General features: G+C 38.7%; 1 protein-coding gene and 1 long non-coding RNA gene across 4 annotated transcripts; one reads left to right on the top strand and one right to left on the bottom strand.

Annotated features, from left to right (window-relative positions):
• Positions 1–17,311: 17,311 nt before the first annotated feature.
• LOC130458305 (uncharacterized) lies at positions 17,312–92,466 on the bottom strand. Its single transcript, XR_008917447.1, has 4 exons — positions 91,793–92,466; positions 88,100–88,238; positions 67,619–67,735; positions 17,312–20,872 (listed from the first exon to the last, which is right to left on the bottom strand). It is a non-coding gene; the product is annotated as an uncharacterized LOC130458305 (long non-coding RNA).
• On the top strand, positions 43,347–65,592 carry LOC103095529 (myelin-oligodendrocyte glycoprotein-like). Of its 3 annotated transcripts, XM_007488641.3 has the most exons (8): positions 43,354–46,962; positions 54,144–54,205; positions 57,553–57,639; positions 58,033–58,374; positions 60,067–60,180; positions 63,106–63,222; positions 63,612–63,749; positions 64,821–65,592. In XM_007488641.3, exons 3-8 carry the CDS (start codon positions 57,558–57,560, stop codon positions 64,871–64,873), a joined length of 846 nt encoding a protein of 281 aa, XP_007488703.1. In that variant the 5' UTR covers positions 43,354–46,962; positions 54,144–54,205; positions 57,553–57,557; the 3' UTR covers positions 64,874–65,592. The 3 variants fall into 3 exon arrangements, 2 of the variants coding, with proteins under 2 accessions (XP_007488703.1, XP_007488702.1); XR_008917446.1 differs by lacking the exon at positions 54,144–54,205 and having other exon boundaries at positions 43,347–46,962; positions 63,587–63,749; XM_007488640.3 differs by lacking the exon at positions 54,144–54,205.
• Positions 92,467–138,538: the final 46,072 nt, after the last annotated feature.

Consider the following 138,538-nt stretch of genomic DNA (forward strand, 5'->3'; position numbering starts at 1 on the left):
TGCTGGAACCCAGCTTGCCACAGACAAGTGTCCAATCTTCAGTGAGAAGTCTGTGAGAGTCTCTTCAGCTAGAGTCACCAGACCAAGAGTGTCCCTTCAGCAAGAGTCAGCAGCACCACAGTCAGAATCAGAGTCAGAATGTATTCAAGGCCCTGGTTTCACCTTTATAAGACGTTTTCTCCACCAACAAGCTCTGCCATATCATATCTCAGGGACCAGTCATAGTTCCTTAATTTGCCTGGCACTGCCCAGGGGGATAGTGCTTGTGAGATCAATTTCCTGTCTTGTTGGTTTCAACTTCCTTTTACTAGGGGCATGTATATCCCTGCACATGTCAATGGTAAAGGACCTCCAGGTCCCTGATTGATTTAATCAAACAAAGGGAGGGGAATTCCAAGTCCCTTCTCATAGCACTCTGACTGGTAGATGTGGTGGGGGCAGGACCCAGCACTCTGTCTCTAAAAGGTTGACCATTACTGCACTAGAGTATATCAGTGTGCCTCATCCCACAGTCTTTCCAGTATTTGTCCTTTTTCCCCTAGGAAAGAAAACAGTCTGTGCCCTCAAGTGTTTACATTCTCAGGCTGCCAAGCTTTTCACTTAAAAAAAAAAAAAGACCCAACTCCTTTTTTAAATAGAACTATTCCTTTGGTAATACTGTTTGACTACAAGCCATGGAATAAGACTCTTAAGCACTGAAGTAGAAGATTACCCAAAAGTTAATGGAAAAGCAAATAGATGTATAGAGCTGTGAACATCACATTAAAAATAAGGAATTATGTAAAGTGTTATAAAACTTATCAAGCAAAAGAAATATTTATGACTCAAAAAAAGGCAGCCTGATCTTGTAGAAAGTGCTAATTATATTACTGGTAGAGTATGATCCAAGTCTGATTTGGGGCAGAGTGTGTATTAGGGAATTACTCTGAGAGGGAGATGATAAATTAAGGATCAGATCTTCCAGCCTCCTCCCTTCCTTCTTCCCTCTCCTCCCTCCCTCCTCCCTTCCCCCATCAAATTAGTTCTACAGTTGGTATCACTGGAAATCTGCTTTGCATGAGTATCTTGTTACTATGATAGAGGCAAGCCAGAAAGAGAGAACTTCAGGCTTGCAAATTAAGCTGGGGACCTGATCTGCAAAATCAAGAAGATTCCAAATGGAATGTTCCCAAAAGGGAGACAGTTGAAGCTGGCAAGAGAGACAGGAGAAGAAGCTGGGACTTTTGACTTTGACTTTGGCTCTCTCTGGGGGGACTGACCAAGAAAGGAGGCAAGCCTGACTGTAGGGAAGAAGCTGAACTGATTATTATTTAACTTCTGTCCCAGGCTGAAGGACCCTTGAGAGGGGCTTCTGAAATTAGGCTGAGAGACCTTGATGGTTTTGTGGAGAAGAAAAGAAGATTTTAAACAGTTGTCCTTCATCTCTTTAACTGTCCCTCTGTCACAGTTGTCACTGGACTGATTTCCCAAACCCTCAAATTCTCCTTATAGTTTAGGAGACCCTCATCCCTCTCACCCCAGTTTCTTTGTCCTATTATCCCAATAAACCCCTTACCTGAGAAAGAAAACAAGAGTATTCTATAGTCCACTCAGATGGAAGGGAGGAAGCCAAAAGGCTTCAAGAAGAAGGTGGAAGAAGGGAGGGGGTGAGGGAGTGTGTGGGATCTGGGAGTGAAGGATGGAGGAGGTTAGGAAATAGATTGATCCATCAGCCATCAATAGAGATTATAGGCAAACCCCAGAGCATTCCCCTGTGTAGCAGCATCTCCTAGCACCCCTGTGTAGCATCTCTCTCTGTATCTCTGCATCTGTCTCTCTATCTCTGAAGAAGTCCCTCTACCTCCATTACAAACAAGCAGCCGCAGGTTCCCCTAGCAGTTCTGCAGTCATAGTGTGCCAGAGTATAATCCAATTATTGTAACAGAAATAGTTTCCAGTTTACCTATTTTATTACATTTGGCACCCCAGGTCTGACTCAAACCCCATCCTTTTAAGGCAGAAAAAGAAAGAAACTACGTTCAAACAAGTGGTTTTTGGTGTGGTGATTATGGCAGCCATTGCCTGCTTTTGGGTATACCACATATCATATAGTAAACTAACCCTAATGGTAGTGGAAACTGTGGATTATGTTGGTAATGTTACAATGTATGTTTTACAGTTGTCATTTCAATATGAAATAGTACTCTGGCAAGTCCTGGCACAAGTATATGTAATCTTTATGGCAGTGTTGCAGAACTAACCCAAGTGAAGAAAGTATTCAGATTTGTGGTTCCCTTTAAAACTGAAACGATTATGGCCATTGATACCATCCTAGAAGGCTGTGTTTGAACAACTGATTAAGAAAAAAGGGCTAGATCTAGTTATGGGAAAGGACAATGGGCAAACAGAGAATGCACCTCAGGAAAATAAAGGTGGCAATGAAAATGAAAACAAGGCTGTTAGTGAACCTGAGAAAATCTGTCCTTTGAAAGAGGTCACTAAGCTAACCTCTAATGCTGGTGTGATACACTCAAAAGCCCATAGACAATTCTCACCCCAGGAACTTGAGTCCATAAAGAGCCATTTCCCAAAATTTGTGGACAATCCCTTCAAATCACAGAAGGAGCTTAAATGTGCATTCAGCATCTTTGATCCATATTTTGAAGATGTCAAGTTCCTATTGTCAGAATTGTTCAGACCCCATGAACAGAGGCAATTTTTGGAGATCTGACAGCAATTTGACTAGCTGGCCAACTGTAGAACAAAGAGGGGATATGGACTTTGCCAATCCAAATAGCATGTCTTACCTGAAAAGGTGCAGGGAAGGTCTACTTCAGACCATTAAACTATGCCATTCCAAGCCAAATGCATGGGCAAAATTTGACAAGATCAGGCAGGATAAAGGGGAACATCCTGCCACATACATAGACTGTCTGTCAGAGATGGCAGAGTCAATCTTAGATCTAGAAGCCGATACTGAAGAGTCAGCTGGCCATGTCTGTAGGCAATTTCTAAGGGGATGCACACCCAATTTGAGAATATTCTTCAAAAACTATTTCCCTAAATATGACTCAGTTTCCCTGATAGAATTGAGAGAGGCTGCTAGTTACCTCTTTCCTCAGGTCTCTATCCTGTTGTTTCCCAATAAATCCCTTACCTGAGAAAGAAAATAAGAGTATCTTCATAGTCTACTGGGGGGAGGGGGTGAAGCCACAAGCTTCAGAAAAAAACTGGGAAGGGAGGCCAGAAGAAGGGAGGGGGTGAGGAAGTGTGTGGGATTTGGGAGTGAAGGGAGGTAGAGGTTAGGACATAGATTGATCTACTAGTCATCAATAGAGATTATAGGCAAAACCCCAGAGCATTCCCCTGTAGCAGCACCCCTGTGTGGCAGCATCTCTCAGCATCTCTCATTATATTTGAAGACATATCTCTATCTCTTTCTGTCTCTGAAGAAAAGAAATACTTCTATCTCCATTGTAGTAGCAGCTCTCTAGCAGCCAGAGTACTTATTACAACAAGAAGTAGTTTCCACAGTTTACCATTCCCATTATATTATAACAGAAAGATAACTCTCTTTAATAACTTTAAACAAAAGGGCTTTATTTAGGAGAAGGGGAAAGTAGGGGAGAGAGGGTTTGAGGTTTCCCTAATCCTAAAACAATTTCTAAGTTGGAGGATGGTGGAATAGTCTAGGTTTGGGGAAATTGGCCAACGGGGTTGAAGATTCAGTCACTTCAATATTGTAGGGAGAAACCAGAGAGCAGGACTTTTCTATCCTTCCCCCTTTCTGTCCCAAGAGCAAAAGACCAAGTTCCTCAGCTTGTCTGTTCCTTCTTTAATTTTCCTTCCTGGTAACCATTCCAATTAGAATGCTTTCTTGATTGACAGTTCAGCAGTCCTAGCTTCTCCAGCACTGCTGCAGGCTTTCCCCATCTCTCATCCACAACGTTACAGGTGTCACTCCCTTTTACTTATTCTTCACTCTTATATGGGTGAAACTACTCCTACCCTTGGAAAAGACTCATTCTTATCCACTTACTATCTCAGAACCTCCCAATACTGTAGGAGTGGGGTTTTTTTTACCCTAAGTAGCCATGAAAAATGGTGAAAATGGGATTCAGCAAAGTGACTGAGTGGATTGAGAGCCAGTCTTAGAGATGGGAGGTCCTGGCTTCAAATCTAGACTCAGAAACTTCCTAGCTATCTGACCCTGGGCAAATCACCTTAGCCCCATTGCCTAGCCCATGTCATTCTTCTGCCTTGTTTCAGAGTAAAATTAACATAAAAATACAACCCTTTTTTACCCAACACATGCATGTTAAGAAAGAGCCTCAAGCCAGGTGAGGGGGAGATCCCAGGACCAACTAAAGCACTGACTTCCTGAATGGACTGGCAAAAGTCCCTGACCAGCAAGCACTATGGCATGGTTACATATCTGGACATCAGAATATATGACCCAGACTGCACAATAAAAAAATGAGTAGATGTAATGTTACTGGCCATATAAGTGCCTGGGCAAGTGGGAACTCAAGGTCTTTTTGCTCAGATCCCTGTCAGTCTTTCTGGCCTTAATTTATCTGAAGCAATCATGTGCCAGGGTCAGTTGGGAATTCATTACCTAAAGAAGCCAGGAGACTATGGTAGTTGGAAAGATGTGGTAATATCTTTTGTTCTCTCTCTCTCTTTTACAAATTTATTATTATAAATTTAATATGAAGCCACCAAGATTAAATTTTAATCATAACAGATCAAGCACACAGCTAATACATATGGGAAAGGTTTTTTAAGAAGTCAATGGAAAGAAAAATTACTAATTTGATGGAATTGAGGTAGAATACCTCTCTACCTAATAGGCAAGATATAGAGTGAGTGGTTATGAATGGGCTCTCTGAGCCTAGACATGTGCTTTCTATATTTGTATTTTCTTTATTTCTTAATCTTTAATAGACCTCTAAAAATATAATACTTTTAGCAGAGAAATTTAATTTAATTTTAACAGTGAGACAGGATGGGAAGGATTCATGAAGAGGATTGGCCTAGGCAAAGGGAAGGTCACTTTATTATATGAGATAGGGGGTTAGGAAGAGATAGCAGGAAAAGTACATGAGTTGATAAGGAAAGGAGGAAAGCAGGAAGAAAACAAGGAGAGTGGTCTCTCTATGACTTCTTTATGCAGTCCTCCTCCCAACCTAGTTGGGGGCAGGTCCCCTGCCTTCCTTAAACTGACTCTTACTCCCATCCCTCCTACTGATCTCATTGTTATGAGGTTCCCCTTTCCTTTCATCACCTTTGCTCATGTACCATCCTCAACTCAGCAAAAGAGTTCTTTGGTTTGTTCCTCACCAGTTAGCTGCAAGGAGGATAATCCTACTTGTCATTGAATCAAATGACTACTACACCAAAGTCCATTCTATCCAAGATGAGATTTCATAATCAAGAAACCCTGCATAGGGGAAGGACTTATGAGCTAACATTCATGGGAAACAGGCCTTTCCCAGCTCTTCTGGGGAAGGAGGGCTGGGACTATCTGTTTCTTACCCCTTGGTAGTCTTGGACTCTCAGCCCTCTCAAGATGGTATACACATGAGCCTTATGCCCCACACTCTATTTATAGTTAATCCAGACTCAGAAGATGCCTCTGTACTCTAGCTATGGACAGAAGAGGGCAGGGAAAACAGAAAGCTTGAAGTTACATAGGAAATTGCTATAAAAAGGAAAGATCAAGGATATGTGGTAACCAAGAGGCTTGGGCCCATTCTTAAAAGAGTGAGGGGAAAGTTGGGGTCTGGGCTATAGAGAAAATGGGGAACATTCAGGGTTCAGGGCTCATTAAGAAGGATGACTGCACATGGATTGGGAGACACAAAGAGCCAGAGCAGTACAAAACTGACATCCACTAAAGGGTCAGAGCAGTATAGGGAAAGGAAGAAAAGTGAGAAAAACTCAAGCTTTGTACAGGGACAAAAACAGATCAGGGCTACACTGAGCAAGTAGGGGCAAGGACTATACAAAGACCAAGGGATATTCAAATTCTAGGCTGTGTAGAGACTGTAAATGTAAGCTTTACTATCATCCCATGCTTCCATCACATTGCTCTTCAACCCTCACTTCTTACCATTGCATCTCTGCTGAAACCACAAATAAAAATATGAATATTTCCATTTCAAATGTAGAAGCTGAAACTAGGATCTCATTAATGACATCCATCCATTGACTTGACCAATAAAAACATACTACTGAAAGAATCCCCCAATTCTGAGAGGATGATTGCAATTTTGACCTCTCTTCTGTTCCCTCCCCATAGCCAGGCTCAATTTCGTTGCTCACATGATATACAACCTGAGCAACTGTCACACATGAGATAACAAATTAAACAGTCCTTGTCGCATCTGAAAACTAAACTTTATGTATAATGGTGGTCTGCTCACCTTTACATTGTACCCTCTGGAATCCCTATTTCTTACTTACTCCTTCATTTAAAAACCTCTCTCTTGCTTCCTGCTCCTTAATTCACAAAATAATTTTTATTTTAGATAATTTTTTCTCATTCCTTCCATATTCTGGCATTCAGTGAGACCTGAGTCCCCTCATCATTAAAGAGTTAAATACCTGGGTCACAGTATTCCTTTCCACTCCAGTAGTGTCATACAAGGGCATTTCTATATTTATGTCACTATTCCTTCAGGCACACCATCTCCTGAGTTCCCTCAAACTCATGACTTTATCCTCCTTTCCAACTCAGTCATACAAAGGTCATATGATCATACCCTTGACTTTAGCATCACCTATGAATTTCCACTCATGTTATCTTTCCCTGCGCCTCATTGCTTCTAAAACCAATCTTTACATTTACCATGATCTACAACATCTTAATACTTTTTCTAGATCATCACCTCTGATATGACTTTACTGCCTTCTATTCCTAATATTGACTCAATAGTAAACCAGTTAAATATTAAATTATTTTCTTATCTCCCAAATCTAACCCTCTTCTGAATTCCTCTACTCCTCTCAAGAATATCACCATTCTTCTAGTCATATAGATTCAAGACCATAGTGTTATTCTTGGCCCCTTATTCTCCTTCACCCCATACTTGTAATCAGTTACCAGATCTTGATACTTCTGTTTTCAATACATTTTCCATTAGTCTCCTTCTCTGATCATATGACTATCTTTTAATAAAGCCTTTGTCAGTTCTTGTTTGGATTATTACAAAAGTCTTTCAGTTGTTCTCCTCAATTCAGGGGTCTCCACTGACCCTCCTTCACTAAACTGCCAAAGTAATTTTAATAAAGTTCAGGTCTAACCATGTCTCTCTTCAGCACAACAAACTTCACTGATTCTCTGTGCCCTCTAGGAGCGAATATAAACTCCTTTGTCATTAAACCACTTAAGAGCTCTAGTATTCATGACTTCTCTTCAAACATTTTAATGTAAAGCCATACTTCTTGCTGTTCTGCCCAGTCCATTTTCAAACAAATCTATGCTTTTGTACAGACTTTTACCTTTCCCTACAAAGCTCTCTCTCCTAGACTTTGCCTTTTAGACTATATATTTTCCTTCAATTGTCAACTCAACTGCCATCTTCTACATGATATTTCTTCTGTCTGATCACAGGCATTATGCTAAACTGGAAATGACTCACTTCACTTTCTCAGGGTCCAGAAAGATAAAGAGCCAATGTGAGCTGCAGAAAATTGGAGCTGGTGAAGGGAGAGTGGGGCTAAGAACAGAATCAAGACTTACCCCCTAATCTGGGCTGGGCTAAGCTGAGTGCCTGTGATAGGTAAACTGCAGGAGCTCTTGGTTGAGTATCTTGGCTCCAGGAAGATTTTTGCTAAATATCAGCTGAGTTAGCAACCCTTCAAAGTATGTGAAGCAATTCTCTTCTCAACTATTTTACTTCTGTATTTCCAGTATACCAAGATACCATCCAACCTTAGAATTTACAAAAGAATAAGAGAGACTATTTATGTAAACACTAAGAACTTTTTTCCCCCGCCCAAAAAACCTCCTCCTTTTCCCCAGCCAAGGCATGAGCTCACAGGTTTGCTCTTCAAAACGGAGATCCCCTGGAACAGAGGACACTACCCAGCTCCCTCTCCATGTTCTGAAACCTGCTCCACACCTGCCCTTGGCATCAGCTGAAATCAGGATCTCATTAATTATAACTGATGATGTAACTCAGTCCATCTCTCACTCCAGCACACACTTCTCAGGCTTCCTCTTATGACTGCTCCTCCTCATTATGTTTGTCTTTTCCAGAGACCTGCCATTAGGCAAAGAGTTTCTTGAGAACAGAAATGGTTTTGTTTGTTTGTTTGAACATCATTGCCTTCTGTCTTAGAATCGTATGGAATGAAATCAGTGTACAATTCTCAGAGTGATATTTGACTTGTAACCCCAATCGTTTTAGGATTCTAGTGAGAGTCAGTGAGGGACAGCATCTGTCTGCAGGATAAGACTGACCCACCCCCATCGCTGAGAGAGAAATAGTCTATGTCGCTCCTATAAGATTTTAGAACATGCCTTGTAAGTTTGTACTGTAAAATGTTTAAACCTGTAAAAATGTAGTTTGCTAATTTAAGGCCAAGCTAGTAACTACAAGTCAAAAACATCTCTCCTTTAAATCCCCCCATTCCCCTTTTCTCTGGAGCAAATCTCTTTGTAACCGCTGATCCCTTCCCCTTCTCAGTCTGCATTTCACCTTTGAAATACTAAAGCCTGGCAATCTAGCTGACCTCCAGGTGTTGAAATGAGATGAAACAGAGCGCAGCAGTTCCCAGGAAGAATTTAGAGCCTAAGCCAACAATAGTGAACCATTGATAGATGGAGTGCTAGGCCCCACCCCCATCCCATCCCCAAACTGAGTGCTGTTCTCCTCCCCTCTATGTTGGGTATGCTTCCCCCTTACCCCTCAGAGGGGAGGGAGAAAGCACTCCCATTGGGTTGCTGGGTGTAGGGGAGGGGGATGAAAGGCTCATGTGGAGAGGAAGGAGGGGAGTGGTCTGAGTGCTCTGCTCCCCTACAGCTCTGCCACCTGTGAGCCACCCACCTTACCCTCTGTGTGCTCCCTTTGGCTGCTGGGGAAAGGGGCGGGGGAATGTGAAAAATGTCATCAGGCGAGGTGGAGAGGGATAGGGGAACAGTTCTGCCTGAGTCCCTCTGCCTTTCTACTAACAAACTCTAGGGGGGTTGGGAAGGAGGGCAGCTGAGGGCCCACAAAGAGCTCTCTGCATGCCATCTTTGGCACCCATGCCATAGGTTTGCCAACACTGGCCTAAGCCATGCTCCCCTCTCTCTGTTCCCTGATACTAAAAGTTTGTTTCTCTACAAATGTCAATGTGAGGACTCTCTAGGCAGAATGCACCGTGATGAATGTGTGTTAGGATTAAAGATAAAGGAACAAAGCACTATGATATACCATTATGTCACTGAGAACTGAGAACAGTTGTTCAATAAATTGGGAGTTTATTCTATATATTGAGAGAATTTATCCTAAGCACTCAGCTTGAGGGCAGTGTCCCTTCTGCCTTTCTCCCCCCCCCCAATCATTCCAACCAATAAAACCATATCTGTTTGCATTCTCAAATATCTTTTAAATTTTTGATGTAATTCAGGTATACTTTTTGTAATTAAGGAACTCCAAGATTTGCCACTACAAACAAATGGGACTCCATCCAGGATTACAGAACAGTTAGAAGTGCCTCAGTTTACCTATATGGGCATAGCTAAGACCAGTTAGCCATCATCTTGAGGCTAGTGGCTAGGAAAGGAGCCAGAGATTAAAGAGTTCATTTTAAGCATAGTTTCTAAAATTTGTAACTCGGAAGAAATCCTCAGGCATTTAAAGAGACCAAAGACTTTAGGGGGCTTGGACAGTGGAAATCCCAGTACCCTCAGGAGACAGAGGAATGATCAGGAATGCTCCCCTCAGGACCCTAATTCAGACCTTAACATCCCAGTCCAACAGGAAAATATGGGAGACTTTAGAGAAATTGACATACATGAGACAGAATCAGTTATGCACCAAGAGCAAGACATAGAAAGGATTCAGGAAATCAAACAGGAGAAAAAACAAGAGTTCAACTGATTTCTCCACCAGGCTCAGAGATTTAGTGAACAGAAACATTAGACTGGATGTGAATAATCTCGTGAGGCAGGAATTAATAAAGATCTGTTTTGTAACCAATTCCTGGATAGCTATTAGCAAAATTCTTCAAAGGACACATGGATGGATGAATAAATCATTGGATGAGTTATTACAAAAAGTAGATATCATATATATGGAGAGAGAAAATAATAGAAAGAAAGAATTGACCAGAGTTAGGACCCAGCTTTTGAGGAAATGTCAGAAAGAGCAGAAAAAAGGTGATACAGAATGAAAATGCCAGGCTAGGATAGGCTGTGAGAGAAGAAATAAGGAAGGGACAGGTTAGAAGAGACATGAATTACAGGAAGAAAGAGAAGATTTGGCAAGTCTCAAATCCATACTTGTTATAACTGTGGCAAGCTTGGCCATTTAAGGAGACGGTGTCCTGAGAGATTAACTGGACAGAAGGACAATACTAATGAACTTACTTGTTAAGACCAACAGCTGGCAGAATGGCTGACATAAGTCAACCAAAGTTCCCAGTCAGTAAAACAAATGCAGAAGACAATGATCAGACTTATACTTAAATATTTGGGGCCTAACTATGAGAAAATAAAGGACATTGATTTTGATGAGACCTGTTTTACAACCAAAGGGTGTTGTTCAATGCAAGAGCTCTAGAAGCTGACTGACAAAAGCACCACCCCTCCCCTGCTTCTCCTACTTGAAGGGACAGAGAGAATGCAAATTATTAAATGTAGCTAGGCAAAAGATCTATGAGTCATTTGTCCTTTGGAAGTCTGTGTTTTGGGTCATGTGTGTGTACTGGGGGATTTTTGAGGCAAGAAATTCTTTTAATGATTACTGAAGTATGAGAATTGTCTCTCACTCCTTCATTATGACAGAAAAATAAGATAACTGGCCAACCAGAAAATGTGTTTGGAGAATTTAAAAAGAAACACATCGGTGTGAATGTTGGGCTTCTTAAACTCTGTGGTAGTTTAAGTGAAAAAAAAAGTATTTTTTGCCCTCTGCTCTTTCTAGAAGACAGAGGCTGGAAAAGATTTGTTCAGCACTGCTCCTCTTTCTTCCTCTGATGGTCCATAAAGAGAGGGTGGAAGAGAAGAACAGAGAGAGATGTTTTACTCTCACAATTGGATTTTTACTTAAGGTTCATTTTGAGGGTGATGTACATAATTTTGGAAAATCACAAATTATTCTGAAATGTACCTATAAAATTGAGTGAAATAAATGTAAAGGGATTCAGTGTTGCAAATTGTCTATCAGTTTTATAAGATTCCAGATACACTTGATTCTGTACCAGTTTAGTGATGAGAAAGCTGTTAGATTTCATTAAGATTTTAAATCAACAATGGTTAGAGATTTGACTGTTTGAATATGTCTAAAATATTTGTTATTTGAGTGAACTAAAATTGTGAATTGATTGATGCAAATTTAATGGGTAGCTAGCCTGATTGGCAGAAATAGTTTTTGCTTTAAAAAAGCAGATGATGCAATGGGTACAAACTAGAAGCCTTCCCAATAAGATCAGGAATGAAACAAGGATGATGATTATCAGCTTTATTATTTAACATTGTACTAAACACATTATCAGTAGCAATTAGAGAAGAACAAGAAATTGAAGGTATTAAAATAGGCAATGAGGAGACCAAACTATCACTCTTTGCAGATGATATAATCTACTTAAAAAATCCTAGAGAATCAGCTAAAAAACTAGTTGAAATAATCAACAAATTTAGCAAAGTTGCAGGATACAAAATAAATCCACATAAATCATCAGTATTTCTATATATTTCCAATACATCTCAGTAGCAAAAATTAGAAAGATAAATTTCATTTAAAATCACCCTAGACAATATACAAATACTTGGGAATCTATCTGCCAAGACAAGCACAGGAACTATATGAACACAACTACAAAACACTCTCCACACAATTAAAACTAGATCTAAACAATTGGAGAAACAATGATTGCTCATAGGTAGGATGAGCTAATATAATAAAAATGACCATCCTACCCAAATTAATTACTTATTTAGTGCCATACCCATTGAACTACCAAAAAAAATCAATGCATTAGAAAAAACCATAACAAAGTTTATTTGGAAGTATAAAAGATCAAGGATATCCAGGGAAATAATGAAAAAAAAATGTGAAGGAAGGCGACCTTGCAGTCCCGGATCTCAAAGTACACCATAAAGCAGTGGTCATCAAAACAATATGGTATTGGCTAAGAGACAGAAAGGAGGATCAGTAGAATAGACTTGGGGTAAGTGACCTCAACAAGATAGTCTATGATAAGCCCAAAGATCCCAGCTTTGGGGACAAAAATCCACTATGTGATAAAAAACTGCTGTGAAAATTAGAAGACAGTATGGGAGAGATTAGGTTTGGATCAATATCTCACACTCTATACCAAGATAACTCAGAATGGGTGAATGACTTGAATATAAAGAAGGAAACTATAAATAAACTAGGTGAACACAGAATAATATACTTGCCAGATCTTTGGGAAAGGAAAGATTTTGAGACCAAGTGTGAAGATAATTTTAGGGTTGTGACTTAAAATCTAGATTTAATTGGCTTCCAGGGGAAATCCCAAATAAAATGCCCAAGTCAGCCTGGAAATTTATGGTAATTTAATTAATATAGAGGGAAGGAATTTAAGGAGAAGGAAGGAACAGGATATAGGATTTCTCCTGCCTGGCCTATGCCAGGGGGAGTTTAAAATTCCCACCTCTAATTCTCTGAAGATTAGAGGCTTCTAAGAGGATAAAGTTGGAAAAGTAAAGGAGGGAAACTCAGGCAGAAACTCACCACTGAACCAGATAATAGCTTGTAGCCATGATGAGAAGGCCCAGCACGCTGCTATCAGCCAACTCTCCATTGTAAAAGGTACTGGAGAGAAGAAATGAGCCAATATATAGACTTTTCACTCTTGTGTCTCCTCCTCTAAATGCCCATTCTTTTTAGTACTCATTTTCTTTGATTAGATTATATCTTTAGAGTTACTTAACACTTCTTTGTTAAGTTCACCTTTTGTGAGTTACTTAACCTTTTTGTGATTAATCTTAATAGTTACTTAACACCTTTTTTGTATTAAGATCTCAAAATAGACTTAGCTTAAAGTTCTATATTCACTATAAGGTAAGATTTAAGTACCTTCGTTGTCCAATCAGGGTATTAAAACTTTATCTTCCCCTAAAGTATGGTCTAAGTAGGGTGGAGTAATTAAGAGTTCCCAAGATATTCCTGACTTTGTTAAACTAAGTATCTTCATTGTTACAATCAGGAAATAACTAAATCCAATCTTCACACAAGCAAGAGTTAGGGGAAAAATCACAAAATGTAAAATAAATAATTTTTATTATATTAAATTAAAAGGTTTTTGTACAAACAAAACCAATGCAACCAAAATTAGAAGGGAAGCAACAAACTGGGAAACAATCTTCATAACAAAAACCTCTGACAAAAAACTAATTACTCAGATTTATAAAAAGCTAAATCAATTGTACAAAAAATCAAGCCTTTCTATAATTGATAAATGGGCAAGGGACATGAATAGGCAATTCTCAGTTGAAGAAATCAAAACTATTAATAAGCACATGATAAAGTCTTCTAAATCTCTTATAATCAGAGAGATTCATATCAAAACAACTCTGAGGTATCACATCACACCCAACAGATTGGCTAACATGACAGCAACTGAAAATAATGAAATGCTAGAGGAGATGTGGCAAAGTTGGAACATTAATGCATTGCTGGTGGAGTTGTAAATTGATCCAACCATTCTGGAGGATAATTTGGAACTATGCCCAAAGAGCACTAAAAGACTGTCTGCCCTTTGATCCAGCCATAGCACTGCTGGGTTTGTACCCCAAAGAGATAAGAAGGAAAAAACTTGTATGAGAATATTCATAGCTGTGCTCTTTGTGGTGGAAAAAAATTGGAAAATGAGGGGATGCCCTTCAATTGGGGAATGGCTGAACAAATTGTGGTATATGTTGTTGATGTGCTCAAAGGAATAATAAAGTGTAGGAATTCCATGGGAACTGGAACAACCTCCAGGAAGTGATGCAGAGTGAAAGGAGCAGAACCAGGAGAACATTGTACACAGAGACTGATACACTGTGGTACAATTGAATGTAATGAATTTCTCCATTAGTGGCAATGCAGTGATCCTGAGCAACTCTGAGGGATTTAGGAGAAAGAACACTATTCACATTCAAAGGAAAAACTGTGGGAGTAGAAACAGAGAAGAAAAACAATTGTTTAATTACATGGGTCGAGGGGATATGACTGTGGATATAGACTCTAAATGATCATCCTAGTGCCAACATCAACATGGAAATATCCTGATCAAGGACACATGTAAAACTCAGTGGAATTGAGCATTGGCTATGGGAAGGGGTAGGGGTAGGGGAAGGAGGAAAAGAATGTGATTCTTGTAACCAAGGAATAATGTTCTAAATTGACTAAATAAAATTTTCTTAAAAACAAAGAGGTACAAAAAATAAATAAAATTAAAAAGCAGATGAGAAGCAAATTCCTTATAAGTGCTGGCTGTTTAAAGAGAAATGAAGGTTCAGTAAAATGTAGTAATTATCAGAATTGAGGAAGAAGATATCGGCATTTTAGAAGAAGAATATAATGTAATGTTAAGAAGATTTCATTTAATCTAATTTGGGGTTTATAAATGAGATGTGAAAATATTATTTTAGTAGATATGCAACTGAAGCGAGTACCAAGTGAAAGTATAATGAACATTGGGTATCAGAATTTAATCAGAATATGGGGGCTCTTCATGAGGTCCAGAGGAAGGCATGTTATATGTTATACTTATGTAGGAATCTGAGGCAGCATCAGGAATATAGTGAACATGATTCTTCTTTAAGCAGCGATCTTGAAGTGAAAAAGTGAATTTTAGAAATGGGTCTAAGCAATTTATTCATAATACCTATGAATAAATATATTTGTTTATATTTATATTATATTTAAATAAAAATAAAAATAAATATATTCATTTTCTTCCCTTACCAAGAAGGAAACACAAGCTGTGTTCTCAGAAAGAGGTGATTGCATTGTAATAGGTAGGGATAGACTTTTTTTCAGTTAGATCTATTGTAGAGTAAGAAGAGTCTTTTGGGGACTGAAATTAATTAGATATACACAGAATTGGCATCTGCTATATGGAGAATTAAGGAGAAGAACATTTTTAAGACCTTTAGTAAGGAAGTAAAAGTTTTTGTTTGAGGTTATGTATTTTAGAATAATGAAATTGGACCACTAAGAGAATAAGTTCTTCTGAACCATAATGAGTAAGATTTGCCATTTAAGGTAAAAGGTTTTTGAGAGTCTCATAGATATTAATGTCAGGTATGGCTATCTGGTGATTGATCCATTGAAGAAAATGATGAAGTACCCAGAGGATAAGTGAAAGTAGTTATGAGGAGTTAGCAGAGGCAGTCTCAGTCTGAAACTGAGATAGGACCCTTCTGACTTAGTAAGGCATACCAGATTCTCATGATCCCTTAGGGAAACAACCAAAGCATAAGCTGGTGAAAGCTTCAGACTGTACACGAAGCCAGATAATATATCCTTTTAAGATACAAGGGGAGTTATAATCTTTTCCCTGCCTTTTCCTTTTGTGACAAATTCCTATGCTGAGCACAAAAAGCAAATTATAAAATGAAAATTTCTATTTCCCAAACTAGCTAAATAGCTTAGTAGTTAAGGATTAGACTAACAGATATTAGATAAGTAAGATCTTTGATAATCTGTAATTAAAGTCCCATAGAGTTAAGTAGAAATGATTAAGTAGAAGAGAATTTCTAGTTTGGATTTAGATTTAAGATTGGGTCCCAGGAATTGCTGTATCTCTTATAAAACATGAGGTAGAGAAATTTCGTTGCAAAACTATTAGCATGTATGTGTCAAAACCTATTTAGTAAAAGAATTCTTTTAAGGGTTGTTCCAAAGTTTCTGTAAGCAATTGAGAAGATAATTGAGGGGATGCAGCTTGACCTCTGAAGGTGAAGTGTGTCTGTTTTGGTTTAATAAATGTTATTGGTTGATAGTTATTGAATATAGAGGAAACTGAAGCAGGTGATAATTACACAGTTTGGAAAATAAGAGACAAGGGATTGTTTGGAATGAAATCAATGTATAATACTCACAGTGATGTTTAGGTTGTATAACAATCTGGCCAGCGGTTGTTATATACATTTTCGTTAGTGGGTTATAACTGGTGAAGGGAGCCTGAGGAAAATGGGTGATAAATGAAGACTCAAAGACAAGTTAATTGAAATTGGGGGGGGGGGGGGAGAAGGCGGTGCTAGCCCCTTATAATGTTTTCCCTTGAAAATTAATTAAAGGACAACATGAGAGATAAGAGAACACGTGGAAGTAAGAATTTTGAGATAGAAAGCGTGTTGGTGATAGTATCACTAGGAAAGATAAGGAGAGATAAGAAGAAAGATTCTGAGGATGTAGGAATCAAGAGAGAGCATAGAGCCACTCACCCCAGCATTTATTGTGGATTGAGAGGTGATCAACGAATACCTAATATGTAACCATTGGTCTTAACATTGGTTGAATAGACAATGACAAGATCAGAGGAGGTGGGGATTAACCTGACATGTGCTTTTCAAAAGAATGTGGTTTGACGAGGTGAGAGTTAAGCCTTTGTGGCTTAGGCTCAGGAATTGTGTTGGCCTTTGAACTGTAACTTCTTATACAGAGATCATTAACTGATCTGACCAAGTACAATATCAATACATCAACCATACTTCCCAGATGCCAACATGCCTGGTATGTTACATATCCCCCTTTTTGTTTAAAAAATAAAATAAGAGGGTATAAAATTATGAACTTAATCAAGAAACAAAAATATTAGTGGGCATAGTCAAATAATGAATCAAAAATGAATTCCAGATCAAATATCAAAATTAAATGTAACTTAGCAATAATGCTGTAAAAATGAGAATGATCTTCATTTCCATTTAGCAAAGGGAAAGGTAAAAAGTTTCATCAAAAACCAATAATAATAAAAAATAGTATTTAAATGATCTTCACTCTTTAGTGATCCTGAATTAATGTGATATCAGTCCCATAGTCCATAGGACCTGTGCATTAATATATCATTTTACCCATGTACAGCTAGGACTATAAGAAGTTGTCAGACCTTTAATAGATAAAGAAAAGGACTATATCTGGAGATGAGAGGGAATTCCTTTCTTGTACTCCTCCCTTGTACTGATCATGCATAGACTTGGGGATAAAGAACCAAGATGCCTGCCACATAGATATATGGTTGGAACTTTGATACCAGGCCAACCTTTGAATGAGGGTGTCAAAACACTGTGTCCTTTTACCTCCAACCTTAGCAACCAATATATATCCATCACCTGTGGAATATACATTTGTCTGAGGCTTAGGCTGTCTGGCTAAGTGTAAGGTATCCATTGCAATCCCTTTTTTTGCAATCAGACATAATCTCTCAGAATAGTCACCTAAAGTTTTTAACAAATGCTGTCATGTTCATGTAGTCTCAAGCTTTTGGGTACATACAAAAATAAAAAGTTCAGATTCATAGTTCAGGATCAGAGCCTTAATACTACTTGCAATTTACTTCAAATATCACCAAAGTTATGAAAAAGGAAAACAAAATTGAATTACCAAACATATCCAGCAAAAATAAAGTAACCAAAAATAATGATATCCTTAAAAATCCTTTCCCCCTTTTTTTTTATAACAGGAAGAATTTCTCTTTCATGCCTAATATTAGATGATCAACAATCATATAGAAAGCATACCAAATATATTAGCATCTAACAATTTTTTCAAAACATTGGTGCAATCATTAATTCAAGTCTTAGAAAACACTATCATTTTCTGGAACATTACATTCTGAGTGATGGTAGTTCAATATCGTCATGCAATAAACAATGAGAATGATGAGACAGAGCCAGTTCTGGCTGCATATTTCTAATATAAGCCTTATTTAAACCTCTACTTCTGTATAAATAAACCAATCAATATAGTATAGTATAGTAGTAGTCTCTCAGTATCCGAGGATGACAATTGTCTTTGTGTGTTTACATCTATGATAGATGAGTGTGCACAAAGACACTTGTGCATGAAGGAGATTTAAGTGGAAAAGTCAATGCACAGAGACAGTCCCACTCTCTTGGCGTTGGAAGCCTGGGTCCAGTGGCATGAAAAGTCGTTACATCTGGAGACTTCCTCAGCTGCATTGGATGGCCGTGTTGTCTTTTGTGTTCCAACATGCCCTAAGCACTCCACAGTGCTTTGTTGCGTTGCCATCTCAGCCGTTGAATCTTCTTATTGGTTTCTTCCACCTGTTCCACCGAAGCAGTCTTCACATGCTGGGTGAGCAAAGCCCTGGCTCCCCAGGGGTCGATGTCTACCCTCACAAGGTTTAGCCGGCCTGTTGAAGCCGTTGCCTGGGGTGTGGCTGCTGCTGCATGCTAGCAGCTACTGGGAGCCACAAGTGAGAGCTCGGTGTCAGGTGAGGGTCAGAGGCTGGAGAGCTGCCCTAGGAGGGCACAACAAGCCCTCCATACCAGAGATACTACCCCTCCCTGAACACCCCATACACCCCAAACCAATCAATATAATAACCAATAATATAACATTGCCAATGTTTGAAAAATTCACTCTACCAAAACAATTTTTGGGTTAATAGAAGCCTAAGTTTCTTTTCATGTAGAAGCAATTTCTACAGCTTCTTGCTCATATAGAATTTGATGTAACTTCTTAATTCCTTGTAGTAAATGTATAATATCCAATGTGCTTTTTCTACAAACTTATTAGTGTCAATTTTTTTTAATTTCTAAAGTATATACTCCAAAGGGGAAACTCAGTGTATACTTTGCCTCTGTCCCATGTAGATGTGGAATAACCAATTCCACACACGAGGTTCAACAACTGTGCTTCCACAGAGGTTGTCCAACCTTGGGCACTCAGTTTACCACTGAGACGAGACTTCCCACATGCCAGAACGTCTTCCAGTATGAGAAGGGGAAACCAAAAGACCCCAAATCCAGTGGTCTGCCTGACCTCTGGGGCTGGTGGGAGAGAGCATGAAAGAGTTCCCATAAAGATATCACCCAAAAGATGGGGGTTTCAGGAGTAATGATTGAAAATGGTTTGTGAACAAAATGGACAGTTGGAGTAGATGCCCATGTCTGTAAGATTAACCTGTAACCACACCAATGGTGGTTGGTACCTAACAGCAATATAGGTATTGTCATGAAAATAATCTATACATAGATGTAGATGACAGTTTTCAAAATCTATTCTGCCTGACATCTCACTTTTCTAGTAGGTTGACCAGGACAACCTGTCCATGATAAATCCCTGTGCAGTGTCTTTTCCTGCATTGAACACATTTTTATGTTTTCAGGGCTACTAGGTCTATGTTGTGTTAGATAAATTCTATCTCCTCCTATGAGAGCCATACCAATTGCCTATATAATAGTCAATAGTAGCATTACTTACAATACAAGTTTGAATTTTACAATGTATACAAAATAAATTCCTTTTGACAGTATATAGCATAGACATACAAAATAAAGGGTATACAGCAGTGTCTGAATAATTGTAACTAGTCCCTTCTGATCCCATGGCAAAGTCTTTGGAGTATGGGATCTATCTGGTGTCATTAACATACACAAGTGGGGGTTAGTCCATACAAGTTAACATTCTTAATATTGGAAGTTTGGGTATAATGGACCAATAAACTTCAGCATGACAAATGTCCATCAGGGTAATGATAGTAAATATAGTGTCAGTCTTTTGTGTGTGTGAAGTCACCAGTGATGGTTTCTTCCAGCGTGTCTGGAGTGTCCCTTATATGCAGCTAACTGATGTCATCAGTGCTGTTCGTCTGCTTCTCTTCCTGGTCTCATGTCACATGGCATGATGTGCTTTGTGGGTGACCAGATGTTTTCACTATCTGTAGAAATACAAGCAAACCCTCGACCCAAAGTTATCATCCTGTTGGGTGCCCGAAAGTCTTTATCTGCTGGTAATATTCAACCCAATCCAGGGTTAACATACAGTGTAATCTTTATCATTGTATTCAAAATGTTATTGCGTAGGATTAGCCTATATCCCTTCTGGGATGTAGAAGAGATTGATGGTTAGGAGTACCATTACCTCCCTTTAAAAAAAAAAAAGCTTAAATGCCATTTCCAGCAAAATTGACTTTTAAATAAGTCTAATTCTAATAAAGACATTGTTTTTTGTAAATATAAAATGAACCATTTGAGACAATGATCATACATACATTTTAGAAAATATAAACAATTTCTGCTGCAATTGAACAGTATCTAATGTACTGTTATAACACTCCCAATTGCACAATTTGTTATTTGATCAAATTTGGGTAATATGGAACAATTCCAATAAAATAATTGCAAGTTACATATTGTATAAATACCATTTGAAATATTCAGGTACATGATAAGCCTTGATCTTACAACAAATAACCATATACTTTTAGAATAGAATATCTGTAAGCAAATTAATGATATACTTCTGTAGGTAAACTGTCTCTCAGAAAAAAGTTCATTTGTGAGGATAGTGCATTAGACCTGTTCCTAAGACAGTGGTTTTGCCTTGCTAGTTCATCTGCTGTTTTTCTGGTGTCTGGCTTCTGTGCTGTGCTGTGGTTGGTGCTAGACAGACATCTGCTTTCTCCTCTCTTTGGAAATGCTGAATGCCTTCTGTTTTCCTCCATGGATTTCTGGCATCTGAGAAAATAGAAGCAAAATCTCAACCCTAAATGAAAAACTTATTGGGTCTTGTTCAGTTAGAAAGTGACTGAAAATATATCCTTTTTGTTTTTAAATTTGGGCTTATGAATTTCTGTGAGCCCTTTCTCCAAATGCTTGTTATTAAGAATTTTCTGGAATACTAGTCTTATGAGATAAGTTCCATGACTTATCCAATGTAGCCCATCTATTGCTGGTAAAAGCACTGTTATTCCAAAACTGTTTTGGAATAGTTAAATGTGCAAGATTATTTAAAAGATGTGTAATAACCTTGTATATTTCTTCATTTTGAGCTTACTCTCATAATCAGGAGAGTAATTATCTTCAATTGTATATGAGTTTTCAAGTTTTACAACAGGAGCATTTTGTCATGCATCCCTTAGCCCACATTGTGCAGTTCTTAAAATCCTGCAGTTACCTCTTTGGAGTGAAGAAGTGACATTATATATTCCACAAAATTTGCACTGCCAAGTAATTTCACTTGTTTGCATAGAATATTGAGGTACAATAGATCTGGCACTCTGATATAGTAGTGAGTGCTATTGATCTGCCTGCTAAAAAGCAGTGGCCTCAAATGTAAAATAAATAATTTTGACTACATCAAACTAAAAAGCTTTTGTACAAACAAAACCAATGTAACTAAAATCAGAAGGGAAACAACAAATTGGGAAAAAATCTTCATAGAAACCTCTGACAAAGGTTTAATTACTCATATTTATAAAGAGCTAAATCAATTGTACAAAAAATCAAGCCATTCTCCAATTGATAAATGGGCAAGGGACATGGATAGGCAGTTCTCAGATAAAGAAATCAAAACTATTAACAAGCACATGAAGAAGTGTTCTAAATCTCTTATAATCAGAGAGATGCAAATAAAAACAACTCTGAGGTATCACCTCACACCTAGCAGATTGGCTAACATAACAGCAAAGGAAAGTAATGAATGCTGGAGGGGATGTGGCAAAGTAGGGACATTAATTCATTGCTGGTGGAGTTGTGAACTGATCCAACCATTCTGGAGGGCAACTTGGAACTATGCCCAAAGGGCGACAAAAGAATATCTACCCTTTGATCCAGCCATAGCACTGCTGGGTCTGTACCCCAAAGAGATAATGGAAAAAAAGTCTTGTACAAGAATATTCATAGCTGCGCTCTTTGTGGTGGCCAAAAACTGGAAAACGAGGGGATACCCATCAATTGGGGAATGGCTGAACAAACTGTGGTATATGTTGGTGATGGAATACTATTGTGCTAAAAGGAATAATAAAGTGGAGGAGTTCCATGGAGACTGGAACAACCTCCAGGAAGTGATGCAGAGCGAGAGGAGCAGAACCAGGAGAACATTGTACACAGAGACTAATACACTGTGGTATAATCGAACATAATGGACTTCTCCATAAATGGTGGTGTAATGTCCCTGAACAATTTGCAGGGATCCAGGAGAAAAAAACACCATTCATAAGCAAAGGATAAACTATGGGAGTGGAAACACCGAGGAAAAGCAACTGCCTGATTACAGAGGTTGAGGGGACATGACAGAGGAGAGACTCTAAATGAACACTCTACTGCAAATACTATCAACAAAGCAATGGTTTCAAATCAAGAAAACATCTAATGCCCAGTGGACTTACGCGTCGGCTATGGGGGGTGGGGGGGAGGAAAAGAAAATGATCTATGTCTTTAACAAATAATGCTTGGAAATGATCAAATAAAATATATTAAAAAAAAAAAAAGCAGTGGCCTCTAGGCCACTTACTCTTGAAACTCCCTCATAGTTAGCTCAAGGGAGGTTCATGTCCAGTAAATGTGTTATAAAATTTTCACTTTGACTTTTCAAGATTGCATTCATTGATGTTTAATATTCACCTTTTAAACCAATAACCATAGAAACAACATACAATAAATCACATATGATTTTACAAGTTTGTGCTATGATCTTAAGCATGTGTCTAACAGTAACAGCAGTCAGCTCTGCTTTCTGAAAAAAATATATACTGTGTATGTATCACCATGACATGACTGTCTGATATAGAACTTCTGCTTTTTCCTAATGTGATGCAGTGAAAGTATGCACAGCATTATCAACAAGATACAATGATATTATTTTTAAACTATCACATCTCAATTCATAACTGAAAAGATTTTGGTACTAGGAATGGAATTATCAATTTTACCTACAAACTTTGCAAAATTCAATAGCCAAAATAGATATTGTACAATTAACATTTGAACTTGTATTCTTGTCATTGGTTTTAGACTAATATCTCTATCAGGACCAATATTTGTAATTTGAGTAAGTAGTAGTAGTAGTAGTCTCTCGGTAACCAAGGATACTATTGTCTTTGTGTGTTTTTATGCACAAAGACACTTGTGCATGAAGATTTAAGTAGAAAAGTCAATGCACAGAGACAGTCCCACTCTCTTGGCATTGGAAGCCTGTGTCCATTGGCACGAAAAGTCGTTACATCTGGAGACTTCCTCAGCTGCATTGGATGGCTGTGTTGTCTTTTGTGCTCCAACACGCCCTAAGCACTCCACAGTGCCTTGCTGCATCGCCATCTCAGCCGTTGAACCTTCTTATTGGTTTCTTCCATCTGTTCAGCCGAAGTAGTCTTCACATGCTGGGTGAGCAAAGCCCTGGTTCCCCAGGGGTCGACGACGACCCGATGGCTACCCTCACAAGGTTTAGCCAGCCTGTCGAAGCCATTGCCAAGGGTGTGGCCACTGCTGCATGCTAGCAGCTACTGGGAGCCACATGTAAGAGCTGGGTGTCAGGTTGTCATGCTAATAAACCGATAGATGTTGCAGCCTAGCAGCTTGTCCAGTGGGAAGGAGGCCTCAGGAAATCCCAAAGGAGACATGAAAATGGGCTTTTCAGTGCTTTCTAGATTTTTTTGACATTTGGTTTGATTTTCTTGAGACTTGTCAACTTAGAGATGTTGGAGGGTTTTTGTTCATTTGACTTTTTAAAGGAAGGTATTTTAAGACAGTAGAACTAGCAGTGACATTTCATTTCAACAGTGCTTACAGATTTCTTTTGTATATAACTACTAGACTACTCATTTCTTTAAAATGAAGAATGTTATTGTATTAGTCTGTAACTATTACCTAATACTGAATTTTTGCAAAACTGAATGCTCCTATGTAATTGAATCTCTCCAATCACATGGAAATGCTGATTTAACACTTTCCTGAGTACTTACTGCAGCATTAAAGGGAAGAACAACCAAATTCTTTGTATTCATTTCTCTAACTGGGTGCCATCCATTAGAATAGGCTCAAATAGAAACTGGAACCAGTAAACTGTATTCTTACTGGATAATATTGGCCTTACTCATTTAAAATTAGTTGTGAGTTCATGAGATCTATAAATAAATGTTAAAGATTTTAAAAAATCTATCGGTTTATTAGCATGACAACAACAACAGAGGCTGGAGAGCTGCCCTAGAAGGGCATGATAAGCCCTCCATACCAAAGATATTACTCCTCCCTGAGCACCCCATACACCCCAAGAGTATGTATGTCGCAGCTCCATGTTTCCCCGCCAAGACATAATAGTACTTCCAATTCTAAACCACTAATAAATCACTCCACTGGTTAACAAATTAATTAATAAAATTAATAAATAACTACTGGTTAACATTTTTAATCCATCCAACAATGTGTCCACTCTGATGTCATGCAACAATGAGAGTGTGTCTCATCTTTAAAATTGATGCTACATCATTTTGAGAATGAATAATTATAAATAATTTGCTTTTTGGATAAAGCTGCATTAATGTACCTCATATAAAGTTTTTGAACCTCATTCAGGCTTTTTAAACAATGTCTAATAATTACTATCCTTAGTGACCTCATGTCCTGTTAAAAAGCAATTGTTCCTACATATTTAAAATTTGGATATGTTTGAAATTTCTCTGAAGCATAGACCAATTTAGACTTGTGATCTAAACCATTGTACTGAGTAGTAACTTTCCTGTTGACTAATTTCAGTACTTGTGATAAAAACTTTTAACTTAAGGTGCAGGTGTGCCGCCATCCACATGGCAGGATCAATTTATCAATCTGCTGGAGTAACTTTCCTTTTAAGATCCAAATAGGTTTAGAAGCAAGTCACATGGCTGTAACAGCCCATGTGGCTTTACATCTCACTAAAAGCCTTAAAAAGTCTATTTGCACCATGGTACTTAACCTAGTTATACTAGAACTTAGACTAAAATTTATTACAGATAAAAGATCTCTTGTTCAAAGAGACTATGGCATATGAAAAAATATCAGATAAAGAAATACAATCAAATATTTCTTTGTAATTTTGCCATGTCCAATATAAATTTGAGTTATATAACTTTAAATTTAACTTCACAGTAACTTAATCTTTTAGCAAAGATCTTTTAAATTTAGATATTTTAAATCAGGTATATCCTTTTGCTTTTAAACAATAGTCTGTCTGGATTCTCTAGAGTGCTTCAAAGCGTCTCCCAGATCACCTTTTGATATGCTAAAATTGTGGTGAGCTCTGCTGATAGAGAAAAAAGCCTTTTGCTCTGGCTATCCACTGAGAGCAAAAAAGTCTCTGTTTTAACTAGCCTTTTCTTCATTGTCCTGAATTTTAAAGTAATTCAGGATTATTTCATTGATGTACAAATTTTGTTTAGGCCTGTGGTCTCAGGAGAAAAATTTAAGAGACCATCTGGGCTTTAAATTGACCTGATCCCTTAAAGTGTCCAGCTTTGCTTGAGGCCAAGCAAACACATGTTCTCCCTTTTAAATTGAACTGTCCTCAGATTCTTTAGGACTAAAGTTTTATGTCTTGGGATGTTCTTATAGACCTTTTGTGAGGAATTGACTCCTCAAAGAATTCTTTAACATTAAGCAGCTAGCCCAATGTGATCAAAGGTTTGTTCTGCATATAACAATTACCTAATAAGACTTCAGAATTTTACCTGTGCCAGTTAATCCTCATAGGTAATGGGAACATGAATTCCCTTATGATTTTTAGTTTGTTCCTTTCATCACTTTTGAAATAAGCAGTTTTTAACTTAAGAAATCTCCTGGAATAGACCTAGATTCAATTTATACCAATGATCTGACCAAGAATTTGCTGGCTTATCTAGGCCAGCAGTCCTTAGTGAAAGGAGCTTCATTATCATACTGAATTATCCTGCTTTAAATCTCTTTTAGGAGTCAGGAATGCATCATTCTTAGGCTGTACTAAATTTACATCTGTACTTTCAGAATTAAATTGTAATTTCTGTTGGAGAAGCAGTTTTACCTGCTTTCTTCTACAAATTTAAAATGATTGTAATACTGCATTAAATTCTTGTGGAGGCAGAGTTTGAAAGGGGGAGGGGTGAAGATAGACTTTTGGATCCTGCAAGTAAGCTGACAGTGGTGGGGAAAGGGGAATGAATAGATAAGAGTCAATTAAAGCCAAAAAGTTGAAAGAGGAATTCAGTTAATTACATTGTTAGTAAGTATTAGTGAAAGGTAGGGGTAGAAAACTGAGAAGTAACTCAATTATCCATATTTAATGCAGTATACTGATGAGTCCAGGTGCTCTCAATTGCTGGTAATATTGTTCTTAATTTCCAATCATCTGGTGTAAGAAATTGACTGAGATTCTTAATTAGTGCTATAGTGAATGGAGCCACATCTCCATTTCGGACTACACCATCTCTGAGAGCCTTAAGAGTTTTGTAATCAACAATCCTGTACTCTGCCAATTGTCCATTAGGATTATTTAGATTGTCTCTTAGAACTACAGTGCAAGCTAAAAATTCTGCTCCTTCCTCTGGGGGCACTGTCCTCAGCGCCTTCTGCACTGATATAGTCTTGGAAGGACTTGGATATAGACTGATATAGACTTGGAAGGAGGAGCAGGATGCATTTGAAAAGAAGAATTAAATGGTGGAGAGCCAAATGCATTAGATGGAATAGTATCCAAATGATCCTTTGAGGATGTATTGGCCATTGTAAATAAATTAGGATAAAATGTTGGCCCTGGAGATTGTTCCTTTGTGGCCATCTGCCCTGGGGGATAAAGGGGATAGTCTAAGGGAGCAGAAGCCATATCAGTAAAAGGTGGAGGTGGGGTGGTAACCTCTGCCAATTCCAAATTCTGGCACAATTTAGCGCTTTGGGAATGGTGGGGTGGGGGGTGGGGGGGGGAAGAGGTTTTGCCTCTTGATTCTCTAAAGCTTTTTCTCCTATATCACCGGAATATAGTAAGGACTCTGTAAATAATGCCATTCGTACAATGTTCCACATGTTCCAATTAACTTGTGATATTTTTTGTCCCTCTTTCTGATGTTGTTTGTGTCTTTGACCTATGAGATCCCATTCTTGAACACTAAGAACCCCTTTTAGTGGAAAATCAGGGTAGGCTTTCAATATAATTTTAAGCAATACTTTGATCTTAGTCTCTGAGATCTTAATACCTCTCTTTTCAATTAAAGAATATAACAAGTATGAGAGGATAAAGTTTGACCCATTCCCTTAAAGAACAGCACACTAGGTCACCAGCCGAGCGCAGGTCCTGCCGTGAGGACTCCAGTCACATTTCACACAATTCTCCTCCAAGTGACCTGTACACGATTTTAGTGCCTAAAAAAAATCCACTCTGGGGTGCCAAATATAACAATCTGGCCAGCGATTGTTATATAAATTTTCCTTAGTGGGTTATAACTTGAGAAGGTGAAGGGAGCCTGAGGAAAATGGGTGATAAATGAAGACTCAAAGACAAGTTAATTGAAATGGGGGGGGGGCGGCACTAGCCCCTTATAATGTTTTCCCTTGAAAATTAATTAAAGGACAACATGAGAGATAAGAGAACACGTGGAAGTAAGAATTTTGAGATAGAAAGTGTGGGGGGCGATAGTATAGCTAGGACAGATAAGGAGAGATAAGAAGAAAAACTCCTAGGATGCAGGAATCAAGAGAGAGCCTAGAGCCACTCACCCCAGCATTTATTGTAGATTGAGAGGTGATCAATGAATACGGAATATGTAACCATGGGTCTTAACATTGGTTTAATAGACAATTACAAGATCAGAGGAGGTGGGGATTAACCTGACATGGGCTTTTCAAAGGAATGTGGTTTGACAAGGTGAGAGTTAAGCCTTTGTGACTTAGGCTCAGGAATTGTTACCTTTTGAGCTGAAACTTCTTATACAGAGATTATTAACTGATCTGACCAAGTACAATATCAATACATCAACCATTCTTCCCAGATGCCACCATGCCTGGTATGCTACAGGTTGTAACCCCAATAATTTTAGGATTATAATGATGGTCAGTGAAGGACAACATCCCTCTTCAGGACAGGACTGCCCCACTCCCATCAGTAAATGAGACAGAAATAGTCTGTGTCTTTCCTATAAGATTTTAAAACATGTCTTGTAATTTTGTACTATAAATATTTAAACCTATAGTTCATTCATTTAAGAGCCAAGTTAGCAACTAGAAACCAAAACATCTCTCCTTTTTGTAATCTTCCATTCCCCTTTTCCCTGGAGCAAATTGTACTCCAGTCACTGATCCCTCCCCCACTCAGTCCCACATTCAATGACATATGACTCCCCTCAAGGATCCTTCATCCATTGGATATTTTTTACAGTACTGGTTAAACCTACTCTCATGCCCCCCAACACTCTAGTCCTTCAGTGGGAGTCAGAATACTATTCATTCCGCCACTTATAGAATCTACTTCTCTTGTTATCACACAAGAATCCTTTCTTCCATTAAGGCTCACTCCATCTGAACACACAATTCTATCAGTTGACAGTTTCCTATTGATGCCAAGATCAATCTTCCTTTTTCAAAGAGTATAGTACCTAACTCCCAGTATTTCTTCCTGCTCAAACTCTTGTCCTACAAAGGCATATTTTCATCTTTGTTGATACTTCAAACTAGATGTACATCTAGTAAACACTATATTTTGTTTCTAAATCTCCTCAGGTCTCATGACTTTATCTTTAATTAATTCTCATAATTGGGAAAATGTTGAAAATTTTAAAAATAGAAAACCATGAGATGGAGAGATAGAGTCAAGATTTTGGAGGTGCAGGAATCAGTATAACTATTTCCTCCACCTGAACAGACCTAGAACATACATCCAAACATCAATCCATTCCTGATCACGCCTATTGGAATGGGAATTGGGTAGTGTGCCTTTGGAATGCCAAAGGTAATTTTTAGTTGAATCTCAAAGGAAAATAAGGAATCTAAGAAGTGGGAATAAAGAGAGAGAAATTTCCAGACAGAAGTAAAGACTCAGAGAGGGAAAATGGAGTGTTACAGAAGGAAGGCCATTATTATGAGAATATTTATATGTATGTAGAAATATGTAGAATATTTGAAGGAGAGTAATGTGAAATCAGGCAGCTGGTGGATAGAACATTGGGTGTGGAGTTAGGAAGATCTGAGTTCAAATACAGTCTTGGACATTTCCTAGCTGTTACCCTGGGCAAGTCACTTAACTTCTATTTGTCTAACAAAAGGAATCACTGGAGAAGAAAATGGCAAACCACTCTATTATCTTTGACATGAAAATGATAGCCCTTGGGATCATTAAAGAATTGGAAACAACTGGACAACAACAATGAGAATGTGTAATAAGTGTAACCTTTATCCTCCTCAAGATTCTAGAAGTAGCCCTGAGGACTGGGAGTGACTCTATGTTCTCCCTAGCTAAAACTCTACTTCCTCTCCTAATGGGCTTAGAATGAACTAGGTGAGCAAATTTCAAAATCAAGTTAGGAGAATTCTTCCTCATCTTGTACTAAATGCTGCCCTCCCAAACTTTTCACTAGATAGGTCATAGACCATACTCCCATTTAACTATTGGTATTTTTCCTGGTAAGGGTTTTAAAAATATAAGGATTTGTGACCCAAACCAAAATACATGCAGTTTTGCATTCTTTTTAAATTTTCTTTTTATTTTTCTCCAATTACATGTAAAACACTTTCCTCCATTTTGTTTTAAAGAAAAACAACTTATGAACTATCCTGTGCTACCTCAAAAATTTTTCACTCAAGTTTATTATTTAATGTAGAATTAACATTTGTATATGGTGAATGCTTTGAAATGCAAGCAAATAGCATAAGGATTTAAAGAGGATTTGAAAGTAGTGGTCTATGAGGGTGTAATTCATAGATCTTTTGAGCATAGTTCATTTGATACAATGCTAACTCTATTCAGACATCCCACCATAGTCTATTGTTAAAATAAACATTTTTGGTAGGAGCCAGCTGGGATGCTCAGTGGATTGAGAACCAGGCTTAGAGATGGGAGGTCCTAGGTTCAAATCTGACCTCAGACACTTCACAGCTGTGTGACCTTGGGCAAGTCACTTCAACCCCATTGCCTAACCCTTACTGCTCTTCTGCCTCAGAACCAATACACAGTATTGACAGAAGGTAAAAGTTTAAAAAAATAAAACAAAATAAACATTTTGGGGGTGAATTCATTTGCATGATTATTAAACTTTGGGATAAAAATCATTTACTTACAAAGGGTGTTGTTATTAGATCCTTAGAAGTATCTCATCCTCCAAAAGTAAGAAATGAGAGAGTTTTTTCATACCCTAGGCATGCAAATATTATGATGGCTATGTTTATTTATAAGAGATTTCATTGATATATTCTTGAGCAAGAACTTTGGGAAAATATATGCCTAATTTTATTTATTTATAAGATTTTATTAAAAAACAAATTTCTAAAATAATAGACATAGAAGAGTACTGTAAAGAAAGTATCTTGGATTCTTAGAATGACAGAAATATGTGTTTAGGATTTAGTGATTGTTTTGTTTCATAGTAGGATATTTAACTAGACTGTTTGATTACTAGCTGGTGTTTTAGGTTTTTTTTTTTTTAAACACCTTTATACTATTTAAACCTTTTTCTTTCCATTTTGTTTCATTGCCAAGTTTATAAATTTTCCTATTTTTAGCTGAAAAGTTGTTCCAAGTAGCTCTTCTTTCCAGTCTTAATTTTATCAGTATTGTATTTGTCTGTGCAAAACCTCATTGCTTTTATGCAATAAAAATTGCTTATTTTATCTTCTGGGATCCTCTGACACTTGTTTAACCATGATATCTTCCCCTACCCTAAACTGGAAAGATATTTTTTGCCTTGGTATTTTCATTTATTTATGTCACTTTTTGTATCCAATTCATATATTCCTTTTAAATTTGCCTTGGTAACTGATGTGAGACATCGGGCTATCTCTAATTTCTTCTGCATTGTTTTTTACTTTTCTCAGGGGATTTTTTTACTCATCTTATTAACTGAAGAGTTGTGGATGTCAAACACAGTTTCTACTGTGTTTGCATATTTATTTATGTTGTATACACTTGCATATTGCAAACTGTGAAGGGTTAAATTTGGGGGATAGAAGCTTGAACAAAAATCAGGAGAACAGGTTCTTAAACACAAAACACAGTTTGTTATTGGGAAAATAAGGATAGGAAATAGAAAGGAGGAAAGTGAGATGTTTCTTATAATAGTTTATAACTATATGTAAGATCCCAATCCTAACTAAAATTTTCTAAAAAAAAAAAAAAATCTAAATCAATCTGCCTTTGAAGGCAGTATCTTCTCATATGCCAGGCCCAGGCAACTAATCTACTTTGTTTATCTAATAATTTAACTACTATCTATCTACCTATCTACCCAAGATAATCAATAATCAATAAGGCTGTTAAGGTCTTAAATCCATTTCTCAGGCTCCAACTGTCAGAAAGTTCAACTGTGAGTCTCATTGAGAGACACAGACATACCTCTGCTCTCTAAGAAACCCAGTTCTTTTCCAACTGCCTGTAACATACTAACCACAGTCAGCAACACCCTTCTAACTGTCACCAACTAACAGTTTGCAAAGCATGGGGGCTCTTAGTCAGAAATCTTTTTGCTCCCTTGCCTCTTAAAGAGAAAAAGGGATAAATTAAGAAAAATTCTCTCAACAAAACAATTGGTTCCACTTATCAATTTCTAAGTTATTTAAATAATATCAAATGACTTTGAAGATTATTGCTAAAGGATTATACTTAGTTTGGTGAGTATGTCATTCTTGGTTGTAATTGTAGTTGCTTGCACTCTAGAAAATCATATTTCAAGTTCTCCAATTTTTTAATGTAAAAATTGTTAAATTTTGTGTTGTCCTTACTGTGATTCCATCATATTTGAATTTTGTTTTCTTTCTGGCTGCTTGGAACATTTAATCCTTTATTTGGGAGCTCTGCAATTTGCCAATAATATTTCTGAGAATTTTGAATTAGGATATCTTTCAGAAGGTGATTGGTTAAGGTTTTAACTTTCTATATTACCCTCTAGTTTTAGGATATTGTAAATCTTGAAATCTCTCAGACTTCTGAATGATAAAAATTTCCCCGTTAGGGAATTCTTAATTGGAACAAATTCCTACTGAGAAACATTCCCCATTTTGATGTGAGAACTCGCCAGGATCAGAAATGGGAGGACCTCTACTCCAACCGTACTTAAGACTGCTTTAAGGGAAAAGAAAAAACTCCTTGCTAAACAATGAAAGTACTTGGACCCATGCTTATGGTGGGGCAAGGAGTTCTTTGAGCCAAGCCTGTTTTTAGAATTGATACAATGAGATGCTAGGTACCTAAAAGGGTCGGACACGTTTTGTCTTAATGAGATTAGTTGACTCAGCTGGGTGTTCACTGGTTCAGAGTTACTGAGGAGATTTGTTGACTTAGCAGGCATTCAGATGGGCAGTCCTTTGGAAAGCATCTACAGTGATTGGTAGATATAGGGACTTAGGGGAGGTGACATGGGAGAAAAACCCCTATATAAGAAAAAGCAAAATCTCTTGAGGAGATATATATCCTTTTGGAGAAATCCTTTTGGAGGATCTCTGATGAGGACCACTTAGGAAGAATCTCTTGAGAGAGGCTCTGGAGAAAGGCCTTTTGGAACAGTCTCTGGCTGGAAGGCTCTCTGGTGAAGTCAGCTGAGATGTAGCTGGCCTGGTGTCACTAAAATCCTTGTTTAGTCAGACCTTGTGGTGAGTGTTAAAAAACTGACTGATTTCTCTCTTAAGGCTCAGGTCTAGGCCATATTGGCTTGAGGCCCTTCATACTTATTCCTTTCTTACTCTCTCTCTCTTTCTTTGATTACTCATTGTATTGTTAATTAAAATCTCTATAAAACCCAATTGACTTGGGTATTTGAATAATTGCGAATATTTCCCTGGCAACCACCTTATATTTGATTTAAAAACCAAGACACTGTAGTGAAACATATTTTCTGCGGTCAAATTTACTCACCCTCTCTTATATCTATCACAATTTATATCTTCCACTATTTTAATCACCATTTTAAATCAACCATTTTAAATCTCACAATATCAGGGCAGTTTTTCCTAGATTATTTTTTTGAGATATGATGTCTAGATTCTTTTCTAGATCTTGGTTTGCAGGATGGCCAATAATTTTCTGGTGTATGCACTTTTTCCTTCTTTTAGGTGAAGGAGGCTTGGAGATCCCTATGATCATTTGAGTTTTAAAAGATATCATCCAGATTGGAGCCCTTGTAAGGATCCCCTAGAAGCCCAACAGCAAAAAGCAAAGTTCCAGGTAACCTAAAATACACAGTCCTGTAGGAGCAGAAATGCAGATGCATCTATGCATAGATCCTCTATCCATGATATTCCATTGCATTTTAGATGTTTTGTTACATTCAGCTTTATTATTACTCAACGTATGAGTTCCCCAAAAGGTCTTGATTCTATAAAATTATGTAATTAAACACAAAAAGTTTAAGGGGCAAATGGTGTTAATTAATGCCCACAATGCTCAAAAACTTCATCAGATAGGAACTTAATAAAAATGATAGCATAGTTTTTATATATGTTAAGTGATTAAGAAATAAATAAATTGGGGGCAGCTGGGTGGCTCAGTGGATTGAGAGTCAGGCTTAGAGATGGGAGGTCCTAGGTTCAAATCTGACCACAGACATTTCCCAGCTGTGTGACCCTGGGCAAGTCACTTAACCCCATTACCTAGCCCTTACCACTCTTCTGCCTTGGAGCCAATACATAGCAATGACTCCAAGATGGAAGGTAAGGAAGAAAGAAAGAAGAAAAAAAGGAAGGAAGGAAGGAAGGAAGGAAGGAAGGAAGGAAGGAAGGAAGGAAGGAAGGAAGGAAGGAAGGAAGGAAGGAAGGAAGCAAGAAAGCAAGAAAGCAAGAAAGAAAGCAAGAAAGCAAGAAAGCAAGAAAGAAAGCAAGGAAGCAAGAAAGCAAGAAAGAAAGCAAGGAAGCAAGAAAGCAAGAAAGAAAGCAAGGAAGCAAGAAAGCAAGAAAGAAAGCAAGAAAGCAAGAAAGCAAGAAAGCAAGAAAGAAAGCAAGAAAGAAAGCAAAAGAGACTACAACAAATAGTGACAGCATCTATGACCTTAAGGTACTCTGTTCTTACTTGGTTGCAGGTGGCAGGTTAGCAAAGTCTTGAGTAAAAAGAGTAAGAGGTCCTGGGGTTGGAGACCATGGCTAAAAGTTTTGGGGGTGAGGAAATGGACTTTTGCCACCATTTCTACTTCTTTTCTTTTCTCTCAGATGCAGAAATTTCCCTTTCTACATATCCAGTTCCTCATTGGAAGTCAGGAATTTCAGTACTTAGAAATTCACAAGCCCCTGACCAGTCCATGATGAGTCCAAGATGGTAAATTTTCTGGTATAAAATCAGGAAAGAGAGAGAGGTGGCCATATGATCATGACCATATGGAGGCTGAACAGGAAACAGGCAATCACCTCTTCTCCCATTTGACTCTATCAATAAATATGAAACTTCTTATGCTTCAAAATGGAAATGGAAGAGAGACAGAGAGATCATGCATTTGTTCATCTGATGAGTAAACAGCTCTTCTGATTCATTAGTCATTAAGGGTTGCTTGTGCTCATCTGCCATTGCCAGCCCCTCAGTTATGAATCATCCATGACTAGATGCAGCACTGTCCCCCAAACTTCCACATCATTGCCTAGAAACAAGAATAATTACTAAGAATGCTACATGGTAGGAGGTGAGGAACACAAAGGACCCTATTGCCTGGTTATATTACCTCATGTAGAAATTACTGAAATAAATAGGAAGCACAACTATGAGTGAAAAAGACCAACAGTGGGCAGCTAGAAGGGGTATTACTTAAGAAGAGAAAATCTGACATATCTGACAACAATCTTGACTACAGGCAAATAGATCTTATGAATCTCACACATTCTGAATGACTTGATCTGTTAAAGTTAAATTAATAACTCCAGGTTCTTATTTTCCATAGAGTATATTAATAATCACTTGAAATAAAGAAAGCAGATGAGTAGATGTTTAAAGCCTATTTTTCTACTCTAAGACTGACCACACATTGATCCTCCTGCATGACTCTCCATCTGCCTCTGTCCAGGGAAGTACAAAGAGTCATGTGTCCTGTACCCCTCTTCTTATCCTCCATTCTCACATGTATCCCTGTGAGTTCATAGCATAGGCATGCAAATGAGAGCTGGGTCAGATGAGCTGGGGGGAGGGAAGGGAGCGAATTCTATTTACATACATCTCAGAAACCAACCATAGTTTCCCAATTTGCTTAGCACCGCCCAAGGGGGGCAGTGTCTATGGGATCAGTTTCCTATCTCATTAGTTACTTGGTTCTTTTTAACTTCCTTTCACTGAGGGACTTATCTATACCTCACTCAGTGGTAGTTGGCCTCCAGAAATAGCATCAACAAAGTGACACAATGGAGAGAGAAATTCCCTTCCAACAGCAGGAATGCTCCCTCAGGACCCCAATTCAGACCTTAACACCCCAGTCCAACAGGAAAATATGGGAAACTTTAGAGAAACAAACACACATGAGACAGAATCAGTTGTTCACCGAGAGCAAAAAATAGAAAGGATTCAGTAAACCAAACAGGAGAGAAACAAGAGCCCGGCTGATTTCTCCAACTGGCTGAGAGATTTAGTGAACAGTTACATTAGACTGGATGTGAATAATTCTGTGAGGCAGGAATTCCTAAAGATCTGTTTTGTAACCAATTCCTGGCCAGATATTAGCAAAAGACTTCAAAGGACAAATGGATGGGTGAATAAATCCTTGGATGAGTTATTACAAAAAGTGGAGATCATATATAAGGAGAGAGAAGATAATAGAAAGAAGAAATTGACCAGAGTTAGGACCCAGGTTTGGAGGAAATCTCAGGAAGAGCACAAGAAAGTGATACAGAATGAAAATGTCAGATTCAGATTGTGAAAGAGGAAATAAAGAAAGGACATATTAGAAGAGACATGAATTACAGGAAGAAAGAGAAGATTTGACAAGTCTCAGATCCATAGTTGTTATCATTGTGGCAAGCTTGGACATTTAAAGAGACAGTGTCCTGAGAGATTAACTGGACAGAAGGACAATACTAATGAATGAACTTGTTGAGACCAAACAACTAGTAGAATAGCTGACATAAGTCAGCCAAAGTTCCCTGTCAGTAAAACAAATGCACAGGACCAATGATCAGACTTTTACTTGAACACTTTGGACCTTAATATGAGGTAATGAAGAATATTGACTTTAATGAAACCTGTTTTACAATCAAAGGGATTTGTTCAATGCAAGAGCTCTGTAAAAGTTAAATTTAGTGGTTGGACTTAAATTATATAAAATAACATGGTCATTGAAATAATTATAATTCAGATCAGAAGTTTATTTACCAAATAATTAGATGAGAAAAAATAAAATAGAGAAATGTGAGAGAGGTTAGAGAAAATACCTATACTAGTCCTTAGCCAGGAAAGCCAGTAGTAAGTAACTATGAGGCCTACTCCAAAATCAAAGCTAGTCTCTTAGGAAACTAGGAAAGTAATCAGCCGTTTTCACTCACCCAACAAAGTAGTCCAGGAGTCAGAATCTAAGTTGAAGCCACAATTCACGCTGCAGTCTCCAGTGAAGTTCCCTAGAAGACTATCTCCAGGAGACACTCTCCACAAGACTCAACTTCACCAGATAGCCTCAGCCAAAGGATTTTGTGGCTTTTACAAAGTTGGTCTCCTGCCCCTGCCCCTTTCACAGGGGCCAATCACAGTCTCCAAATTGTCCAAGACAGTTCAGGGCAGTGTCTGTGGGATTGATTTAACACCTCCAAAGATGGTAACTATCTTCCTAGTCTTCCTAGGATTCACATGGCTAAGTGTGAACTCAAAAGTTTCTGGCTGTTTAAGTTAGAAAAAAGGGTGGAGCTCTCCAGTATCTTACTGGCTCCTCACCTAGTTCAAGCTTGTATTGATTCAATCAAAAGGTAGGCAAAGGAGAGTTAATCCTGTTCTCACAATCTAGTGAGGTACTAAGTAGGAGTACTTAAGTTATTGTTAACCAAAAATTTAACTCCAACTAGGCAAAGAGAATAAAGGATTCCCTTTTCACAAGTGTAAACTCAGAATAGACAAAGAGAACCAAGAATCTCCTTTCACAGCTCTAGAAGCTGACTGACAAGACAACCCACCCCCTTCTCCTTCTTGAAGGGGCAGAGAGAAAATAAATTATTAAATATGCCTATGCAAAAGATTTATGTGGTGTTTGCCCTTTGTAAGTCTATATTTTGTGTCATGTGTATGCACTGGAGGTTTGTTTTTTGGTTGTTTGTTTTTTTTTTTGGTGGGGGGAAAGTGTTTTAATGATTACTGAAGCATGTGAATTATTCCAGAAAAATGAGGTAGTTGACAAACCAGAGAATGTGTGTGGGGAATTCCAAAAGAAACATAAGAGTGTGAATTTTGAGATTCTTAAATCCTGAGGTAGTTTAAGTGAAAAAGGAATTTTGCCCTCTGATCTTTCTAGAAGAGGCTAGAAATGATTTGCTCAGCACTGCTCCTGCTTATTCTTCTGGTAGCCAACAGAGTGAGGGTGGAAGAGAAGAACAGAGAAAAATGTTTTCCTCTCACAACTGAATTTTACTTAAGGTTAATTTTAAGGTTGATATATATGATTTTGGAAAATCACAAATGATTCTGAAATGTATCTGTGAAATAGAGTGAAATTAACATGAAGTGATCTATTGATGCAAATTGTCTATCATTTTTATAAGATTTCAGATAGATTTTATTCTGTACCAATTTAGTGATGAGAGAACTGTTAGATTTCATTAAGATCTAAAATGAACAATGTTTAGAGATTTGACTGAACATACCTAAAATATTTGTTATTTGAGTAAACGAAAATTGTGAATTAATTGATGCAAATGTAATGGGTAGCTAGTTTGATTGGCAGAAAAGGTTTTTGCTTTAAAGACGTAGATGAGAAGAGGGACAGCCAATTTAAGCAGGCCAACATCAGAAGATGATGTGGCCCAGAGAGACTCAAATATATCAGTTGGGATCTCAAAAATATGAGTCTCCTTCTCATGAGTATCTGAAAGAAGTACAGGGAGCAAAGTTAAAGATTTCTTAGGCAATTCCAGTGGCACAGAGCCATCTGAACAGCAAGTTAGTGTGACCCTAAGTTTCCATAAAAGATCTCTCCCTAGAAAATTTATAGGGGAGTCGGGCATTAAGAGAAAAAATTGTGTTTCACACTAAGGGGTCCTATGAATACTATTCTAGGGGAAAGCTGGGGAACCTTTAGGGGTGTCCCTGATACCCCCACAACATCTATTGAGCCAATGGAACTGCAATATGAATCAGGTGTACTCTTCAATACAGACCAGGAAGTTCCAGTATCCAAAAGACAATCATAATAAGTATTAACAATGTTACATGGGGCTCATCAGGATGGGGGGGGAGTAAGACATCAGGGTCTAGAAAATCAAAGGTTGTATCCTCTGATTCCTTTGCCCCAAACCCCCCCCCCCATACACTTTCATAATCTTTGGGTAGTTCCTTGGGTTCCCTCATGAGAGATAGTAGCTCCCTGGTTGGTTCGGAGAGAAGCTCCACTCAAGATATACTGCTGTGGGGTCATTTGGTATGAGTTGTCAGATGCTTGGTTTATATTCCTAGAATTATTATCCTTTTAAAAATTGCAATTCCTGAAATCGCCATTGTAATTATTATTTTTATAATTGTTTCTTTCATAATTTTTCCAGTGGATATTGTTTCTCATTGCCTGGAACAAATTCCTACAGTTCATCACTACATGGTACTTCTTCCAACAGAAGTGGAAGTTAAGGGACTAATAGTTAGATTCTTGGAGAGGGGCTTGTGCCATTGGTTGAGCATCAAGCCCTTTGTCTTGTTTATCAATCCTATCCTTTAAAGATTTGATTTCATTTTGCAAGGTTTCTATGAGATTATTAGTCTCTTCCTGTTTTTCTTTTTGGCCTTTAGAGACAGAAACAGCAGTTTTCCTCAGCTTTTCAAGGTTCATCTGAGGCCACTGTGGGTAATGCATTTTAAAATAATTCTGAACCACCCTGCAAGAGTTCTTAACAAAGTGTCACTTTATTTGCTTAATATTTTTGTCTTTAGAAATATCAAGGTCTAGGTACCGACCCCCAAGCTTAATGAGCTTATCCATGAATTGTGAGGGTATCATTGGATTGTTTAAGGCTTTCAAATTTGGTCCATGCTTCCGTATCTTCAGAGCATTCTTACATTGCTGTTATAATGGCCTCCCTACAACAATGTAATTGCAAATGGTCCTTGGGGCTGTTATAATCCCATTCAGGATCCTGAGCTGGCCAGTGTGCTGCATTACACATTTTAACATGAGAGATGATCTTATTTTTCTCATATTCTGTTAGAAAATCGTTTAGCAAATTTTTAACATCCTTAAAAGACAGATCGTATTGATAAAATATGTTGGCCATCTTTTTTGTTATGACTATAGGACCAGACTCTAAAGAAGGAACATTATATTTAATTCTCTGATATCTTGAGAAGTGAAAGTTATATGGTTTCTTAGGGTTACCACATCCCCATTGTGTCCTATTTCAGGTACTTCCCTTAAGGGGAAAAAATTCATAGGAATTATTTAATGGCTGTGGTTCCTTAGAAGTTGACTGTGGGGATACCAAGGCAACATGGATAGGAACAGGTATGGTAGGAGGACAAGATTTCCTCAGGGCTGGGATTGGTCATGGGGTGGGAAAAGGGACAGGAGAGAATGGGGCATCAGAAGAAGGATTGGGGGAGGTAGGATTAGCCAGGAGTTGCATGAGCAAGATGTTGCAGAGTACAAGAGAGAAGGGTCTCTACCTGATATATAGGAGAGGGGTATCTCATCTCCATTTTGAGAAAAATAGAATTGCCCTCTCTTAGTGGTTCAGGACCAGGCTTGCAAAATTCAGACTTGTTTTGGATGAGGTCATCATTTGTCATTAAATCATGTAAGAAGTATTTGAAATTGTCCAATTGAATTTGCCTGTCAGCCTGCATTTCTGTTTCAATCTTTCATATAGTAGCATTTTTTTTATCTTAACATTGAAGATCAGAAAAACAAAATGTCCTAGGAACATAAGGAGAAGAAGGTAATCTGGAACCTTAAAGGTCCCTAATTGGGCAAAAAAACAGAAGGCTCTCATGCAAAGTAGAATTTATGCCGCTTAGCATTGTGATAAAAAATGTATATTTTATTTATTTTTAAATTATTAGTAGTAGTAGTAGAATAGGTGGGATAGGTAGTGAGAGTATTTAGCTTATTTTATTTTTGTGATTTTGTTGGATTTTTATTTATAAAAAAAGAAAAAAAATTATCCATTTATTTATTTGTTGCTGCCCTCTGAGGGCAGCAAACAGCATTGCAGCTATGTAGGAAAAGGGGAAAAATACAAAAGAAAAAATTAGTGCTCAATATTGACCTCTAGTGGCCAAGAGGCAGCACTACAACATGGAGGGGTTAAGGGCATGGTTAGGAGTGGGTTTCAGAGTAAGGGGTGTTTTAGGGTCTGCCAGAAACCAAAATGAAGGATATGACTACAAAACTGTGCCACGTCTGGGGTTGCAATTTTTTCCAAAGGCAAAATGGCTTCAGAGGAGAGACAGAAGTAAAGCAGGGTAGGGTAAAGTCGGGAAGGGACTAGGAGGTAGGCTGGGGTGGGTGAAAGAGAGCCAGGACCCTCCCTGCCAAAGCAAAGAGCCTGGTAGAGGTTAGGAGATAACCAGCTGCCAGGTGGGGAAAGGAGACTCCTCTTCCACTGGGCTGGGGATGGGGGAGGGAGTCTTTCATTCACCAGCTGGCATTGAGGTAGGCACAGCAACAGGAAAGCAGCAAATGCAAACCAGGACTGACAGAAACCACAGCAGCTTCAGCTAGAGCCTCACCAGGGTTGAAAATGCTCACAGCTGCTGGAGACAGCAGTTCCCAGCAGTTGGGGGGGGGCAGGGAGAGGAGAGTGGAACAAGCTACAACTGGACAGCTCCAGGGGTTTAAAACTCCCAGTAGAGGCATTCTTTTAAAAAGCTATCGGTTCAGATCCCTTCATAAGTCGCCAAATGTAAAGATTAAAATTAATATCCAATACTCCAAGTATTAGATTTAATACTATTTATTAAATTCAACTTGAAGCAAAGGAAAAGTGAAATCTGGGGAAACCAAGTGAGCTGCTCCCCATCTCCACATGGCTCCAGCCAGAGAGAGAGAGAGAGAGAGAGAGAGAGAGAGAGAGAGAGAGTGCACCCGGCCATAACCAAAACTAAACTTCAATCAATGTAATGATGCACATACACAAAAAGGGAAAAGGGGGTTGTGGGAATTATAGTCCCCATGGTTCAAAATTCCAATCACTACAGAGGTTGAAGACTGAGAGAGAATGGATGATGATGGAAAAAGAGAGGGGAAACAATAAAGTAAGAAAGACTTAGAGCTTAAGGATTCAACTACCTGGGCTCCAGTGTGTGTGCTTCTCTGACGGTGAAAAGATAAAGGAACACAATTAAAAAAAAAAGATTCAGAGACAAGAGAATTAAAGTAAATCCTTTCACTTCTCATCAATTCCTGGAGGTTGTTCCAGTTCCCATGGAATTCCTCCAGTTCATTATTCCTTTGAGCACAGTAGTATTCAATCACCAAAAGATACCACAATTTGTTCAGCCATTCCCAATCAAAGGATCCCCTCATTCTCCAATTTTTTGCCACCACAAATTTATAGTGCAGCTATGAATATTTTTGTACAAGTGTTTTTCCTTATGATCTCTTTGGGGCATAAACCCATCAGTGGTATGGCTAGATCAAAAGGCAGGCAGTCTTTTAGCACCCTTTGGGCATAGTTCCAAATTTCCATCCAGAATGGATGGATCAATTCACAACGCCACCAGCAATGCATTAGTGTCCCAATTTTGCCACATCCCCTCCATCATTTATTACTTTCCTTTGCTGTCATGTTAGTCAATTTGCTAGGTGTAAGGTTATACCTCAGAGTTGTTTTGATTTGCATCTCTCTGATTATAAGAGATTTAGAAAACTTGACTCATGAACTTTTGATTAAAGTCCCTCTTTCTTCCTTATTCAAACACAACATTCCTCTCACCTTATATTAAAATTAATGTTTTGGCAGCAATTCATAACACAGTCATATTTCAGAAAGAATTTCATATACATGTTCCATTTCAAATTTACAGATTTCAAGAGTTTTTCCATTCTATGGGGATGAGATCAGGCCTAGTCAGCCTGAAAGAAATTTCAGTTGGGTTTTTTTCCTCATGTTGAATGGCTGAGTAACAAGTCAAGTTTACAGTAAGTATGAACATTGTGTTAAGATTTGAAGGGAATTAGAAAGCTGGGCAGCTCACAAACTTCATAAACTAGATTTTAATCTTCAAATTCTTACTTTCAAATTAACCAAAGCTGCTTCTAAGGCTTTTTCTCAATAGGAACAAGTCATCCACAGAGGTTGCCCTGATTTTTAGCACTCAGGTCAGCACTGAGGTGAGTCTTCTCTACACCAGGATATCTCCCAGTTTCACAAGAAAAAACAATTTGAACACCAAATCCAGCAAGCAGACCAGCCTCTTGGGCTGATTGGAGAGAGAGTGAGAGAGGTCCCACAAAGATGTCACCCAAAGATGGGGATTTTCAGGAGTCCAAGAAGGGACCTGTCCAACTAAAAAGCAACATTCTCATGGATAATCCTGGGTGGAGAAACAGCCTTCCTCAAGAAAGCCAAACATGTTGGGCACCAAAATGTTGTTGGAGTCTTGGGGTGAGCCCCTGGGTTCACAGTTACCTCCTACAAGAATGCAAGACTTCATAACTTAGCTTAGAAATAAAAAGAGAAATTTGTTAATTCGGAATTCATGATGAAGTGGCTGGGAGGATGGAATAGGTGGAATACTGTCTCCTTAGAGGGGATTCTTTCTGATCTTCTTCTATCCTTTTGTTAAGTGACTGGAAAGGGGATGGTGATGGTATGAGGTAAAACAGAAGTGGGGGGGGGAGGGGTTGGTCACCTGACTGGGGCTAGTGTGGTGTTTTGTGTCCCAAAGACACAGGAGGTGACTGGACATAGTTTAGGGGACAAGTAGATGTCCTAGATTGCAACCTGATGGCATCAGAGCATAACCGGAAGATATATATCTGTCGCTATCTCAAAATCTGAGGAAGAATCCAAGGGGAATATTTCTCTCAGGTGTCTTTATCTTGAGTCTCTGATGCTCAGAGCCACCTTTTCCTCAGCATTACAAGAATTCAGGGAAGGAAAGGAATTTTCCTGCTTAAAGCACTTGTGGAGTTTGGGATGTAAAACCTGGGGTCACATACCACAACCAGAATTCTTGGAAGAAATAAAGCAAGTTTTTCTAGGAGCTAAAAATGGTTTGAAAAATCTAATGAGAGGGTAACTAGGTAGCTCAGTGGATAGAGAGCGAGGCCTAGGGGCAAGAGGTCCCAGATTCAAATCTGGCTCAGACACTTCCTAGCAATGTGACCCTGAGCAATTCAGTTAATCCCAACTGTCTAGCCTTTAACACTTTTCTGCCTTGGAACCAATACTTAGTACCAATTCTAAGAAAGAAATTAAGGGGGTTTATTTAATCAAATGAGAGTGGTAGAAGAAATATTGGAAAATAAATCAGAGTTGGGTAAGAAAAATATGAAGAGAATTAATATCTTGGAACAAGAAATTCAAAATCTTATAGAAGAAAATAATCCCAGTGCTAAGTAGAGTGACTGACATATAGAGAATGAAAAATAATTGCTTATTGATATACTAACTCGAAGGGATAAGAAAAAAATCCATTTTTCTCCTAGGTTGGAAGTCAATATAAGGAAGGAGAGAACTATGCTTAGAGGAGTAATTGTTGAGGGTCCAGGACCAAATGAATTCATAATTGTGCCCAAAGAATGGAGTATGTGATTGTGTATATAGTATAACTCCTACACTCAAATATCAACATCACTTACTAACAATCTACAAACTGTTCTTAATAGATGGAGAGAGTTGTTCCTGGATTTTAAGATAAAGTTAAAAGGAAAGGTAGATGTGTTAGGTTTATAATGGGTATCCATTGCCATACAGAGGATAAGATAAGTTCATTGCTTTACAATGTGATTCTTATCTTCTCCAGTGAAGACCTATTGGTTATAGACACCAATAGATGGAAACCAAGATATTGATCCCTCTCAATAGGAAGGTATGAGGAGAAAACAAACGTCCAAAAGATCTAAACCTATGCAATGGTGAATATAGACCAAGGTTTTGCAATTAAATTTTGCCCTTTTTTAAACCTTCCTCCTTTCCCTGAATTACTAATTAAATCTGTAGATAAAATGCAAATCCTATTTTTTTTTAAAAACCCTTACCTTTACCCTTAGAATCAATACTAAGTATTGGTTACAAGGCAGAAGAGCAATAAGGATAGGAAACTGGGATTAAGTGACTTGCCTAGGGTCACACAGCTAGAAAGTGTCTGAAGCCAGATTCAAACCCAGGAGCTCTCATTTCTAAATTTGGCAAAGAATTAAAATTGATGATCATGCTCATCATTTGTGGCATGGCTATACATAATAAATGGCTGAACATGACATTATGGTATATTATCTGGGAATATTCTTGCACAATAAGAAATGAGGAAGAAGATGGTTTCAGAGAAACCTGGGAACATTCATATATAAAGCGATGTAGAGTGAAGTGAGAACTAGAAAAACAATTTATATAACAACAAAATTGCAAAGGCAATTTAGAAGACAAAGAACTTCTGATCAGCACAATGACCAGCCACAATTCTAGAAAGAAAAAGGATGGCCTCAGAAGATGCAAATTGAGACCTTATTTTAAAAACTATGCTCAATGGGGGAATTTGTTTTGCTTGACTATATGTGTTTCAAAGAAGGGTTTTGTTTTTTCCTTCTTCCTTCCTTCCTTTCTTTTTTCTTCCTTCCTTCCTTTCTTTCTTAATGGGGAGAAGTGGTGGGAAAGGAAGGGAGTATTTTCATTGATTGAAAAAATAAAATTCACTTAAAAAAATCTCCATAGTAGTTTAGTGAAGTTCTAGGAAGTAGTGTTTAGGGGAAGTTGAGGATTAACATAACCATCCAGGGTTATGTTATGAGACATCAATGTCTCAGAATTTGCCTGCCTAGTTACATTCTCAGAATCTTTTAGCCTTTGGGAGCCCTAGAAAGGCAGAAATGTTGAAGCAGGGGGCAGCTGGGTAGCTCAGTGGATTGAGAGCCAGGCCTGGAGACGGGAAGTCCTAGGTTCAAATCCGACCTCAGACACATCCCAGCTGTGTGACCCTGGGCAAGTCACTTGACCCCCATTGCCTAGCCCTTACCACTCTTCTGCCTTGGAGCCAATACACGGTATTGACTCCAAGACAGAAGGTAAGGGTTTATTTAAAAAAAAAAAAGAAAGAAATGTTGAAGCAAATTCCCTCAAGGAATCTAAAATGTAAATTAGATTATAGAATTAATGAAAATCTCCTAACCCAGAATAAGTAGCTTTTAACCTGGATTCTAACTATGACTAAGGACCTGTTCAAATCCCTCCTTGCCCTTCTGACCCTTCCAATAAAACACTACCCTTCAGTTCTATCAAACTGCTCCTTCCTCTCAATGCTATGCTCAACCTCAATAATTCAGGATATCTCTTGAGAGCCTGTGGATGAGTACCATAATTTACTGCAGCACCCCAACCCCACAAATAAAAATGAGCTATCTCATTCTTTCTCCCTAGCATCCCATGTCCAAACAAGATAGATGGAAGGAAGTGTTAAAGGCAAATTTCTCTCCCCTACACTACAATGACCTCCTACTTTGATAAAACAAAATTTATACTTCCCTTTTTCCTCCACTTCTTGTCTCCCCCTTTTTGGAGTGACTAGGGTTTTTGTTTGTTTGTTTGAGGGTCAGTTTAGGGTAAGGAATAGGATCTGAAGAGGGATACAAAAAAAAAAAGCTAGATCTAGATCTGGGGCAGGGGGTGAAACTGGGCCATGGGCAGGGTTAAGCTAAAGCCTGGTCTAAATTCAGATTTGGAAATAGGGTTGAAGCTGGATTCAAACTATCTAGTCAGAGCTGTGCATCTGACAGTTCCATAACTAGAAAGCAGTTTCCTCCCCAAACCCACCCCTTCAATGCCATAAAGAATGCTATAAGGCAGTCGCTCCGGAGTTGGGTTCTGTTTCTATCCAGAGACTTTGGAGAGCTCAGAGAGGTCAGAGAAATAAATATGGGAAGAAGGAAAGAGAAAGGGAAGTGGAATGACCTATAGGGTGAGGGGGATGGACTGCAGCCCAGAATTCAGAACAGACAACTAGAAAGGATCCTCCCTCTTCCCTTGTCTCACTTTTTTCTTTCTGTTTCTGGATCTGAAATACCCATCATGATGGCCCCTGCAGGATCAGTCACAAAGAAGAGCTAAGGCAGCAAAGCCATCTTCCTCTGACAAAGAGATCTCCCCACAGAGAAACATCTTCCCTCCACCCCCCACAACCAAGATGTCAAAAGGATTGACAGGCAGAACAAGTGGTCTGGAAACCTGCACCAGATAGCAGAAGTTGCAACCATCCATGGACTCTTGACATAAAATGTGCTCTGGTATTGTTGGACCTCTCTGCATTTGGGAAGGGCATTCATAACCTTGTCCTAAGTTTCTCCTTCCACTGCAGATGCTGCCTTTGGAATCATCACAGGGTAAGTGATGACCCCAGACTTGAAGGGGTCAATTCCCTACAATTCTGCTCATTAGGATATACCCCTGTCTTTGTCATAATCATTGGCTCTATATCCCTATATAGTTATCAAACCCTTGTGTCTGACACCAACACTATCTCTTTCCCCATGTCATAGTCATCTGCTTTCCCATGATTATGTCTATGACACAACCTTTAATATTTAATCCTCCTTCCCCTCACCCTCCTTTCTTCTTCTCTCCACTTTCTTCCTACTCAGTTTCTTTCTTCTCCAGTTTTTAATCCTTTTCCTCTTCCTCCTTCTCCTCCTCCTTCTCCTCCCTTGTGTCCTCTCCTAAGTATGATAGAGAGTCACCCAGGTTCATTTCTCTTCTGTATTTTCTTTGCTTTCCCACTCCTTGCAATGCCTACATTGACTACAGATGTCAGTACTTGTTTTAATCCACATCTCAAAGCCCAAGAAGGAGATCCTGGAGGAAGGGGAATGAAGCTACACAGATGCTTTATTTCTCAACTCTTTATTTTACCCAAAACTACTCTCTGATACTTTTCTAAGCCCTTCCTGCAATATCCGCATCATATTACCTACATTTCTTCAGTCTTTGATCTCTCCTAATCCTTTCTCTCCTCATTCCCTTTTCCCAGTCTCCTCCCCACATTATCATCCTCTCTTCTCCTCTGCCCCTACAATTTCAGGGTTCTGTTCTCTTCTCCATTTCCACCTAAGAAGTTTACTCTTCAAAAGGTGGAGAAGCTCAGGGGAAGTCTTTCCTACATTAGATTCTCACTCAAGGGGAAGAACAGCTCGCTGGAGTGGAATGATGGAAACTTTGCAGGGTATTACCACTCCCTCTCACTATTTGTTATAGAGGAGAGGAAATTCAAGAATAGTCTGAAGACATAACAGAAAATAATTCCAAAGAGAAGGGAAAATGAAGTTTATCTAAAGAAAATAATTCAGTTACCTCATTCACAGCAACTAATTCATCAACTGTTTTAGAGGTACCAGAATGTCATAGAGAGAACTCCTGTCACAGGAGAGATTAGTCTAGATGACCTCTGAGGCCCTTTGATATTCTTGGATTATGTAAGACACTGTAGGGAGGGCAGACTGGTTAGGATGGAGTATCTGTGGTGGAGAGAACATGGTGCAACAGATTAAATGGAAGGCTCGGGGATAGTGGGTAACATGGATTAAATGGAATAGAATGGGTGAGACAGACCAGAGCAATAAAGTTGACTGGATCTACTGGGTAGAGCAGACATGAGGAATTAAACACTTCTCAGGCTGGTGGGAGGACTGACATAGGTGCCACCTTAACTAAGATCATTTAAATGCTGCTGCTTGCCAAGCAAAAGGATCCTTTCTAGCCTCCCTTCAGTCTTGGTTTGAATCTTCTTTTTTAGACTATCAGATCCTCAAGAGAAGAGATTGTTTCCTACTTTCTTTGTTCATTTGTTTTTTTAATCCTCAATGCCTGGCTTTCAGTAGGTTTTTTAAAGAGTTTTATTGGGATAACTAGGTGACACAGTGAATAGAGCACTAGGCCTGGAGTTGGGAGGATCTGAGTTCAAATCTGGCCTCATAGACTTCCTAGCTATGTGACCCTGGGCAAGTCAGTTATCCCTGTTTTGTCTAGCTTTTCCCTTTTTCTCTTAGAGTTGTTATTAAGATAGAAAATAAGGGTTTTAAAAAATAAGTTTTATTGGTCCCTTCTATTTTTTGCATCATCATAGTTCATAATAGGCTTTTAATAAATACTTGCCCATTAATTGCATTGATAGAGCTGGTGGGGCCCCACCTGCTCCTTGAGAACCCCAGATCCCTCCTGCCCTATAAGTCATACCATTTTCTTTCTTCTATCTATTCCCTGCCATTTTGCTCCACTTTCTATTTACCCCATCAGGAAGTGCAGACCAGAATCCAAAGTTCCCAAATGGCTCAGCAGGCTGATGTCAGACTTCAAGCTGGCCCACTCAGACCATGGTTCTGAGAGTGAGGGTTCAGGCTTCTGGAATGGGCTGGGTTCCTGCCTCCCTACTCTCTAGGACTGCTAAATAAATGTTCCAAAAAACAGAGCTCTGAACACACTAGGTTTCTCCTCAGCTGCATTCGCTGACTTCAAATTGAACCATAATATAAATGACAAACTTTTTAACCTGGAACCCAAAGGCATCAACAATCTAATGTCTCTCCTACACCCTGCCCTCACCACCACCAGCATTCCAGCCTCATTTTACATCAGTGACTTAGGTAATAATTTCTTTAAAAAGCAGCTAGTGGGGGCAGCTGGGTGGCTCAGTGAATTGAAAGCCAGTCCTAGAGACGGGAGGTCCTAGGCCTCAGACTGGCCTCAGACACTTCCTAGCTGTGTGACCCTGGGCAAGTCACTTAACCCCCATTGCCTAGCCCTTACCACTTTTCTGCCTTGGAGCCAATACTCAGTATTGACTCCAAGACAAAAGGTAAGGGTTAAAAAAAAAAAAGCAGCTAGCATTTGTGTAGCATTTAAGAAAACCTTTTATGTACACTATCCCATCTGACCCCCAAAAGGATCCCATGAGGTAGGTGTGATTCTTTATGACTATTTTGTAGATAAGCAAACTGAAGCTGAGAAAAGTTAAGTGATTTGTCCAGGATCATCTAATAAGTGTCTCAGGCAAGACTCAAACTCAAGTCTTCCTTTCTGATTGCCACTCTGTCACACACTGCCTCTGTCAATAAGACTGGAAGGCTCTCAAAGGGAGATATCTTGTTTTATATCTACTCTGGGGATGAGCTTAAGGCTTTTCATGTAGTTGGCACTCAATATATATTTGGTGAATTGCATTTGGATGCTCAAAGAACTAAATGAACCTGAGGACAGACCCTTTATCCCTGACCAATACCCTGGGGAAATACATTGCCTAGATTCCGGGGCCATTCACTACCTTAGATTCAGAGAGATATGTCCTGTGGCAACTGTGAAAGAGGCCACTTCCACGAGGATCTTGACCTCTTTGTGCTGTGTTAGGGAGAACTTTGGAGTGGGGAGGAAGGGAACTTAACATGAGTCTAGCGGTATAAGGAACTTCTAGTATGGAAATGATCTCTACCCATAGAGTAAGTTAAACTCTCAGTGAGTTTACTTGGGCACAGAGTGTCTTGCAAATGGTCACACACCTTATGGGGTTCATAGACAGGACTGGAATGTAAGTAATTCTGAATCCAAAGCAGACCCTCTATCTTCTGGTCACTCAGATAACTTTTTGTTGTTTTTGTTGTTCCAACTTGTGATTTCTTAGGTTGAGGGAATTTGCAGTGTAAAAACTGCTTCCACTGATGCAGTCAATCTTTTATATTAGAAGAGGAATTCAATTTCCCCAAGACCATCCCTTAGAGACTTCAGGAAATGCTGATGTACAGGAGAACTGCTCTACTTCCCCCACCCCTGTCTCACTTCCCCTTTAAGAAGGTTCATGGACTTCTTCCATCAGCAAAGTTGTATTTGGGCTTCTGACACCACAAATCACATCCTGACTATTGCATTTCTCAGGTTCAGGGTCCCTTCCCCAGTCCTATTCATTTAGACACCTCCTGTGTGCTCTCTGTTCCTTCCTATACAACAGGCACCTGTATTTCCAAAGTTGCTACTGTCATCTTTTGTATGTGATCTCTTCTCTCTCTCTCTCTCTCTCTCTCTCTCTCTCTCTCTCTCTCTCTCTCTCTCTCTCTCTCTCTCTCTCTCTCTCTCTCTCTTCTCTCTCTCTCTCTCTCTCTCTCTCACACACACACACACACACACACACACACACACACACACACACACACACACACACACATTGAGTTCATGATAGGGTAGAGCAGAAAGGAACTTGGCTCACTCTGAATGGCCTCCCCAAACTCTAAGCCAGATGTTTGTGTAGTGGGGAGCAAGAAGCACTGAGCTCAAGACATTTGGGCTCTGGTCACAGAGGTGCCCTTCCCTGGATGAAAGACCTCCTATAATTTTTCCTATTTGGGCCTCAAATTCTATCTTGGAAAAATGTGTGTGACAGACATGGAGGTAGCCTCAGGGGCTAAGGAGGGATTGGACTGCATGAAGAGATTCAAGTTTTATATCACTCATTCTATGAGTGATCCATAAACCAAAACAGAGGGAAGCAATCAGAGCCTTTGAGTCCCTTCTCTAGGACTTTCCATGACAGTAAACAAAGTATTTAAGCATCCACTATGTGCCAGGGTCTGTGCTAAAAAGTTGAACTGGTGTGGGCAAAAGGAAAGGCAAAGCAAAATAGGAAAAGAAACCCAACTGTCAAATCCTTTCCTATGGTAAGACTCACAATGTCACTTTGAGACTCAGATTCTCACAGAATTAAATCAATCTACAATATCTGCTCTGGGCTGGAGCCCCACCAAGACACATCTGGGATGCTAGGATCATGGGATTTAGAAACTGAGAAAAGGAGGAATTTCAAGGGACTGAATTGACCCAGAAAAATGAAAGAACTTAAGAACATGAAGGAATGAAGGTTCAGGAAGCATATCAGGCATCTGAGTCTCCAGAGGTCCATCCAGCAGCCTCTCTGAGGACCAGAGTCTGTCTGCCCAAGTATGACGTCATGGTTGGATAAATGAGATGAGACTCACTGTGCATTCAGCCCACGTATGCAGGCATCACACACAGTGCTCTGCCATAGTACCATGGTATGTTTATTATATAGGTTTTTGGTACGCACACATAATCAATTCTCTACGTATGTGACATTCTACAGTTTGATCGGATATTATCAAATCACCTAAACAACATGCTTGTGATGTTACTACAACAAAGAATTCTGTGATCATTTACTAGGTTTCTACAACACTCTGTGATAGGTATGATTAATGTGAATAAAGCCATTTGTAGGTTAGTACCCCTTGACCTGCTGAGAGGATCATTGTGCTTTTGTTCAGCTTTCACTATCCATCATAATTGCTTGGGAGATGAACAACAAAACATCTTCATATCTAGGTGTGAGGAATTTAGGCAGACCAATTTTGGGGTTTTCCTCAATTTACAAGTTCCATTTTTCTTGTGTTACTTTGAACTGCCTAGTGATGTACCTTGGCTTCTGTTCCAACAAATTCATTCAAGTGTGGTAATTGTAGGACAGGATTCATTATAGTACTCAACCTTTCAGATGGTGTTTATTGTAGGGCCTTGAAGCATATCTTGTGCTTAAGAAAGAAGGGGTCATGGGCAGTAATCTTTGGACTTTTATTCTGTAATTGCAATCTTTGGGGGGTAATAACTTAGGGGGCTTAAAATAGGGTACATATTTATTGATCCTATAAGTATTTGTTCTCATGTTATTTCTCCTGTATTGGGGAGAGAATAATAATCATAACAAGTCCACCAGTGGGGAAAATTTGGGGAAAGAAGTCACAAAAGGGGATTATCAGGGGGCCATCATTCTGGCCCCCTTCCTTCCTCAGACCTTCTGCTGACCTTCCTTCCTCAGACCATGACCTTGTCAATTGGTCAGGGTATGATGGCTTCCGGCATGAGTCCAAGTTATGGGCATTGAGGATGTGTAGAAAAATCCCTAGACTAGAGGAATGAGAAGTAAGACTCTAAGCTACATGACAAGAATCAGAATTGGACAGGTCAGTGTAATTTCCCCTTGCCAAATCCAATTGGTACTCATGGCCTGGAATCCTGAAGCCCTTGATACTCTCCTAGGGTCCATCTGCTAGCAGATCTGTCCTACAACATATTCCCAGAGCCTGGTTTTTATCTTTGGTTCTGTGTTGCTTGCTCTTCCATACTGTTGGGGTTATCAAATCCAAGCAGGAGGACAGATGGTCTGTGCCTAGGCATGTGCTTTCATAGCATGATTCCAAGAAATGAGAGCTCCCCACCTATAGAGGAAACAGAGCATCAATCCCTCCAGTACTGCCCACCACCCAAGTAAAGGCCATTCATGGAAGGAAGAAATGTTACACACTGAAGGAACTGAGACTCTGCCAGGTTCCCCTAACAAATAGACCCTAACCAAAGTAGAAGTCAGGCCTCTACAAAGACACAGATATTGTAATTTCTTTCATTTCAAAGACGACCAATGACATCTCAGGTGCTGTCTTAACTCAAGCATTAATTAGATTTAAGTGAGGCAGAGATACACAAAGATATCAGTCAACCTTAATCTCTTTTCCAGAGACTTCAAAGTCCAGTGGCAAGAAAAATTTCAGGACAACTGGAGGTGACTCAGGATGACGTAGATGACCCTGGCATCTTTTGATGTCTGGCCAAGCTCTAATTACTCCACCAGAGCCTGCTTTGGTCACCTTCATAGCCAGTGGAATGAATTGTTCTCATTCATCCATTCTTCCAGAGGAAGTCCTCAATGCTCGGGGTAGACACTCACCTAACTCACTGATTGATTTGAGGCTTATCATGGCCATTTTATTTATTGGGGTGTGGCTGTTGTACATGCTACAGCTTCTTGATAAAGATAAAATACTCAAACACACACACTCACACACACACACACATTCTACATACTCTGAAAATAAAAGCCCTGCCCCAGATAGAAGGACCCAGATAAAGAGACATCAGTCACACCCAACGCCTTCTAAAACACAAAGGAACTCCAGTCTTCCTCCCTCTGTCCTAATTCTCAACCTAATTTTTATCCCTCCCCTCACCCAAACTATGGGCAAAGAGAGCCAAAGTTGATTGAGTATTGTGAGGGCAGAGAGGTAGTCCTGCCCAGCACTACTTCCTTCACTCAGATCAAAGGACCCAGGAACAGAGAAAACCCACTTCATTTGAGTCTGTTGCCCCATTCATAGACTATTGTCCTCCACATCACTGTATGAACACTAGGATGGGGTAGTAGGATGATCTTTAAAATTCTTAAAGAGGCAGATAAGTAGCACAGTGGATAAAAGTGCCAGATCTGGAGTTGGGAGGATGTGAGTTCAAATTTGTCTTCAGAAACTTCCTGGCTGTGTGGTCCTAGGCAAGGTCCTAGGAGGCAAGACAATAAACCCAAATTGCCTACACGTGCCACTTTTCTATCCTATAATCAATACTAAGATGGAAAGGAACACTTTTTTTTTTAAATGATAAAGTTTATATAGTGCTTTAAGTTTTGCTGAGAGATTTACGTGTTGTTTCATTTGGTTTTCACAACATTATTATCCTCACTTTGCAGGTGAAGAAACCCATGGAATTTACATGACTTATCAAGGATCACACACCTAATTTAGGTCACAGGTGAAATGCAAAATAAAATGTCTTCTGACTTCTAAGTCCCAATTTCTCAGATAATCCATACGACCTCTGAAAAAATTATCCCAGCAGCCTTGTTCTCAGGTCACTACCCAGAGAAAGAGAGAACTCACCATAGGCTAAATTTCATTATCCTCTTCCTCTCTTGAGGCAAACACAGATTGAATCAATGGTTCTTACCTCCCCTCGGGTCCCATGCAATTTTTTTTTCTATTCCTCAACTTCTTATACCTGGCCTCGCTCATAGATGACTTCCCCCTCTCCACTCCCTCCCTTAGCTCCCTTGAGCCCTGGCTAAAGATCTCCAGGACCATATAGATATTAAAAGCAAATTTTGAATGGCCCAGAGATGCATATAAGAATCATCCCTGTAGCACCTCAGTGTATTCCCTTATTCATGCAGTATATTCTCCAAACAATGCTACTCTTCATTTAAATTACATCGTGTATCTGCATCCACTCACAAGGCCCCAGAAGTATATGTACTTTTTTCAAGTCAGATAGAATCTATTCAGAGCAAAGCTATTCAATGAAATTGCATAACATGAAAATCAAGAAGTTCTCATTAAGATGCTATTCACATCCAGAGAAAGAACTGTGGGAGTAGAAACAGAGAAGAAAAACAACTGCTTGATGACATGGGTTGATGGGGATATGACTGGGGATGTAGACTCTAAATGATCACCCTGGTGCAAATATCAATAATATGGAAATAGGACTTGATCAATGACACATGTAAAACCCAGTGGAATTGAGGGTTGGCTATGGGAGTAGGGTGAGAAGAGAGGAGGGAAAGAACATGAACCATGGAAATTTTTTCTTAATTAATCAATTAAATAAAATTTAAAAAATAATAATTTCTCTATAAAGCTTTACATACTCTCCAACAAATAAGCATATCAGCAGTGAAAAGGCTAGACAAACACAAGAAACAGGAATGGAAAGAGACATATAGGGAACATACCTGTCTTGGATCAATCATAAAGGATCTCTCACTAAAAGAGAATAAGTGGCCATACACATTTCTTGTGCTAAAGGCCCACCGAAGTCTTCTGCTGATGTCATCATACTGTTCTTCCTGAGCTTACTCCCCAGCTTTCTTGCAAGACATGTAGTCTCACTCTTCTAGGCATGGAGTTTCTGCTGGGTATTTCTACCAGCTGATCTCATGGTCATTACTGGTTGCTAAAAGGCAAAGCTCCATTGATCCCAAGACTATGGAAACTCTTTTGGCCCAGCTTCTGATTTCATTTAATGTTTCTTAGCTGAGGTGCTCCTTCTTCCTTGTAGGAAAAGGGAATTCCATTGTTGATCCTTTCATTTAAAACTCAAAGCCCTTTGCTGCCATAGCTCATTTGGAAGAAGGCAAAAACTCCTAACAAATCCCTTCACTGGTCTAAGGGAAAAGCCATTGATGAACCCACTCTGCTTCCCTCTCTCACCCCAGGAAAAGGATTTAACTATCTCAGAGCCAGATGTTTGTGTATAACTAGAATATAACTAGAGAAAACTAAGTAACCTAGTGGCGAGATAACTTAGCCTGGAGTTAATCTAAGTTAAAGTCTGGATTCAAATACTCATTAGCTGGGTGACCTTCAGTAAGTCACTTACCTTGGTTTGCCTCAGTTTCCTCAACTGTGAAATGGGACTAATAATAGGACCACTCTCCTAGAGTTTTTTTGAAATTTATACACACACACAGACACACACACACACACACACACACAGAGAGAGAGAGAGAGAGAGAGAGAGAGAGATACATACAATGCTTCTTTCCTAAGTAGAGGGGAAAATAGAATTCAAGATCAATAAACAAATTAAATTAAAACTATAGTCTCTCTGCCCCACCTATTGCTCAAGACAGTGATCCTACACCATGGATTCCAGGAAAGAAGTAAATAAACATGTATTAAGTACTTACTATGTCCCAAGCCCAAATATAATCTCATTTGATCTTCACAACAACCCTAGGATATAGGTACTATTATTATCCTCATTTTACAGTTGAGAAAACTGAGGCAAACAGAGGTTGTAACTTGCCCAGGGTAACAGTAGTGTCTGTGGTTAGATTTAATTAAATCAGCATTCTAGCTACTGGGCCACCTAGTTGCCCTCAATACCCTGAATCACTTGGCTGGGATATTATAAGCAAGGGCCTAGAAAAGAGGTAATGATTTATGTAGGAAATAAATGCTGACATGATACCCAAATACCTATATGCTTAGAAAGAGTAGACTGGGACCAACAAAGCAAAAGCATTTTGAACAGAAGAGAGCTGATTATCATAGAGAGCTTTAAGATTTGCAAAAGCATTTCCCATATATTATCTCAAATGATCCTGACAGCAACCCTGCTAATCAAGGCCCACAGATATTATCATGCCTACAAGGTGAAGATTGTGAAGCTGAATGGTCACATTATTTGTGATAGTGAAAGTCAGGGGTTTATAGTTCAGGCTTTCTTGTTAAATCTAAATATTGTTAAATCATCAATAGGTATAAGAGCTGGATCTTGTGATCTCATTGGTATAGGGTTGGTATAGGGAACTTTTAAATGAGGAAATTCCCATTACTTATTCAGGCCACCACTTTTGCTGAAATCTAGATCCTTAGTCAAGGTTGGTCTTGAATATGGTCTTCCTGTATTTAGGACCAACTGCTTAGATCTATAATCACAAAAAGGCAATAGCACTTTACCAAGCAACAGTATAGAAATCGCATTGAAATAATTGTCAACCAGGGTTCCAAGGAAAAGACAATGCAACCCACCAAATCAATCAACATGAAGTAATTAAGCACCAGCTATGTGCCTGGCACTGTCCTAGATACTAGGGATACAGAAAAAAGGAGGGAATCAATCCATACGCACAATGAGACTATACTCACAATCTGTCCCTTACAATGAGATGGGCTACAGACATATCTACAAATATGCACAGCATAAACACAAGGTAGCCAATGTACACACACAATTACAATGTACACAATTAGGGAGAGAAGGCACTAGCATTTGGGAGGATCAGGAAATGCTTCAGGTAGAAGATGGTAGAAGAAACAGGTGTGCACTGCTATAATAGATGATGAGCTGCCCCTCACTTTATATAAAATCTTGGAAATCATTGGGGTGGGGGGATGATAGAAGAGGTTCATATTGGAATATATGTTGGACTAGGTGATCTCTGTCCTGTCCACCATTTATTTACAATGAGATTTTGTTTCTGCGAATTATACAGGCTCCTGAAAGTATAACTAATGCCACAGTGACTCCCTTCCCCTTTTTCCTATACTAGTAACTGATATCTCCTCAAGTTTCTCTCTATCTTTTTCTTCTAGGTGTGATGGATTTAAGCAGGCTCTTGTGCCATTTATTCAGTTTTCTTATCTCCATTCTTCTCCTTGAGATACCCACATTGGCCTCAGGTAGGAATGTTTGTTTCTCCATGTCTCATAGTGGGGTTCAATGGATTGAGGTGTAAGTTAAAGAGATTCCATTCCCAGCTGTATCATTTTCCTCTAAGTCTTTTCCTCATGGATTAACCCCTCAAATCCTCATCCCTCATATCACTTCCTGGAATTTTCACTAGTTTCCCTTTCTCTCCCTTCTGGGGACTTCTCGATATCTTTAGCATTTTTACCTCTCTTCCCTTCTATCCTTCCATTAGATCTCTTTCATTCTCTCTCCATCCTCTCCTCCCTCATTTTTCCCATTTTCCATCACACTTGAGATCACCACCTTTCTTCCCTTTCTAGCCCTCTTGCTTCTGCTATGTTCTTCTCTGAGCACTGGTATATTCTTTCAAACTGATTGAACAGGGAAGTTCTCAGTGATTGGACCTACAGAACCCATCCAGGTCTCAGTGGGGGAAGTTGCAGAGTTGCCATGTCACCTCTCTCCAACACAAAGCGCAGAGCACATGGAGGTGGTCTGGTTCCAATCCACTCGCCTGGTACATCTTTATCGAGATGGGGAAGATCACCTTAGAGACCAGGACCAGGATTACAAAGAGAGGACAGAACTAGTGAAAGACTCTCTTGCTAGTGGAAATGTCACTCTGAAGATACGGGATGCAAGACTCTTAGATGAAGGAAATTACAAGTGTCATTTTGAAGATGATTTTCATCTAGAGGAAGCTGATGTGATGCTAAGAGTCTCAGGTGAGGATCTGAAGCCTGAACTGGGATGATGGGGTATAACATGCTTTCTTCCCAACTGGTGATTACTGTCCTGCCAAAGAGATAATACATTTGAGAATTATTTTGCTATGGCATGGATGATGTAACAAAATCAAATCTGTAAGCTAATGAAATTTTATTAAGCCTTTGCTATGTGTCGAGCCCTAGACTAAACACTGAGATTACAAAAAGGAGCAAAAAAGAAAAAGTCTGTCCTCAAGGAGCTTAAACTCTAATGAAGGAAGACAACATATAAAGGAAAGTGAATGTGGAAGACAGGGAGTAAAGGCACCTACATGAAGCCATGGTAGAAATAGAAGTCATTGTTAAGGGCCTGGGACCACAGAAGTTGGGAAGATAAATTTCATATAGATTCCAGAGGGTAGGTTCCTTGGAAAAAAGAATATAAATCAAGAAAGTGAAAAGAATTAGAAGATGAGCAAATGGAGGAGAAAAGGAAGGGTTGTAGAAAGCTAAACATCATTATCCAACTGACTTCTTACTCCTTCTCTTTCCCCAAGTCATAGAAGACCAGTATATACAGTGTATTTCATAGCTAGCAGCACATAAGGGTCATAAAAACCAAGTACTTCCCATACTAATCTGAATAGGGAATATGATGAGCTTTAAAGTACTTTTAAAATATGGACTGAGCATGGAAATGCTGATGCTGGGGTATTGGTAGCATAGGATAATCCCAAAACAAAGACTGAGAAAATATAAGGGCAAATGAATGAAATTAAGACAGTTTGTAGGCTGAGAATACTTTTTCATATAAGTATGTAACATATATAGCATATGTTATTTCATAGTTAATCATTAGAAGAGGGGTATTGATTGCACTAAAATTATTTTCTGGAATCAATTTATTATTAATTTTTTGCTAACTAAAATATTTTCAAAGAAAACAGTTTGGGAAATAGCCATAAGTATAAGATCTCCAAATTTAATCAAAGACTTTGATAACTTTTCTCATGATCTCCCCAAGAACAAGCCAAAGAAATTAGGACTGAACAATAGATAGGTCAGCTCCTTTTTGAGATGGATTCAGGGTACCTTGGCCTTTGGCCTTAAAGATTTCACCTTTCACTGGTTTGTTCACTTTCTTTGATACCTAAATCACAATTCCTAAATGGTCCCCAATCCTCCTTGACATTCTGGATTTGCAGGTCAATCTCAATGTATCCCTTCTTTGATCATTGCTGCCAAAACTCCTAAGTGTCTTCTATACTATTCTTCTTTCCTTCCTATTTATTCTCTGGTCACCCTTCAGATTACAGAATGAATCTTCTAGTATTTACTAAGAAGAGGAAGGTAAATGTTCATAAGAAGCCCATTGAAAAGAAATTGATGCAATCCCCAATGGCATGTTCCTTGACTTCCTAGATATTCTAGTTAGATTTACCCAGTTCTAGCTATGCAAACCTGTTCTTCCTTCCTGCCTCATTAGCTCTAAATATTTCTCCTTAAACAAACCTGACCTCATCAGCAGTTTCTCTAAGTCAAGAAAAGCATGTGCCTTCTGAAAGAAACATAGTGACAAATGTGGGATAGTGAAAACTGTAGGATCTCTCATAAAACTGCAAGATCCCTCATCTCTAGTTCTGAGTCAGAGGAGATTGAGGACATGAGATTGCCCTCACTAACATGTTTGGAGGGGGGCTTGTATTTTAGGTGAAGAAGCTAAGCCAGTGTTGGTTTCCTGGATGATCGTTTTTATTGTATACATCACTGCCTTCTGGGTGCTCACTTTAAGCTTTTTTGTGTGGATCATCCTGCGATACCAAGGTAATTATGAAGAAAAACTGGGGCAAAGACATCCAATCTGACCCAACAGATTGTTCTGGGAAGAGGGCACAAGACTTTTAGAACCTAGAGAGTCCTGTTGACCTTTGCTAGGTTCTGGTTACTTACCCCGGTATACCTGGGGCCGAAATCCTAAAAAGGATAATTCTTCTCAAAATACCACCCTTGTGCCCCTGTATAAACTTTTCCTGTATAAACATATCTCGTCAGTTAGAGACCTCTAAGAGAAGGGAGCATGCTTATCCATCCCAGGGTCTTTTTACCAACTATTTACTCCACAAAACCATTGCCTACTCTGGGCAAAACTTTGGCTAGGCTCTGATAGAAATATTAAAAACTTCTTCCTTCCCTTTCCCACCCTCTGGAAAGAGGCAGAAGTCTGAAAATAAATTATCTTTGGCTCTTCAGTCCAATTCAATTGATTTCAATTCACTAAGCACTTATTAGAAACCTATTTTATAGAGTTCTACTCTGAGCTGAGGAAGAAACCAAGGTTAGACATGACACAATCCCTGTCCTCATGGAACTCACAGTCCAATAGGCATATAAGGCATGTAAATAGGTAACTATAAAATAAATGAGTGCTGCCATTGTGGCACCCACTCTCATATTCAGGGCCCCTGAGAAAATTCTACCTAGCTAAACTTTTCTGGGTTAACCCTCATTCAAAACAATAATAGTTAATAAGCCTCTACCAATGTGCTTTTTGTCCAGTCAATTAGAAGACATAATTCAAGATTTCCCATAGAGCATTCCCCCATAAACAAAGGATATATCTTCCCACAAATACATACATCATCAGTGAAGGGAACAAGCACACACAGGAGGGGCCCATACATGGTGAATATTTACGCAGATGAGAAGATTCCCACTTCAACACTACAGGTCCTCTATTGTCTCATTGCACTGCTCTCCTCAGTGGGAGAGTTGCTGCACTGGGCTAACTGGATCTGCTGCTCACTCCAACATCATGGCAAGGTCTCTGGTCTCTGCTCTTCTGGACTCTGCTGTTCTAGCCATGGAGTCTCCACTGGCCTGCTGTCTCCGTGTCTCTTTCTTCTGACCATTACTGCCTGCCTGTTCCTCTATTCTGGGTTTCTAAGGACCAGCCAAGACCTAAAACTTCAGGCTGCTAAGGCCAGAGTGGCTAGAACCTCTTCCTGAGGAGAACTTTTAGCTCTTTAGTCAGAGTCACTATGTCCAAATCACTTGAAAACTAGATAGACTTCCCAGCTATAATCAGGTCTTTCCTTTTCCAACACGATGTCTGTACAGAGATCAAAGCCTTCTGTCAGAAAGAGCTGTCTAACTGAAGGTTCTGAAAGACTCATACATTCCCAAGATCATCTGTGGTTTAACTGCAAAGGAATTTGAACCAGCACAGTAGGTAACCCAAGAAGGCCAAGTCAGTATTCCATCTTGCCTACCACCTGCCTATATTATTCAACATTTGACAGCAGCAATATCTGAGTGCTTTGGTGCTTACAATACCAAAAAAAAATTTTATTTAAGCACCCTCAGTGTCAGGGACTTTGCTAAGAGTTGGGGATATGAGAAAAAGAAAGACAATCCCTGTCCTCAAAGAGCTTGCAATCTAATGGAAGAAGACAATCCACAAAAGGAAGATGGAAGGCACTGGAGGATACCCAGCTAGTATTCTTCTAGGTTAATCGTTGTTCAATCATGTCAGACCCCTAGTCACCCCATTTAGGGTTTTCTTATCAGAGATACCAAAGTGGTCTGCCATTTCCTTCTCCAGCTCATTTTATAGATGAGGAAACTAAGACAAACAGGGTTAAGTGACTTGCCCAGGGTCACTCAGCTAATGAGTGTCTGAAACCAAATTTGAACAAAGCATGATGAGTCTTTCTGGCTCTATCCACTGTACCACCTAGCTTCCTTTGGGGTATGCAGAGTGTCCAGGGAAGACTAGTACCTCTGATGTGAGGGCTTGCCTAGCCCTTTTCAGGGCTGCTTTCCTCTTTCAGTATCTACCTGCTATCCAGCTCTCACCTGTAATGGACCCCAATTAGTACAAATAATGCATTCTTTGATGTGGTCCTATGTATTCAAATTTGTTGGGGATTTTTGTTATTGTTCTGTGAAATATGGTCATTAGTTACAGCCCAGTGGAAATGGGCAGTATAGATCTGAATCATGCTGCCACTTCAGAGGATTCATTATTTCTACTAATCTGGAATAAGCTATATACCACTCTTGCTTTTATTCTTGTGGTGCCTATTCCAAAAGCAGAAGGGAACAATTGTGGCCTGGTACAAACCCCACTGATTTCAAGATGACAATCAGAAAAAACAAGGGAGAAATGCCAACGAGTTGGGAAGAGTGTCCTGACCTAAATTTGATGGCAACTGAGAATTCACAACACCACCGCTGGTCTAGTCCACCTCTGCCTCTCCCTCTGCTCTCTGGTCCATATTTATTTGACTAATGCCTGTCCCATCTCCATCCCAGGGTCTCTCCCTCAGTCACTGCAGCATTCTAAGATCTCTCCCAGCCATCTTAACCATTCAGAAACTCTGTGGTGGTGGCAGCAACCCCTTCTGTTCCTATCCACTTGGAAAAACTAGATTGCAATGGTAAGCCAGTCTTAGACAATCTCAGATCTTCCCTTATACTCTACTGCTGGAGCTCTAGAGCCTTCTCTTCTTGGAATCCTCTTATCCCTTCTTATTTATTTAGTAAATAGGTTGTATTGCACACAGGCACATAAGGTGAATCTTTAGGGATCAGAGACTTAGTGGAGATTTCCCTACATGTCAGGAAGCTATGAAGCTTATTTATATTTCAGTATCAGCTTTTTTTTTTCATCCAGGAATGACCTAGTATTTCATGAAGGTTGTGGGAAGGGTCATGGTTTTGTCCCTGACCCTGGGGGGATTCTTTCAGAACACCTTACCCAGACCGGTCCCTGGCTGTGGGAAATAAATGGCATCCTGGTTGTGACTTGGTCATATGAAATTGGAATTGCCATGTATTTTCTGTGGATCCTACTACGATGCCAAGGTAAGAAAGGTTGGGCTCAGAGATGGGTTTAAATTATAGAATGGAACTAAATGTCAGTCCTCTCCCTACTAACCCAAGTTTCCCTGCAGCCCTAGCTTCTGAGTACTTCTCCAAGCCTCCATTGTGGGCCCACCATTTGTCTGAAGTCTTCCCTAGAGAAGGGATCAAGGGTGCTGAGCAAGGATAGATTCTTAGAGAGCACAGGGTATCAGGCAGTGCCAGAGCTCTAGAGGGAGGCTGGCAGGGGGCCTAGGGAACCTCAGGTTACTGGTGGGAGGGAGGCAGAAACCTATAGCCCCAGCCCATATGGATTTAGAGTTGATGGACAGGGAAAGTCAAGGGCTACTATATGATCTACCTGTAGCTGATGGGTTCCAGCTGCTGTGCAGGGTTTTCTCACACAGAAGAATCTGACAAGCTGGACTGGATGGACTGGGTGGCCTTTCTGATTTCACTTTTTCTGCCATGGAGAATGACTGTGACTCTTCTTACCCTGTTCAAAGGACTGTGCTGCTGTAAAATCAAAGGTAATCCCAAATATTCATAGCAACACATACATGTCCAAGCAGGAACTATGGAAGGACTAGAGCCCTAGAGTTCACTTTTAGTGCAGGGAAGAATGGGCTGAGGAGGGGAAGGAAGAGAGCTAATTAGAACTGGGTTGAGCAATATTTATACTTGGGGCAAGTAGTGAGGTTGTCTTCTGTCCTTGGGGGTTGGGGAAAGAGGAAATTAAAGCACTTCTGAGGGCAAGATACAAAGTAGAAACAAAATCCAATTCTAGGTTTCCACCCAGCTAAATCTGCGAAAAAAGATGAGTTCTATAGTAGAATGGGGAAAGTGAGTCCCCCAGGAGTATGCTGCCAATGCAGATAACTTTTCTACATGGGAACAAAGGAACATTTGCTCTAATTATATCCATGTGAGAGAAGCACACCCAAGTTTGTAGCAGGGTCTCATCCAAAGAATGGGAGACTCAAACTCCATTCAATACAGAAGAAAAGAATTTTATTTGAAAAAGAGGTGGTTTTTGGTTGTATAATAGCTGGTGGAATAGTCTGAAGGCTCATCAGGTAGTCTTGGGGCTGGTGGATAAACCCAGGGATTAGCAGTATAGCCTCTTTGGAACTGAAAGTATGGAGTAGCAGCTCTGCCTAGAGTGGCAGTTTCCATTGTAGAGTGGCTGTTTCTACCATGGAGTGGCAGCTTCCACACCCTATGGATCAAGATTGGCATATTTATTGGTATCTGTTAGCTTAGCATCTCCCTTTTCAAACTCAGGGGGAGGTGTGTTTGGGGGTTTGTTGCTATAGGGAACAAGGCATATATGCAGGTTCCACGTTCCTCCATTGTCCAGCTTGTGATCATTTCTCTATATGGGAGAGATCTTGCTGCCTTTCTAGAGTGGGAACATGGGGGTAGGGAGGAATGTAGTACATTGGAGGACCACTACATTAATTATTTCTAAGAACACAAAGCTGATGCCTAGTAAAGCATGTTACAGATCTAGTACACAGAGTGGGTAATTGAACAATGTACAATTTATTCACTCCTGAGCTCAGCCACCATCCTTGCCTCAAAAAATTTTATCCCCCCAGGTTGCTGTGAACTATCTGAGAGAAACCCCAGGACCAGCCCAAATAACCTGTGATCCAATAACTGACTGTGGGACCACATGAACAGCCTTAGAAGATGGTCTCTGACCCTGAAGAGACTGAAAAGTCCCTTCCCATGTGCTCCCTTGATAACATGGCAGGCAGTCAACAAAACAATTTTGAGGTACTCCCTACACCCACCAGACCGACTAACATGACAGAAAAGGAAAATGAAAAATGCAGGAGGGGATGTGGAAAAATAGGGACATTAAGGCACTGTTGAACTGGTCCAATCATTCTGTAGAACAATTTGGAACTATACCCAAGAAATATAAAACTTGGAATATCCTTTGACTTTGAATATACCAGAAATACAACTACCAGGTCAGTGTCCCAAAGTGATCAAAGAAAAAGGAAAAGAATCTATATGTACAAAAGCTCTTTTAGTGGTGGCAAATTCGAAAATTGTGGAGATACCCATAAACCAGGGGAATGGCTGAACAAATTGTGGTACATGATTGTGATGGAATATAATTTTGACATAAGAAATGATACACAGGCTGCTTTCAGAAAAACTTGGAAAGACTTATATGAACTGATAAAAAGTGAAATAAGCAGAACTAGGAGAATATTGTACACAGTAACATCAATATTGTAATGATCCACTTAGTCTGATCAAAACAGTGATCCAAGGACTCAGTGTGAAAAGTGCTCTCCTACATCCAGAGAGAGAACTTATGAACTGTGTGCATATTAAAGCATATTTTTTCTTTTACTTTTTTTTGCTTTTCTTTTTCAATAAGGTTAATATAGGAATGTTTTGCATGACTGTATAATTGAAATCATTTCTTGCTTTCTCAATGGCTGGAGGAAAAGCTAGAAGGAGGGAGAAAATTTGAAACTCAAATTTTTTTTCAAACGAATGTTTAAAGATATATATATATATATATATATATATATATATATATATATATATATATATGACCTAATGTGGGGAAAGGGGGAAAGGCACTTACTTAGTAGCATCTCACAATGATTTCCCCAACTACATAGATTAGGGGTCAGGCTTTTCTGGAACCCTAAGCTTGTCATATATAAGATAGACAAGGAGGTTCACCCCTCAATTGATAACCTTTTCTCTTCTCATACAAAGGGTCTCAAAAACAATAGGGAATGAGCTGTGATATTTGCATAGAATTTGATAGTCCCTAGAATTTTCCAATAATTTCTGTCTCCTTGAGGAAGAAGTGAGGATCACAGATTTAGAGGCTTTAGAGACTTTAGAGGCTTTCTAGTCCAATGTATTTATTTTCCAAGTAAAGAAAATTACTCTTAGAAAGGTTAAGTAACTTGTGTAAGATCATACAGGTGATAAATTGACAAAGGCAAGAATTGAATCCAAGTCTTCTGACTCCTAAGGCAGTATTCTTACCACCTTACAACATTGGCTCTCTGCCCAGGTGTAGAATAACTATAGAAGCCTGATGTCTTGACTATATCACATACTCAATAGATGACCTCTTTTTTTTTTAGAGGAAAAGAGTGTTTTTATTTTTAATTAATTTCAGTCATAGGCACTTCTTTCTCCCTTCCCTACATGCAGACATCTCCAAATACAATGAATGACCTCTTAGGTTTAATCTAGATTCTGTTCAAAGCTATTTCACTTTTAAATCTAAGTAAATGTCTAACCCCCTGAGATCATCTGACACCAAGAAACTTGAATTCAAGTTGTAGTTCTGATACCTGTGTGACCTTGGGTAAGTCAATAACCATTTCTTGGTCTCAGTTGTCCCCATCTGTTAAATGAGTGGCTTACCTCAGATCATCTCTAAAATCCTTTTTGGTTCTTAAATCCTATGACCTATGGCCCTATTGACCACCCTCTCAGGCCACTATGAGGCACTGTTTCCTCCTGTGAACTAAAGCAATGCCACTGTTACTGTGAAAAGACTAGTCTATAATCTAATGAAGAGACATAAGAAAATGAGTCACCTTTTATATGGAAGATGTAGGCATGAATGACTATCCAATTCAAATAGTGGGTTACCCAGACATTTGGAGCATTCACACAATAAGATTAAAATACAAAGTTCCTAAGTGTCCATTTGGTTGACCAGAATTGAACCCTCTGGAGAATGAAGAAAAGAGCTAGAAATTTCCCTTTCATCCCTCCCTGCTCTCACCAATGATAGCAGAGAGGAAAGAAGATGCAAATCAACCTGCTGCCTTCCTATATTGGAAATGAAAATGATGAGAACAGTATTGGAGGAAGGACTATGGATGGCAAGAAACAAATGAAATCATATCCACTCAGCAGCCTCTTATGGAACCCACAGAGGAAAATGCATCTAGTGAGGTCTCTGATGAACTCTTGCACTTAAAATGGCAATGTTCATCCCAGACCTAAGAACCAGGGGCCTCACAGCCTTCTCTCCAGATTCCAAATCTGCTCTTTATATACATTTTGGACTGAAAGACCCCTCAGAATTTTGGGAGGAAGTTGAGGGTGTCAGGAGCATGTGTAATGTTCTTTTTTTTAAATATAATTTTATTTTTAAAATATTTTCCATGATTACATGATTCATGTTCTCTCCCTCCCCTCTTCCCTCCCTCCTCCCAAAGCTGACAAGTAATTCCACTGAGTCATATATGTAATATACATATATATACATATATATGTATATATATATATATATATATATTCTTTATGGTATTTATTCCCTTGGTCCCTCTGAGAGATTCTTGTATCACCCACTTCTCTGTGATCTGCCCTTCCTAAAGACATGGCTGTCATTTACCTTGAAGTAGCAGCTGGTCTCCAGCCATCAGTCTACTGGATAAAACCATTGGCTCTTCCCAGTGGAAAACAGTTGGGCAGGAGAGAGGTATAAAATAGTAAAAAAGATGGATAGAACCTGCCAAGAGAAACAGGAATAGATCAAATGACAAAATTCATATGAAGTGCTTTACAAGTAAACTATGTAAATGTGAACTGCTATTACTGTTACAGATTTAGAACAACTTTCTGTCTTTTAAAACATTTTTCCAAGCATAGCCTATTTCTCTTAATTACTGAGAAAAGTTATAAATGGATTTTAAAGCCTGCGAGTTAATATAAGGGAATATTTTACATTATTACACATGTAGAATTTATATCAGATTGCTTACCATCTCAGGGAGAGAGGTAAGATCAAAAGAAGGGAGAGAATTTGGAACTCAAAATTTGAAAAAAAAAGAATGTTAAAACATTGTTTTTACATGTAATAAGAGGAAAAATAAAATATTTCTAAAATAAATTCTATGAGTTTTTTAATTATGAAATTAGCATTTATCAGTAAACATAAACATTTCAACAAACTGTAAAGAGAATTGTATATAAAATCATGAGTTCAAATTCTATTCAAAAATTTTCTGTATATATTAAATTTAGTAGGGTAGTGGTAAGAGTGCCTCTTTGCATCACTTTCTGGATTTCTTTTTGTTTTATTCACTATATTTTGTTAATGTTTTGGTGCTCTTTCATTTTCTTTAAATAAATGTTTTATATCTCTGTCACCACCCTCATTCTCTCCTCTGCCCTTCCTAGTAGCATAAAGGGAATTGATGAAGCAAATCAACACATTGGTCAGCAGTATTGATTCTAGGACAGAAGGTAAAGATTATATATATATATATATATATATATATATATACATATATATGTATATATATATGATATATGTGTGTGTGTACACACACACACATACACACACAAAGCAGTAAGTCAACAAGAAAGAGTTAAAAAAAAACAAACTTGTGTCCTCATCAAGGGGAGCAAAGTGGTAACAGAGTGCTTCTATTATTCTTGCCCAGAAAAAGCTTGCCAAGCCTCTATATAACAAATACAGTATATTGCACATACTTTAAAGCTGAGTCTTCATTGGACAGTCTTGTTATTATATTTTATTGTCAGATCTATATCAAAATTATATCGTACAACTATTTTTCCCAGTTAGTTCATCCTCTTCTAATTCTAACTGCACTGATTTTGCTTATCAATCAATAAACATTTTAAAGTATCTACTATGTACTATGTACTATGCCAAGTGCTTGTATAAATATTTTTCAGTATTATTTCATCAAAATTTTCCACTTTATCTTCTATTATCTTCTCTGTCCCTGGTTGGCTAAGGTCATTATCTCCTTTTCTTGTTCTCTTATATTTTAAAGATATGGCCTTTTATATTTAGGTGGCATTTCCTTTTAGAGATTATTGTATTATTGGGGTGATTTAGGGTCTAATTTCTGCTATATTTTCTCAGTTTCATAATGAGTCCTGGAATGGGGGTAGGATGGAAGTGTGTGTTTCTTTCCTCACTAGTTTTGAAAGATAACAGGGAATCACCTTGTTACATTACAGAGAGTACTGCACGTGCACCTTCTTCAGCACATTGTCATATCTTGTTGACTCTGGGACTTTCCTTTGCTGGTTCTGGCAAAATGCCCTTTCGTGACTAAGAATGGGTTTTTCCAACCCTGGAAACATCCTTATTAGCACAGTCCCTAGACAGGTTATATGAACACTCGTCATGTATGACTTTCTTTGACCCTACCTCTTAAAGAATTTCCCCTTCTTTATCCATACTTTATCCATACTGAAGGTTTACCAGGATCCATATATCTGTCAACCATCACAGACTACTCATTACTCAAATATAAGTTGTCTATAATAAACCTCTTTCTTTTATTTGGTACCCTGGTTTGTCCACTCTCATTTTTCCGTACCTCCTTTGGGTTTATGAAGAAATTTTTTTCTCCAGAGTCCCTCCTGTTGTTATCTAGCATTCAGCTTTGCTTCTGCCCTTTTCTAAAGAAGCTTTTATACTCCTAAAGAGCTCACAGACCTTAGAAAACAGCCACAAGACTTTTTAAGGAATCTAAGATTTTAGATTTAGAATCCAAAAGGAGCTCAGAGGTCATCTACTTCATTTCCTTCATTCAACATGAGAAACCCCAATGAGGCCCAGAGTAGAAAAGTGATTTGTGGCCACACTGGTATTAATTTAAAGAACCAGGGGATAAAACCAAGTCTTCTGAGGAGGAGAAAGAAAGAAAGAAAGAAAGAAAGAAAGAAAGAAAGAAAGAAAGAAAGAAAGAAAGAAAGAAAGAAAGAAAGAAAGAAAGAAAGAAAGAAAGAAAGAAAGAAAGAAAGAAAGAAAGAAAGAAAGAAAGAAAGAAAGAAAGAAAGAAAGAAAGAAAGAAAGAAAGAAAGAAAGAAAGAAGGAAGGAAAAAAAGAAAAAAGAAAGGAAGGAAAAAAGAAAAAAAAGGAAGAAAAAAAGAGAAACTTCTATATTGTTTATGAAAGACTGGTATTTCCAAAAGGAGACTGGCTACTCTGCCTACCAATCCCTGGGAATGCCATCCCCACTAGATTAACAGCTCCAAAGCACTGTGGAATTTAGGGAACTTATTTACCTTTTAAGGGAACTTTAGGGGAAATATGATTGATTGACATTACCATAGCTACAAAAAAATGATGAAATGGAAATATTCAAACTACACTAACAGACTTGGGAAAGAAACCATAGCCAGAGGCTAGGGCACTTACCATGCATACTAAAAAAAGCATGGTCCCTGCACAGGGGTGGGTTTTCTTGGGAAGGATCTCTGATGCAATGGGAAATACTAATAAGGCAGAAGGGGTATTTACCATATGTTTATGGATGCCAGCTCCACCTAAGCTAGTATTATCATTTACGTTAAGGTCCATCATTCAGTCTGAGACTAGCTAAGTCTAAAACTTCCCTCAGGGTGAACAGGGATTTATTTAGAGTCTCTAGCTTACAAGGTAACCCTAAGACTTGGGGTTCTCTTAGATTCCATGTTGATAGCCTACATCTGTGCAGGAAACTATTCTCCCATTGCAAACATCTTCCATCAGAACTTTGCAAAGAATATGTGCATACTGAAAGTGTCTTCTCAGGGGCCATGTCTGGAAGGGTTTCTCTTCTATCTTGAAAAACATTCACAAAAGAGTAACAGAGGTACACCAGGAGCTATACCCTGTCAGATCACAACTAAGTGATAAAACTTGTAGAGAAAAAGCAGCTTTGATAGGGGCAGTTTGTGGTTCATAGTAACTGGCAATCCCACCCTACTCAATGAGAGCAAGAGAGCACCTGTTCATGAATTAACTGGCATAACTGACTATTTTAGTCCCCTGCTCCTATGATGTGATGAGATGTGAATGTAAGTGTACCTTCTGGAGACATCATGGACTCTGTAACTATTTCTGTAAAATGCAATAGAATCTTGTGCTTATAATGTTATGGGTTGGAAGGATACCCTTGGGGTTCAGGAAGGATACCTTTTGCAAGCATGCAAGACTCCAAACCTTAGCTTAAAAACAAAAAGAGATTTATTAATTTAGAAAGTAATGTTGAGAGTGGCCAGGAGGATAGCTAGGTAGAACAGCAAGATGGGGAGCAGTTCCCTGGGAGGACAGCATGAAAGGAAAGGCTGTTCCCCCAGATGACATCAGTTCTGGGGATTTTATATTTTTTACAACAGAATTAGTCACTCAGGCATGAGGTGGGCTGATCATACTTGGGTCTGCCTGGGGACATAAAGATTCCTTAGTTTTAGGGAACAAACAGATGTCTGATAGGATTGAGGTGTGGCCTGAAGGTGCATCTTTCTGTCCATCTAGAGGATGATCAAAGGAAGATAGTCATCTCAGGACCCTAGAAGGGTCATTGAGTGTTTTTAGGCTCAGAGTCAGGAGGAGGCAAAACAAGGGAGTTTTGCTGATAAGAGTTCGCCTGGGTTTCTGGGGTACAGTGCCCATGTCAATAAGAGCTTGGTTGCTTTGTTTGTTTCTTAAATAAATGAACTCTTTCTCCTCTTTCTCCTTCTCTTCCCTCTTTCTCTTCCTCTTCCTCTCCCTCTCTCTATCTATCTCCACATCCCTCCTCTTCTTCTCATCCTTTTCTCTCCTCTCTTCCTCTCCTAATTCTATCCCTGTATCTTTCAGTGTGGCCTTATCTTTTTCTCTCCCTGTCTCTATGGCGCTCTGCCTGCCTGCCTCTCTGTCTGTCTGTCTGTCACCCTCTCTCTGTCTGTCTCTGTCGGTCTGTCTGTCTGTCTGTCTGTCTGTCTGTCTGTCTCTCTCTCTCTCTCTCTCTCTCTCTCTCTCTCTCTCTCTCACACACACACACACACACACACACACACACAGAGTTTGGGAGAATGAGGAAAGTGGAAAGAAACCCTAATCTGTATTACAGTCTTTACGTGGAAAGAAATGTCTCATTTGCAAATGGATAATGCATTAATTTTTACCCTGTTTTTATTAAACTAATTAGACTATTAAAATATAACCTTTGAAGTGGCTAAAACAACCTGTTGAATCTAGAAGAATAGAAATGACCACTAGGTGGAGCCTGAGCCAAACAGCAACAAATCTAGATTGCCAAGAGTGACCAGTGGAGTAATCGTGAGGAAACCCTGTCTAGACCATTATAAAAGGACTATGTGGGTAGATTTGAACCCAAGACCTCCCATCTCTAGGCCTGATTTCCAATTCTTTGAGCCACCTAGCTGCCCCTTTTGTGAGATGCTAGAGTTGAACCCCCAGGTGTCAGGAAGGGGACCTTTTGCAAGAATGCAAGACTCCAAAACTTAACTTACAAATTAAAAGAGAAATTTATTAATTTAGAAAGTAATGTTGGCTTCCGGGTAAACATGGCGGCAGTCTAGACGCAAGACTCGTCCTCTCCTCAGCACGCAATGATATAGACTACCTCAAAAGACCAAAAAACCCAAATTCATAAGAACAAAGGGACTCTATAGTAGGGCGCAGCATTGAAGGTACATGGGATTTGGGAATTTCCACACTATAAGGAGATAAAAAAAAGCTCCCACCAAAACCGTGACCTGATCTACCCTCCCCCACCCCACCCACGGAGCCAGAGTCAGAGCCAGTGGGCTCCAGAATCAGTGAGCAAGGGGCACCTCTAGAATGAGTAAGGGGCACCTCTACATCCTTGGAAGCTGACTAAGACCACCAAAGACCTACCTCTGAGAGAAACTACACATGAAACCCCAATAGGCTGAAGAGCACAGACCATGGGCACTCGCAGGAAAATAGCACAGAGAAGGGCAGAAAACAGCAGAAGCTGTGGAGGATTGAGAGCTTGCTTCAGGCAAAATCCTTGCTCCTTAGCTCCATCCACAGAGAGCCTGCACTTTTCACTAAGATTTCTGACTAAAAAGGGAAGGAAAAACCTCCACAGTGATGGCAAATTGTGCCCAGGAAGAACAACCTCCCTCCAAGAAAAACAGGAAGAAGGGGTTGACCCTGGAAAATTTTTATGGAGGAAAAAACTCAGGCTACAGAGGAAATACAGAAGGAAATTCAAATAAACCCAAAACCTTCCCCCCAAAATGGAAATTGTCCACAAGTTCCCAGAGAATTTAAATTGGAGCTTAACCAAAAGATGGAATCCTTCTGGCAAGAAAAATGGTAAATAATTCAAAGAGAAAATGACAGTTTAAAGGACAAGAACTCCTAACTGGAGAAAAATCTGGAAGCCAAGAAAGGTAGGATAGACCAAGCAGAAAAGGAAAGTCAAAAGATTATATTGGAAAATCAGTCCTTAAGGACCAGAATTAGGCCACTGGAAGACAATCATCTTGCAAAACAGTAAGAATTAATTAAGCAAAGTCAAAAGACTGAATAAATGGGGGAAAAAACATAAAATATCTCACTGACAAAGTGACAGATCAGGAAAATAGATCACGACAAGAAAATCTGAGAATCATTGGTCTACCTGAAAATCCAGAAATAAACAGAAATCTTGACATCATACTACAAGAAATCATCAAAGAAAAGTGCCCTGATATTCTTGAACAAGGGGGGAAAATAGACATTAAAAGTGCTCATAGAACACCCTCCACACTAAATCCTCAAAAGACAACTCTCAGGAATGTAATTGCCAAATTCAAGAGCTTTCAAGCTAAGGAGAAAATTCTACAAGAAGCCAAATAGAGACAATTCAGATACCAAGGAGCAGCAATCAGGATAACACAAGACCTGGCAGCTTCCATAATAAAGGATCACAAGGCTTGGAACATGATATTCAGAAAGGCAAGAGAATTGGTCTTCAACCGAGGATCACCTATCCATCAAAACTGACTATATACTACCAGGGGGAAGTATGGGCATTCAACAAAATAGAAGATTTGTAAGAAAAGACCAGAACTAAGTGGAAAGTTTGATATCCAAACACAAAGATCAAGAGATACATGAAAATGTAAATGAGAAAGAGAGGGAAAAGGTGAAAAATGTTTTTTTATTCAAACTTTCTTCTTTAAGGGCTACAATTAAATCAAATTATATATATTAATATATGGAGAAATGTTATTTGTAACTCTCAAAAATTATATTCATTATTATAGTAATTAGAAAAATCATTCATAGGAATAGATTGGGGTCATAAGTGCTATAAGATTATATACAAAAATAGAAAAAGTGAGGGGGGAATAGAAAATGGCACATTAGATACTTGAAAAGAGAAAATAAATAGGATAATCTTTATCACACAAAGATATGCATGGGAAGGGGGGAGAATATACTTATGAGAAGGAGAGGAAGAGAGTACTAATTGGTAATACTTAAGCCTTACTCTCAGTGAAATCAATTCTGAGGGAAGAGCATCTAGATCCACTGGGGTCTTGAATTCTATCTTATCCTATTGGGAAAGTGGGAAGGGAAAACTAATGGGGGAGGGGAGAGGGAGTACAAAAAGAGAGGGAAAGAGAGGGGGAGGGAACTTAAAATACCCTAAAAAAACAAGAAGGGAACAAAAAGGGAGGGGCCAGAAAAGGAAGCATATCAAAGGAGGGGTTTAGGGGGATTGATAAAAGTAAACCACGGGTTTAAAAGGATATAGCAAAAGAAGAAAGGACAGAAATAGGAGAGGATATAAAAATGCTGGGGTATACACAAGTGACAATCATAACTTTGAATGTGCATGGGATGAACTCACCCATAAAACAAAAACAAATAGGAAAGTGGATTAGAATCCAAAATCCTACCATATGTTGTCTGCAAGAAACACACCTGAGACAGGTAGATACTCACAAGGTTAGAATCAAAGGTTGGAGCAAAACCTATTGGGCCTCAACTGACATAAAGAAGACAGGAGTTGCAATCATGATATCTGGAAAAGCCAAAGTAAAAATAGATCTGATTAAAAGGGATAGGGAATGTAAATACATCCTGATAAGAGGGAGTATAGACAATGAGGAAATATCAGTAATCAACATGTATGCACCAAATGGTATAGCACCCAAATTTCTAATGGAGGAATGAGTAGAATTGAAGGAGGAAATAGATAGTAAAACTATACTATTGGGAGACCTGAACCTACCACTATCAAATTTAGATAAATCAAATGAAAAAATAAATAAGAAAAAGGTAAAAGGTGTGAATGAAATCTTAGAGAAATTTGAGTTAATAGATATATGGGAAAAAATAGGGACAAGAAGGAATATACCTTCTTTTCAGCAGCACATGGTATATTCACAAAGACTGACCATGTACTAGGTCATAAAAACATAGCAAACAAATGCAGAAAAGCAGAAATAATAAATGCAACCTTTTCAGATCATAAGGCAATAAAAATAATAATCAGTAAGGGTACATGGAGAGCCAAATCATAAATTAATTGGAAATTAAATCATATGATTCTCCAAAATCAGTTAGAGAACAAATCATAGAAATAATTAATAATTTCATTGAAGAAAATGACAATGATGAGACATCCTTTCAAAATCTATGGGATGCAGCAAAAGCAGTACTTAGGGGAAAATTTATATCCTTGAGTTCATATATTAACAAATTAGGGAGGGCAGAGGTCAATGAATTAGACATGCAAATCAAAAAACTTGAAAGCAAACAAATTAAAAATCCCCAGAAGAAAACTAAATTAGAGTTCCTAAAAATTAAGGGAGACATTAATAAAATCACAAGCAAAAGAACTATTGAACTAATAAACAAGACTAGAACCTAGTATTTTGAAAAAACAAACTAAATAGGTAAAGTACTGGGCAATCTAATAAAAAATGGAAAGAAGAAAACCAAATTAACAGTATCACAGATGAAAAGGGAGACCTCACCTCCAATGAAGAGGAAATTAAGGCAATCATTAAAAACTATTTTGCCCAAATATATGGCAACCTAGGTGATATGGATGAATATTAACAAAGATATATATTGCCTAGATTAACAAAAGAAGAAATAAAATTCTTAAATAATCCAATATCAGAAAAAGAAATCCAATAGGCCATCAAAGAACTCCCTAAAAAAATCCCCAGAGCCTGATGGATTCACAAGTGAATTCCACAATCATTCAAAGAACAGCTAATCCCGATACTACACAAACTATTTGACATGGAGTTCTACCAAATTCCTTTTACGACACAAATATGGTATTGATTCCAAAGCCAGGCAGGTCAAAAATGGGGAAAGAAACTATAGACCAATCTCCTTAGAACATAGATGAAAAAATCTTAAATAGAATACTAGGAAAAAGACTCCATCAAATGATCATGAGGGTTACTCACTATGATCAGGTTGGATTTATACCAGGAATTCAAGGATGGTTCAATATTAGGAAAACCATCCACATAATTGGCCATATCAACAAGCAAACCAACAAAAATCATGTGGTTAACTCAATAGACACAGAAAAAGGCTTTGACAAAATACAACACTCTTTCCTACTAAAAACACCAGAAAGTATAGGAATAGAAGGGTCTTTCCGAAAAATAACAAACAGTATCTATCTAAAACCATCAGCCAACATCATCTGCAATGGGGATAAACTAGATGCATTCCCAATAAGATCAGGAGTGAAACAAGGATGCCCATTATCACCTCTATTACTTAACATTGTACTAGAAACATAAGCAGTAGCAATTAGAGAAGAAAAAAAAATTGAAGTATTAAAATTGGCATTGAGGAGACCAAGCTATCACTCTTTGTGGATGACATGATGATCTACTTAAAGAATCCTAGAGAATCAACCAAAAAGCTAGTGGAAATAATCAACAGCTTTAGCAAAGTTGCAGGATACAAAATAAACCTACATAAGACATTAGCTTTTCTATATATCTCCAACACATCTCAACAGCAAGAATTAGACAGAGAAATTCCATTTAAAATCACCCTAGACAATATAAAATACTTAGGAATCTATCTGCCAAAACAAACACAGGTACTACATGAACACAACTATGAAATACTTTCCACACAATTAAAACTAGATCTAAACAATTGGAAAAACATTAACTGCTCATGGGTAGGATGAGCTAACATAATAAAAATGACAATTCTACCCAAACTTATTTATTTATTTAGTGCCATACCAATCTATCTACCAAAAAACATTTTTACTGAATTACAAAAAACCATAACAAAGTTCATTTGGAAGAACAAAAGATTAAGGATATCCAGGGAAATAATGAAAAAAATGCGAAGGAAGGTGGCCTTGTAGTACCAGATCTCAAACTATACTATAAAGCAGTGGTCATCAAAACAATATGGTACTGGCTAAGAGACAGAAAGGAGGATCAGTGGAATAGACTTGGGGTAAATGACCTCAGCAAGACAGTCCCAAAGATCCCAGCTTTTGGGACAAAAATCCACTATTTGATAAAAACTGTTGGGAAAATTGGAAGATAGTGTGGGAGAGATTAGGTCTGGATCAGCACCTTACACCCTACATGAAGATAAACTCAGAATGGGTAAATGACTTGAACATAAAGAAGGAAACTATAAGTAAATTATGTCAACACAGTATAGTATATATGTCAGACCTTTGGGAAGGGAAAGATTTTAAAACCAAGCAAGACTTAGAAAGAGTCACAAAATGTAAAATAAATAATTTTTATTACATCAAATTTAAAAGGTTTTCTACAAACAAAGCCAGTGTAACCAAAATTAGAAGGGAAGCAACAAATTGAGAAACAATCTTCATAACAAAAACCTCTGACAAAGGTCTAATTATTCAAATTTACAAAGCACTAAATCAATTATACAAAAAAATCAAGCCATTCTCCAATTGATAAATGGGCAAGGGACATGAATAGGCAATTTTCAGATAAAGAAATCAAAACTCTTAATAAGCACATGAAGAAGTGTTCTAAATCTCTGATAATCAGAAAGATGCAAATCAAAATAACTCTGAGGTATCACCTCACACCTAGCAGATTGGCTAACATGACAGCAAAGGAAAGTAATGGATGCTGGAGGGGGTGTGGCAAAGTTGAGACATTAATGCATTGCTGGTGGAGTTGTGAATTGATCCAACCATTCCGGAGGGCAATTTGAACCTATGCCCAAAGGGCGGTAAAGGACTGTTTACCTTCTGACCCAGCCATAGCTCTGCTGGGTTGGTACCCCAAAGAGATAATAAAGAAAAAGACTAGTATGAGAATATTCATAGCTGTGCTCTTTGTGGTGGCAAAAAATTGGAAAATGAGGGGATACCCTCTGTGAATCTTGAAATTTCTCAGACTTGTGAATATTAAAAAATTCCCCATTGGGGAATTTCCCATTGGAACAATTCCCTACTGGGACCATTCCACATTTGGAAAGTGAGAACTCTACTTAGATCAGAAATGGGAAGACTTCTACTCCACCCATACTTAAGACTGCTTTAGGGGAGAAAACTCCTTGCTGAACAATGAAAAATACTTACACCCATACTTAAGCCATGCCTATTTTTAGAATTAATACAAAGGGGTGCTAAGTACCTATAAAGGTCAGGCAAACTTACATGAGACAAAGAGTTGAGAAACTTACTCAGAGATTCTAACCCACTCAGGTGTGAATTACTTAAAGGATTAGTCTACTCAGGTGTGAATTCAGAATGGGCTGTCCTTTGGAAAACGTCTATTGTGATTGGTAGATGTAAGGACTTAGGAGAGGTGACATAGGAGAAATTGCCGTTTAAATAGGAGCTCAGATAGGAGCTGAGGACACAGTCTGAAGCATTCAGATTGAGGATTGAGCTGGTGAAGGCAGCTGAGATGGAGCTGGCCTTGTGTCATTAGATTCCTTGCTTGGACAGATCTTGTAGTGAGTGATAAAAGACTGACTGACCTCTCTCTCTTAAGACTCAGATTTGGCCATGTCAGCTTAAGGACCTTCATACTTATTCCTCTTTCTCTCTCTCTTTAATTCCTCATTGTATTATTAATTAAAATCTCTATAAAACCCAGTTGACTTGGGTATATTCATAATTGGGAATATTTCCCTGGTGACCACCTTATATTTGATTTAAAAACAAAACACTATAGTGAAAACATATTTCCAGTGGTCAAAATTTACTCACCGACTCTCATATCTATCACAATTTATATCTTCCACTATTTTACTCACTACAGTTTATGAACATCAACCATTTTAACTCTTATACTTTATGACAACCAACTATTTTAAATGCCACAGTTTATGGCTCCCACTCTTTTAATTATAACACCTCCAAATGGGGAATGGCTGAACAAATTGTGGTATGTGTTGGTGATACTACTATGCTCAAAGGAATAATAAAGTGGAAGAATTCCATGTGAACTGGAATAAACTCCAGGAATTGATGCAGAGTGAAAGAAGCTGAACCAGGAGAACATTATACACTGAGACTGATACACTGTGGTACAATCAAATGTAATGGACTTCTCCATTAGTGGCAATGCAGTGATCCTGAACAACCCAGGTTGATCAATGAGAAAGAACACTGTCCACATTCAGAGGAAAAACTGTGGGAGTAGAAACACAGGAGAAAAACAACTACTTGATTACATGGGTCAATGGGGATATGATTGGGAATGTAGACTCTAAATGATCATCCTAGTGCAAACATCAACAGCATGGAAATAGGTTCTGATCAAGGACACATTCTAAATCCGGAGATTCCTGGCTTCATTGATAATCTCTCCATTCCTAATCAACCACACTTCTCCACAGTAGACTGAAAAATACAGTTATCTCTTAACAGTAACTGGTCAGTAATTCTGGAGAGGGATGGGGAAATGTGATCTGGTCTATATGGATAATGAGCCTCTGACTAGGTTTGGTTTGGTTTTGTGGGGTGGGGAGGGGTTTTTTTTGTTTTGTTTTGGTCATGGCCTCAGAGATGTCCCAGGTCATTCATCATACAGCAGAGTTAAAGGTCAAGGCCATTTTAGTATCCATTTGAGTGGCTGAGGAAGTGTTCCTCGGTTACAGGGGGAAATGAGAAAATTCCTTCCCCTCCCCTCCTTCCTGCAAGATAAAATACAGATCATAATGTGGAAAGTCCCGGAACCACAAATTTCATTTCCTCTCCACAGACAAATCAAGCCACCTACACTCTAGTCATCCTCCTCATTCGCCCTCCCATCAGATCTTGGATTTGCCTCAAGGATCCTGGACTCTGACAAGTGGATTTTCACTTAATATCTTGCCTGAATGAAGTCTTCCTGGCCATTTAAAAATAATGCCTCCTTGTACCTTTTTTTCCACTCATACCCCTCACTCTATTATTACTCCACTTTATGTACTTTTGTCTCCCATTGGAATGCATACTTCTTGTGGGCAGAGACTATCTTGTTCATTTAAATTTTTCCCTCAGTGACATCAATTTGTAACTCCAAGAAGCAACTACAGGCTTTTCTGGAATGGAGTAAGAGCTCCAAATTAAAGATAAAATTTCTCAGAAACCGAAACTGATAAGATTGGGGTGAGGTGTGTCTTATTTTAGAGAACCTGACAAGAACCAGTGTTATGGAAAGAGTAGGAGATTTGGGGTTAGAAGTTTGGAGTTTCCATATGCCAAGATAAGGTCAAAATGGGTATGTGATTTAGACATAAAGGGTCACACTATAAATAAGTATAGGTAACATAGAATAGTCTAACTGTCAGATCTGTGGAGAAGACCAAGCAAGAGACAGAGAACATTACAAAATGTAAAATCAATCATTTTGACTATATTAAGTTTAAAAGGTTTTGTACAAACAAAAACAACATAACCAAGATTAAAAGGTAATCAATTAACTGGGCAAAAAGTTTATAACAAATTTCTCTGCTAAAGGTCTCATTTCTCAAATATATAAGGAACTAAAACAAATTCATAATATAAGTCAAGCCCCCAATTGGCAAATGGTCAAAGGCTATGAATAAGCACTTTTTAGATGAAGAAATCAAAAATATCAATAATCATATAAAATACTCTAATTCTTGATTAAAGAAATGCAAATTAAAACAGCTCTGAGGTACTATCTCACACCTGTCAGATTGGCCAATCTGACAGTAAAGTGATAAATGTTGGAGGGGATGTGGCAAAATTGGGATACTAATGCATTGCTGGTGGAGTTGTGAATTGGTCCAAACATCCTGGAGGGCAATTTAAAATTGTTCTCAAAGTGCTATAAAACAATGCATACTTTGATCCAGTAATACCAGTTCTATGTTTGTATCCCATAGATATATGAAAAATGGAAAGGGACCTATTTGTAAAAAAATATATCTATAGCTACTCTTTTTCTGGTAGCAAAGAATTGGAAATTGAAGAGATTTCTATCAATTGGGGAATGACTGAACAAATTTTGGTATATGATAGTAATGCAATACTGTTGTGCTATGAGGAATGATGAACAGGATGATTTCAAAAAGAGCTGGAAAAGTCTACTTGAAGATGTGGAGTGAAATAAGCAGAATCAGGAAAAAAAATATACACAGGAACAGCAGAATTGTGGAATGGTCAACTGTGATAGATTTAGCTACTATCAGCAATACAAAGATCCAGGACAATCCAGAGGGCCTTAATACAAAGAATGCTATCCACTACCAGAGAAAGAACTGTTGGAGTTGGAATGCGGATGAAAGCATATGGTTTCTTGTTTGTTTATTTGGGTATATGTTTGAAGATTTTGATTTTATGTGATTATTCACTTATAAAAATGAACACTATGGAAATGTTTAGCATGATAAGACAAGTATAACACAGATCAAACCACTTTTTAACCCTGGAAGGGGAAAGAGAAGAAGGGAGTAAGACAATTTGGATCATATGACTTTGGAAAACTTACTTGGAAATTAGATAATACCTGTAATTGATAAAAACAAAAACAACAATAAAATTAAAAAAAATTTTCTAAACAAGTTTGGAATTCCAATCCCCCTCTGCCACTTATTACCTGTATGATCTCGGTCAAGTTGCTCAAATTCTCTAAGCCTCACTTTCCTCATTTGTAAAATGAGGAGATAGGACTAAATGTGTCTATGTCTTTTCACTTCTAACTTTATGATTCTAAATGGCCAGGTGCGTACTTGTCAAATAAATATGACAAGAGCGACATCTTGTCGCAGTATGTTGAATTTCCCACAAAAAGAGCTGCTTTAACTATGTACCATTTTATGCTTCACTTGAGTTTTGTATTTGAGAGTCAAATTTCCTATTCAGCTCTGATCTTTTTACCTGACTGTTTGAAATTCCTCTATTTCATTGAATGCAATTTTTTCCCATGAAGGATTTGCTCAGTGTTGCTGCGTTTAACCCTCTGAAATAGCATATTCCAGGTCTACCAATCCTTTCATATAGAAGCTGTTAAATCTCATGTCATCCTAACTGTAGCTCCATGATAGATGAACTGTTTCTTCTTGGCTATCTACCATATTTCCTCCTTGACTTGATTATAATGTTCCTGGAAGTTATCCTTTGAGGATCTCTTTCAGGAGGTCATTGGTGTTGGATTCTCTCCATTTCTAATTTTACCCTTTTGTTCTAGAATATCAAGGCAGTTTTCCTTGATAATTTTTGGGAAATGATGTCTAAGCTCTTGTTTGATTATGGCTTTCCAGTAATTCATTTGCCTTTCCAGTTGTTCTAGTTAGGTGTGCTTATGAAATTTACAAATCAAGAGCTAACTTGATAAATAACAGAATGAGGAATCAAAATATGTGCCTTATCAGACTCAAATCATGAGCTGGCACATTTGATAGAAATTGCAGTAAAGTCCAGAATTTGTATTAAAAAATATTATACTTGTTTAGAGTAGAGAAGAGAGTATTTGACAAGAATTCATGGGGCAAATGACCTAGAAATGTTAGTGGACTACAAGCACAATGTGAGTCAACCACAGAATCAAAAGAGGTTAATATAATCTTAGGGTATATTAAAAGAAATCTGGTATAGAAAATGAAAAAGGTACTAAACCCATTGTTCTCTGCTCTGGTCAGATGATTAAGATCATTTTGTTTAGTTCTGGTTACCACATTTCAGGAAAGTTGTTGATAATATGTACAATACCATATATTTGAGGCACCAAACAGCCAGGAACAATTAATTTACATTATTCTAATCTAAACATTTCTGCAAAAACAATCTCAGAGAAATGGAGGAAGGGAAAGAGAGAGGGGAACGGAAGAAAGGAGGAAGAAAAAGACAGCATAGAGGGAGCCACTCTATGACTTGAAGATCTCTCACAAGTTATTTTGACATTAACCCAAAGTGGCCTTCAGCCTGTCCTCAGCTGGCAAAATGGTATGCTCTCATCTCAGGGTAAGAACTTTGCCTTTGCTAATCAAAAGCTGAATCATTATAAATTTGACTGTCCAGATGAGCTGTCCAAACTACCAGAAGCCATACCTGTGACAAATCTATGCCACTTTGGGAAAAGAAAGGATCCTCTGATCTTTAGGTTTCTAGAATTCAGTCTCCAGGAAAGCTAAACATAAGAATAACAGAACATGTTTTGTTATGTGCTTCTGGCTTATCTTCTCCAACTTTTTGTTATTCCTTCTTCAGTCCATAGTTGCCTTGATTTCAAGCTCCTTGACCCTTCAGAGGGGCCCATACACCCTGGAGTAGCTTAAATCTCCCCCCAAATTAATAGATTTCCTTTCCTCTGGGGTGGTTCAGACAATTCCTTCCCAGAAAGTACTCAGAGGACGAATGGATCGTATTGTTGGGAGATGCTTTGCTTTCTAATAGCATGGAAGAGGCAAAACAGTTGCTCACTAATTTGATGAGTTTGTATTGACCTCAAGAAAAAGAGAATCTTTTAGTTGAGTTTGGTGATAATTTGAATCAAAAGGAAAAGGTGAAAGAGACTTGTTTAGTCTCTGTGGAAGAAGGGAGAAGCTCCTCCACAAAAGCCTATAACATATGAAATAATATGGAAGAAAATAGGGAAAACCTTTTTAAAAGACTAATTTTTACAAGCCTGATTATATACCTAGTATATAGGGATTTGCTTCTCAAAGTCTTTTCTGACTAATCATCTCAACATAATTCTGAGCTACAGTCAGAAACCACTATTTGGTATATGCCAGTATAATAATTCAAATTTAGGACTGCTCCTTACTTTTCATGAATAGTATTGTAGGATTTGATGCTAGAAAGTAGAAGATTACATATTCCTTTTGTTACTGCTTCCAGGAATAGAGAGAATATTTATACAGGGAAACCCATCTAGGCAAAGAATCAGTAGTAGGATATGGATGCGGATGACTAAGAGTGGCTGAACAACTCTGATTACCCATCACACCAACTGCCTTTACACAAGAGATCCCTATTTTTAAAAGCCACAATACATTAAGTGAAGGTCCTGGGTAGTCTTCCTTCCTGAAACTTCTCATATCTATCCCTCTCCCTCCCCCCCACATTGCCTTTCCAATCACATTGGGTATCTTGTAGCTCCAAGGCCCTGAATTCCTCCTCCAGACAGCTCTTCTTGTTTCTTTTCCTTATAAGTACCTTCCCCCTAATTCTGTGTCAATAGTTCTGGCCCTGATCCACAGCACTGAAGAAACCTTAGCCTTGGAAAAGTTTGGTTTTATATCAAGTTCTTTCTTACTTCTGAGCTCTGCATTAGATTCCCGCCTCCCTGAACTTGAATTTATCAGGACTCAGCCCTTGGGCAGAAAGATGTAAGAAGACAGATAGGCTATAACTGTGGCAGCAAGCTTATCTGCCAGACCAATGGCATTCCCAGATACACAATGAGCTGCCACCAAGCACCCACAGTGGCTATCTTGATAAAGCTTCCTCAGAGGGGAGAGAGAAACTTTAAGGTAGGAAGATAAAGAAAGGATAGAAGTTTTTGGTACCACGAGGGGGATGATGGAGTCGAAGTAGAGATATGAGGTGGCAGGAATGAGACTTTATTAAATACCAATAAGCCACAGCCAAGCTCTGATCAAAGGACCCGTCCGAAGGCTTTTACCAGTCCAGAGATCCAGATTCAATACCACACAGATCAGAGAGATGATAGAGAAAGATTAGGCCAGGCTCCAGCAAGGACAGCCATCAGCGTGAGCTGGAAGGGAGCAAGAGCAGAAGAGAGAGAGGCAGAGCTGGCTGGGCCCTATTTAATCTCTTTGATATGCAAATATACACAGTACATAGGGATGATGATCATTGGTTAATGACAAGGTATAGGTGTGGTTTCTCTTAACCAGGTGAGCACAAAGAAACCTGTGTTCCCACCTAACCTGGGGGAAGCTGGGGTCAAGGGTCAGAGGCTTTCCCAGCCATGTGCAATACTGAGCATGCTCAAGACTGAGCATGCTCTCTACTAAGACAACCTGTACATACCAACTGTTCCCCTTGCCCATAGCTAGGGGTGGACTGCCACATCTCCCCCTTTTTGTTTGACATAACAATAAATAGTGCAATATCAAAATGTAACAACATTACTGCATTAACAAATACAAACACTGGTGCATAATCCTATTCTGATACAGAGATGAAAAACCAAACCAGATTGTATAACTTAGATATAACAATCAAGAGTGAACATCAGCATAAACTGATTTAGTGATCAATCTTAAAAATCCCAAATTGATCTTTCTATCTGCCTGTCTGCATTTCAAGATCAATAAAACAGTCTTAGTAAATATAAAAATGTTAAGAAAATAATTTCCACGCTACTGATCCTGGTTTAATGAGGTAGAATTCTATGGCTCACATGACAGGTGCAATAATCAAACATGCCACCATTCACAGTCTGGACTATCAGAAGTTGTCAGCCTTTTCAACAGTTAGCAAAATACTATCTCTGGAGAGGAAGGATAAGTCCTTCCTTTCTCTTGTACTGATACTGCATCTTAGGGATCTATTCGTGCTCACTGCCAGATGCCTGCCACATAGGAAACTGGTTGGTAGCCCGATGCCAGAACATCCAGCGTCTGAGGGTGTCAGTGCGCCATGTCTCTGCATTTCCCAACCTCAAACATCCATTTCATATGGAAAATGTATAATCGTGGCTGAGGCTGTCTGGTCCATAATGAAAGATTCATTATGATTCCCCTTACATGCAATCAGACATCACTCTCCAGAATATTCATCTGAAAATTAACAAATGCTATCATAATTCTCGCAGTCTCAGACTTACCTGTGGCTGAAACAGTTACATACTTGCACCTCTGTAATTTTGGATCAGAGCATCAACAGTACTTTCCTTGTACTTAAAAATTCTGGCAATAATTGTGCAATAGAAAAATCAAAGTTGAATACTTGAAAATGAATCAAAAGTGTTCTCTCAAATGAACATACTGATATCTATAAGATTCCTCTCCCTTTTCTTTTTGTTTGTGTGTTGGGAGAGACCCCTTCAAAGAAAAACATCTTCTCTGAACAATTCTGGAGGACCATGTTATCACATGTCAAATGATCTTAGAAAAATGATCCTGGGAACCTGATCCCAAAATTAATACAAAATTCTAGACTCTTGGCTCACTGTCTATGTGGTATCTTTGAAACTGAGCCAATGTGTAATATCAGAACTTATATTCCAAAGGATTTCTAATTCCTGATCTAAATAGATCAAAATTCGCCTTGTATGTGAACATAATTTTGCACCATTACAGGCCTTGCAAAAACATCAATACATCACAGTGCAATTTTTAACAAATACCAATATTCCCATACACTTTACATTCTGATTTGTAGCTTAAATAACCATGATGGTGATAATGAAGTAATATTTCAAGTTCTGACTGCATATTCCTTATATCATCCTTATTTAAACCTCTGCTTATACAAATAAACCCATCAATATGATAACCAAGCATATAACATTACCAATATCTGCAAAATTCATTACACCAAACCAGTGTTTGGGTAAATAGAAGCTTAAGTTGTTTTTCATGTAGAAACAATTTCTACAGTTTCTTGTACCTATAGAATTTGACATAGCTTTTTCATTCCTAGTTGTCAGTGTAAAATATTCAATGTGCTTTTTCTACAAGCTTATCTGTGCCTATTGTGTCATGTTTTCAATCCATACTCCAAAAAATAAAACTTAGATTATACTTTGCCCTTGCTCCATGCATTTGTATAATATTTTTTTTCCACCTAGGAGAGACAATGACTGTGCGTCCACAGAAATTGTCAAACCTAGAATCTTCAATTTGCTCCTGAGGTCTTACTTCCATATACCAGAACGTCTTCCAGTATATGAAAGGGAAGCCAATAGACCCCGAATCCAGTGGCCGTCTGAATTCTGGGACTGTTGAGAGAGAGCAAGAAATTTTTCCTATTAAGATAGTACCCACAAAGGCAGGGTATCAGGAGTAATGGTTAACAATGGTATTAACACTTACCTACACCTATTGTAGTCAGTACGTAATGTCCGTCCTGGTATTGTCAGGAACATAATCTTTGCCTGGATGTCAATGATCTCTTACAATAACTCAGTTTCCTGATTACAGATTTCATAGTGTCTTTTCCCTGATCTCTCATCCTTTCTTGAGAGTAACATCAGTGTCATCTGTCCATTAACCATGGCTGTGCAGCATTTTCTGCTTAGCACCTCATTTTTGTTGTCAGAGGTATCAGATCTATGCTATGAATGAAAGTTTTCTATCTCCTACTCTTTGGAGAGTCATACCAAGGTCTATACCCTTGTTGATAGTAGCATTTCTTACAATACAAGTGGTAGATTCACAATGCATACAATATACATTCCTTTTGACAGTATCATATACAAAATACAAGGTATACATTAGTAGCTAAACAATTGTAGCTAATTCATCTCAATCCCATAGCAAAGTCTTTGGAGTGTGGGATATATCTGGTGTCTTGTACAGACACAAGTGTGATTTAGTCCTTCTGAGCAGTTAGCATACTTGATGTTGCTCTGGGTACCACATCTCAATGGATGTCAGCATGACAAGTGTCCATCAGTGGTCTAATAGCAAATGTCTCTAATAAGTGTAATGTCATTGTTCTAGAGTGATATTAGTCACCAAAAGAAGTGTCCTTCCAGCATGCCTGGATTGTGGCTGGCATGCAGATAGCTGATGACAACAGCATTTGTCTGCTTCTCTTCCTGGTCTGTGTCAGCTGGCATGAAGCATGACGTGGGTGACCAGATGTTTTCTTTATCTGTGAACATACAAACAAGACCTCGGCTCAACGTTATCATCCCCTTGGGTCCCTTACAGTCTTAATATCTTGATGATATTTAACCCAATTCAGGTATCTCACACAAGGTAATCTTTATCATTAAATTCAATACAGATTATTGCAAAGCTTTAACTTATATTCCTTTTGGGGTGTGGAAAAAATAGATGATTGGTGATACCATATCCACCCCTTTTTTCTTATGAAAGTGGAACTGTCACAGCTTAACAACATTGACTTCTAGATAAGTCTGATTCTAATAAAGACATGTTGTTTACAAATATAATGTACCCTTTAAGACAATGATCATAATTACATTTTGGATAGTAATACCCATTTGTGCTGCAAGTGGACGGCATTCATTATACTGTCATAACATTCCCAATTGTACCCTTTGGTATTTGATCAAATTTGGCTAACATGGAACAATTCCAATAAAATGATTGCAAGTTACATATTGTACCAATACCATTCAAAATTTTCAGTCATGTGATAAAGTTAGATCTTGTAACAAATACCCATATATTCATAGAACAGAATATCTGTCAGTGAATTAATGATATTCTTCTGCATGTAAATTGTTTTTCATATAAGTACATTTGTGTGGATAGTGTGTCAGACCTGCCTATAAGGCTATGTTATTGCCTTTAAAGTGCATGTGCTGCATTTCTGGTGTCCTGTGCCAGACACCTCTGCCATCTGTCCTTCTTTGGGGCAGATTTTCTTGCCATCAGATGCTCTTGGTCATCTTCCATGGACTTCATGTATCTGAGAAGATAAACAGAAAATCTCAACCCCAAGTGAAAGCCTCATTGGGTCTTAGAAAGTTAGAAAGTGACAGAACATATATACCTTCAGTTTTTCAACCTTGGGGCTCATGGATTCCTTAGAGCTCTATTTACCATAGCTTGCATGTAAGTCATGAGCTATGCAATTTAGCCCTTGCATTGCTGTTAAAAGCCCTGCTATTCCAAGCTGTTTGGAATAGACAATTGTGCACAATTTTTCACAAGATCTGTAACCACTTTGCTCACTTCTTCATTTGAGCTTGAACCCAGAAACCAGGAGAGTAAGTACCTCCCATCACTTTTCACAGTTCAACCTTTATGCCAGGAGCATGTTGAAATGCATCCTTTGCTCCAAAATATACAGTGGATATCTATCAGGGGTGAAATTAATCCACAACAGTTTGCATTAATAAGCAATATCACATGCTTGTACAGGATATAGATGTACAACAGATCTGGCCCTCTGCTAGAGCAGAGAATGCTAGCAGCTGTTTGTTCAAAACAGCAGTTTTTACCTTTGACTTTGCAAAACAGCATGTATAGATGCTTAAATATTTGCTTTTTCAAACCCATAATCATAAAAACATCATACCATAAATCACTTATGATTTGACCCACGTGTGCTGGGATCTTAAGCATTTGTCTGCACACAATTTTTGCTTTTTAAAAAAATTCACATTGTGCAGTTATTAAAATCATAGCATTGTCTTATGCTGTAAAAATATGCACAGAATTATCAGTTGCACAGAAGTTATTATTTCTGAACTACTGCAATTAACTTCATAACTGAAAAGATCTTGATACTGTGACTAAAATTATTACTTTCATCTGCTAATTCTGCAAATCTTCACTGAAGAAATAAATCAAATTGCGCCAGTAACCTTTGAATTTGCATTATTATCATAGGTCTCTTTTCAATATCATAATCAGCTTCAATATCTGTAATTTGAATAAATGATAGTATTGCCTCTTACAAATCATTAATAAATCACTGTACTGAGTAACAGATTTCTTGATAACTTTAATAATTAACTACTGGTAAACAGATTGAATCCTTCTAACCATGCTTTTACTCTGCTGAGCATGTGTCTTATTTTTCCATAGTAAAAGCTATTCTAGTTATAAATCATTTGCTTTCTGGATACATGTATATTAATATGCCTACTAAAAAGTTTCTGAACTGCATACAGGCTGTTTACATAATCTCTGCTCAATATTGTTGCTCTTATATCCTGCTTAGAAAAGTGTTAATAATTCCTCCATAGTTAAAATTAGAAAGCCTTAGAAATTCCTTTAAATCATATTCCAATTCATGTTTATTATATCTTAGTATTAAATTTTCCTTCTAGCCAATTACAGCATTAGTGATAAAAACTTGGAACCTCAGTTGCTATAATGCTATCTTCCACGTGGCTCAAGCCATGTGGCTGGGAGAGAGAAAAAATTCATGCAGCTTCAGATTTAAGTCCAAACCTTAAAATTTTCTGTTTGCACTTTAATTACCTCGTGATTTATACCAAAATTTCTCTACAGATAAAACATTTCTAGTCCTGATATTCTGTGGCATATAACAAATGTCAGAGAAAGATTTTTAATTCTCTTTTTTAACTTCCTCTATCAAGACATATAAGCAGACATTCCTTTATAATTTCGCCTATATCCAACCCAAATTAAAACGATTCAAATTCCCAGATCTCACCTCACTGTGCTTCTTATCATTTGCAATCACCCAGGTAAAGCCTGCATTTACCTGGCCTGACCTCAAACAACAGAGTTCCTAGGACCTTTTTCAAATGCTAAACGAGTGTAGAGGCTTGCTTTAAAAAAAAAAAATTTCTGCCTTTGGTTACAGAATGGCAATATATCTTTACAACCTAGGCTGTTCTGAATTTAACCTAATTCAGGATTATTACCTTGATTCATTAATTTTTCTGAGACCTGTGGTCTTATTAGAAAAAGTTTTTTTTATCCCTTTTGCCAAGTGATTCTGATCCTTTAAGTGCCCTGCTTTGAGTCAAAGCAACCACTTCCTGCTAAGCCTTTCAAATGCATCCGAGTCAGACCACTTTGTAAAAGGCACAGGGATTTTCTTGTGAAGATTAGCTTGCTCCATGCAGAACTTTTGAAATAAACAGTGTTTAAGAAAGAACTCCTTAGCATTCTGCAGCAGCTTCTACCTTGCTTCTTCGCTAGCCTTTAGCGCTTTTGCTAAACTGCCTGTTTTTGCCTATGAATAGAAGCTGGCTCTCCGAGCTTTTGTCTTAGGAGCCTGTAACTTTGACTTTGCACTTTCCTAATGAAATCTTAACTCCTGCTTTTTTCTTTTCCCAGTTGCTCCTTTCGAAATTCACTATGCTCTAGCAACTGTCTGTTTCAGACCAAGATTTCCCAAGTTATCAATCACCCCTGGTGAGGGTTTTGCTAGGTCAGATTTTTTATCTCCCCCTCCCCCTCAGACTGCTCCTCAGGTGTTTCTTAACCTCCGGAGATGGAGGTCGGGGAGAGGCGGCCACAGCATAGCATTGTACTAGAGGGCCCCGGTGGGGGAGGGGAACAGCACTCCCCCTCAGAGATAGTTTGAGAATCATGCTCTGACCGAACATGTGCTTTCCTCATCCTGATATTTTTTCAATCTTAGTCTCAGGCAAATAAGCTCTTGAGACTTCCCTTCCTCCCCCATCAAGCAATGACATTAAGAGTTGAGCAGGATTCAGAGGAATGACCCACCTCGAGCAGAGGAAAACTTACCCTTCTTGGCCAAGAGAACCGGAAAACTCCCTCAGACTCACGTCATGACCAAGCCTTCTCACCCTCGCGTCAAGGGACGCGTCCTCCCACCAGCTGTGCGAAATAAAGGTTGAATGCCACAAGTGCCAGGTGTGAGTCTTGGTCACATTTTTGGGCGCCAGATAAAGCTTCCTCAGAGGGGAGAGAGAAGCTTTAAGGTAGGAAGATAGAGAAAGGATAGAAGTTTTTGATACCATGAGGGGGATGATGGAGTCGAAGTAGAGATATGAGGTGGCAGGAATGAGACTTTATTAATTACCAATAAGCCACAGCCAAGCTCTGATCAAAGGACCCTTCCAAAGGCTTTTACCAGTCCAGAGATCCAGATTCAATACCACACAGATCAGAGAGATGATAGAGAAAGATTAGGCCAGGCTCCAGCAAGGACAGCCATCAGCGTGAGCTGGAAGGGAGCAAGAGCAGAAGAGAGAGAGGCGGAGCTGGCTGGGCCCTATTTAATCTCTTTGATATGCAAATATACACAGTACATAGGGATGATGATCATTGGTTAATGACAAGGTATAGGTGTGGTTTCTCTTAACCAGGTGAGCACAAAGAAACCTGTGTTCCCACCTAACCTGGGGGAAGCTGGGGTCAAGGGTCAGAGGCTTTCCCAGCCATGTGCAATACTGAGCATGCTCAAGACTGAGTATGCTCTCTTCTAAGACAATCTGTACATACCAACTGTTCCCCTTGCCCATAGCTAGAGGTGGCCTGCTACACTTGCATAGTGAGGAGTCAGCACAAACTGAAAGATCAGCAAATAAACCATAGTTACACAATGCTTAGGTTCGGTGAGGTCCACATAATTCAGCAAGGTTTAGAAGTGTCTGGTTTCCATTCTCAGTTGTCCCCTAGCTTCACACCCACTTCTATCTTTGCTTCTCAAAGTCTTTTATGACGAATCATCTCAACACAATTCTGAGCTACAGTCAGAAACCACTATTTGGTATATGCCAGTATAATAATTAAAATTTAGAATTCTGCTCCTTATTTTTCATGAATTTTATTAGAATTTACTTGGATAGGTAGAGGCAGAGAATTTTAGAGAAAAGCCTTTTAAACCTTGTGGGTGCTCCCAACATGGCTACCTCAGCCACCTTCCACTTGGACAGTTCCACCAGAAAGAGACCCTACTTCCTTGTCTTGAACCTTTTTTTTTCCTCCCTTTCCCTTTTGGGTCCACTTCAATCACTTCTGGTTCAGACTCATTCACATAACCTGCACTAGATGGCATAACTAGGATCATAGGGAAGCAGGTAAGACTCTAAGTATGATCCTGGGAAAGGGTTCCCTTCATACAAACCACCCTTTGATTCTTTGGGATACTAACCTGTCTGGCAGATTAACATGTCAGGTCTCCCACATGAATCATTCCACATATGTAGCTTATATATCTAAAAAACTCTTACTAGAGGTGTATAAAATATTGCACTTTACAAAGGGGGAATTACAATAATTTCAGGATAAGAGAGAAAGAAAAAAAGGAGAAAGAAAACAAAAAATGATTGATAGACACATTGACAAAAAGCTAATTGGGGGCACTCCCCTTTGCCATAAGAGTTTACATTCAGACTAAATGATAGTTTTAACTTCCTTCAGTTAAGTTCATTATAACCCAAAGTTCATTCTGGATCTCTTGATATGGTATGTGGTTTCTGTAAGCATCCTTATGGTGCCTTCTCTGAAAGATCCACTTTCCTGATTCAGGGTTTTGGCAATTTTCTTTTCCTAAAATTGCTTTAAAAGATCTTAAATCTTGTATTTTAGGATAATTATACAATCCCCCCTTAAGAGGGTGTTGACCAGCACTAGAATCATCCTGGGATACATGGCTGAGTTATGAAGTATATGAATAAATTACCAAAAGAAAACCAAAAATCCAAAATCAAATAGAAGAGAAAAAAATTAATCTGGATAAATAAATAAATATATATATATATATATATATATATATATATATATATATATATATCTCAAAATCCTATGTATGTAAAATTATAAGTAAACAAAGAAAACCATAACAGGTCCTTGAATCACCAGCAAGGACCAATTAAAGTGGCTTGTGTCCTACAAGAATCCAGGATAATTGAATCAATATTGCACTTATCCATTGGCAGTCAGGACTACAAAAAATCTACATACTATAAAAGAGAAGGAATTAGAGTCTGAGGTAAAGGGAGAGTATGATTCCCTGAACTAATTTTATCTTCAGTATCAGGAAATGGGGAGCTAAAATGAAAGCCAAATGGACATACTTGTAGGAACCTTGGGTTTTAGGATAATTCTCCTTTAGGAAGGTGAAGTCCGAAAACTGCATTTATCCAACAGCCACTTCCTCAAGGTGCAAAACAAGTCCTCTGTCTTGGCATAGCTCCTCATCACTCCCACAAGGATTGTTGGTCTTGACCTTGTGCTTCTTTGCTCTGTGCAGTAGCTCTTTTATGATCCCTTTTTCTCAAATCAGACACAATTATTAGTTAATGTCCCATAATACTTAACAATCAATGGTAGGTTTCCATAGCTTAAAGCTGTTGAGCATGCACTGGTATTAGGGCTAATAGATATTGTAAGCTTATTCTTCAAAATCAAAAACATTAATAATGAGGACATGTACTCAAGTACAAAAAAAAAATAAAATGTCCATCTGGCCCTTGCTTTGAATCTCTCTCTCTCTCTCTCTCTCTCTCTCTCTCTCTCTCTCTCTCTCTCTCTCTCTCTCTCTCTATCTATCTATCTTTATCTCTCTCTCTCTCTCTTTCTACCCCCCCTTTTTCTGTCTGTCTCTCTCTCTATCTCTCTATCTATCTATCTATCTATCTATCTCTATCTACTTACTCTCACAATTTCAGAACCCATCAGCACTCATCAGATGGACAAAAAAAAATTGGTCCATTAGCCATTAAAGTAGCTGAAGATGACTCTGTGGGGTATTTATGAGCATGGTCAGACACCAAAGATGTCAAAAATACATCTGGGGCCATAACCAGGTGTCCTGATTTTTAAAGTCTTGCTACTTAACTAGCCTCATTCTGGAAGAGAGAGTGAGGCTAATGACTTTAAACTACTCTGTCCCACTTAAATTCAATTCATGCATAAGTCAAAACATTACCTGTCATAGCACTGGTCTGTAGTGAACCTTCAATGACCTCATGGGAAAGAGTTCCTCTTCCCTGGTGTTTGTGATATACTATTCCTGCTGAGTACGCCAAAACATAGAAATCTCAGTTCAAGGCTGCATAAACAGTTACAAGAACTCTTGAGAACAGGTTAACTCCCCTGTTCACATTCTGGGGAGGATTGGGGAGGATAGGTTGTTTCTCTCAAGGAGAGCTATAAATCTTGTCTAGCTGTTTACAATAAAAGTTCATTATCCCTGCTGATAATGTTGCAGTCTGTCTTTCTTGCAACTCCGTAGATGTCCCCGGCGCCCAGAACAGGGACACCCTCCGGTTCTTTTATTGGAACCCGGTTCTTCCATGAACCCCCCTTGGTTCTTTTGGGAGAACCCCGACTTATCCAGTTCTTCAGAGAACCTCCAACACTGTGTGCTGTTCATGCAGAGTTCTGATGCTACGGAGATCCCCAGGGTGGTCAGTATATGATACTCTAAGGGTGATAGGGAAATTATATTTCAGTTCTTTTAATTTGGATTTTAGTTGGAGTAGGTCTTGGTCTTTTGCTAGTGCTATTTCTTTGTTGTTGGCTATTTCCCCCCTGATAATTGCATTTGTTTGGTAAAAATAAGATGGGTAATATCCCGGTATTCATCGCAGATGAAGATCACATTGCAGGAACACTACTCAGAACAGTCCTAGGGTTACATGGAGTTAAAGTAAAAAGGAGGCAGTTAAAAGATTTTATCCGATATGTCCGGAGATTAGCCCCATGGCTCCCGGACAAAAATAGAGTCACTATAGAGGATTGGGAATGGATTGGATCCAAATTTAAGGGCAATGAAGAACCACAGCCTTTATTTGCGCTAATTTACAATGTTGTTAAGTTATGTTTGGAGGATAAGGAGGCAGAAAAGAAAATTACATTATTACCTAGTGAGAAAGAGGATTCTGAGGAAGAAAAGGAAATTGAACATACTGAACCAAAAGTTAGATCCATCATTAACTAAGCCAATGGCACCTTCTAGTGGATTGGAGCAGGAAGGTCTTTCATATAATACTTTAAATTTCTCCATCAGCGCTGGCTCCTGTTTTTGCTCTGTATAATATGAATCAATTAAAGGTACAATTACAGCTATGTGAGTCTGGAACTGGGACCATAGGGATGTTTCCTGTTTTAGAAGATCCCCTTAGAGGGAACTGGCCCTTTGTTCCCTGGTAAAATTCCCTTAAAATTACTAAAAGACCTTAGGGAGGCTTGTGTTAAATACGGAATGCAGGTTCCATATACTATACTGTGTCTTTATTAGAAATGATAGCCACTGATAATCTGACCCTATATGATTGGAAACAGATTTCGAGTCTTACTTTAAGCCCTGGACAGGCAGTGCAATGGAGAGCTTTGTGGAAGGCTATGTTAGAACAAGAGCATCTTGTTAGAAATCACAGTCAAAAGAGAGTAAGTTTAGATAGTTCAGCATGTAGAGTTCAGGGAAAATTAGGGAACCACAAAGTCAGCTCAGCCACTCAGATGGCTAATCTCAGTAGTTTAGTTCAGCACAGCTTCCTCAGTTAAAGGCAGTACACTGAAACTGTTTTAATCATTTTTCTCCCTGCAAATATTTCTTCTTAAGAATGGATCCTAAAACACTGATTTTTTTTTCCTTTCAAAGCAGCTTGTCACAATGTTGTATGTTTCTGTTTGTCATTGACTTTGCCACAGTCTTGTCTCTATGGATTATTAAATTGGACACTTACAAATAGAGAGAGAAAATAGGATAGTTGCAAGATTGAACATCCCACTGTCAAAAATCCTCAGCAGAGAACAAAAGCAAATGCCTGTTCAATGATTTTTTTCCTCTTTCCTCCTTTCGATGGGCCCCCAGAGGAGCAAAAAGGAGAAACATTCAGAGCGGAAAAATGGAAATTTTTATTCCATAATTAGAGGTTACTTTTCACTTAAGATGAATAGTTTGATGTATTCAATTTGGGAGGATTGCTAATGATTTTGATATGGTACAAATATAATTTCATGTATTATGATAACTGTCAGTTAAATGTGAAATGTTAACCAGATTTTATTGAACACAACAAAACTCATGGTTAGAAGTTTGTTTTGTTAGATCTTGCTATACATAATGGTTTCAGTGAATTTGTGAGTTGTCTAAATGTGACGGATAGCCAGACTGACTCAGAGAGGGAATGTTTTATTCTATAAGGACAGAAATTGTACTGGCTACTTTATACATGTAAAAGTCATCCAGAAAAAGTTGTTATGTTGTTGAGAAGAACTTATTCTAGAATTTAAATTTGGGATTTTTTTCAAATCAGATTTATTTTAATGCATGTGCTGTCAGAACTAGTAACAAGAAATCGTACGACACACAAGAAGTTTTTAAAGTGGCTAATCTGTGCATGGGATATAAAAATACAAATATTAATATTTGGCATTTTGCAAATGATTGAATTTCTAAACGGTGTTGTCTTTGACTAAGATTATATGAATTGCTTTTAAAAAATGTGCACAATGTATAGGAAGGAATTTAAGGGTATATGATATGCAAACTGTATATCCTTAACAAGACAAATTTGACCAGCCCTGAAATCAAGAAAGGCTTGTCATTAAGATTAAATACACTTCAGGATAGTACCTTTCCTCTACTTACAATAATGGTAAAGAGAGCAAAGCCCATTACTTGGAAATCAGGCAAACCTATTTGGGTTGATCAGTGGCCCCTTAGTTTAGAAAAACTCTCTGCCTTGCAAGAAATCATTAAGGAACAATTACAAAAAGGGCATATACAACCTAGTAATAGTCCATGGAATTCTCTGGTGTTTCGTATTAAAAAGAAATCAGGAAAATGGAGAATGTTCATTGATTTGTGAAAAGTAAATGAAAATATGGAAGAAATGGGGGCTTACCACATTTACCCTGGATTCCTGAAAATTGGCCATTGTGGGCCATTGCTCTTAAAGACTTTTTATACTATCCCTTTACAAGAGCAAGACTATAAAAGATTTGCCTTTTCTATTCCCTCTGTTAATTTAACTGAACCACATAGTCATTATGAGTTAAAAGTACTCCCCCAGGGAAGAAGAAACAGCCTTACTGTGTGCCAACAATATGTAGCTTCAGCCCTTCATTCTGTAAGACTACATTTTCCTTCTCTGTACATCATCCATTATATGGATGATATTCTTATTGCGGCTGAAGATGAATCCCAAATAAGAAAGTGCTCTAGTAAATTGGAAATTACCTTGCAAAAATACCATTTAGTCATTGCTCAAGAAAAGATTCAAAAACAAGTCCTGTACTCTATCTAGGGGCTCAGTTATATGCAACATCTGATAATGCCTCAAAAATACAATTAAGAAAGGACTGCCTTAACACCTTAAATGATTATCAGAAATTGTTAGGTGACATCAATTGGGTTAGGCAATATTCATTTCTTACTACAATTGAATTACAAACATTATTCAAAATATTGGAAGGGAGTTCTGATTTGAGTTTGCCTAGAATACTTACACCTGAGGCCTCTCATGCTTTAGAGATAGTAGAAGAAAAATTGAATTAGGCACTACTTAACCTTTATCAGCCTCAACTAGCCTTGGAAGTGACTATTTTTGCAACTCCAATGTTCCCAACAGCTGCCATAACTCAGAAACAGAGTCACTGAATGGTTACATCTAAAAAGCCAATCAGGAAAGGTTTTACAAAGTTATAATTGTCTTAGAGACAATTATAGAGAAGAAGGTGTATTCCTTTTTATCCCTATTTATTTTTCTCCATATGTCTATTAATTCTAATTTTTCTAAGATTCCATTCACTTCTTTTACCTCTTTCTTATTTATTTTTTGATTTGATTTATCTAAATTTGATAATGGTTGGTTCAAGTCTCCCACTAATATGGTTTTACTGTCTATTTCTTCCTTCAATTCTCCTAGTTTCTCCATTAGAAATTTGGGTGCTATATTATTTGGTGCATACATGTTGATTAGTGATATTTCCTCATTATCTAAAGTCCCTTTTAACAAAATATAATTACCTTCCCTATCCCTTTTGATCAGGTCTATTTTTGCTTTGGCTTTATCAGATATCATGATTGCCACTCCTTCCTCCTTTCTGTCAGTTGAGGCCCAGAAGGTCTTACTCCATCCTTTAATTCTGACCTTGTGGGTGTCTACCCGCCTCACGTGTGTTTCTTGGAGACAATATATGGTAGGGTTTTGGATTCTAATCCATTCTTCTATTCGTCTACATTTTATGGGTGTGTTCATCCCATTCACGTTCAACGTTATGACTGTCACTTGTGGACTCCCTGGCATTTTGATATCCTTACCTAATTCTAACCTTTCTTCTTCAGCTCTATCTTTTAGTCCAGTGATTTACTTTAAATCAGTCCCCCTTGTATTTCCCTTTCTACCCCCCTCCCTTCTTATTCCCTCCCTTATTTTCCCCTGTAGTCTTTTTAAAATTCCTCCCCCCCCTCCCTCCCTTGTACTGCTTCCCTCCCCACCAGTCTGTTTTTTACCCTTCTACTCCCCTATAGGGCACAATTCTATTCTCTTCCCCAATTGATTGGATTGTTCTTCCCTCTTTGGGTCAGTTTCAAAGTACATAAGAGTTGAGTATTTCCTATCTCCAACCTCTTTACCCTTCCAGTGTATCAATGTTCTCTCCCCTCCCACCATGAGCTTCTTTGTGACATATAAATTTACCCCCATTTGTTTCTTTTCCCATTTCTTTTAGTCATAACCTCTTTTCTTTTTTAGCTTTAGTCATGTATATAAATATATATATACATACACATATATATGTATTTATGCATGCATATCTCTATATACCTATTTATGTCTTGTCCTTTCATCCTATACAGTTTGTCACTGTTCCCTCTGAGTGTAGTTCTTCTAGCTGCTTAGGTGATAGCAACAGTTTTTAAGAGTTGCCAATGACCTCTTTTCTTATAGGGATACATATCATTTTAACTTATTGAGTCTCTTAAAAAAATTTGTTGTTGTTGTTGTTGTTGTTTTTCCCCCTCTTTTTTATTTACCTTTTGATGATTCTCTTGAGTTCTGTGGTTGGACTTCAAATTTTCTGTTCAGGTCTGGTCTTTTATTTATGAATGCTTGGAACTCTTATGTTGTGTTAAATTACCATACTTTCCCATGTAAGAATATAGTCAGTTTTGATGGGTGTTTTATTCTTGGCTGTAGGCCTAGTTCCCTTGCTTTTCGGAATATCATATTCCATGTCTTTCAGTCCTTCAGTGTGGATGCAGACAGATCCTGTGTTATCCTCACCGTGTTTCCATGGTATCTGAATGGCTTCTTCTTGGCAGCTTGTAATACCTGTTCTTTCATCTGATTGTTTTTGAATTTGGCTATAACATTTCTTGGTGTTGTCAGTTGGGGATTAAATACAGGGGGTGATCTGTGGATTCTTTCAATCTCCACTTTCCCCTCTTGTTCTAGGATCTTGGGACAGTTTTTCTGGATAATTTCCTCTAGTATTATGTCCATGCTTTTTCTTTTGTCGTGGTCTTCTGGTAGTCCAATTATTCTTAAATTGTCTCTTCTTCAACGATTTTCTAAATTGTCTGTTTTGTGAATGAGATGCTTCACATTTTCCTCAATTTTTCCATTCTTTTTGTTTTGTTTTATAGTGTCCTGCTGCCTTGTGAGGTCACTTGATTCTAGTTGTTTTATTCTGGTTCTTAAAGATTGGATTTCATCTCTGGCTTTTTGGTCGTCTTTTTCCTTCTGGTCTGATTTCATCTTTCATTCTCTTTATCTTGTCTTTCATCTCCTTTGCCTCATCTTTCATCTCCTTTGCCTCATTTTCCACCTGGATGATTTTGGCTTTCAGGACACTATTTTCTTGTTTTAGTTCAAGTGCCTCTGTTTCCAGATGATTTATCTTAATTTTTAAGTTCTTTTCCCAATTGTCTTCAGCCTCTCTTAGTTGTGTCTTGAGTTCTTCCACAGCCTGTATCCAATTTGCTGGGATTTCTGGTTTATCGTTTGCTGATCTCTCCCCCTCTGTTCCATTTGGTGAGTAGTAGCTGTCTATTGTAGTTTCTTTCTTCTGTTTCTGTTGTTTGTTCAAATTCACCCCTTCTTTCCTCCCCATATTTGTCTGTGCTCTTGTTCCTCTCATTTTTTTGTTTTTTGGGGACTTCTATCAGTCTCCCCTCTTGGAGCTTTAACAGACGATCTCTTGGTGTAATCTCTTGGGGAGGGTTGTTGGGGGTTTGAGCTTTCCTGTCCTCTGGAGGCTTTTGATTGGCTTAAAGTCCAGCAGTCAATGAGGATGGATGGGGAGCCTAGGCTTCCCTTTGTTCTGGAGACTTTTGATGGGATTGAGTTCAGCTTGGTTGGGCTGGGTTTACTCTGAGTTTTAAACTTACTGGATGGCTGAAGCAGATATGGAGGATCTCCAAAGCTCTGGCCAGGCTGCCAGGTCTATGCTCCTTCTAGGCTGCCATCTTGACTTTGCCTCTAGGTTTCTGTTTTTTCAGAAGACCCTGCTCTCTAAGGGGGGAGATGCATGGCCTCTCTGGGCTCTGAGGGCTCCTGATGGGATTAGGTTCAGCTGGTTCTTTCAGAAGACCCTGCTCTCTAAGGGGGGAGGGTTCCTGGCTTGCCTAGGCTCTGAGGGCTCCTGATGGGATTAGGTTCACCTGGTTTGTGCTAAATGAGCCCTGATGCAAAAAGCCTCCTCCTCCACAATCTGTGTTGAATGCCTAGAGACTGGCCTGGGTTGTTTTCAAGGTAAGCCCTTCACTGGCCCTGAGATTTTTGTTCTTTCAGAAGCTCTGAGGGCTCCTGATGGGATTAGGTTCAGGTGGTATGGGCCAAATGATCCCCGAGCCAAAAAAATGAAGAAAAAAAAAGCAGCAACCTGCTCTTCCACAGTCTATGTTAAATGCCCGGAAACTGGCCTGGGTTACTTTCAAGGTAAGCTCTTCGGAGCAACCCCTTTGCCAGCCCTGAGTTTTCTGTCCTTTCAGTAGCTTTGAGGGCTCCTGATGGGATTGGGTTCAGCTGGTGCCCTAAAGCTGGGACCTCCCTTGAGACTCAGATGGAGGGACCTAGCCAGGGGGCTACAGGCTTCCCCCTTCTCTCTATGTTTCCCTGCCGTCTGTGTTGGGTACCCTGGAGACTGGCTCAGGTTACTTTCAAGGTGAGTCCTGAGAGCCATGAGGTTCCCGCTGCTGCCGTGGGCTCAGCACTCTGGGTTGGGAGGGGATGGGTCCTGGGACCTTCTTTCTGTCTACCCCTTAGATCCGAGTGATCTAGGGTTCTGGCTTTTGGGGTGTGGTACCTTTTGATCCAGGTCCAGGAGGAGGTTTCCCCAGGTCTATCCTGTTGTTCAGCTTGAATTTTGGTGGCCTAGGAGCACTCTGTTTGCGATCAGTAAGGTAGGGTTTCCGAGGTCTGAACTTTCGCTGCTTCTACGCCACCATCTTGACCAGAAGTCCTGGCATATTTTAATTCTAAGGTTAAGCACATAAGGTTTCCTTTTGCATTGGATCATATAGGGTAGAATAACAGTATTAGAGACTAGGCATGATTAAGGTTGTAACCAAATGAGATACTCATAGACCACCTAATCATTAATAAAAGGAAGTTTACACAGTCATGCTAAGGAAAAGGTATTCAATGAGGACAGAGCATTGATTGCATTGGGCATGGCCTCTTCTGCCTTGTGGCTGGCCATGCCGATATACTAGTGAAGTCTAGGGGAGGAGCTGCTGCCTCCTCTTGAGCTAACTTTTGTACTTGGGCCACCAAGAAGCTATATCAATGGTTTCATCATTGCATCAATTAAGTCTCAGGATTGTTTACTATCTTTTAAGGAAAAACTAACCTAACTGGCATAGGGTAGGACCTTAGGAGAGATTAGCCCAGCCTATGTAGCAGGGTTTTAAGGAAATATTGTTCCTACAACATTTCAACTCCAAGTAACCATTTCCCCAACCCAAATCTGGCCAGTTTTGATATGTCTCACTAGCCTAGCTATATCTCTCAGGATCTTCCTTCCTTCCCACCCAATTCTAGGTTCCTTGTTATAATGTTATATAAGCCATTTCTTTTTGGGCAATAGAGCCATCTTTGGACTCAAAAGACCTGGATTCTAATCCTTCTTTTGTGACTTCTTATCTCTGTGACCTAAATGAGTCACTGAATATTTCTAAACTTGTTTCCACATCTGTAAAGATTAAACTAGAATATTTCTAAGGTCCCTTCCATCTCTACATCTATGAGTTTATGAGTTTCATTGATTGCTAAACCACTGAAAGTGCATGTTGATGGGCTAGAAATCTGTGTTGAGCTGCCATATCCTGTAGGGCATCTTCCTCCCTGACTGACATTCATTCTCTCCAGAAATCTACAATGTATCTATGGAGAATTAGCCCTTTTCCCTTTAGAACCTGGGCATATAGACTTAATATGAAAAAAAATGTTGCCTAACTAATCCATTAAGTCATCTCAAAAGTATTTCAATTCCTTCTAAGTTACCACCTCACCTAATGCCCAATTATTAATAAAGATTACCCACCTCGTGGTCTGAACCAAAAGCAATGATCAGGATCCATTACTGGAAAACTTAAGACCTGTGCATTGATTCTGTTCTGCACTAGTCTATTCCTTGCTGTCTGTTCTAAAATGTTAATCCCAGAGCACAGGTTTCCTCTAGCATAGCCTCCCTCTATCACCTTCTAGGCAATATTAGAGAGTCACAGAATAAAACAAAAACAAGGACTTTTAATTGTGCTTTTCAAGAATCTTTCTGGACCCACGTCAGCTACAGGAAGGTGAACACACAGGTAGGCAATCTACCTCTCTAAAAAGAGGTCTGGCAGGATATCTTGTAATCCTTCTATTCTTCTCTTCATGACACAGTCTTTTCAAATCCTCTCCTTTAAACCCTTCACTTATTCTCTCATAAACTCACAAGCAGCACAAAAACTGCTCATAACTTTTGCTCCTTTTTCTATGCATGTGAACCATCTCATAATGTCTTCAAAGAAAGATCCTCTAGGAGATGGCTAGTATGTGTACATCACATTGGCCAATAAGATGCTGGTACACAATTCTATGATTTGATTAAAGCAGTCTATCTTGAATGACAATCTAGCTCCAACCCATCTTTCTAGGCTGAGTTAATCTTCTATTTCCCACACATTGTTTTCCAATCAAAGTGTCCTACTTGATATTCCCTTGAATACAATATTCCATGTTCTACCTCCATATCTTTGCACGGGCAAAGAGGCCTTTTTGATGCTCCTCCATTTCCAATTAGTAACATTCTCTTCTCTACAACCTGGAAGATGAAACATCTTGTAAATGTTTGTAAAGTCCTGCACTTAGGATCAAAAAATCAACCATATTTTTTATTTTATTTATTTTTATTTCATTTTGAGTTCCAAATTGTCTTCCTCTCTCCCAACCCTGTATCAGAAAAGCTTAGCATTATGTGTGTATGTGTTTTGTTTATTTTAATGCTGTTGTCTAGTTATTTCAGTAATATCTGACTCTTTGTGACCCCATTTGAAGTTGGGTTTTCTTGTTGGGGTTTTTTGGCAAAGATACTGGAGTGGTTTGCCATTTCCTTCTCCAGATTATTTTACAGATGAGGAATTGAGGCAAACAGGTTAAGTGACTTGTCCAAGGTCACCCAGCTAGGAAGTGTCTGAGGTCAGATTTGAACCCAGGATCTCCTGCCTCTGGGCCTGGCTCTCAATCCACTGAGCCACTCAGCTACCCCCTTGTCATTTCTTAACAGTACAGTAATATCCCAAAGATCAATGTATTAGTACATGATGATGAAAGAATAGTTAGACAGCAGTTTAGATTTTTAAAATCTGGTGAGGAAAAAAACTATATATAGGAGATATTCAGAACCTCACCTGTAATCTTTTACTGTTCTTTGTATAGGGAAATGTTCTTGTTTGGTATTTGTCCAGTTGGTTAGAACAAAAGGGAAATGTTCTAAAATATAAAGAAAAAAAGGCCTGAAGGAGCTAGTGATTGCAAGCTCAATGGTAGTCAGCAATGTAATGAAACCCAAAAAGCTAACTCTTAAGACTATTAATAGAAACCCAGGATCCAGAACAGGGTTGGCAAACCTTTTCCCAGTTTGAGAGCCCCAGAGAGAGTTAAGGCAGAAAGTGCTTGCTTTGGGCTGCTGGACAGAAGAGTGAGGCTTGCAAAAAAATGTTCTGGGCACTGGAAAGAGGGGAAATGGAACAGCTACCTGAGTGCTGGCTGGGCACGCGTGCCACTGCTTCTCCAAGGAGGATTTGGAATGAGAGAAAGTCTTTTTCTGTCTATAACTCTGGTCTGATCACTTCTGGAATATGGTGTTAAATACTAACATTCCTTTTAGTAAGGACATTCACTTGACAAGCATGACCAGAGGGAAGTGACCAGATTGATGAGAGTATGCCATACAAAATATGTGTGTAGCATGGCATGGAGTAATTGGAGAAATATTTAGCCCAGAGAAAGAAGACTTAATGAGGAACAGAAGAGAGGTGTGTGAGAAGGGAATTAGGTTTTTTCTGTTTCTCCTCAGAAGGCAAGAACAATGGATGGATGTTGCAGAGAGGCAGATTTAGAATTTCCTCATAATTTGAGATCAAATTGAAATGTTTCCTCTGATGCTACCACTGAAGATCTTCAATTGGTAGCTGGATGACCACTTGTCAGAGATGTGTCAAGAGGAATTCCTTTTCTAGTATGGATGGATTGGAACAAGGGATCTTTGGGATATTTTTCAGCTTGGAAATTCTCCAATCCTCTCAATGTTCTGTCCACTCTATCTTCCCATTGTCTCTTGTGTTTAACTTTGTCAATTCCCAATACCATCTCCTTAGCTCATAGAATGCACCCCCTAGTTCTCAGTGCCCTCACTTCACATCTCCCATGAAACTATGCCTTCATCCTCTTCCAGTGGACTCAGTCCCAAACCTCAGTTCTTGGTCTCATTACAAGCATAGACAGGCTCTCCACAGAAGAGGTTAATTCAATTTCAACGTCATTCTTGCTACTGATCTCTGGATTGTGTCTCTCTCTCCTCATGCCATTGGATTAAGTTTATCAGAAAAACTCAGGCCAAAGATGAGGGGTGGAGTACCAAGGGTAGGGATACAAATTCCAGAAGAGAACAGACTTAAAAAACATAACTGTAACTGAAGAACCAACTTTTGGGTCCAGTGGTATCCCCAGAGCCACCCTTTTCTAACAGTCCTACAACAGAAGTGAATTTCCTGCTGGGTGAGGACACAGTGCACAAGACAACCATTGTGTGCAGTAGTTACACAGCACAGCTCAGTGAAACTTAAGAGGTAAGTTGGCTTTCCTTCTTAACTCTTCTGCCAATCCTTATTTGCTCTAAATCCAACCAGATTTTCTCCTTTATGGAATAAATCAATTTTCCCTTAGTTCTAGATATCTTAGTCTCCAGGGTCTCCAAAACATTGAACCTCTTTAATATGTTCATCCTTAAGAGAAATTCCTATGGGCTAAAAATGTTAGAATCCATTTCATGGAGATCAATCCTTGGAGAGAAGGTAGTAACTAAAAGGGTACATATGGTAAGGCCAGGCCATTTCTGGCACATAAAATAGTATAAACAAGAGGACAGAGGTGGGTGGGAAGAAACCTAGAAAAAGAAGGTGGCCTGAATGGAATGGAAGACAAGAGAATCTAAGGGCTCACTTTTAAATTCTCTCATTCTCTTGGACCTGCCTAGGAAAGACGTAATGGAACTCTGATACACTGACACCCTCTCACACTGCCATAAACACCCTGTCTCCAGGGTATTTTTTCCTTAGGTATAATGGAGATTGTCAGTTCTTCAGCCACCTTTCTCTCCAGCTTTCTCATCTTTCTCTGGCTTGAGACACATACATTGGCTTCAGGTATGAGTATTTACTTCTCTCTGGCTCCCAAGAGGCTATCAGGTGAGTTCTGAAGGATAACTCTAGAAAGACTTTTGCCATTCCATCTCACTCCCATTACTTCCCAAGTCATTCCCTCATAAACTACCAGTTCTTCCAAACACCTCTCAGTTTCTCTCCTTTCCTTTCCAAAGTCTTCTCAATACCCTTATCATCCTGTCCTTTCTTCCTTGGTTTCTTCCATAGGTTCTGCTCCTTTTTCTTTCTAGATGCCTTCCTCTGTCCCCATTATAGCTCCCTAATTCCTCTCCCACCTTTTACATTTTTTCTCTATGAACTCATTTCTCTTCCTCAATAGAGCAATTTTCAGTGATTGGACCTACAGAACCGATCCAGGCCTGGGTAGGAAGAAAGGCAGACCTACCATGTTACCTGTCTCCCCAGAAAAATGCTCAATCCATGAAGGTGATTTGGTTCCAATCTCTGGAAATAGTGCATAACTATGAAGATGGACAGGATAAGTTTGACGATCAAAGCCCTAAATTCCAAGGGAGGACAGAGCTGGTGAAAGATGCCATCACTAGAGGAAATGTCACCCTCAGGGTATGGAAAATTACAGCCTCAGACCAAGGACACTACAAATGCCATTTTGATGATGGTTTGTATCAAGAAGAAGCTGGTTTTGAACTATTTGTCTCAGGTGAGGAGTCAAAACTGAAGTTCTGGAGAATTGGGGCTTCAATATGAAGAATTGGGAGGGTATTTTTCCCATCTGAATAATGACAACTTGAGGATGGTTGTCAGAGGAGGCAGGGAAACTTGGGTCCTGAAATATATAAACCATGACAGGAAATTTAAAACAGCTTTGTAACACTGATCCCAGAGGTAAAGAAGGGAAAAGGAAATGAGCAAGGGGAAATAAAGAAAGAAAAAGAAAGATAAGAGGGGACACTGGTGATGAAAGAGAGAAAACAAAGCAGAAAGACATAAAGGAAGAACCTATATCTTTCGTTCTTATCCACAACTCTAATATGAGATGCAGGATCATGAGCTTTGCTAAAAATATAGGAAAACTCTATCTACAGAATTTCCCTCATCTACTACCCTAGTAATCCTATCAAAAAAGGAAATGGTGTTTGTCTGGCATTACTTGTTCAATGAATCCATACTGGTTCTTGGTAATCATTTTCTCCCTTTTCTAAATGTTCAATAACAATCTCTTTCATTTCTAGAATTTTCCCAACAAAATCAAGTTCATTGGTTTGTAATTTTCAGACTCTTCTTTTCCCTTTTTGAACATCACACTTGTTTTCCTCCAATCTTGCAATATAATTTCCCTTTTTCTGTGATCTTTCAAATATCAATGTCAAGGATTCCGGAATTGTATATGCTAGTTCTTTCAGAACATGAGGAGGTACTTCATTGGATCCAAATGATTTGAATTCATTAGGTATCTTACTATCACCTTACTTCAATTCAGTATCTCTTTTTTTTAATACACAGTATTAAGAGAAACATGATCCATGGTACTTCAATCTTTAATTTCTTGCCCAAAATAATATTTGTGGGCATACTTTTTCAATTCTTTAGATCATTTGGGTCTGTACAAATAAGAGAAAATGAACCATTGTTATACATTTTGTTAAATTAATTGTTCTGTCTTGGAGAGGGAGAGAAACAGACAGAGAGGGAGAGACAGAGACAGAGAGAGACAGAGAAAAACAGAGGCAGAAACAGAGACAGAGACAGAGAGAGAGACAGAGAGAGAGAGAGAATGGTCCCTGGAAGACAAATAGATGCCTTAGTGTCTCTGAGTAAGGAATCACCAATTACAATTCTTCTCTTATTCCTCTTTCCCTAACTGTATGATCTCTCATCTGACATCCACTAGACGTCTATTCTATCATCCTTCAGAGAATAAGCAGCTTCATCCTCCCAAGATGATCCAACTCCTTCCTGTACAAGATGAACCTCAAGGGGTAACTAGGTGGTTCATTGAGAGCCAGGCCTAAAAACAGGAGATCCTGAGTTCAAATCTGTTCTCAGATACTTCCTAGCTGTGTGACCCTGGACAAGTCACTTAACCCCCACTGCCTAGCCCTTACCACTCTTCTGCCTTGGAACCAATACGCAATATTTATACTAAGATGGAAGGTAAGAGTATTTTTTTAAAGAACCTCAAATGTGTATTCAAATAGTCATCATACAACTGTATTTTTCCTTCTCTTTCTCCTCTGTGTTATCCTCTTCTACTCTCCATTATCCTGGCAAAGATTAAATCTCCCCAGCATCTCAGATCTCTTTCTTTCCTTCAAAAAATTTCCATAAGGCATACCATAAATCCACTCACCATCAAGGCAGCTAATGGCACAGTGGAGAGGGCACTAGGAAGATTCTGAGTTCAAATCCAGTCTCAGATATTGGCTACATTATCATGGGCAAATCACTTAGCCTCTGTTTGACTCTACTGTAAAGTAGGGATAGAGCTTAACTTATAATGTTGTCATGAGAATCAAATGAGATATTGTGGAGTGAGGTTAATGTTTTATACAGTGCCTGGCACATAGTGGGCACTCTATAAATACTTATTCTCTTCCCTTCCTGGATATCTTTCTCTGGAACTATTTCAGCTCATCAAAGCCATTGCCATACGTGGAGCTCATAACTGAACACAATACTTCAGATGTCCTCAGAGCAGAGCAGTGCTATGAAAATATTATCTCCCTTATTCAGAGGAGGTTGTTTTTATTAGAATTAGTTTCTTAGCTATGTCTCATTCTCAAATCAAACTTGCTGTTCCTCAAAATCAACTTGGTTTTTTTTTTTCTTAAAGAAAAAAGAATACTTTTATCTGTACCTTTTGTTTTCACACAGTATTTATTTCTGAATATTCCATCTATCACATCACAGTCCAGTGGGTCATTCTACTTTGTAACCAAAAATCGTCAGACAAAACCAATCAATATAGCCAAAGGCCTGACTCCCTAAATACCATTCTACACCCATTCTCTTCCAGCTTTTTGACAACATAATTCCATATTTCTTTTCCAAAGACTTTTTAACATTCTTTTAATTTACATTTGTAAAGATTAAAATTTAGGAATATGGGAAGACTTAGGCAGGTAGAAATTAGTTTCTCTCTGCAAGAAGTATTATATTTTTTAGAGGTTTATTAAAGGTTAAAGAATAAAGAATATACAAGTAAGAAATATATGCCTACGCCAGAGGCCTAGACAAAATAACCTCACATCACATAAGAAACGTGCCTACTCCAAAATGGAAGTCCAAAAGAGCGAGCCCCTTCAAAAGCCTTTGAATCAGCTTAAATACCTTCTCGTTCTAGGCCCAGGTGAGATTACAAGGCATTCTGGGGAAGTGGAGCAAAGGCTCATGGGGATTGTAGTCCTGTATTTGAGTCTATTTTTTACACATTATTATAGTCATTGTTTTATTATTTATACTTACTTCCTTCTATATCAGTTTTTACATGTTCCCATGTTTCTCTACATTCATATCCTTAATTTCTTATAGCACAATAATACTCTATTTATTATGTATATGTTGTGTACACACATATATGTGTGTGTATAAATCACAATTTGGTCAGACATCCTCTTAATTGATGGGAAATCAATTTGTTCTCTCTCTTTTTTTAAGTTTTTTTGCCACCATAAAAACACTGCTTATAGTTCTACATATTTGTCTATCAATAACCTTTCTTTCCTTAGCTCTTTGGGGTTTATTTCTAATAGTGAAATTCATATTTAAAAGAATATGAACAATTTAATAACTATGTTTTACAAAATTACAAATTATTTTCCAAAAATTAAACTAATTCCCAACTCCAACAGAACTACCAGGTATTTTTCATACAAGCTTTTGTTGTTACTGTCATTCAATCATTTTGTGTCACACTCAACTCTTTCTGACCCCATTTTTGGTGTTTTCTTGGCAAAGATACTGGAGTAGTTTGTCATTTCCTCCTCCAGTTCATTTCAGATATGAAGAAACTGAGGCAAAGAGGCTAAGTGACTTGTCCAGGGTCACATAGCTAATAAGTATCTGAGACTTAATTTGAACTGAGGAAGATGACTCCTGACTCCAGGCCCAGCACGCTATCCACTGTGGCATTTAGTTGCCCCATTAAATACCTTTATATGAATTATTTAGTAAGCCTCCCTCATCCTATAACCGACCAGTTGATTTTTTTGAAGTCACATGTAGGAACTGACATTTGTACTCTAGCCAATGTGGTTATTAGAGAAGGAAGAGCTAAATAATATCAGGAGCCTTCTACTGCCAACCAAAGAGAGTTGACCAATTGTAGAGGGTTACAGCGTACATATATGCACCCTTGATACATCACTTCATATTGCGACTGGCTTAGAAGTCTCTCCAAGTTCAAAAATGGAAAAGTCAAAGGCATGATCTATATATCACTAACATTTCAGACACATGGTCTAACTGAGTCTGCTGCCACCACAGCCTGAGCCAAAGAAAAGCTCTCCATTTTGAGATTAACTCTCTCCCACTCCACATACTCAGACAAAAATCATAGTAAATTGCCAGTTTGGCAGCTTCAAGTCCATTTTAATCCAAATGAACAACAAAAGGGATAAAACTATTCATGTTTCCTCCCTTAAGGCAGAAATCAATATTTTTCCACTCTCCATACTGCAGAGGGGAAATAGGTAGTGGGGAATAGGGCAGGGAATATGGGAGCAATTGAATGGTCTCCCTGGGCAACATCCACAAGGAAAGAAAAGGGAAAAGCAAAGGAGTTCTTACCTGGATCTGGGCATCTGGGCAACCACACACCTGCTGCTCCAGCCTAATCTTACCTCAGTTCCATGGCTCTAACCCCAGGCCTTCAGTCTTTCTCCTACTTTAGAAAGGAGAACAGCCCTTGTGTGTATACATGCACTTAATTATTTGTTGACTCTTTAAGAAATGCAGCCTTCTCTTCGATCCAGCCATAGCACTGCTGCGTCTGTACCCCAAAGAGATAATGGACAAAAAGACTTGTACAAAAATATTCATAGCTGCGCTCTTTGTGGTGGCCAAAAATTGGAAAATGAGGGGATTCCCTTCAATTGGGGAATGGCTGAGCAAATTGTGGTATATGTTGGTGATGGAATACTATTGTGCTCAAAGGAATAATAAAGTGGAAGAATTCCATGGAGACTGGAACAACCTCCAGGAAGTGATGCAGAGTGAGAGGAGCAGAACCAGGAGAACATTGTACACAGAGACTAATACACTGTGGTATAATCGAAGGTAATAGACTTCTCCATTAGGGGTGGTGTAATGTCCCTGAACAATTTGCAGGGATCCAGGAGAAAAAAACACTATTGATAAGCAGAGGATAAACTGTGGGAATAGAAACACCGAGGAAAAGCAACTGCCTGACTACAGTGGTTGAGGGGACATGACAGAGGAGAGACTCTAAACAAACACTCTAATGCAAATATTAACAACATGGCAATGGGTTCGAATCAAGAACACATGTGATACCCAGTGGAATCACGCATTGGCTAAGGGGGGTTGGGGGGAGGAAAAGAAAATGATCTTTGTCTTTAAAGAATAATGCTTGGAAATGATCAAATAAAATATTATAAAATTAAAAAAAAAAAGAAATGCAGCCTTCTCCCTGCAAATTACAGCAACTTTCATCAACTTATGCTGAAATGAAAACACTCACTTGTCACTGCTCTTGCTACCATCTCTTCTGAGTTTTCTCAAGTATTTGCTATACCCAGGGCTGCTAAAGAGACATTTTTTTCATTCCCATTATCTGCTATTTGTCAAGATAGGTTTGATCTGCAATTAGCATGTGGCAGCCAAAACCCTAATGCAAACTGAAGCTACTCTCAGCTCATATCTGTAAAGTCTTAGGAGGAAATCTAACTTAGAGTTACTTCTCACCTTTTCCTTTCTCCTATCTTCATATTTTATCTCTTTGTTCTGCCAGTGCATTCTGGTTAAAAAGCCCAGAATATCTCCTGTGAAGCCTTTTTATTGCAGATTTTTCTGATTTTTTTCACTTATCTAATGCTATTTGTCTAGCCACCCTTAGCTTCAGGTGGATATCCCAAAAGCCACTGGTCTAAGCCTATGCTTGGGCTGAAAATATGGGTCAGACCATTTTGGAATGGAGCTGGATATGACACAAGTTTTAGCACCATGGAACCTCAGCGCAGAAAGAATCTCAGAGGTCATCTAATCTAACTCAGACTTTGAATAAGAATCTTCTCTACAGTATCACCAAGCAGTGGTTTGCTTATCTCTTCTTAAAGGTTTCTATAGAGGGAAGAAAGTAGAGAATACTTTCATTGTTCCTCTGATGACATGGCCTCCAATACTCTCCAACCTTTATTCTAGCTTTTCAATACCTTTTGTGTCAAATTAAGAATTTTTGTTTTGTTTTTAATTTTTAAATATTTTGCCATTGTTACATGATTCATTTTCTGTCCCTCCCTTCTTCCCTCCCTGCTCCTGACCATATTATAAATTTTTGTAACAGAGTAATCTTTTAAAGGCAAAACCCAAAATCATATACCCATGCAAAAAAGTGATAAATCGGGTTTTTCTTCTGCGTTTCTACACCCACAGTTCTTTCTCTTGATGTGGATAGTAGCATTGGTTCTCATGAGTCCCTCCGGATTGTCCAGGACCATTGCATTGTTACTAGTAGCAAAGTAGATTACATTTGATCATAAATGAAGGAGAATTTAGAATTGAATCAGAGTCGCATTTGCAATTAGGGTGACCATGGACAAGTCACCACCTCTCTGAGCCTCAATAATAATACAAGCCCCAGCTGATCTCGCAGGTTGTTGTGAGGAAAATGCTTTGTAAACTATAAAGCATTATTAAGATGCATTTATTTTCATTATTGTCATTCCAGAACCAAACCCTACATCCAAATACAGTACAAGCAGAATAGATGCTGGCGAGACTATCATATTCTTCATTCTAGAAATTATCTTTTTACTACTGAAACACTTAAGTGACATCATCTCTCTTCATTTCTCCTAATAATGAAAATTGTAACTCAGTGAAGCACTCTGTACTGAATCTCCTCTCTCACAATCATGATCACCCTTAACCTATATAAGCTTCTTTATTTTAATCTTTGCCTGATATTTGTGATCAGAACATCATTGAACAGGATTGTTTCTATTATTGTAGCTTCCAGGGAATCTTAAATGATTTTGGTCTATGGACTGGAGACATTGTTGGAAGAGAACTTTAAAACTGTTTTAACTCTACCAAAGTCAATATTTTCTCAGAATCAACTAACAGTTAGCCCTGTAGTATTTCCTTTTCTCTATATCTTTTAGTCATCCACAAAACTATAAAGATATGATCCATCACTGGCCCAAAGCCTTCTTGTTCCTTACTAATACCCTCATCAAGGATCTCCTTAATTAATGTGTACACAAAGCTCATGAATAATGAATGAGAAAATAGGCTGAGAAAAAAAAGAGGTATATAGAATGACAGCTGTCAGGGATAGTAGGAGAGCAAGAGTTTTTAAAGGTGGGGGAAACTTTTTTGCTTTTATAAATATCAGAGAAGGAATCAGTAGAGAGGAAGTATTTGAAGATTCTCTCTGTCTGACAAGTCAAGCAGTCTAGGAGCTTTTTAGGCTCTTTTGGCCACTTTTTTTCTGACAACTGACTTATTTCTGTATAAAATTATTATAAATCTTTCTATTAATGCAGCCTAATATTCTCTCATGTGGCAGAAAGCTAATAAGCTAAAGTAATATTTAAAACATTTCCTCTTAGGTGAGGGAACTGAGCAACAGATATCTTGGTGGAACATCATCACTATCTTCTTTATAGTGTATTAGATAATGACATTTACTATTTTTGTGATTTTAATCCAGCCATTCAGAGGTAACTATAAAGGGGATGGGGGCAGTGGAGAGGTTTACTGGCCAGCATACTGAATATATCTTAAAAAATGGGTAAAAGAGAAATAAGAAATCAGAGTACTGACTTCTCATCCATCACCCACCCACTGATCACTTCTTCCTACACACAAGCAACCACTCCTGGAGGCACCATCTCCAAAAACTTCCCATAAGTCATGCTTCCAGATCTGCACCTTAAGGTCACTCCATCTAATGCACCCTTCCTCTCAAAGTCACTATTCTTCTCACTCCCTCCAATTTCCCTTCTCCACGTATATACAAAACCTCATCATAGGATGGCTCTGAAAGGTTCAAAAATTCACATCCATCCCTAAGTCTTCGTCCAACAATTATATAATGACAGAATTTCAGTACTGGAAAAGACCACAGAGGCCATCTAGGGCAACCTATATGTAAAACTGAATCCCAATATAACATCAAGAAGTGATCCATCATCCAGCCTCTGCTTATAAACCTCAAAGGCATAGAAAATTGCCACTTCTAAAGGCAACCCATTCCACACTTTGGAAGCTTAAAGTATTAGGACAAAACTAAATTTATTTCTTTGCATTTTGCACCCTTTGTTTTGTTCCACACTTTCTGGAGCCAAATAGAAAAAATTTAATCTCTTTTCTCCATACTAACCCTTCAAAAACTCAACAACCACTTACATGTCTCCCTGAATCTTCCAATTCCTTTATCTGATTTTTATATGGCAAGAACTCAGGGCCTTTCCCCATTCTGTCTGCCCTCCTCTGGACACTTGCCAGATTACCAATATCCTTCTTGGACTGCAGTTCCTAGAACTGTGAAAGCATTACTCCAGATGAGGTCTGATGAAGACAGAGTACAGGGGCATGATCATCTCCATGATCCTGAAAGCAATCTCTTAATGTGTCAAAAATCTAATTGGTGTTTTCAGCTGCCACAGGACACTGCTTACCAATAATAAGCTTGTTGTCCACTAAAAAGTCTAGGTCTATTTCAGATAAACTCTTTTCTAGCCTGAATCTTGTTCAAGCCTAGACTTTTCTCCCAATACTCTCCTTCATGCATGATACATTCTGGCCACACAGGAATGTTCTGCAAACTCATGAAGCTATTTCTTATTTACATTTCCTTACACAGACATCGCCCATGTCTAGAATGCACTCCTTACTCACTGTTTCATCATCAAAACCTTAACTCGCTTGAAAACTCATAACTTTTATTCAGCAAATGTGGATGAAGTCCCAAGTATATATGCAAAGTTTCTGCTGTCACCTAGAGTAGGGAGATAAAAGGTTCCTGTCCCTTTCTTCAACCTCAAACTCTTGAAAAAGGGGGGAGAGCATTCCAGACATGAGGGACAACCTTAGCAAAAACATAAAGATGAGAAATGGAGTTTCATAAGAAGCAACAGGTAGATCCATACACCTAGGTGATAGAGCCAATAAATGAAGGTCAGCAATATGTGTAAAGGATGGAAAGGTAGGATAGGATGAAGTTCAGAAGAGTTTTAACTGCCAAATACAGGACTTTACTAGGTGGAATGATCTTGACCCATGTTTTAAGAAGGAATAACAATGAAGTTAACTGTTGAATTATATCTAAAATATATAAGAAAAAGAAATGCAAAGTGATTTAAGGGGGAGGCACTAAAAACATGGAGGAGGACATAAAGAAAAGCCATTCCTTAATTGATGGGGAGGAGAATAAGAGAGGTCAGAGATGTTATTTTCACATACCTTTCAGAACATTTTCCCCAGGACTTTCCCTGGATGCTGTATGTGAATGGGATCATAGCTGTGGCTTCAGCACTTGAAATTAGCATTGTCATTTCTTATCTGTGGATGATGCAGAGATGTGAAGGTAAAGAGTTGGGGAAGATGGGAAGGAGTTATGGGGAGGCGAACAAGATGAAATTAGAGTTCAATGCCCCACAATAGCTATGCAACTCTTATCCCTAATGTCCTCCTACTCACTCCATTCATTATGCTGCCCTTTTAGAATGTAGCCCAAACTTTAGCTCTATGCTTGTCAAGGACACTGGGGACTGCCAGGTCTACTCTGAAAGCAGAAATCAGTCACCCAGATATGCTCAGGCCTGGACTCTAGTTAATAGACTTTGTGGTTTGACCCCTCCCCCAGGATTTATTTACGGAGAGAAGTGGAAATGGATGAACTTATTCCTTTGGATGAGGTTCCTGTCCTTTGCTACTGTTAGACTTGTGATTCAACCCTATTTGTCATCTACCAATTTCTAAAATATGCAGATCATTTCTTCCTGCTCCTGGGCCACTGAAAAGGTAATCCAGAATTGAAAGAGTAAACTGATATCTCCCTCCCTTTCATACAGCTCTCTTCCATTTCTCCTCTTTCCTTTCCTCTCAATTAATTGTTCCCTCTCTAATTCTCCCTACAGAACTATCTCTTTTTTTGTTTCTCTCCTTTACAGTATGTTTATCTCTATGTATCTTTATATTTCTGTGTATCTATCTATCTTTATTTCTGTCTCTGCCTCTCACTATCACTCCCTCCCTCCCTTTTCCCATTTTTTCCAACCTTCCCTAACTTTCAGATCATGAGTATCATTCTCTGTATTATCTCCAGGGAAAGACAGAACAGACATCATATCTTGCCCCCTCAAAAGGCATCCTGATGTAGGAGAAAGATGACTAGATCTATGTTTCTGAATCTAGGTTCTAATATTTACTGATTACATGACCTTAAGCAAGTTTCTCATCTATCAATCAATCCAAAAACATTTATTAAGCACCTACTATGTGCCAGGCACTGTTTTAGCCAAAGCATAGACAGGGATAATAGTAGTAATAGACAGTAAAGATAATCATCAGAGGGAAGACAAAAGCATTTAGGAGAATTCAGAAAGATTCCTTTGTTGTGAGTCCTGACACCAGGGAATTTGGTGCAATGGAAAGAACTTTGGATTTAGAATAAGGAGTCTGGATTCAAATCTCACTTCTGCTGTTTCTTAGTAACCTTAGGCAAAGCATTTAACCTGAGGATTGGTAAAGGGAGGGAGGGAAGGAAGAAAGGAAGGAAGGGAGTCTACTTTCAACCCAATTAAAGTAATCATGAAAGGCCCAGATATCTCAATTTAATAAATCAATAGATGTGATATGGTTTTCATGGAAAAACAAGATGTAATTATGCCCCAATACCAGGAGGGTTAAGAAATTCTCCTACAAAAGAGTGATTAAGTCCTTAGTCATTTATAGAGAAGTATATAGGCTTTTGGCCATTGGATGAAGGTGGATGACACAAGAAACATCTTCTGATTGGCCAAAAGAATTAGATATGTATATAGTCCATATGCACCATGTATATAAAGATAGACAAGAACACAGTTCTTGTCCTCATGGAACCCACATTCTAATTGAGACAACATGCAAATAACTATGTATACACAAGACATGTGGGTCTCTGCATTAAAACTGCCAGCAGTTCAAGGATGAGTCAGGTCAGGCATGGGGTAAAAGCATTCCAGTTCACAATTCACCAACCCTAGAATTCGAAGTAGGAAAAAACAGAAGAGGGAATTTTTCTCTCTCCTTCTCCCTCTAGTTATCCATTGTCAGTATCAAACAACATATTTGAGCTAGGATCAGAAATACTAGAGGAGTAGGAGTGTGAATTTTAAAACTATTCCACCCTAATCAGACCATTCTTTAGAAGATCTGATTTAGCTATTGCCTGATCAATAACAATGGAACAGAATCAGGTCTTGGAAACTACATTCTCCACCCTACTCAGTTTAACAAGATTTTGAAGGTCTACATCAAAGTCAAGATTTAATTATCTGAGGAGATGGCCTTCAAAAGACATGTGCAAAAGAAGGACAGACCTCTGGGCTGTCCTAAGTCAAGCTAAGACCCCATTGGTTCAGACGAGATGCAGAAAAGTGATGTAAAAACGTCCATATAAGGCACATCACATCCTGCCTCTTTCTCTTTCCCTGGAGAGGCAACTCTGGCTGGCAGTGTGCTAGCTGTTCCAACATCTTGGGAGTGGTGGCAGTTATTTGTCTGGGTTTTGGCAGTGAGTTTTGTCCTTGACCTGATTCAGGTTCAAGCATCTCAGCTGAGCCCCTTTTGGAGTTCAGGTTGATTCCTTCCTCCTTCACACTCCAAACTCTTACTTTCTAAATCTTCTCTACTATATCAATCAAATCACCATAAAATTTGGCAGCTGACTTGGGTATTTTATTATTTGGTTTTTTATTAGGATTTTTATAAATAAAATCCTTGGCAACCTAAATTAATTATACATTCCATCTCAGCCATAATTTCACCCTTTACAGGAGATTTGAGTCCCATAGATGTTATATTTGTGTGAGAGTGTGCCCCAAGATTTCTGTGTGGAATATTTTATATGCAGTTTTCTAGTAATACCTTCTTGGTAAATGCCTTTCCTGAGAGTTAAGTGGGGCTACTGACTGATTATGAAAGGAAAGCACACTGGCGTGGAGGACTTATCAAAAACAATATAAAAAGGATAGCTCCTCAGAGTTGCCCCTAGAATACTGAGAGCAGTAGTAGCTTCCTTTTAAGAACCCAAAACATCAGGGCCAGGGCCAGTTGGAGAGAGTACACCTTTTATATACACAGTTATTTGCATGTTGTCTCAATAAGAATGTGAGTTCTTTCTTTATATACACTGTGCTTAGCACAGTACTAGACACATAGTAAGTGTTTAACAACTGACTGATTGACTGGTCCCCCAATTGTGCGCTACATGTAAAACTTAACTTTGCAAGCTACATGTAAAATGTAGCTTAAACTAGATAAAGATAATAGCAATAACTATAATAGCAAGCATTTATAAAAAGATTTACAAAGTGTTTTATGAGAATTATCTCAGTTTTTCCTCATAACTTTCCTAGGAAGTAAATGCTATTAAGTACCCCATTTTACAAATGAGGAAACAGCAAACAAAGATTAAGTGACTCCACCAGGGTTACAAAGCTAGTTAGTATCTGGGCCTGGATTTGAACACAAGTGTTCTGGGTTCTAAACTCAGAGCTATATCCACTGTACCGCATAGCTCACTATAATTTTTCCCAGTTCTAAATATTATGCTTTTATGAAAATTGACTAAAACAAAACTTACAGGTTGCAAGGGAAAGGGGGAAGGTAAGAGTTCCTTCACCCCCCCCCCATTTCCTGGCTATAGTAATTTAGTACTTCATTCCCCTTCTAGATTACCTAGCCTTTGATGTACTTAGAACCCTTATCAGTCAGTCCCACATCCCTCACTAAACCAATGTTGGCATTCTGTATAATCTTGGAGGATTCAGAGCTGTGTGAGATGTGACACATTCTCAGATAACTTCGTTGGTTGGTTGGTTATAAAGAGAAATCAAACCACTGAATAACATCAAGGCTTTCCCCTACTGTGAGAACCATCTGAGACCCCAATTTCTCACAGAACAAAATATAAACTCCACAGAGTGGTATTGAAGACGCTCCTAAATCCAGTCCCAATATACCCTAATTCCAGTTACCCTCCTTCACATATTCTTTTTTTTTTAATAACTCTTACCTTCCATCTTGGAGTCAATTTCAATCCACTGAGCTACCCATATTCCCCAATTCACATATTCTTTGCTTCAGCAAAACTGGTCTTCTCACTATCTCTTGAATGTGTATCATTCAGTTCAACATCCAAGCCTTTGCTTGCCCCATTTTCCCTGACTTAATATATTCCTCTTTCCTCCTCACTTCTTTAAATCTTATATTTCAGGGTTCACTCCTAACATATATCTCCAAAAATTGCTTAGACCCTCAATGATACATCTAGCCTCTAGCCTCCATTGCCCTTAATTATATGGACCTCCCACTAGACCCTTATCACTTATATTGTTGTTCATCTTTCTTTACAATTATGTGGTGTTTCTCCAAATAAATTGAGCTCCCTGAGTGGCTCACAAATATTTCAACCTGTTTGTATGCTGAAATATTTAAAGAGGGTTAAGGGTATTTCTGTAAGAGCACCTTTGAGGTATTATATATCACTTGCATTCATACTTCTTGGACTGGGTCTCTTGGTGTAGGTTGATGCCTCAGGTTCTAGATATGATACTGTAAGTGACTACTCCTAATTCAGGAGCTTACCACTGACAACATTCAGTATCCTTAATCAGTTTTAAACAAAGGCATTTACTAAGATGGCTCACTATCAGTAATTGATATAAAACATCCCCCTTCCAAGAAAAGGGGGCAAAATCTCCAACAAATAGTTTCTATAGGAAAAATGGTTTCAAACTTCGACTATGTTGGTAGTTAGGCACACATGTAGGTTACATGTGAGGCAAAGGGTACACCTCTAAATACCAAAAAAAAATTCTTTCTTTCCTTTTTTTCTCTCCTTTCTCTCTTGATTTCTTTTTTCCTTCTTTTTTCTTAATAAAGTGCTCTTAAACAGCTTTTACACAAGGTTGGGAAGGCTGTTTAGGTGGATTCCCATAATTTCTTTTTTGAATCCATCTTCATTGCTTCATTATGCTTGAAACTGATTCTTGCCTCAAGTAGTCTCTCTTCATCCATGTCTGTCTTCAGATATATGTCTCTGCTCTTAGAGTCATGTGGTCTCCTACTGGTCAGGTGGGTCCCATAACTTGGTTGGTGGTTATGGTATTGGAGGAGGAGGAAAATTCCTACTCCCTCTACCCCTAGTTTTCTCCTCAATAAAGCACCCAAGCCTGGACCTGAATGGATTGCTGTTTTCTTATAGAAGCCCATGGAATTTAACTGATTCTCTGAGAGAGTCACAAGAGGCTTCTTGTGTGTTATCAGTTTCTTTCATCCAATGGCTAAGGCTCTAAACTCCTGTCAAGTTTAAGGACATTCACATGTTGTTATTGGGTTAGAGGAAACTTCCTTAATAATTGCTTTAACTTTGTGATTACATTTTGGCTAATTGATTTGTTAATTGATTCTTTGGCTGTATAAACTGGAGAGGGGAAGAAAACTTCTTACCTTATCTTTAGTAACTAGTAAGGGTAGTACTAGAGAAGGAAACCCCAATAACTGAACAAAACATCTCCATACCCTCATCAGAGACAGAATACTGGCCATGAGGAATGGGGAGGCCAATTCCAATGGATCTCTGATCTTGTGTCTTTCTCTAGATGGGTGAAGCATATCTTGCACTATCGTGCATGTACTGATTTTACTACTGAAGTGTGACTCTCCCGGCCAAACAAAGTACTTCTCCTCCTGGGGGATAATAAGATTTCTTCAGTGACAAGAGAAATTCTTTTTCAACCTTACTTATTATCTCCTGTGGATGGTGAGCCTGAGGAAGTTTGCCCTCCAGTGTGTGTCTACTTACCTTAAGTCTTGTCCCACTCAAATTCACCCTTCACTTACCTATCAAAACGATCTTCCTAAAATTTAGTGGTCAGTGACTTAGCCCTTACCCAGGTTCATCATTCACTCACCTGAATGTTAAATATTTGAAACAATGCATCAAATGTTTTTTAAGTACCTACTATATAGAGCATCATGCTATATTTAGTCTAACCCATAACCAAACAGAAACTCATTCTACAATATCACTGAAAAGTGGCCATCAACTGGAATATTACTGTGCTAAAAAGAATAATGAACTGGGGGAAATCCATGTGAAATGGAACGCCCTCCAGGAATTTATGTAGAGTGAAAGGAGCAGAACCAGGAGAACAATGTACACAGAGACTGATACATTGTGGTACAAATGAATGTAATAGACTTTTCTACTAGCAGCAATGCAATGGTCCAGGACAATTCTGAGGAACTTATGATAAAGAACATTATCCACATCTAGAGGAAAAACTGTGTAAACAGAAATGCATTAGAAAAATGTGATTGATCACATTGTAATAGGGATATGTTTAGAGGTTTGTTTGTTTGTTTTTTAAATCCTTACCTTCTGTCTTGGAGTCAATACTGTGTATTGGTTCCAAGGCAGAAGAGTGGTAAGGGCTAGGCAATGGGGGCCAAGTGACTTGCCCAGGGTCACACAGCTGGGAAGTGTCTGAGGCCAGTTTTGAACCTAGGACCTCCTGTCTCTAGACCTGGCTCTCAATCCACTGAGCTACCCAGCTGCCCCCATGATCGGAGTTTTGATGTTAAAGAATCATTCTACTGTAGATATGAATAACCCAGAAATGGGTTTTGAATAATGATACATGTATAACCCAGGTGAGGAAGATTGCTTGTGGACAGCAGTTCCAAGTCTGAAATTTATGAAGCCAGACAATGTTGCATGTGAGTGGCAAGCCTTTACAAAAAAGGATTTGAAGGAAGAAAAAATATGATTTATCATTTGTGTATATAGGTATAGAATTGGGGGTTTTGGTTTTAAAAGATGACTCTATTAAAAAATGAATAAAGTGGAAATAATATTTGAGTGATAATATATGTATAACCCAGTGAAATGGCTTGTCACCTCCTGGAGGGGAGAGGGAAAAGGGGAGGGAGACAAGAAGAATCAGGGAACCATGGAAAAAATTTTAAAATTATATATATATATATATATATATATATATATATAGGTGTGTGTATGTGTGTACATTATTGAGTTTTAAAAAGGTGGGGGAGCAGTTTGTGGAGGAAGCAATAGGCTTGATGTGACTCCATCTTGGCTTTTAATAAGGCCTCCCCCTACCCATTCATTTAGTTGGCAGACCCTAAGGTTTGAGGAGCTTCAGGAAAGCTGCAGTGCCTCAGACCTACATAGCCCCTTTACCAATATGTCACAATTTGGCTCCCTGAAATAGTTTGAGGTAGACATTGACAAGATGTCTAGTGTGTAGAAGAAAGCTGAGGAGATGAGTAACTCTGAATTCCTGATATAAGAAGATAGGTTGAAAGAAGGATGCATATTTAGCCTGGAGCAAAGAAGACTCAAGAGGGGCAGGATAACTGAGTTTAAATGTATTAAGGGCTGTCTTGTGGAGAAGGAATTAGACTTCTGTTTGACCTTAGTAGGGCAGAGCTAGTAGTAATGAGTGGAAAATGCAAAGAAGCCAATTCAGACTTGACATAAGGAAAAACATCCTTACTGAACATCCTTAATGAAAGTGAAGTGGGCTGCCTCTACAGGAGGCAGGGTTCACTTCTTCAGAGGTATTCAAGCAGAGATTATACAACCACTCATCGGGTATGTTATAGTGAGATTCTTTCACATATGGGTTGAATCTAGATTAGAAATTCTTAGTTGTTTTGATGCCATGGACCGTTTTGGTAGTAGAGTGAAACCAATGGATTTCCTTCCAGGGTACTGTGATTGAATGCATAAAATACATAGGAATACAAACATAGACAATTGTTTTTTCCCTGTAATTCTGTCATTTTCAGTCATATCCAAGCCTTTGTGACCTCATTTGAGTTTCTCTTGCAAAGATACTAACATAGATTGGCATTTCCTTCTCCAGTTCATTTTACAGATGAGAAAACAGAGACAAACAAGGTTAAGTGACTTGCCTAGGATCAGACAATTAATAAATGTCTGAGGCCATATTTGAAATCAGGTCTCCCTAACCCCCAGACCTGGTACTCTAACCACCAACTACCTAACTCCCCTTGGCCTATAGATAGATGTCTCAAGTCCCTTCACTCTCAAATTCTGAGATTCTGTAAATGCAGGTTGACAATCTAGAATTGACTACAATTAAGGGAATTTTCTAACCCTAAATCAGATAAAAGTTTAAAGTGAGTAATCAGACCCTCCTAGAAGAAAGTGAGTTTGAATGAGAACTAAGAGTCTATGGGCTATAAGCTGACTGCCTGGTCTAAATTCCAAGAGGAGTTAGGTCCTAGCATCTCAGAGCTGATAACCCTCTCTCTTGATGAAGAAAAACTACCAGTCCTCAGTACAATAACTTGGTTTTGGCATGGGCATGGTACCTCCAGAAACCCAGGCAAACTATTGTCAGGGAAATTCCTTTTCTCCCTTACATCTTCCTAATTCAGAACCCAAAATATCTAATAACTCCTATAAAACCCTGAGAGGATTATCCTCCCTGGATTGTCCTTTAGATTTAAGATGACAGAGAGATGCACCTCCAGGCTACACCTCAATACCATCGGGCTGTATCTTGGACATCCATCTGTTCCCTAAACTAAAGAATCTTTTATGAAGGTCATCCCCTATGTCTCCCTGCAGGCCCCAGTCAGACCAACCCCCCCCCCCCATGGAATGCCTGAGGGTTCACCAGTCCAGAGTCACATCCTCACCATGAAACAGCATCATGTCCTCACTGTTATAAAGAGTATATAATCCCCACAATTGATAGATTCTGGGAGCAGCCTTCCATCTTGCTGTTCTACCTGTACTATCCTCCCGGCCATTCTCAACATTACTTTCTAAATTAACAAATTTCTCTTTTTATATTTATGCTAAGTTTCAGAGTCTTGTAATTATTGCAAAAGGTATCCTTCCCAAACACCACGGGTTCACCTCTGTACCCCACAACAGTTTGGACGTGTCTTTCTTGATAAGATAATTCAAACTCAAATTCTGCAGTAAAATCCAGGGGACAGATGACAGAATCAATTGTTTTTCTTTTTAAGAGGTAGCATCTCAAATAAAATTTGTGTGAATTAAATATCTGCGGGAACTCCAACCTAGTCTATTTCCAGAATGACTCACCATAGGAATCTCCAATTCATGTGCCTGATGCTGTGATGGCATGACAGAGGCCAGGAAGCATGATATATGAAGGTTGTTGGTCCGTGAAAGGATCTGGGGGAGGAGTTTGGACAATGTTTGAAAAGTAAGTGCAGGAAGCTCACCAGCCTCTTTGGCCTCTTTGCTCCCAGCCCTCTCCATGATCCAGTTCTCACTCTAGCTGTCCTATTGGCATTTATCTTGCTTGCAATCTTTGGCGAGAGGCAGCACAGAGGGATCTATTATGTCAAGCTGGAATCCAGGACCAGATCTTACTTTTAAGTTAGAAGGGCTGGAAATCTTATTTCTCCCCTTCTTTCTCCTTACTAATAAATACTTATAAATTTAGTATGTAGTCTACTAGATTAATTTTTATTTGTAAGTAGCAGTAGTGAGAATTTAGTAGAAAGGAAAAAGAATGGAGAATAAAAGAGATACAAGGCAGGCCTAGCACAATAAGGCAATAACAGAATAAAAAAAAATACTTACCTCCCCACTATAACCATGTCTTCCCTATGAAATGCCCTTCTATTTATGAGCCGTAAAGCCCCACATATCCTCCCTAATGTATGATATCTAATAGTATCTTCTCTTCTCAATGATGGTGTGTATATATCTATTGAAGCGTATGTCCAAGGTTTATTGAAATAATATTTTACTGATACATTTATATCTATGTTATTTCATTAAAGTATGTTCCTTTGAGTTAATTGTGTATGTGTCTGGCAAGTGAACGTAAAAAAAAAAAAACAGTAAAGACTGGTGAGCAATGATTTGAAGAGAGTGTGGACCCACAGAACACATTGAACCTAGAGTACTTTTTCTTGAAAACTCACATGAAATAAAGGGTACCTCAGATGCTACCTTCAATGTGCCTCTTTGTGACTTCTACTTATTGCTCCTAATTTTGAATTCAGAGACCAAAGAGCACAATTCGAAACCTGCATCCACATGACAGTCCTTCAAATACTTGACAATAAATATCACATCCTTTCTAAGTTTCTTCCTTAAACTAAACATCCCTACTTCTTTCATGTCTCAGTCTAATAGACCAAAACAAAATAACCTCATTTTCCTATTTTACAAGACTACTGAGTATTGGGCATTTGAAGACCAGTTTTCTGTGAAAAAAGAAAAAAAAAGCCTTTGCAAAATTTAAATTAATATCCATTAACTCCAAGTATTATATTTTATAAGATTCATTAATAATCACTTGAAGCAGAGGAAATAAAAAGGCAAAAGTAAAAGCCTGAGTAAAGAAAAGTTTTCCCAACTGCATTAGTGGGAGAAGAGAGCGAGAGCGAGGTTACAGAAACTTTATCTCCAAAATATGAGGACATAACATGAGGACAAAAATGGGATTCTGGGAAATGAAGCCCTTGGGTACAAAATTCTAATTACACAATCCCCCTGTGATTCCAATGGAAAACGAGCATGTAGAAATCTCTGAGATTTACATGCCTAGTTTCCCCATGGAATCATTACATATAACCAACTTATGTCTCTAAAGATCTTTAACTAGAGGTACATATAATGTTGCACTCTCTAAGGGAAAATTACAATAATTTGGGGATAAAAGGGAAATAAAAGAGAAAAAAGAACAAAAGCAATGATTGCTAAATTGACAAAAAACCAATTAGGGGGCAGTCCCCTTTGGAATAAGAGTGTACATTCAAAACAAATGCATTCAACCTACCACAATTCAATTCACTACATCCCAAAGTTCACTCTGGATCTTTTGGTACAGCTTATGATTTCTGCAAGCATCTTCATGGCCCCTTCTCCAAACAATTCACTTTCTGGATCCAGGGATGTAGCAAGTTTCTTATCCTAAAATTACTCTCAAAAGAATTTAAACTTTGCATTAGAGGATAATAATACAATCCCCCCTGAGGAGGATGTTGACAAACACAGGGATCACTGAGGGATACATGGATGAGTAATGAGGTATATGAATCAATTGCAAAATAAATAAAAAACATTTAAAAATCCAAATAAAAGAGAAAAAATAACTTGGAGATGAAATATAAAATATCAAACTCTTATGAGTAAAAATTCTAAGTAAGGAAAAATAAATCTATTACAGGTCCTTGAATCAGGGCCCAGTTATATAATATTTAAAGGAATTGTAGAGGATTGAAGAGGTACAGGGGATAAGGAAGGTTTTGTAACAGGGAATGGAGGAGTTGAAGAGATAGAGGGAATTTGAATGCTGGTGAGATAAAAGGAGAGAGGTACCACCTGCTGAGAGGCTATCTTTGAAAAATGGGGTTCCTAAGAAATGGGCCAACTATGATAGCCTGAGGGGATATCTTCTCTATTGATTGATTTTGAAGATACCCCAGGACAGGTAAGCATGGACCTCCTGAAGGACAAGCCTTCCCCTGGACCATGGTCACCCAGTAGGGATCCCAGAAGGACTGTTTATGGTTGAATGGCTGTGCTTAGTTTCTGCTCCCTCTATGTCCCCCTGAATGGTAGTTCTTCTCTTATCTGATTGTGGGTTATTTAACTCAAGATGAATTTAATAACAAGTTTGTATTGGGAAGGTATCAGAGTAGAGGGAATAAGAATTCCCCTATATTTTCCCCCAGATTGGGTTTGAGTCTCTCTCAGCTTTTGAGCTGACGCTAGGCCTCGCAGGCTGGTTAAGGGTTTTTTATTCCTGTCTATGCTAATTTATGCTAGCTTTCTTAAATTCAAAGTCTTAGCAGTAGACAGCAAGAGGAAGAAAAGGTTCTGACCTTCATAGCTAATTGGGCCTGTCATTTTGGGCTAACACCCTAAAGACCAGCCTTACAGTTCAAACTGCTCCCCTTAAATGCCTTTCTTTGATGACACGATCACAGGAATCCAGGTAGAGCATACAGTTGAGAAAAATCCAGGAATAGAGGTACTTCTACCCAGAGTCAGGGAGAGAGTGCTCCTTCCAGTCTGAGGGACAGCCAGGAAAGAGAGTCCCCATGAGAACAACTGTCACTCTCCCAGGCAGTGAGAGAGCCACCTACTGACAAGAAGAAAAAGTTACAGGCAACTTTTTTTTTCTAGTCCCAGAAACTCACTGTATTCAAAACACTGGGCGGCTCTGCTTATTAGGTCAGTTTCCTTGGCACTTGGGACAAATGGCACATTGCAAGGACTAAAGGACCTAATACCTGCCTCCTTCAGAAACACTCTGACCCCAACAACAAGTAATTGACTTAAAAAAATGTGGCTCCAGCCAGTACATGATTTGCTTAGAAATTGGCTTATAAATTCAATAACCAAGTACATAGGATTCCTAGTAGGTGTTCCTATAGGATGGTTTTTCTCAGACACTATAAGTCTCTTCATGATCCTTGCATTCCTCTTCCTTGGGATTATACTTGTTGTAATTGTAATAATATACCTTATCTCCTCTAAGAGAGAACATTCACTTGTTCCTTTTATTAATCAACAAATTAAGGAACAAAATACTTTTATTAATCAACAAATTACAGAACGGAATACTTTTATTAATCAACGACTTGAGGGACAAGATGAGCTTATGGAAGATAGATGGGGAGAGATCAAAACTTCCTGCAAAACATTAAAAGAGAGTTGAGACCATCCAGCAATAGAAGTGATTTATCTCTCCATTCCCCATCATTATCAGATTCCCTGACCCAAGCTGCCGAATACGATTTGGCTCAAATAGAAGCCCCCTCAGGCCAACCAGCTCCTCCCCCTCCTGACCAACCAGCCCCTCCCCCTATCTCCATTCCTTCCCCTCCCCCTGCCTCCATTCCTGCCCCTCCCCCTGTCTCCATTCCTGCCCCTCCCATCCTGGCCCCTACCCCCATCTATGCCTCCTACCCTGTCCCTTCAGCCCTGCCCCCTGTTCATGTCCATCCTGTCCCTGTTTCACCCCCACCCCATGCTCCGTGCCCTGCCCCTGTTGATCCCACCCCTTTATTCCCACCCTATGCCTTGTACCTGGTCCCCTCAGGCCAGCCCCCCATTTATGCCCCTCCCACCCTGGTCCCACCCCTAACATATGCTCTCTGCCCTGCCCCTGTTGATCCTGCCCCCTTATTCCCACCCCATGTCTCATACCCTGTCCCCTCAGCCCCGCCCCCTGTTCCTATCCTGGCCCTTCCTCCCACCCATGCTCATGCTCCCATCCCCAACCCTCATGTCCCAAAACCCAATAATCCTAATATTTTCCCTTCTCTTACCTACCCCACTGAAAACAGAGCAAGAAGCCTAGAAACAGTAACACCAGATAATTTGGACAGAAATTTATTTCCATTGAGGGAAGTACCCACCTTTAATAAAGAGTGGAACTTGGTGTCTATAAGACACTATATACCTTTTAAACCTGATGATTTAGAAAAATTCAAGCACAATGTTCCATCATTTGAGGCAGAACCAATATTGGTTATAGAAAAATTAGATAATATATTCAGAAATTTTGACCCTTCTTAGTTGGATGTGGAAAATTTGTTACATTTCTGACAAAGAGAGAGAAAAATAATGTCATCTCTCTAGCTAATAAGAAAAGTGGTAGAGGAGCTCACCATTGGCCAACTGTAAATCCACACTGGAACCCCAATGTTGTACAAGATCACATAAAACTAGTCCTGGCCAGAGAAGCATTATTAAGAGCCATGAGAGATTGCTCTGATAGACCTGATACATGGGAAAAATTTGAACAGTCCCAACAGGAAATTGATGAGACCCCCTCCCACTTAATGGACAGACTTATTGACATAGGAAATACATATATGGACCTTGATTTGACCAGAGAAAAGGACATTAAACATATACGCAGACAATTTGTTAGGAATTTTTGTTCAGTAGTAAAAGACTACTTTGAAACTAGCTGTCCCAACTGTGAGTCTATGGACCTCGAAGAACTGAGGAAAGTAGCAACTGTGAGATTTAAAATGGTTGAGGTCTTAAACTGTAGTCACTTAAAATAGTGGAAGATATAAATTGTGATAGATATAAGAGAGGGTGAGTTAATGTGACCGCAGAAATATGTTTCACTACAGTGTCTTGGGTTTAAAATCAAATATAAGGTGGTCTCCAGGGAAATATTCCCAATTATTCAAATACCCAAGTCAATTGGGTTTTATAGAGATTTTAATTAACAATACAATGAGTAATCAAAGAAAGAGAAAGTAAGAAAGGAATAAGTATGAAGGGCCTCAAGACAATATGGCCTAGACCTGAGTCTTAAAAGAGAAATCGGTCAGTTTTTTAACATTCACCACAAGGTCTGACTAAACAAGGATACTAGTGACACCAGGCGAGCTGCCTTCCTCAAAGAGTCTTCCAGCCAGAGATTGTTTCAAAGGGCCTCTCTCAAGAGCCTCCAGAGCTCCTACCCCAGAGGGACAGAGCCCCTCAGAGGAGCTCCTCAATGAGCTCTCCTTCAGAATGAATGTCAGAAATCGAGATCCCTGAATGAGATCCAAGCTCTTATTTTTAAGGGCAAAATTTCCTCTGTCACCTCCCCTAAGTCTTTACATCTACCAATCACTGTAGATGTTTCTAAAGGACCACCCATTTTGAATTCATAGCTGAGTAGTTTTAATCTCTTTAGTAAGTCAGGAAAAAATGCTGCTGTGTCGACAAATTTCTTTAGAAAAAACCTCTGAATAAGTTACCACCCTTTTAGGTTTAAGTAGTTTACAAGTTTCCCCATCATTATAGGTACTTAGTATCCCATTGTAAAAATTCTAAAATAGTCATGACTCAAAGAACTTCCTGTCCCTTCCATAAGCATGGATCAAAGTACTTTCAATGTTTAGCAAGCAGTTTTCTGTCCTAAAGCAGTCTTAAGTAGGGTGGAGCAGGGACACTCCCATAGTTAGGAGCCCCCACACTCAAGTAGAGGTCTCACCATCTGCTAGGGAATTTTTTTAAGTAGAAGATTCCCCAATGGGGGAAACCCCTAACATTCATAAGTCTGAGAAATTTTGAGGTTTACACAATCTAAGGCTAAAAGGGTCATACAAAAAAACCTGAGACACACAATAAGTAAGGGGCAGACTTAAAAAAAGAAATTGAAAGAATGATACAGGAGCAACTGAAAAATAAGGGAGAGACCATGGCCCCTTTGCAGGAATCCACAGATAAATCCCTAACATACCCCTTAATATGCCTTTTCTGTGGGAAGAGAGGTCATGCAACAATGATCTGTAGGAGCTGACTATGGAAAAATGGAAATAATAACAACTTTAGGAATAATAACTGTAGGAACCACAATGCCAATCAAAATAATGACAGTGCTCCAAATGCAGAAAATGATAATACCCAAAATAATGCCCAACAACAAAATATAAGAAATGGAGCTCAACCATGCTACACTCAGGGTGAACACCCTCAACAGCGTGGAGTGTCTCAAAAAACTGCCCAAGCATCTTTATGAAGGTGTGAAGGGGGGGTGAGGGCCATGGAATCAAAGAATGAAACCTTTGATTTTCGAGACCCTGATATTTTAATGCCAATAACCCTATACATTGCCCCCAAATAATAAGGAACCTCATGTCACTTTAAAGGTAGGAAATTTATACTATGACTGTCTTTTAGACACTGGAACATCTAGGTCAGTTCTAGTAAGCAAACCAGATGAGAAATGTGATTCTATTGGCTCCTTAAATGTAGTAGGTATTTCAGGAAAACCATTAAAGGTCCCAAAACTTTCTCCTCGCATGGTACATGTGGGACCCCTAACTGTTGAACATTCTTTTCTTTTAATGCCTAGATCCCCCACAAATTTGCTGGGGAGAGATTTACTATGCAAATTACAAGCCACAATAATGTGTGCCCCAGATGGCTCTCTCTCCTTAGAAGTGCCCGAGGAAACCTTAAATTTACTCCCTGTATTTCTCTCAGAGAGCCAGGAGGCAAAGGAGCATCCTACCTTTGAAATACCTACAGATATACCAGAGTCTCTTTGGACCACATCTTGTACTGATGTAGGCTTACTTAAATCAGCTGCTCCTCTGCAAATAAAAACTAAATCCAGCCCACCTCCTTGCATTCCTCAGTATCCTCTCTCCAAGGAAGCAACAGAGGCCATTACCCCAATAATAAAATCATTAATTGACCAAGGAATAATTTCCCCTTGTAAATCTGAATACAACACGCCCATCCTCCCTGTTAAAAAACCGAAAAGGGGGCCCGATGGCAAACACCTCTATAGATTCGTACAGGATTTGAGGGCAGCGAACAATCACATTGTAAAGAGACACTCCGTAGTTCCCAATATCAATACTATTATTTCTTCTATTCCTAGCACAGCTACATACTTTACAGTAGTAGACTTGTGCTCAGCCTTCTTTTCTATACCCATACATGAGAACTCAAGGCATATTTTTGCTTTCACCTGGAATGGAACCAAATATTCCTGGAGTCTTTTGCCCCAGGGTTATGTAGAAAGCCCGACCTTATTTGCACAAAGTTTGAGACAAGATACAGATAATATAAAATTTAAAAACAGCAAATTAATAAAATATGTAGATGACTTAGTCTTAGCTTCCGCAGATGCAGAAGCATGCCAGGAAGATAGTAAGCACCTTCTTTTGGAATTGCACAAAAGAGGTCGTAAGATCTCGAAAGATAAAGTTCAGTGGTGTCTCCCCAAAGTAGAATACTTGGGGTTCATTCTGACAGCTGGTGCCTGTTCTATTTCTCTCGAGCGAATTGAGAATATTCAAAAATTGAGTGCCCCTACCACTAAAAAACAGTTAAGAGCAATTCTGGGAGCAACGGGGTTTTGCAGACAATGAATTCCTTGCTATGGGGAAATTACTAAACCCCCTTATAGCCCTAACAAGGGTCCATGAAACCCTCAAATTAGAGCCTGAATACCTGTCAGCTCTATCAGAGCTGAAAAAGGATATCCTGTCTGCCCCTGCTCTAGGCATCCCAGATTACAACAAGCCATTTACTTTGTATGCACATGAGTGAAGAGGAATAGCTTCAGGCGTATAGACTCAGACTTTGGGGCCTTCTCAGAGCCCAGTTGCTTATTATTCAGCCCAGCTGGACCCAATAGCTTCAGGAGCACCACCATGCCTTAGAGGTGTGGCTGCTACTGCTTTACTAGTGACAAAAACCATTGATCTAGTATTGGGATGCCCACTAACAATTATGTGTCCACATGAGATAGAAGCATTATTGCTAAGACAGAGAACATAGGCATTTTCTGATCAGAGAATTACAAGATATGAAATAACCTTGCTAAACAACGAAAATATTACTCTGAAACGCTGTACAAGCCTTAATCCTGCCACCTTGCTTCCAAAATTACCAACTTCAGGAGAACCATTACACAGTTGTGCAACACTAGTGCCCATGGCAGAAAAGCTTAGAGATGATCTCTTGGACACTCCCTTAAACAACTCAGATCTGTTCTTATTTACTGATGGATCTTCTTTTATGAGGGATGGCATACGCTAAAGTGGAGCTGCAATAGTCTCAGAATTTGCCAGATTAGTCAACTTCACTGTCCTCTAATATTAGCACTCAAGGGTCAGAACTCAAGGCTATGAAACATGCCTGTATAATTGCCAAGGATAAAAGGGCAACAATTTTTATCGATTCTAGATATGCTTTTGGCATTTGTCACTCAGTCGGGATACTATGGCTCCAGAGAGGATTTTTAACCTCAGCTGGAAAATCCATAGCTAATGCTGAAATCAGTGAGGTCCTCTGCTATTCAGCTAGCTGAAGCCCTAGATGTAGTTCATTGCTCTGCCCATACAGGTGGATCTGACCATGTCTCTAGGGGAAATGACCGAGCAGATGCTACTGCAAAGCTAGCAACCATAGAAGGGGCTGAATTACTTCTGACCCTAACAACCACTGATGACTTAAATTTATCACTTTCCTATAATGAAAAGGAAGTGGCAAAATGGAAACAAAAATTCAGAGCAAAACAGATCAATGGAGTTTGGGTGTCATCTGAAGGGAAACCCCTGATCCCTAGAAGTTTCTATCACCAAATTTGCCAATCTGATCATAATAATGGCCACTTTGGTACCCAGGGCATCGTGGACTCTGTTAAGAGTGTGGATAGCCCCTGGTATAACTACCAAAGCATCTAAAGTGTGTTCAGCCTGCTCTACCTGCCAGGCATATAACCAACATGCCTTTCGTGGCAAAGCCTTTGGTGGGCACCCTCTGGCTTACACACCTTTTGAAGACCTGCAGATTGATTTTATAACAATGCCAAAGTCTGGACAATATAAATTTTGTCTGGTCAGAGTAGACCAACCGACCAGATGCCCAGAAGCATTTGCCACAGCCCAAGCCACAGCAGCTTTTGTTGCTAAGGTGCTTTTAAAAGAAATTATTCCCACCCATAAAACGTAGACGAATAGCAGAATGGATTAGAATCCAAAACCCTACCATATGTTGTCTTCAAGAAACACACATGAGGCGGGTTGACACCCACAAGGTCAGAATTAAAGGATGGAGTAAGACCTTCTGGGCTTCAACTGATAGAAAGAAGGCAGGAGTGGTAATCATGATATCCGATAAAGCCAATGCAAAAATAGACCTGATCAAAAGGGATAGGGAAGGTAATTATATTTTGTTAAAAGGGACTATAGACAATGAGGAAATATCATTAATCAATATGTATGCACCAAATAATATAGCACCCAAATTTCTAATGGAGAAACTAGGAAAATTGAAGGAAGAAATAGACAATAAAACCATACTAGTGGGAGACTTAAACCAACCATTATCAAATTTAGATAAATCAAATCAAAAAATAAATAAGAAAGAGGTAAAAGAAGTGAATGAAATCTTAGAAAAATTAGAATTAATAGACATATGGAGAAAAATAAATAGGGATAAAGAGGAATACACCTTCTTCTCAGCACCACATGGCACATTCACAAAAATTGACCATACATTAGGTCACAGAAACATAGCACACAAATGCAGAAAAGCAGAAATAATGAATGCAGCCTTCTCAGATCACAAGGCAATAAAAATAATGATTAGTAATGGTACATGGAAAACCAAATCTAAAACCAATTGGAAATTAAACAATATGATACTCCAAAACCATTTAGTTAAAGAAGAAATCATAGAAACAATTAATAATTTCATCGAGGAAAATGACAATGGCGAAACATCCTTTCAAACCTTTTGGGATGCAGCCAAAGCGGTAATCAGAGGTAAATTCATATCCATGAATGCTTATATTAACAAACAAGGGAGAGCAGAGATCAATCAATTGGAAATGCAAATGAAAAAACTGGAAAGCGATCAAATTAAAAACCCCCAGCAGAAAACCAAATTAGAAATCCTAAAAATTAAGGGAGAAATTAATAAAATCGAAAGTGATAGAACTATTGATTTAATAAATGAGACAAGAAGCTGGTACTTTGAAAAAACAAACAAAATAGACAAGGTACTGGTCAATCTAATTAAAAAAAGGAAGGAAGAAAATCAAATTCACAGCATTAAAGATGAAAAGGGGGACAGCACCTCTGATGAAGAGGAAATTAAGGCAATCATTAGAAATTACTTTGCCCAATTATATGGCAATAAATACACCAATTTAGGAGAAATGGATGAATATATACAAAAATACAAACTGCCTAGACTAACAGAAGAGGAAATAGAATTCCTAAATAATCCCATATCAGAAATTGAAATCCAACAGGCCATCAAAGAACTTCCTAAGAAAAAATCCCCAGGGCCTGATGGATTCACCTGTGAATTCTATCAAACATTCAGAGAACAGTTAATCCCAATACTACACAAACTATTTGACATAATAAGCAAAGAGGGAGTTCTACCAAACTCCTTTTACGACACAAACATGGTACTGATTCCAAAACCAGGCAGGTCAAAAACAGAGAAAGAAAACTATAGGCCAATCTCCCTAATGAATATAGATGCAAAAATCTTAAATAGGATACTAGCAAAAAGACTCCAGCAAGTGATCAGAAGGATCATTCACCATGATCAAGTAGGATTCATACCAGGGATGCAGGGCTGGTTCAACATTAGGAAAACCATCCACATAATTAACCACATCAACAAGCAAACTAGCAAGAACCACATGATTATCTCAATAGATGCAGAAAAAGCCTTTGATAAAATACAACACCCATTCCTATTAAAAACACTAGAAAGCATAGGAATAGAAGGGTCATTCCTAAAAATAATAAACAGTATATATCTAAAACCAACAGCTAATATCATCTGCAATGGGGATAAACTAGATGCATTCCCAATAAGATCAGGAGTGAAACAAGGATGCCCATTATCACCTCTACTATTTGACATTGTACTAGAAACACTAGCAGTAGCAATTAGAGAAGATAAAGGAATTGAAGGCATCAAAATAGGCAAGGAGGAGACCAAGTTATCACTCTTTGCGGATGACATGATGGTCTACTTAAAGAATCCTAGAGATTCAACCAAAAAGCTAATTGAAATAATCAACAACTTTAGCAAAGTTGCAGGATACAAAATAAACCCACATAAATCATCAGCTTTTCTATATATCTCCAACACAGCTCAGCAGCAAGAACTAGAAAGAGAAATCCCATTCAAAATCACCTTAGACAAAATAAAATACCTAGGAATCTATCTCCCAAGACAAACACAGGAACTATATGAACACAACTACAAAACACTCGCCACACAACTAAAACTAGACTTGAACAAATGGAAAAACATTAACTGCTCATGGATAGGACGAGCCAATATAATAAAAATGACCATCCTACCCAAACTTATTTATCTATTTAGTGCCATACCCATTGAACTACCAAAATACTTCTTCACTGATTTAGAAAAAACTATAACAAAGTTCATTTGGAAGAACAAAAGATCAAGGATATCCAGGGAAATAATGAAAAAAAACACACATGATGGGGGCCTTGCAGTCCCTGACCTAAAACTATATTACAAAGCAGCAGTCATCAAAACAATTTGGTACTGGCTAAGAAACAGAAAGGAAGATCAGTGGAATAGACTGGGGGAAAGCGACCTCAGCAAGACAGTATACGATAAACCCAAAGATCCCAGCTTTTGGGACAAAAATCCACTATTCGATAAAAACTGCTGGGAAAATTGGAAGACAGTGTGGGAGAGACTAGGAATAGATCAACACCTCACACCCTACACCAAGATAAATTCAAAATGGGTGAGTGACTTAAACATAAAGAAGGAAACCATAAGTAAATTGGGTAAACATAGAATAGTATACATGTCAGACCTTTGGGAGGGGAAAGGCTTTAAAACCAAGCAAGATATAGAAAGAATCACAAAATGTAAAATAAATAATTTTGACTACATCAAACTAAAAAGCTTTTGTACAAACAAAACCAATGTAACTAAAATCAGAAGGGAAACAACAAATTGGGAAAAAATCTTCATAGAAACCTCTGACAAAGGTTTAATTACTCATATTTATAATGAGCTAAATCAATTGTACAAAAAATCAAGCCATTCTCCAATTGATAAATGGGCAAGGGACATGGATAGGCAGTTCTCAGATAAAGAAATCAAAACTATTAACAAGCACATGAAGAAGTGTTCTACATCTCTTATAATCAGAGAGATGCAAATCAAAACAACTCTGAGGTATCACCTCACACCTAGCAGATTGGCTAACATAACAGCAAAGGAAAGTAATGAATGCTGGAGGGGATGTGGCAAAATAGGGACATTAATTCATTGCTGGTGGAGCTGTGAAATGATCCAACCATTCTGGAGGGCAATTTGGAACTATGCCCAAAGAGCAACAAAAGAATATCTACCCTTTGACCCAGCCATAGCACTGCTGGGTCTGTACCCCAAAGAGATAATGGACACAAAGACTTGTACAAAAATATTCATAGCTGCGCTCTTTGTGGTGGCCCAAAACTGGAAAACGAGGGGATGCCCATCAATTGGGGAATGGCTGAACAAACTGTGGTATATGTTGGTGATGGAATACTATTGTGCTAAAAGGAATAATAAAGTGGAGAAGTTCCATGGAGACTGGAACAACCTCCAGGAAGTGATGCAGAGCGAGAGGAGCAGAACCAGGAGAACATTGTACACAGAGACTAATACACTGTGGTATAATCGAATGTAATGGACTTCTCCATTAGTG

Source organism: Monodelphis domestica, chromosome 3 (genome assembly GCF_027887165.1).
Source record: "Monodelphis domestica isolate mMonDom1 chromosome 3, mMonDom1.pri, whole genome shotgun sequence".
In the NCBI taxonomy this organism is placed as follows: domain Eukaryota; kingdom Metazoa; phylum Chordata; class Mammalia; order Didelphimorphia; family Didelphidae; genus Monodelphis; species Monodelphis domestica.

What these genes read in the sequence shown, in the direction of transcription:
- LOC103095529 (XM_007488640.3), top strand. Translation starts at nt 46,938, where the DNA reads ATGCTGCCTTTGGAATCATCACAGG. An exon ending in GCCTTTGGAATCATCACAGG is followed by an intron (nt 46,963 to 57,552) that starts GTAAGTGATGAC and finishes TTTTTCTTCTAG; the next exon opens with GTGTGATGGATTTAAGCAGG. An exon ending in TGTGATGCTAAGAGTCTCAG is followed by an intron (nt 58,375 to 60,066) that starts GTGAGGATCTGA and finishes CTTGTATTTTAG; the next exon opens with GTGAAGAAGCTAAGCCAGTG.